Below are 108,358 nucleotides of genomic sequence, written 5' to 3'. Positions count from 1 at the left end.
CACCTCCCTGGCCTGGGATCAAACTCGTGCTGCAGTGGTTGTGGACAACTTCCAAGTGCTACATCGTAACTCCTCTCGCCACAATGGAGGCCCCCTTTTATTACTGTTAATTTCAGGACTTGTAATGAACTGATTAAGCTATTTCAAACATGAAATATGGAGTGAGACAGACATGGCGGAGACAGACAGACATGGCGGAGTGAGGTCCCCTGTATAAGCTTCCATGGCTGTGAAGTGTCAGTCTGGCTTCTCCCAGGCTCTTCATCCCTTTGCTGTGCTCCTTTGTAACTCAGAGGGAGATAATGTTTAGCCCTATTTTGGAGACCGGGAAAGTGTGTTGAGTTGATACTTTTTTTTTTTTTTTAAGATTAATTTTTTATGCATACAAGAGCTGGGGTACAGGCCAGAGATGAGGGGGGTGAGAGGATTCACCAGAGACAGAGCGGGGAACAGAACAGGCAGACTGACTGAAATACGCTGCTGAGGGAGCAGCAGGTGAGACAGGAGAGGTCTGCTGTGCAATGTGGGTCACCTCCCTGGCGGGGGATCGAACTCTTGCTGCAGTGGCTGCGGATTTCTTCATAGTGCTTCCCAGTGCGGGTGCTTAACCCCTTGCACCACTAGGGAGGCTCCAATTTTGGTTTTGACTGTTTCATTTTTGTTTCTTTTTCCCTGTTTCTCGCTATTCTTTTTGGATGACTTTCCTTAGTATTTCTATTTCTTCCTTTTCTGTGGGTGTCTATTCTGGGTTTTCAGTTAGTGGATACCGTGATTGTTTTATGTGAATTCCTATGATTTGGGTCCTCTATGAGCTGGCGTCTGCTCTCCTACATTTAACTGTATGTAGTGGCTCTACCCATCTCTTCCTGTCTCTTAATATTCATTAACTCACAGCATTCTTGCTCTTGGTACCAATATTCTGTTGCTCTTGTTTTGCTCAGGAGTTTGTGCTTCACTTTTTCTTTTCTTGTAGAACTCTTTTTAGAAGAGTATTTAAAGAATCTCATTAGCTTGTTTTTCTGAGAAAGCCTTTATTAACTCTTCATACTTAATTTTGCAGGATAGACAATTCTTGACTAACAATTCTTGTCCTTGAGGCTTCCGAATATTTCCTTTCACTCTTCTTGCCTGGAGAGTGTTTGACAGAAAACCTAATATGAGATCCCTTTTAAGTTACTATATCTCTTTTTGCAAAATATTTCCTTTGTCTCTGATTTTTGGTAATTCGACGATGTCTCTGGGTATAGAATTTTCTTCATCTAAGATTTTAAGTGTTCCCTCTGCTTGCTGGGCTTCATATTTAATTCACTGTGTAGATTTGGGGAGTTCTCATTTTTCTGAATAGGGTTACTCCTATTTCTTTTTCTTCTGGGATAATGATTTTTCATAGGTTTCCTCTTCTAGTTGAGATATTTCTCAGTTTCCTCATTCTTCTGTTAAAGATTTATTTATGCATAAAAGAACTGGGGTACAGGCCAGATGTTTGGGGATGAGAGGATTCACCAGAGACTGAGTGGGGAACAGAAAAGGCAGATTGACTGAAATACACTGCTGAGGGGAGCAGCAAGCAAGTCAGGAGAGGTCTGCTGTGCCGTGTGGGTCACCTGCTTGGCCTGGGATTGAACTCGTGCTGCAGTGGCTGCGGACACCTTCCTAGTGCCACCTCTTAACTCCTTGAGCCACGAGGGAGGCCCCTAATTCTTGTTTTGATTCTCTCCTAAATGTGTAATTTGTTCATTTGAGTTTTCGACAGCTAAAATCCTTCCGTCATTTTGATTCAATTTAAAATGTCTGCATTTCTTTCAAAATATTTTTATATAATCTTTGTGTGGGGGGGGGGAAGACCCTCGCCGGTGGCACAGGGATCAAACTGGCGCTGCAGAGGCTGCGGGCAGCCTCACAACCCAGCGCTCAACTGCTGAGCCACCAGGGGAGGCCCTATATAATCTCTTTAGTGAAGAATTCTTTGTGACTGGCTCTCCTTCCTGAGATTGTTGTGTCTGCCTATCTGCCTTTCATTGACCCTCTAGTACCTAATTTGACATTTTTTATATTGTCGGTTTCTCTATTTCTGTCTCCTATATATAGATGTCCTGGACTTCTGTCTTCATTTTACTACCCGCCCCCCGTGTCAGATTATTAGGAAGACTTGTGGAAGGGCAGGAGGGGCGGGGCCAGGAAGATCTGGAGCACAGAGCATAGCTGAGCAGCAGGCACAGAGAAGAGACCTTCTGCTGCACCACATGCGCTCTAGCTCCATGCCCCCTTTCGGGGGCTGACTCCCACACTCCTTGTGGGTAGCTCCCTGGCCGGGGCTTGAACTCAGGCCACAGCGGTGAGAGCGCTGAGACTAACCCCCTAGGCCATCCTGGAGGCCCCGCCAGGAGCTTAGTTAAATGGAGCCTTTAACCTTTATTAGGAGGCTTCAGGAGAACTACTGACAGCTGCTTCTCCAGCAAGTCAGAAGAGAGTACGGCTGCCCTTCCCTTCCCTTAGTGATCATCACTGTCTCCTCCTAGGGCCCCTGGGCGCTGAGGGAAGATGGCTTTCAGCAGCACCTCCATGTCTTCATTGGTGACAAGAGGGGGGCAAAGTATGGGGATTTTTCAAGTCTAAAGTATTTTTCATTGATGAATCAGAAGAAAAACCTACACAGTTCAGAAAGTAATCAGGATTGTACTGATCCTGAAAGATTTCTTTGGTGATGATCGTGTGTAAAATCAATATTTATAAGTTTCTAGAGATTTAACTATGCAGACTTCTGATGTCCTCATAGAATAATGAATGCTCTTAGCGAGCTGAAGAGACTCAAAAAAACAAACTAAATAATCCAGTCACAAAATGGGCAGAAGAGATAAAAAGGAACTTCTCCAAAGAGGAAATGCAAATGGCCAACAGGCATATGAAAAAATGTTCAGCATCACTTGCAATCAGGGAAATGCAAATCAAAACTACCATGAGATACCACCTTACACCAGTGAGAATAGCACATATTAAAAAAACTAGCAACAACAAATGTTGGCGAGGGTGTGGAGAAAAAGGAACTCTTCTGCACTGCTGATGGGAGTGCAAACTGGTCCAGCCACTGTGGAGAGCTGTGTGGAGATTTCTGGACCTACTAAACATACAGCTTCCATAGGATCCAGCAATTCCACTCCTAGGTATTTACCCAAAGGACACAGATACATTAATTCTAAAGGGCACCTGCACCCCTATGTTTATAGCAGCACTGTTTACAATAGCTAAGCTTTGGAAACAACCCAAATGCCCAAAAATAGATGACTGGATCAAGAAGATGTGGTCCATATACACCATGGAATATCACTCAGCATTCAAAAAAGACAAACTCATGCCATTTGCAGCAACATGGATGGAGCTGGAAGGGATCATGCTCAGCGAAATAAGCCAGAAAGAAGACGAAAAACACTGGATGGTCTCACTCATAGCAGGAATTTAGAAACCAGCAAAGCACCTGTAGTCCATGACCTTAGTCTATCCTTTGCACTTGTTTTCTTCACGTTGTATAGAAGAAATGGATTAAGTAGAAGAAGCCATACATTTCTGGGCATTAAAGAATAGTTTGTGTGGTTGTTCAGAATCATCTTGGAAGGTGCAGTGATTTATCTCTCCATATCCTCCAGCTATTTCTTAGCTCGTGTCTTCTAGTGCCACCGTCTCTTCTCCCATCAGCATACACTCTGTTTGCCTTCCTTGCTCCTAGAAGCTGCCCAAGGACAAATGACAATATTCTAAGATCTTTCCAGGCCCTCCATGGATGGCAGTGGTTTCATATCACGCTTAAACAATCTCCTGAGATTGTGACCTGAGAGGTCCCGGCTCGGGGGATCGTCCACAGACCACGGCTGTACTCCATGCTCCGACCTGATGCTCTCCTCAGGATCGGGAACACAATGCCCTAGGGACACCAGGTGACTGTAGGTCTCCAGCATCACATCCCAGTACAGGGTCCTCCAAGCTTCACTCAGGCACTGCCCACTCCTCCCAGGTGAAGTTCACAGCCACGTCTTCAAATGACACTGTCCCTTCTGAGGGAACATTTCTCATCTCAGGGCCGGCAGCCTCGGGGCGCCCCAGCGCTACATTTTACTTTTTTTAAAAGATTTTTATTTATGCATAGAAGAACTGTGGTGTTGGCCAGGTGTTGGGAGTGTAGGGGTGTGTGTGTGTGAGAGGATTGACCAGGGACAGAGTGGTGAGTAGCACAGGCAGATCTACTGAAATGCACTGCTGAGGGGAGCAGAAAGAGACAAGAGAGGTCTGCTGTGCCATGTGGGTTAGCTTCCTGGCCGGGGATGGAACTCATGAGGAAGTGGCTGGTGATAGCTGGATAGCGCTGAGACTTTAACCTCTGTGCCAACAGGGAGGCCCCAAAATGAGCCAAATTTAAAAGGACAAATGTTAAATGATCCCACTTACAAAGTTCTGAAAACAGAGGATTAAGATGCTCTGATGTTATACCTATTTTCAACTCAGTTTTTAAAGTCTTGTGTCCAGCAGAAATAGAGCTGTACTTCTATACCAGAGCCTGTAATTCAACAGCAGCACTACTTCAGGCCAGATCATTCTTTGCTGTGGGGCTGTCCTGTGCATCGTAGCTTGTGTAGCACTGTACCTGGCTTTGACTAGATGCCTGCAGCACCTCTGATGACAATCAGAGGTATGTGCAGAAAACGCCACTGTCCCTTGATAGAGGTCATACTAATCCCTGTGGAGAACCACTGATCTGGACTAACTTTGCTAATTGTTGTTTGATGCTCAGCCACAGGAGTCTTTCCCCTAGAGAGGGTCATTTTATTGGCTTTACCACTTGTATGGTAAATATAGTGACCTTATGAAGTAGCATCCTCAAGAAAATGACAGATTTCTAGGATTGTGGTATAATGCAGTAAGACACATTTGACAGAGATTTAACAAAATTCTTTAATAAAATTTATAAAAAAGAATATTTTCAGAATTGTTTTCCTTTCCCACCCTCAAAGAAAATACAAAATTATCAGCACCCACACACAGACACTCAAAAACTACAGTGGCGTTCTCTCTACAGACCTGCATTACTTTAAATTACTGCAAAATCATGGCAATGCCTAAAAGTGATTGCAGAAATGATCCTTTTCTTCTAAAAACAGTTGACAGCGGCGCTCCTTAGATAACCAGACAAAAAGAATTTTGCCAAATCAAGGTTTTCCCTCCACATAACCCTTCAGAGCAATGATTTCTTCCTTCTGCTAAAACTTGCTAATAGTCTCAGTTTTCTCAGTTCCCATGTACTCTTGACCAAGACTGTCCGTAGGCACATGGAGATTCTGCCCTTCAGATACTAGCCATGCATGGCTCACGACTCCTGCTAGAAAACATGTTTAGCTCTAGAAGAATGAAGGAGTCTCCAGGTAGACCCACTCAACCATCCTGTCTGCCGTGTTGCCACGCCAAAGATACCCTCTCCTGCAGTCTCCAAAGCCCACTCGTCATGTGTCCCCTCTCCTGTAATAAGCCACCTTCTGGCTTTGCAGCACTTCAGGCACTGTCTTGAGCCTTGGAATCACTCATTTTTATGAAAAACAGTAAAAAGTAAGTGGTATCTGAAAGTTCATCACATTTTCTGGGTTAAGAGTTCATGTTTAGAACCACAGTACCATTTATTGACATTCTTAGGACATTCCATTCCAACTCAGAGCAAGTAAATGGGCAGATGCCCATTTCAGGTTACGTGCTCAGGAGCTAGAAAAGGAAAGCTATGAAAGCACTGGAGGACACAGTGGGCAGACCAAAGGAAAAAAAAAAAATCTAAGAACGCACACTTTCTGCTCCTGACAACAACTGTCTGGGGCAATGTAATGGAATTCAAAGGAATTCTTAGTGGATTTGAGAAGCTGAAAGACCAGTGCCGCAATAGGAGAGGAAAAGCTTATGTTTATGAGCCAATTACAGATTGCCTACGTACAAAACAAGACGGGCAGTAGGGTATCTTTTGGACGTTGCCACCATGTAGCATCCAAGCAGTAGGTCAACCTTTGTAGCACATACAGATTACATCTAGAAAGTAAAAAATTCTAACTTCTTTCCCGATCAGTCTCTCTGCCCCAGAAATTCAAGTGAGAGGAATTGAAAAACATTTCTGAGCACACGAGTACAGAGACCTGGCTCTCCGCGTCTGTCTCGAGTCCTAGTCGTCCTCTCCGCCGCCGTACATGTCGGCCAGCTTCTTGAAGCGATTGCCCCACTCGTTCAGGTAGTCATAGTCCTGGTCCTGGTCCGACTCTGAGGAGTTCAGAGAGCTCAGACTGGAAGCTTCGGAACCATTTCCTTCGTAGTCAAACACCAGCAGAGAGTCGTAAGGTGGGGCTGTGGGGTCACCGTCCGCCGCCTTCAGGTTCTGGAGGAGAAGAGGACCTCTCAGTTAACGGAATCTCATACCTGTCCTCTCAGGCCCACAGCCGCCTCCTGATGCCTGAAGTACCTACACAATGACACACCCTCCCCCTCCTTGGGGCTCCAGGAGCAGCAACCACTGCCGGGGACACCTGTATGACACTGACACAAAGGCAGATGTGTGTCTTCTCCCTCTAAAGCAAAATGGTAAATTGTATAGCCAGGAGAGAGGCACCGAACCATCAGAACGGGCAGAGCTAAAAACAATGAGGACGGTGGTCCAGGCTACATTTTCAGCCTGGAAAGGTCAGGAAGGACTCAATTTTCTTTATGTATTTTTATAACTCACATTTTTAAAATTGCAAACATTTTGGTGATTGAAAAACAGGCTGCAAGGGCATGTGGATTGAGGAAAAAACCCGACTCCAAATACATCTCAGAGGCATGATTTAAATGGGCCCTTTTTATTTTTTTAAAGATTTATTTATTTATTTATTCATTTATTTATAAAAGCACTGGGTATAGTCAGAAGGGCGGGAGGGTGAGAGAATTCACTAGAGCCAGAGCGGGGAGCAGAGCAGGCAGAAGGACCGAAGCACACTGCTGAGGGGAGCAGCGGGTGGTAGGAGAGGTCTGCGCGCCATGTGGGACCCTCCTCTGGTGGCCGGGGAGCAGCCGGGGATCGAACTGGCGCTGCAGAGGCTGCGGGCAGCCTTGCAACCCAGCGCTCAACTGCTGTGCCACCGGGGAGGCCCTAAATGGGCCCTTTCAAAGAGCCCGTGGCTGGGCTACCTCCCCACTGCTATACTTCGTGGAATTTCTGGTGACAATCCAGCAGCAAGCAAAAGCAGTCCCTTCCTAAAGACTCCCACAGAGCACCCAAAGACCTTCAGGAAAAAAACCTGAAAATCAGTCTATTCTGGCACCAGTGTTCCTACCCCTAGTTCTTCCTCATCTTATCTTAAAATCTCATTAATTTCATGACTTATTTTCCACCATCCCTTACAGACAGAGATCATTTTGTTGACCGTTTTCATCAAGACCATGTAATGGCAAGTTCACAGCAGCTTCGGGTGCACGACAGCTTGCTAGAGAAGAAAGGGATTTGCTCTCTCTGCTGCCCTGCCTGCTGCTTGACTGGAATACAGACTAAAGGCCTGGAAGTGTGGCAACCATCTTGTGCTTACAAAGCAACAAGCCAGAGAACAAGGATCTGCACACTTGGATCAGGTAGCATAAAGTTGGAAAAGGCTATTGCACTAACCTAGACTACTTACCTCAGCCTTCTGTTTGCACAAAATCTGCTTAAGCCTCTGGTATCTACAGCTGAATGCATAGAGTAGCAGTGTTATTTTTCTGGCCCTGGGGGCAGATTTGTGATATACATTTACTACTCTATCCCAACCTATTGCATACCATAGTGGGATGCAGAGGAAAGGGATGCATGAATAAAACCAAGTTGTATCTACTTTGAATTCTTAGTTTACTGTATGAACTCTGCCAATTCACTGCAACCAATTCTAAATGCTGTTAGTTCTGAAATGGTGAGACACCAAAAAAAAATAGGGCTCAGACATCATGTACGGTGAGGACATGCAAAGAATCTCATGACTCCTTCTCTTACTTTGACACAACTGCTCCTTTCTAAATTTTGGGGTGAGATGTGTGTTGCCTTTTGACTTTGCTTACTTCATCGATAAAGTTTCCAATTTCGTCAGGATTGGCAGGGCGCGGTCGGTACTGAGGCACGGTCATTAGGGTTGGTGCCACATCATTGCGTGTCACTTCAGGCCGAGCATCCAGGCCTCTATGCAACTGGCTTAAGTCAAAATCCTTTAAAGAGAAAGGTAAAAGTAAAAAAAGTTATAAATCCAGGACTCACTCGGGCTTACAGACTGCAGCACTGCCTAATGCCTTAGCCACCACCGTTATAGTTTTCAACCTAAGAGTCGCCAGAAGAGCTCTGGAAATGCATGGACGGAACAGTCGTGAGGAGCGGTTACAGGTAAGTTAACTGTACCTTTCTTATCCATTAATTTGGGCTTTGTCGTAGGACTTGTCCAGGGGCCAGTAACACACGGACATAAGTCTAGGCTTTACGTGCACATTTGACTAACCTGCTGATACAAATTGATGCAGACACAGCCCCAGACACAACTCAAAATAGAGCCACTGAGCCCAGCTGCTCTAGACTGAGTATTTCAGACCTCCCCATGTGAAAGCCTGATCCCCAAAGCAAGCACTGACATTTGAATCAATAGCTGTTATTCCATATCCAGAACTCACAGTCCTCACTTTATGGCCTGAATCTAAAGCAGAACTCTGGGAGAAGTCCTCTCTATTTCCCTTTCTAAGGAGAATAGGCCGTTTGCAAACACTCTGGAAAATCCCTGCATGAGGATAATTAAGATCATCTCCACAAGCAGGGAAAATAAAAAAAAAAATCTAAGAATACAAAAAGCAAAAATAAGTTCGCACAGCTAAAAGTGCAAGGGAAACCAACTATTCAAACAGATCAGTTGTTCATTGAGGTAATTTCAGCTCATGTCCTGAGAGTAGTTCTGAATGAGAATGAACAACAGCCTTCCTAGTTGTGACCGGGCAGGTTCCTCAGCTGCTCCCTACCTCTGCTCATTCAACCTGGTGCACAACAGTAAGCGATCAATGTTAGCAAAGGTACAGCGATGGTGATGGCTAATGACCATGTCTCTCTTCCTAGCTTAAAATCCACACAGTGACACAGAGCTGCTGCAGCTGTTTGCCTTGTCCTGGCCATTGCTTCCTCCACGTTGAGATCCCATTAAGCTTCTCACCACAGTTTAAAAGACCCACCTGGTCTTCTTCTCCGCCTCCTTCTTCATCATAGTAGTAAACATTATCTCTGGTGTCATCTTCAGGGGGTAGTAAGGGCTCCTTGACCACTCTTCTCCTCCGGATGAGCAAGAGGAGCAGCAGGACTAGGACTGGGGAGGAGGAGAGAACCGTGAGGACCCAAGCGACTATTTGCACCCCTGCCATGCACACCAGGCTGGTGGCTCTCCCATCCCCTAAAGTTAACATCTGCAGCATGACAGAATGGCGGTTCATGTGAACTCAGGCAGCTATTTCCCCAAATCCAGGGGCGTGTTATGGGCAAAGGCCCTGTGCAGGAGCATGCTGGTGTGAGGAAGGAAAGGGGAGGTCAGTGTACGGCGAGTGAGGTGAGACAAGTGGAGACAAGGTCAGGAGGGTGCCTGCAGGGATGGGTGGCACACGGGCAGGACTTGGGCTTTGAGTGGTTAGAGCCACGGAACAGGACTGTCAGCCTAAATGGGGTTGATACAAACATAATCAGTTAAAGGGGGTGGGCACAGCCTATAAAAATCAATTTCCAAAGTTCTCATCTGATCTTGGGCTATTTCTAGGATGTCATAAGTTGCTTAACAACAGGGATACATTCTGAGAAAGGTGCCACTAGGTGATTTCACTGTGTGACTGTCCCTGAGTGTACTATACAACCCTCCCTTCCTCTTAGTCACTGACACCGTGCACGCCCGCCCCACTGCCAAGTTTAATTGGGTGTGTGAACACCCAGTTTAGACTGGGAACTTGCAGGCTCCCATGGAGGCAGGAGCGTGTGCGTGTGTGTCCCCCACATGCAGTCTCCAAGGTAGGTGCCTTCCACTCCCCGATCAGCCTTCCTCCAGGGTGGAATGTAGAAGCGGTGGGGAGCTCGCTTGCTCTGGCCGTGCTGCTGAGGACAGTGCCACAGGGCCTCGCTGCCTCGAGTGTGGCCAAGGTCCTGTGTGCCTAACTGAGAACTGGTAAGAAATGTGGAAGCTGAGGCCCTACCCCATACCTGCTGGACCAGAATTCTCATCCTGGTCCAGCACACATGGTCAGTATATACTCGAGCTCGATCAATACCTTCTTGAAGGATGAAAGCACAACTTAGTAGAAGGATGGGGTTCTGTGTTGACTTAACAGAACAGGCTGCGTTTTGACCTTAGACCCACAAGCCAGCAATGTTCAGTAAGAGATGAACCTCCCCATGTTTATAAGTCAAAGGCTTATAAGGCAACCTGCTGCTTGTACTTACTCAGGAAAGCGAGGATTCCTCCAAGTATGCCCAGGAGAGCAGGAACTTGCAATCCAGCTTCGGCAAGTGGCACGGCACGCTTACATTTGTTGGTGACAGGCCCTTCACAGTCACACACATACGCATCTAAGGTGGTCACCTGGTCTTTTTGCTCGTTATCTGTGAGCTTGAGACTTATTTTGTGCTCGCCCAATTCTAAGGATTTCTTGGGCATCAAAATGATAGATTCCTTGTCTGAAAAGAAGCAACAAAAAATACAATGGGGAAAGGGAAGGAAAAAGCTCATTCTAGAATAAAATTACAAGGGAATGAAAGACATTCCAAAGTGAATAAAGAAAACATCTGCCTGGACTGTGATTACTGGGCAGTGTGGCAGAGTTGGCATCCCAGAAAGGAAAGGGTTAGAATTCCTCAAAGGTAGAAGTGGCAAGGAAACAAGTACCAATGGCAAGGGGTGACATCTGAAAGCTGAGAAGGGACATTCAGAAAAGTCACAGGGGCCAAGGAAACACGGGTGACTAAATGGGCCGAGTTCCCACCTAACTCTTTGTACTGAACGGTCCAGTTGGCGCTTGAGCCATGGATCAGTTCTGCTGTGAAGGGAAACGTGTTGGGGGGAAGATCGGGATCAATGATGGTGATGTCCTGAGGCTGAGGGTTCCTCTGGCAGAAATCAACGTTTCGAGGATCTGGTATGGGGGCATTGTCATTCACATCAAGCAGGAAAAGGAGGAGGGTTCCCGTTCCTGTCATAGCTGGAGAACCTAAGAGAAAATACAGAGGAAGGTAGCATCTTCAGGAACACGGATGAATCCATATTAGCTCCATCAGACCAAATTCAAATCCGGTCTGGCTCTCCAGGGACCCATCACCACCCCACCCACAGAGCCTGCCGTGCTGCCGTGCCTGCGGCTTCCTCGCCCCTGTGTCCATTCCCCACGTGGGCAACACAATTATTCAAGTTATTCCTCACACCGCAGACACCCTCCTGCCTCCACAGAGCTGTCCTTTAAGCACCTGCCCACTACCCACTATGAATCACTTAACCACCCAAAGAAGTCCTCGCTGTTGCCTACCAGGTCCTCCCTTTCTGATCTTCTATAGTTTTAATGTCATGATTAGAGCAACGTCCTGCAAGTTGCTTTTCAAACAACAACTCGCACTTCTATCTGCACCTTGTTTACAGCCTGACACCTGAGACTATAAAGAAACTGAAGGAAGAAAAATCATCAATATTAATATATTATAGGGGAAAGAGGTCTACATCTCAAACCTGTTAACAGATGTGAATGATGAGAATGTATCGACTTTTTCCGTTTTTAAAAAAGGATGAAAAATAACAGCATAAAATATCTTAATCATTCAGTCTAATGTTCGATCTTAATCATTTTCAGTCTAATATCACAGTATAAGTGATATTCACTCTGTTGTGCAATCCATAATTTTTCCATGTCCTCAATGCTCTTCCCCATGCCTTTTTAAGGCTGAAAACATCCCATTTGAGGTACATACATTTTGTTTATCCATTTATCCCTGGGTGGACCTTTTTGTAATATCAAGTATAATTTAAATATCTTTTGTTTTACATTTTGAATTAGCTCATATTTTCTGAGAAACCTCACTCTGCAATTAAACCTTACAACACTTTGAGTCATGCACCATCATAGTAACACTTGGAGGAATCATTCAGAACCACCACTCCTGAGCCATCAGAATGCTGCAGGTCAGCAAACTAAGGACTTGTCGCCCCAGAGGAGCCCCGCTATATTATCTCTTACAGGCTGTCTAGGCTGCTTTTAAGCTACAAACTGTTTGGTGGCCTCCCAGGCTAAAATATTACTCCCCGGTCACTTACTGAAAGTTTGCCACCCTGAGGCTTATTGGCATTTCTTCCACTCACGGGTAGCAGGGCAGCTGAGGCAGCAGCTAACATTCCCTTTCTGCAAAAGCACCCTGCAATTGGCACCCCATCATGGCGGGGCTTGCCCTGCTCTCTGCTTCCCATCAGCCTACTCCCAAATTACAGGTCTGGGAGCAGGTTTTAGATTTGAACTGACGAGCCCAGGCTTATCCTTCCACGGCGGGCTCCCAGTGCAGAGTGTCGCACCATTCAGCAGCTGCACGCGGCCCCATCACGGCCTAACCTGCCTTGCCCTCTGCTTTCCAGATTGTCAACCTAGAATTACTTACCTCAGGAGGTGGGGGAAGGAGAGGAAAGAAGCAGGTCTCTGTAACAGTGATTCTGCTTCTGAGCATCCAAGTGAGATATTGGGACATAGAGGCATGTACAAGGATGCTTACTCATCACTCATGGAAATAATGAACATTTCCTTTAATGTGTGGTTCCATTTGCTAGATTTATCTAACATTATTTACATGTACCATGGATCTGTCTTAAAGATACATTTTACATTCACTTTTTAAAACTGACATTCTAAGTGTCTTTCTGCGTTTAATAAAGAAAAGCAATAAGCTAGACAGTTATAATAAATTGTACTTCTGGGCCTCCCTGATGGCTCAGGGGCATTAGCGCAGCGCTGTGAAGCTGTCCACAGCCTCTGTAGCGCCAGTTCGATTCCCGGCTGGCCAGGGAGATACCCACATGGCACAGCAGACCTCTCCTGTCTCGCCCACTGCTCCCCTCACCAGTGTTTTCGGTCCATCTGCCTGTTCTGTTCCCCACTCTGTCTGGTGAGGCCTCTCACCCTCCCACACCTCTGGCTGTGCCCCAGTTCTTGTGTAGATAAATACATAAAGCATTAAAAAAAATAATAAATTGTACTTCTGTGTGCATATAAGTGTAGTCACATACAGAATCTGGAAGAGGCCATATTTCACTGATGATGGCCATCTTTACGTAGCCATATGTGATAAGTCATTCTGCTAGCACTTTTATGTAAATTAACTCAATCAGATGTGACAGTATCCTTTTGTCAGATAAAGTAACAGGTACATAAAAATAAGGTAATAAGTCCAAGGCCACACAGGATCTAAGCCCAGGCAGCCTGGGTCATGTGAGGAAGAAGTGGGGTTCAAATATAGACAGACTGGAGAACATGAACTTTTTGCTTGACTTGAGTTGTTTGCATTGTTGACAATGAGAAGACATTCTTAAAAAACAAACAAACAAAAAAACCAAAAAACGCCTGCCTCCCAAAGCATGGTTGGAGGCAGGCGGGGGGAAGCAAGCTAGCCCGGAGCATGAGGCCAAAGACCAGGTGGCAGGTCCAACCTTACCGTCATCGGTGGCTATAATGAGGGCCGTGTACGTGCTGTTCTTCACGTGCTCAGAGTCCTCTCTGTCCATCTCAGCCCGCGTGAAAATGGCTCCAGTCTCTGGATTTATCTCCAGCCAATTGGCGGTATCTCTCCAAATCCGATACCTGAAAAGGCCGAAAGCAGCTCTGGTTTAGGATGAAACAGCAACAGCGGGTAGCTCAAGGCTGCTAAGTTCCTTTGTTCCTATATTTACTGCAATTAAAAACACATATATTTTGGATCACATGAAAGTAAACCCACATCATGAACAGTACACTGATGACATGTACACGATTAGAGTATTTTAAATCAAATCGCGTAAGATTTCTGTAAACACATCCACATATACCCCTACTAAGTATTTTCTAAAAACATGTAATGCCACAGGTATACCCAGCAAAAACAGTAAGTCAGCGCAAGGGGTTAAAACACAACCTATGAAGCTGTCCCCAGCCACTGCAGCACAAGCACAAGTTCAATCCCTGGCCAGGGAGCAACCCACATGGCGCAGCAGACCTCTCCTGTCTCACACGCTGCTTCCCTCAGCAGTGTATTTCCGTCGATCTGCCTGTTCTGTTCCCCACTCTGTCTCTGGTGAATCCTCTCACCTCCCGCATCTCTGGCCTGTACCCCAATTCTTGTATGCACAAAGAAATAAATTTTTAAAAAAAGAATTAAAAAAATTATACTTGGATCATTTGAATAGTCAATCTCCTGCTGTACGCAATACAGCTTGATTTGATTGATTTGCCTTGTAACTCATCTGTGGCAGTGACCCTACCCTTCTGCCATATTCGGGGTCATGTGCCATTGAGTGCCCACAGTATGTGTTGGGGAAGAAAAAGAAGCAAGAAGCGGGGGATGGACAGAAGGAGGTGAACTCTGCTTACCTCCATCAGCAGCTAGACCCTTGTACAGCCCCTCCATGCAAGGGGCTGGTGAGCCCTTTCACTAGGGAATCGGCACTTCCCAGAATAACCGCAGGCATTGATTTCAGGAGACACTTAAACTGTGAATGCACATCAGTGACTGAAATTGACATTGTCCTGATACTGTCCTCAGCAGTCCATACTAGCAGGCAGACAGTGACCAAGGTGCCTGAAATCATAGTAGCTAACACACAGGTGGGTTTGCGCTCTTAGTGTTGCCTTTGAGTTACATTCACTACAGTCCCGTGGGAGCACCATGGATGTGACCAGTGCTCAAAAATTAAGATTATCCTACAAATGATAGAGGTGTTGTGGGTTGGTTTGTGTGTTTAGCATCTGGAGCTGAGTTTAACGTACAGGAACTCAGAGGACGCACAGAGAACCTGGAATGGCCGGAGGGGACTGCGGTCAGGGTGAAGCCCTCACACTTACGTTAGCTTCTGCTTCATAAAGTGGTCCGGATCTTGGGCTGTGTAGGACGTGATTTCCTGGCCCACACCCAAGTCTTCGGGCACTTCCACCCTCTTTTGAGGAGGTACAAAGATGGGGTCTTCGTTCACGTCCTTCACGGTGACGGTCACGGTGGCTGTGGAGGTCTGGAGCTGGACTTCAAAGGCGACCTCGTTTGTCACGATCACACGTAGAACATACTTCTGCTTGGCCTCAAAATCCAAGCCCTAAAGAGCAGGGGAAAGTGAGTTAAATATATTTCATGTTGGAAAAAAAAAAATCCTTGATTATCACTTTAGATAAGCAATATATCAGTGACTCTCACATCTGACCGCATTAGGAAAAGCAAACTTGCTTTTCAAGAATATGGACGGGGGGCCTCCCTGCTGGTGCAAGGGATTAAGCACCGCACTATGAAGCAATCCGCAGTCTCTGCAGCACAAGTTCGATTCCCAGCCAGCCAGGGAGCTACCCACATTGTGAAGCAGACCTCTCCTGTCTCAGCCGCAGCTCCCCTCAGCAGTGAGTCTGCCTGTTCTGTTCCCCACTCTATCTCTGGTGAATCCTCTCATCCCCCACAGCTCTGGCCTATAACCCAGCTCTTGCATGCATAAATAAATAAATCTTAAAAAAAAAAATATGGACGGGGCCTCCCTGGTGGCACAGGCGGTTGAGCGCCACACTGTGAAGCTGTCTGCAGCCTCTGCAGCACGGGTTTGATCCTGGCCGGCGAGAATCCCACCTGGCGCAGCAGACCTCTCCTGTCTCGCCCGCTGCTCCCCTCAGCAGTGTATTTCTTCAGTCTGCCTGTTCTGTTCCCTGCTCTGTCTCTGGTGACTCCTCTCACCCTCCCGCGCATCTGGCCTGTACCCCGGTTCGTGTATAAAAATTAATAAACCTTTAAAAAAAAACAACCAAAAAAAAACCAGAATATGGACGCCTGGGCCCTAACCCCAGAGCCAGTAAATCACAATCTCAAAGGCTGGGGCCTGGGCATTGATGTTCTTCCAAGCTCCCCATGACTCACATGCAGCTATAGTATGTGATGCAACCTCAAAGAATAAAGAACTCCCCCAAAATCTCACATGGCAGACCCTCAGTTAACAAATACTAGCACAGTCAGTTACTCCCTGGAGATGATAAGAATGTACATGCCCTCCGTGACAGCACATACCCCTGCCCTGGTACCACTAAGCTTCGAGGCAGAACATGGAGTTTGGTGTGGATCAGCACAGCGGGCCATGTTAGGGGCTGACCCACCCAAGAAGACACTGAGGCCAGGGAGTGGGCGCAGGGCTGTCAGTTTCTGCATCTTACCAGCTCCCAGTACAAACCTTAGCCGTCTTCAGAATGCCGTCGTTGGTGACTGGGTCTGTGGTGACAACAAATTGCCCCTCGTTATCATTTAATATGGTGTACACAGCTCTCCACGCCGGGGTGTTGGGGGCGTCGTCATCGGTCACTTTGAGGGTGGTGATGTAGGCATCAACCTGGTTCTCCAACACTGACCCCTCGTACTGCAGAGCAAAAAGGAAGATGGGTCAATCAGGAGGCACCCAGTCCCGATAGTGCAGAAGGATCTCTGGGGGCTCAGGGAATACTTTGAGAGCCCTTCTGTGGAGAGGTCTCAGGAGGGGCCCACTCTGATGGAAGTCGAGGATGCCCCCTTCTGGAGTCGGTCCACATACAGGAAGCTGAAAAGTGCAGGTCCCTCCAAGAGCTCAGCACGCTGGCCTCATTGCTGACTGTGGTCTTGAGCAAGGGGCGTAGAGTGGTCCACACCACTGCTACCCCACGCTTTGGGGACATCCCCTTGCACTCAGGCTGGCTTCTAAAATTCTCATGTCAGTCTACAAGGGCTCCCAGCATCCCACCTCCATCTCATCACAAGGTTTTCGGTCCTTGCTGTGCATCAAGCTTGCTCTGGATTCACGGCACCGTGCTCGTGCTAATCCCTCTGCCTAGAACACTCTTCCACTGTCTCCTGCCCCATACTGCCAGCCTCCGATCCAGTCTTAGTATAAACGTTACTGGGGCCTCCCCGGTGGCGCAGCGGTTGAGCGCTGGGTTGCGAAGCAGCCTGCGGCCTCTGCAGCGCCGGTTCGATCCCCGGCTGCTCCCCGGCCACTGGAGGAGGGTCCCACATGGTGCGCAGACCTCTCCTGCCGCCCGCTGCTCCCCTCAGCAGTGTACTTCGGTCCTTCTGCCTGCTCTGCTCCCCGCTCTGGCTCTGGTGAATTCTCCCACCCTCCCGTGCTTCTGACTGTACCCAATGCATGTATAAACAAAACAAACAAACAAATAAATAAATAAATAAAAAGCATGCCTCTATTAAAAAAAATAATAATAAAAAAAAAATAAACGTTACTCCCTGTCACTGTCATTGTGAGACGTCGGTCGCTTCTTATACACACATGCTCAGCTTAGAATAGCGACACTTCTAGTCTCCTAAAAATCCATTCTCCCCTTCTTCACTATGTTGTTGGGGGCAGCTATGTGCCCAGATAAAACACTGTGTGTGCAGCCTTCTTTGTAGATATCTTCCTAGGGCGAGGAGAACCTGGCGTAGCAGTAATGCCTTCTGCACGCCTTCCCGCCCCCACCGCCTTCCTGAGGGAAGCACAGACACGCCGAAGCTCCAGCAGCTCTGCTGGGCCACAAGGGACAGTGGATGTCATGGACCATGACCGCAGGACAAGAAGACAAAGGACTGTTTGCTTATAACTCAAGAGGCAGCTCTCTGTTGCTAACAGAGGGCCTAGGTTTTTTCTAGGTGACTCTCCGCTTTCTCCTTGTCTGCGTTTAATACAAGTGCAAACAATACTTTGCACAAGGTGCCTATCACCCCCCCCCCCCCCCCCCCAGCTAGACTACCAACTCCATGAGAGCAGTATCCTTGTCTGCTTGCTTTGTGATTCTGTCTTCAGTGTTTACCACACTGCCTGGCGTAGACTTGGGTTAATATTGGCTTAATGAGGGCCTCCCCTGGTGGCGCAGGCGGTTGAGCGCCATGCTGTGAAGCTGTCCACAGCTTCTGCAGTGCCAGTCGATCCCAGCCAGGGAGCAAGGGTCCCACATGGCGCGGCAGACCTCTCCTGTCGTGCCCGCTGCCCCCCTCAGCAGTGTATTTCGGTCACTGCCTGTTCTGTTCCCTGCTCTGTCTCTGGTGAATCCTCTCACCCTCCCGTACATCTGGCCTGTACCCCGGTTCTTGTATAAAATAAATAACTTTTTAAAAAAAAAATCTTAAAAAAAATATATTGGCTCGATGAAAAATTAAAACCGGGTATGATTTGCTACCAAGATGCGCAACACAAGGACACAGTAGGTGCTCCCTGACCTTCACCAACCTGTGCCAATAGGCTCCAGGTCACAAAGGGAACAAAGAAGCTCAGCGACAACTGCCACTCCTGTTGGCTTCCTCCTCAAGTCAGCATCCCCTCGAGTCTGGGGAAAGCTATCGAAAGTCTGGCCAGGAGCAACTGCGAAACAAAGGCCCTTCCTCGGAAACCCTCCAGAGAGCTGCAGAATTACCGTGGTGGGGTTGAAGACGGGAGGGTTATCGTTGCTGTCGGTGACTGTGATCACGGCTGTTGCTGTTGTGCTTAAGCCGTCACCATTCATATCAGCAGCTTGAACCACCAGGGTGTACTTGGGAAAACTCTGCGGGAAGATGAATCACATCCCAGTCAGACCACCAGCCATGCCAGGCCCCGCCTAGCCCACCGCATACAAGAGTGTTTTTTATCACCTGCTGAAATTCCTGCCTGCGAGGCGCAAGGCCCCTGGACAGAGTTTACATGCCAAGCTCAGACGTCACCACCCCCATGCCCGCTGGCCACTGGCATCAAAGGAGGTTTGCTTTGTTGTATTGGGTGTAGCTAATGTCAGTCCACCCCATGCCCACCAGATCCTCCTGACCCTGTACCTCCCGGTCCAGGCCGGTGGTGACCACACTGATGATGCCAGTTTCCTTGTGGATGGTGAACATCTTCTTGTGCGGCAGCTCCGGATCCTGGCTGAGGATGGAGTATCCGATGGCAGCGTTGTCGGTGCGCACGTCATCGTCCGCGTCGGTGGCATTGACCTGCATCACAGAGGTCCCTGGAAGCATTGAAGGAGAGGAAGACTCGGTCAGGCTGCACTCTGGGGTCTGTGCAATACCACCACCTTGGTCCTATCCAGTGTTTGGGGGAGGGGCGAAGGGCACCCCTCATGCATTTGCTCATCTCTGAATGTCTCGCTAGAGTGCCGGGGAGGAAGCAAGCGCTCCACCCAATGAGCACTGTTCCGAGAGCTCGGCTTCCCTGCTCGTATTTTGGATGGGGGCGCCTGGGGGTGGGGTACACATGAGGAAGAATATGGGGAAGAAATAACCTGAAACTAAAACATTGTGCCCTGTCTCTGACCCTGTGTAAACGGGGTGTAAAATGAGTGAAGTTACAGAAATTTCCAGTTTGCTGTTCAGCCACAGTTGCATCAGAGAAAATGATTGAGATAATTGCTTTCAAGTGGACGCTCTCTGTAACTGGGTTACAAATATTCAAAAGGGCCAGTTCCCAGAACATCTAGAATAACTCCAAGTCCGTCTACTGACAGTGCTACCATGAACATCTGGGTCTACATATCCCTTCAAATGAGTGCTAGTGTGTTTTTAGGACAAATACCCAGAAGTAGAATAGCTAGATCATAGAGCAATTCTTGTCTCAATTTTGAGGCCCTACCATCCCATTTTCCATGCCTGTGCCAGTCTGCACTCCCACAAGCACGACCCCCAACACTTGTCCCCTATCTGTGTACAATAAGCCATTCTCCTGGGGTGCAGTGAGGGCTCATTATGGGTCAGGTTTGCATTTCCCTGATGAAAAGTTTTGTGTCTTTTTGTAGGTAAACTAATACACACGGAGTTGGCTTCCCAACTTCCGTCCCTATGAAGGAGCTGACTTTGGGGCCTTTAGAATCGAAGTGTCTTTCTGGGTACTCAGCGCCTCTTAGTTGGGCCTACCTGGAAGAGCACCTTCCATGACAGACCCCTCAAAGACCTGCTGGACGAACACTGGCTTGTTGTCATTCTGATCCGTCACCGTGATCACAATCTCCATCGGGTCTTCAATGGCCTCCCCGTTAGACGACACGGCGTGAGAAAAGAGCTGCAAGAGGAGCCAAGTGAGGAGGACGCAGACCCCGAGCGGGAGAAGAGTCGGGAGGGATTGAGCAGACCCCAGCAGGGTGGGCTCCCTGGCCACCTTGCCCTGCCTCCCGGCCCTTTCCTCACACTCGTGCTTCTGCTCGCACCAGGTCAAGGCACTGGCTGGGGTCCTGGCGCGTGTAACAGACTTGCGGGCTGCAGAGCACACCCGCCATTGCCGGCGCCGGGGCTGGCGGTCTGGGCCCAAGGAGACGGCGGTGGAAACCGAAAACACGCCTGACTTGCTCCCAGCAGGAGCACGCCCATGTCCAGGTGAGTGTTCCCGCCGGGCTTTGCTGCCCTTGGCCTCAACGCACGACCTCCCGGCCTCTGAGTCACATCCAGGGCTCAGCAATCGTCTGTGCTCCCCGGTCCCACCACTCTCCTCTTCCTCTGAGTCAGGGACATTCATCCCAAGACCAGGTCAACATCTTAGAGCTAAACTCATTAAGAACTTGTCCCCCCCCCCCGATTCTGAACAAAAAATGAAACACCCCCCAATTTTACCAGGTTCTCCTGTCCCTGAACAGGCCTAGGTGTCGCTTAAACGCTGCACATGTTCGGCGCATGGGGATCTAGCGCTCCGACGTGGAGGGACGGAAACCTTTGGAAGGGGGTGTCCCCGCGCCGGGAAGCTCAGAGCTACTCACAATGTACTGGGGAATATGTTCTCTGTCCAGGGGCATCGTCACGTTCAGTTTCCCTGTTTCTCTTTCAATGACAAACACGCCCACGGGAGGGGAGTCCGCTCCTTGGCCAGTGATGCTGTAGAAAACCTGGGTTTCTTTGTCCCTGTTTGATTTAATCTGAAGAGAGAGGAAAAAAAAAGAATGAGCCAGGAAGGATCCTGACACGGGTCATTTCTCTCTCTCTCCTTCGTCCTCCTCTGCCCAATCCCTCCCAAAGAGACAATTTCCTTCTCTACCTGAACCACGGTTTTGGGAAACGGGCCTTTCTCATTTTCTGGGCAGTTGATGGGGGGGATCACCCAGTCTCTCTTCTGTCTTCTGAGCCCCTGGTGGGAGCCGGGAAATGTGAGCACTTCCCCCTGCGTCCTGGACAGAGAGTCCTGGAAGGAAAGAGACAAAGAACAAAATGAAAAAATTCTGGAGAAACAAGAGGTCAGAGAGCAACCCCCCCCCCCACCCCCCGATCAGCAGCCCAGCCCGGGCAGCGGATGGCTGCACCTCATGCCAAAACAGTCCAAGCAAAACCCAATAAACCCCTTTGCCGCGCAACACTGTGTTCTCTTTGGGTCTTTCTTAAGCGTGCAGCGTTCAAGTAGTCGTTACGTATTATGCCTAAAGGTTTGAGGGTTTGTTGTTATTTTACAAGCTATGTCAAGCCTACATCTCACACTTCTCATTTTTAATAGTATAGTATAGGCCGATGATTGACTAGAGGAGCTTATTCAGCAAGTGCTTATTCAGGTGCTTTAATCTTCTTTTCCTGTTTCTTTTTCATACAGGTCCCCCAAAGTGTAGTGAACAACAGAAATGATCTATGCATAGTTTTGGGAATTGGTACTAAGGGCTACTTTGTGATCAATACAAATTCTTTAATCTTGTTGTGTCATTATGGTTTCCATTTGTTCTAAACGGAAGTGTTGGGACGGGAACCAAAAACACCCCTTTGTGACTTAGAATCAACAGTTTTTGTGTGTGATAGAGAATTTTATGCACACACAGGGAAATAAGATAGTTGAAGATGGAAGGGTAAGATCTTCCAAATTATTTAAGTGTCTTAAAGTGGTCTAGAGGGGACACAGCAAAGGTTCCAGAGGACAACGCCACCCGCTCCCATGTGTCCGAGCACCCACTCAGTCACTGGTCACCGCTTTGCCCAGTGTATTCCAGCCCTAGCTCCTTGCTTTGAAATTTTAGGTCAAAACACAAGGCAGATATAAAATGAGACCAGGTATCAGAAAACCTCGCCATCCTCCATCCCCGCATATTGTTTTACACACACACCCGCCTTCCTGCATGAACCTGCAAAGAAGCAATGCCCCTGTGCCAAAGGAAGGCTATAGAGCCAGGCTGCGAATCCTCACTATGGCACCCCCCTCCTCTTGGGGAGGTTATTTAGCTTCTTTGTCCCAGTTTCTTAACATCTAAAAAATGGGGATAAAATTAGTACCTATATCAGAGTTCTTGAAAGGATTAAATTAGATACTAATGCAGCAGATAAAGCAGTTAAAATAGTGTCTGAGACATAGTAAGTGCTCAATAAATGATAATAATTAAGATAATAGCTATCCTGGCCCAGTTGGAAAACACCAAGTTATGGTTTTGATAAAGCTGGCTTTGGGATCTGGGTCCAGCAGAGGAACAGGCTGTGAAACTGGTTGTCAAGCCGTGTGCTAACCTAGAGTCACCACCGGCTGCATTCGGGGCGCCCAGTGGGCTTCACTGAGTGAATACAAATTCATCCGGCACCTGGAAGAGGAAGATTCTGTCCTGCTCACATGAAGACCCAGAACATTTTCAGAAAATAATAAACTGATAAACAGAGGGATGAGAAAGCTAACATTAAGATCTTTGTGTGTGAAATGAAAGGGAATCATTCCTAAACTCACTGAACTTGGCATTCTTCCCTCGAGCAAAAACAAAGATGCCAGACTGAGCAATTCACCCAGAGACAAAGAGGTGGAAGGTTGGATTTAGTCTTATCCTCTCCTCTCCCCCTAACTTTACTGAGGTAAACTGAGCAGACTGTATACTTGAAGGTCTACAATAACATGTTTTGATAGACACGAGATCTTTCTTGTATGAATTAAAAGGTTAAGATCATCACCCCTTCTCCTAATGGAGGACACCTGACTCCACAAGCGTCCCTTGAACTAGAGACAGATGAAAGTCAATTTCAAACCAGCATGACAGAGTTGCCACCTACTACTCAATAATCCAGTTTTCCTTCCCTTATTGAAAAACAAAAATGTTTTATATATAGCTCAAACTTTAGTATGCAGTGTGTGCAAGTAAAACACCACACCCTACGCTTCACTTTATACACATCATACACTACCCCCTTACTCATCACCTAGAATAAAGATGTGATGACTGGAGCACCAGCAGCCATTTTGGGTTGTGAGGTATCCTTGAGGATGAAAGCACTGTGCTGAGGATGACAGGGCAGAAAGAAGAGGAATCTGGGCTATTGTTGACTCAGGAGTCTCCCTGTTGGCCACAATTTGCCCTTGGAATTTCTTAACTTAAAAGAGAAATGCTCCATTTCGTAAAAGACAAATCACTGTAATTTGTGGGTTTCTACACTGTACATTTGAACCTAATCATGACACAGCAGACATGGAAACAAAGGCAAGTTGGCAGAGGTGGGGTGGAAAAGTTGACAGACCAGGCTTTTGTTCATAAAAGGATTCCACATACAGCACCCCAGCAATAACTCGCGATGCTGAGTTTTTGTGAATGGCAGTTAAATGGAGAGATTAGCCAAGGAGCGATGTTAAAAGAGTTCTACTAAATTTCTCTGGTCTGTTCAATAATGCCAAGGAGAAAAATTAGATCTAATACCAAGGAGTAAAATTAGATCTAGCAGAACTACTAAATTCTGAGGACATCGAGAGTCTTCAGGGAGAAAAACAGGAGCCAGCCTGAAAGGCCCCGGCACTTACAACATGTTCCACACGTCCAAGCAGTGAGGAGGATACAACTAGAATGCCCCCCAGAGAGACATCTTCTGGTGGGAAGCACCATGGGAACAGTTTAAAAAGTGACAAAGGCATTTGGCTTTAGGTAACAATTCTCAGAAATTGTTGCCAAGAATCTGGATGGACAGACATCTTCCACTCATAGCCAATCCACCTGTGTGCCCAGGTGGATTGAATATTTACTGGGCTCCTGGTATGTGCCAGACCCAGGGCCAGACACTGCAAATACCATGGGGAAGACTCTTGTCAAGATTACAGCCCAATGGGGCAAAAGCTCCCCACCAATTCTTCCCTCTCTACTAGAAACAAAGAGCAAAGTGAATCAGACAATTGACTCCTCGGTCACCCTTCCTCCAGGAGTAAGACAGGCAACAATTTCTGAGTCCTTCTCTATATGCCTTGCAGAGTTCTGCCCCTTCATATAGACCCATTCCTGGCTATATATGTATAGCTATGGCTCTATGCATGCAGCCATTATGATCTCCATTTTACAGTTAAGGAAACTCAAGCATAGACAGATTCAATGATTCCCCTGGGGCTTCTCGGGGTGGAAAATGGTAGGGCTGGGATTTCATCCCAGATGAGAGTCCCCGCTCGTACTCTTCCATACCACCTGCAGAAATCCAGGTAAGGCCACCCTGCCATTGTGTGGCCTGATCCCTCTCTGCCGGACAACAACAAAAACCCCCAGACAAGAATCAGTTCAGTTAGAGCCCCGGGGGGGGACCCTTGGCAGTATATGGAGACATTTTTGGCATCAAGTGGATGAGGGCAAGGGATGCTGCTAAAATGGTATAGTTCCCAGGATAACCCCACAAAAATTGTCCAGCCCCAAATGTGAACGGTGCCAAGGCAGGGAACCTTGGATTAGGCGGGCGGCTAAAACAACTCCCAACAAAGAAACACCCCAACGTACGTGATGGCGGTGCTGGTGCTGGCGCGCTGCTACCTTCAGCGTGATCTTGGTGGAGAGCTTCCTGCGGCTGGAGTCCCAGGCGTGGACAAGAAAACTCATTTCTGGATTATGCAGCTGTAGAGCCCTTTTAACCGTAAGCACGCCATCAGGGCCCAGCTTGAAGTGGGTGTTATCGGAATGGTAGACTGTTCTTGGCTGACCGGTGCAGGCTTCAAATCTCACTGCAGGACATAAATCACAGCAGTTAGGAAACTGGGTGGATTAAAGACAAGAACATTCCTTCCCTTACAAAATCGAAATTGATTCATCCGCCAAAACCTTGACTCACACAAAGCAAGCAACAGCAAATCAAAGCATAGTCGCGTGACAGGAAAGCAATGGTGTCAAAGTGGTCAATCTAATCTTTATGTTTTTGACGATTATAGGGTGACTTAACTGCAGCCGGATTTTTCCTTCTCATCTACTTGTTCTGTGTAAACAGTAACCAGTCTAGAGAGTGACTTCATTAGCAACAAGAAAGGGCCCTCTTGTTCAGGTAGCCCTAAAATAAGATACACTGGGGCCTCTCTGGTGGCGCAAGGGGTTAAGACTCCACCTAAGAAGCTATCCACAGCCACTGAAGCACGAGTTCGGTCCCCGGCCAGGAAGATACCCACATGGCGCAGCAGAGCTCTCCTGTCTCACCTGCTGCTCCCCTCAGCAGTGTATTTCAGTCAGTCTGCCTGTTCTGTTCCCCACTCTGTCTCTGGTGAATCCTTGCACCCCCCACCTCTGGCCTGTACCTCAGTTCTTACATGTATAAATAAATCTTTTAAAATAAATAAGGGCCTCCCTGGTGGCGCAAGCAGTTGAGCACAGCACTATGAAGCTATCCGTGGCCTCTGCAGTGCCGGTTTGATCCCCGCCAGCCAAGGAGCAACCCACATGGCGCAGCAAGCCTCCCCTGTCACACCTGCTGCTCCCCTCAGCAGTGCATTTCAGTCTGCCTGTTCTGCTCCCCGCTCTGTCTCTGGTGAATCCTCTTACCCTCCCGCACATCTGGCCTATACCCCGGTTCTTGTATAAATAAATAAATCTAATAAATAAAAAATTAAATAAATCTCCCTATTGAGTCCAACAGTTAAAGACCAAAGTACAGTGAGATGATGTGGATGGTGTACATTCAAGTAAACAGTAACATAACAGTCAGGTGTGTGAACTCTGACCAGAGACCTGGGTTTAAGTGCTAATTCTTTTTTTATTTTTTTTTTTAAGATTTATTTATTTATTTATACAAGCACTGAGTACAGTCAGAAGCACGGGAGGGTGAGAAAATTCAGAGTCAGAGCAGGGAGCAGAGCAGGCAGAAGGACCGAAGTACACTGCTGAGGGGAGCAGCGGGGGCAGGAGAGGTCTGCGCGCCATGTGGGACCCTCCTCCGGTGGCCGGGGAGCAGCCGGGGATCGAACCGGCGCTGCAGAGGCCGTGAGCAGCTTCGCAACCCAGCACTCAACTGCTGCGCCACCGGGGAGGCCCTAAGTGCTAATTCTTATTTCTAACGTTGGGAAAGTTATTTAATCTTTGTATCTCAGTCTATGCAGAAGTAGCACAAAGATAAACACTGTATTAAACTTCGTAAAATAAAAAACTTAATAAACCAGGTCAGCTCTCCTTCGATCCTTTATTCAGTCCCCATAGTATTGCACAAAAGACACTGCCAAGTAAATATTTATTGAGTGTTGACGATCTGCCTCGTATCTGATGCAAAGAGGTAATGGCCGGTTGCAATCCCAAGCATAAAAGAGAAATGGATCACTGTGAATGAGACTTGCACAGTCTTTAGCCTAATCACACAGGGTGGTGAGACAAATGCAAGAGATGGAGAAGGTACTTGGGTGGAGGAATATTGTGATCAGCGCTTTAGAGACAAAGCTGTGTTACAGCTATTCAGAATATTAAAACTCAAAAAATATTAATATGCCCAGCTAGAGAGTCGTGGTACAACAGAGTCCCAAAGGCCTCATTCAGTGGATTTCCACCAAGACATATGCAAGAAATTACTGGACTCTAAGGGCAACATAGCAAACCAGACAGACAAGGTGCCTGTCCTGAGCTCACACTGTTTTATGGAAGAGAGGGACAAACACAGAAACCAAGAATTTCCAGTGGCGCTAAGTGCCAGCTGTGAGAGAATGAAAACAGGTGATGTAAGGGTGACAGGCGAGGAGCTTCAGAAAAGTGTAATTTGTACTGGTTGGTGAGGGCGGGCCTCGCCAAGGTGGAGGTATCTAAGCTGAGCCTTGAGAGGGCGGCCTTGAAAACACTTGGCTCCAGGGCCTTCTAGACAAAAGGATGAATCTACCGGACTGTCCATCCTAGGAAACTCTCCAGTTGGATTACTAGCCCCCCTTTCAAATAATCTCCTCTTGTTCCTTCACTGGAGCTTCTATTTGCCCAAGGGATCTTTTATTAGAAATGTCTCTCGATGCCTGTTTTACGAGGCTAGACACCTCTGCACGCTTGAGGCTCAGGTCTATGCGCAAAGCCCCAAGTCACCCCATGCCTGAATTGCAGTTCTCATTCCCTCCACCAGGGGGCATCCTCACACATGTTTCTGAAGCCCAGAGCCCCACCTTTGTCAGAAGGAAGGAGACCACAAGTTAGGAAGGGGTTGGGAGAGATGGGATAAGGAACACAATTATCCCCGTTTTGAAGATGAGTAAACTGAGGCTCAGAGGTCAAGAAATGTCCCTGACATCCCCTAACGAGCCAGCAGCAGATCTGGGGCTGGCCATTACCCTGACTTGGTCTCACGCTGAGCGCAGCTCTCGCCTCTTTTTTTTCACATTGTAAAAGGACAGGATGACTAGGAAAAGGAAAGCTGCTGGCACAGATGCGAGAGGAGAAGGAGCTGCTTTGCAAAGGGAAAAGGTGTGTCTCTTTCTCGACCACTTTTACTTTTAAAAAATGGTTTAGCGTCCGTCTCCAAGCAGATGCTAGGAACCCGAAGCAAGCTCATGCTACTGCTGGGCGTCTACCTGGGGAAACAAAACAAAGCCCAACGGAGCTGGTCCACGTGATGGTGCTGGGCCCCGTACAGTGCATTTAAAAAAAAAAAAAAAAACCCTTAAAACCGAGCCCCTGGAGCTCACCTCCCAAACTTGTGGCCACTGGGAGGGGGTGCTCAGGGAAAGGCTGTAATGATGGGAAACGAAAGGTTTGGACACAGTGTCCACGACTGGATGATAAATCCAGCTCCCACCACGTTCTTCCTGAGTGGCTTTAAGTGAAAGGTTTCACCTGCACGCGCTGTACTGCCCATGCAGGACATCACCTCGGGCCGAGCCTCCCTCGTCGGGGTTTTGTGGCCATCGAGGACTCTATCACCATTTGAGAAGGAAAGAGCAATGCAAGGGGGAGGCGAGGAATATCTTTATGCTTTTGGCCGGAGAAGCTAGGAGACAGGTATCTGCTAATTAAACAGATGAGCCACAAAATGCCAACAGGAACAAAAGGCAAAGCCCCTCACGGACGGACGGACAGACACGGCCCTTTAATCTAAAACTGACCTTCCATGGACTTTTCCGACCAGTGACACAAGATGTTTGTCAAGTGCCCCTCCCCCACCGCGACCTCCCGACGAGCAGCAGCGGGGCCGCTGGACTGGGCTGCGGGCTGTGCTCTCCGCCGACGGCAAGAGGCCAGTCTGTCCTGCCAGATTCCTCTCCACCCAGGGGCAGTGAAAGTTGGGACAAGCATGAATGGACTTGCCACGGGTGGCGGACTGAAGAGATGAAAACGGCTTTGCAAAAACCCGAGACGCAGGGCACTCAACCTGCTCGGCGCATCTGTCTGTAAGGGCGGCTGGGCCGCCCGCTGGGCAGCGACAGCAGGGGCGCGGGCCAGGCAGCAGCCGTGACCTGAATTCCCAGGTGCTTATTAAGGCCCATTATCTTTCTGTGCAACCTGATCCTCTGGGCCGATTAACCAGAAATTATAGGGAAAGTGAGGGGATTTCCAGCTCCCACAAGCTCGCTTCACCCGGGGCAGGGCTGGGCAGTGTCTCTGGGCCACAGCACTTGGGGCAGGGCTGGGCAGTGTTTCTAGGCCACAGCACTCGCCGGAGGCTGGGGTAGACGTGAGCATCTCCACAGTGAAAAGAGAAACACATGCAGCGGCGCCCACCTCCCCTAATCCTGCTACTTTATCACTTGGTCTAGAAACCCTGGCCCGTGACCGGAGCAGCCACCTCCAAGTGAGAAAATGCTGCCACCCAAAGGATGCCATCAGCGCTGCTGCTGAAAGGACAGCCTCCCCTCTTAGCTGCCCCCCCCCCTTCTGCGGGCTAGTAACTTCTTGTTAATAGTTTAACACGTGTCAAACGTTAGGGGCCAGCAGTTCTATCTAATAACTCATTTAATCTCATTTACTCTTTGAGGTTAGTATCACTGGAGTCCCTTTTTTCAGACAGGGAAACTGAGGCAGCTAGTAAGTACTGATCTGGGCAGAAACCAGGCGGCCTGAGCGTTTATCTCCTACCTGCTCTGTCTCCGGCTTCCCTGCAAGCCAGACCCTGCACTGGCTCTTTATCCCCATTTTCTGGCTGAACCCCCCATATCCCCAGCCAAGCTCTGGGGCAGACACTGCTGTCCTGGGGGTCTGACTCCGACGTCAGTGCTCCTCACTGTGGCGCGCACCACTCAGGAAAGGAAGGCATGTTGAGAACAAAGCAAGCATGCACAGGACATTCCAGAGCAGTGTGGAATTCTCCACACCAGGGGGTGAAGAGAAACTGGAGAGCAAGTGGGAGGCAAGACTAAGGGGGGTGGGAGAAAGGTAAAGGGGTAGTTTTGTTTCTCAAGCATGTTTTCCTGGAAGGCGCGCGGCGGACACTGCCGGCTGCACGGCCCGCGAGGGGCTTTTTAAAAATAACTTGAAATGAAAAGTATCCTTAACCCACCTGGAGAATGGGAAGGAAAGGCCATGCACCCCCTTCCCGGGGCCTGTGGCGGGAGCCTCAAGCAGAGGATGAAATTCAAATACAAATGAGCCGAGCTGGGGGGGCCTCGCAGCATTCCTGGCTCGGGGTGCCCCCGTGGCTCCAGCAGCCCCGCTTTCCAGGCGCCCGCGTCGCGCCCACCCCCGCCGGCGCGGCTGGAATGTGAGTGGGTAGGAACAGAGCGGCCGAGAAGCCCCACCACGTTTCCCCAGACGGTGGGATTTCAGGGCGCAGCGCGGCCATCAAAGCAGGCTAACCAGAGTCGACTTACTCCACCACCGGCGGGGCGACCCGCGGGGCGACCCAGTGACTTAGAAGTCGGCCCAGGAGGGAACGGGTTCCCCACACACACAAAGGCCTGCATTATGGATGCTCCCCGCCCGCGGGCATTTCCCACGGCCCCCACCCAAGCACGCAGCCTTTGCTTTCTTTCCAGGACCATCTGAACTGGAGCGCTCCGCCTGGGGGGGGGGGGTCACACATGCCCTCGGGGGCAAGATCAGAGACACTTCTGAGGCTCCTGGGGGTTCTGCCGCCATGGTGTACCCCAAACCACGGGCTTTGGTCTCTGACCTCAATGCTGAGGATGACAAAGATGGGCGAGAGGAGTCCTGGGGAGCCGGGGCATGCATCACTAAGGCGGCAGGAGTCTTTCTGCGGCGCTGGCCGGCCCCAAAGCCCTAACCGCCACCTGCTCATCGGGCACTGGGCGAAGGATTCTGGAAGGACCTCCCCTTTGAAGGGTGTCCGTGAAACACTAACCATCACATGTTCGTTGCGCACCCATGCTCAGAAAATTTAATTTCATGTTAAAAAAAAAAAAAAAAAACGGAGGGCAGGCCGATCAGTCTTTCTACCTTTGGGGACACTGAGGAGACTCCAGTTGCATCTTTTTAGCTCTGAGAATGCGCCGGTGCCGTGGACCACGCTGCTAACAGCCTCAAGAGCCCCAGCGGCCCTCAGCAGCACCATTCAGGAGCCCTGTTCATAAAGGAGGAAACTAAGGCTCAGAAGGCCTCTGAGGAGAACTTGGCCAAACCACACAGCTGTGAAGCGACAGAGCCTGTGGTCACCGAAGCCACAGTCAGGATGTAACCGCCAGGCCAGGCCCAGCCCACACCGATGAAGCCGGGAGTGACTCAGGTTGAATGGAAGCTGGCAAGTCAGTTCAGGCCGATCAAGGGGACGGCTGGAGCGTGACTAGAGGGAGAGCAGGAGCCAGGCCCCTTCCTCCAGCCTCCTCCACACGCTCACGCCCCCTCTCCTGGGAGGGAGGCTGGGTCTGCAGATCCAGGTTTCAGGCAGCCAAGTGAAGGAGGAAGTTTTAACCTTCAGATTCAGGAATGTTCTGCTTTAGGTCACCATGTCACAGTAGCCAGAGTCCCTCTTATCGGGCAGCTTAAAACCCAAACATTTTTCTGGGAAACACAAACAGCTTGGAAGATCGTGTTGTCTAACTCAGACGTTGTGGCCACAAAGCCTGTGTGATGTGGTCTCGGGGCCTTGGCTGGGGTCCCGGTACCCCATGAAATCTCCCTTGTGGACAGGCAGCGCCCATGGGTCCCAGGAAGGGAATTTACTTTCATGAAATTCATCAAATCCTTCCTCCCAGCCTTCAAAAAAAATGTTCCGGTGCCAAATAATCTAGCAGCGGTCTCTGCCTTTTAGTACTGTGTACCCTGCCGGCAGGTGGTAGGTGAACACGGCCTGGGCGGGTGGCAGGGAGCAAAGTCCTCTTCCCGTCCTTCCTTATCTATGGCACCGACTGGCACTGACTGGGGCGGAGAGCGAGGCAGCAGGCGCAGGGAGGGCACAGTGAGGTTGCAGATGAAAGAAAATTAAGTCCAGACCTCTGCAGGCGGGGAGACAACTGCTCTGAGCTCTGCTTCTTACAGGCCACGAGGCGCAGGAGACAACCCACCCATTTGGGGGTCCGTTTCCGCGCACGAGCTCTCCCTCTCCTCCTCCAGTGGCTGCTTCAAAGAGTCTTTCTTCAGCTGCTATTACTGGGCTCCTCCTCCTGCCCAGGCATCTGTCTAAGGCCTGGGAAATGTCGCCCGAGGGGCCCCTAGGCAGCCCCTGCCCCCGTGGGGCTAACATTCCAGGAGAGGAGATAATTAAAGAAGTTCATGTGTCTGGACTAAAAGTGTAACAGGAAAACAAGCAGGTAAGGGGCTTCTCCCCGGGCCTCAGGCCTTAGGGAAGACCTCAGAAGGGGCATTTGAAGAGGCTTCTCGCTTCTGGCTGCAGGTCAAAGCAAGGCAGTGGGAAGATGGGCGGGTGGGGGGGGTGCCCAAAGCCCACTCAGCACCTACTGGGTGCTGGGCCCTGCCCCAGTGCTGCAGACACAGCCGATGCTCCCTGCCTCGCCTCCTGCGGCCCGGTCCCGGGGCCTGAGCACAGCCTGGCTCCTGCTCCCCCCTGCTCTACAAGGCCAGAGGCCTCCCAGGCCCCACGCCCTCCTCAAGAACAAGGCCGACCAGAAGTCAGTCTTAAGTCCTTTTCCTTTCCAGGCCCCCCCCCCCGGGATGACTGAGAAACAGCCCCGAGAAAGCCTGGCCCGTTGAGCTCCACTTTCCTGCCAGTACGGGGCTCTGCTGACCCCTGGGGTGGCGGGGGGGTGGGCTGCGCCGCCCACCTGAGACCCCGGCTTGGCCTCAGTTCCCTAGCGTGGAACGAGTAGGCCGGGAATCTCATCTCGATTCCATTTTAAAAAGTGAGCAAAGGGACGAGCTCCTCACGGGAGCGCTGGCGGCGGCCTGCAGCAGAGGTGGGGGCGGGACGCCTGCCCTGACAGAAGGTGGGAAACTTGTTTGGTTTCGTCGAAAGGAACAAGGTGACGGCCAGGCCCTCTGGGTTTCACACCAAATAGGGGGAGTTTTATTGTCCTAGCTCCTAACTGGAAGGTTAGACCGTAACCCTCAACCTAAACACAGCCCTGCCTAAAGACAGGGATAATTGATCACTCCCCTGGGGCCAGGGCGGTAACCCGGGATACATTCCTGCCAGGTTGGGCAACTGTGGGAGCGGTTTGCTTATTGATTAAAAAGAAAAGGCTCCCACTCTGCACCAGAGTCCACGTTTCCTTTCTGTTGGATTCCCAGGGGCCAGGGAGGGCCCAGGGTTCCCAGTTAGACGCCCCTCCCTCCAACTCCTGCAGCCCCTCACCGGCAGGAGCAGCGGACAGGCCTGAGGGGCTGCCTCACAGACCCTAGAGCAGCGGGAAGGGCTCCCTGGTCTGAAGTTGGGTAAATAAAGCACCTTGACTGAAAATGCCTCTCACAGCATTTCCCTGGGGGTCCTTCTGTGGCCCCAACATTGACTCTTCTGGGGCTCTTTTACAACGGCTCAGCCCTGGAGCGGGGTCCCCATGGCCCCTCAGCGCTGGCTCCTGCCCCGGGGCTCACTGAATGGGGCTCCGCATGGCTGGTGGGACACAGGCACCCGCATATTGTAAACCCAGAGAGCACCCGGTGGGGGTGGAGAATGGCTCAGGACAGGCTGCCCTTACGAGCTCGAGGCATAACAGCTCTTCCCGTGATCACAGCAGCTGGCCAGGAAGTGTTGTTTTCCCAAGTTTTATCAGCAAAGAACTCAGATGTTCGGTGACTCTCCCAAGGTCACACAGCAAGGGACAGAGCTGGGATCAAACCCTCGTCTGAGGGACCCCAAGACCCCCCCTTAAGCCCTGCAAGGACAGATATCCACGTCCTGATCTTCCTCCCCACCTCCATCTCTGACAACAGTTACTCTGGGCTGTGGGGTGTTCTAACAAGGAGGATATGCACGCCTTGCATTCCTCAGTATCAGGGTGCTTTGTCACCCACATCTATTTCTCTCCCCAGAACTTTAATTTACAAGCAGTAATTTGTATACGGTAGAAAGCAAAAGGGACAAAGCAGATGACACAGCATAATTCATAACAGCTAAGAAGCGGGACCATCTCCAATGTCCATCAGTGGATGAGTGAACAAAAGCAGTAGATCCATGCAATGGAATACTAGTCAGCAATAGTGAATTACTGACACACGCTATGCCATGGGTGAGCCTTGCAAACATGCTAAGAAGCCAGTCACACCAAGATTGTCTATTACAGGATCCCGTTTATATGAAATGTCCAGAATAAGAGATTGGTAGCTGCGGGTCTCCCTGGTGGCGCAGGGGGTTAAGCACCACACTATGAAGCAATCCACAGCCTCTGCAGCATGGGCTGGGCTGGATCCCTGGCTGGCCACGGAGCTACCCACATGGCACAGCAGATCTCTCTTGTCTCACCCTTTGCTCCCCATCAGCAGTGTATTTCAGTCAGTCTGCCTGTTCTGCTTCCTGCTCGGTCTCTGGTGAATCCTCTCACCCTCCCTGCACCTCCGGCGTACACCCCAGCTCTTGTGTGCATACATAAATCTTGTAAAATAAAAAAAAAAAAAAAAACTACAAATAGAGGGCCTCCCTGGTGGCACAAGGGGTTAAGCACCGCATTATGAAGCAATCCACAGCCTCTGCAACACAGAGTTCAATCCCCAGCTGGCCGGAGAGAAACCCACTTCGTGCAGCAGACCTCTTCTGTCTCGCCCGCTGCTCCCCTCAGCAGTGTATTTCAGTCAGTCTGCCTGTTCCACTCTGTCTCTGGTGAATCCTCTCACCCACAGCAGCTCTGGCCTGTGCCCCAGCTCTGGTATGCATAGATAAATAAATCTTAAAAAAAAAAAAGAGAGAGAGAGAGAGAGATTGGTGGCTGTCTGGGTTGAGAGTTGAGGGTGGGAGGAACCAGAGGGTGGCTATTAAGGAGTGAGGGTTTCCTTTGGGGAGTGATAAGGATGCTCTAACATTGTGGTTGCATCCCTCTGTGAATATATTGGAAAATCACTGAATACCACTTTTTAAGTGGGTACAATATATGTATGACGTGTGGATTTTGTCATTAGCTTGTCAGCTATTACAAGAAAAAAGAGACAAGTGAGAAGTGCAAGGCACTCGTCACACAGAGAAGCCCCTGTGAATGCCCGTTACGTGTCTCCAGCTGTCAGTCTGCCCCTCTGCCTAATTCACTGGCTCCCCTGGACCTGCATTCCTTAACATCCAGTTTTTCTAACACCAGCGTGTGAACACGACTATTGTTTAAAGAACTTTGCCAACTTCTAACTTCATTTGCCCATTAAAGAAGAAATATCAACCTATCTAGTTAATAGGATAGAAAAATTATGCTGTAACTACTTAGCAATAAAAAGGAATAAAGTTTCAACAGTGGATAAAAGAAAGCATTATGCTAAGTGAAAGGAAAAACAGACAGACTAGGAGTGTCGCTTTGGAGATTGGGTTGTTAGTCTGGGGTGGGGCCTGCCCGGGGTATTTTTAAAAAGTGCATAAAAGACCACATATTCCATTTATATGACAAATCTAGGAAACCAAAAACAGAAAACAGGTCCATGGTGGCTGGAGCTGGGGTGGAGGGGAGATGGGGCGTGGCTGTGACTGCAAACAGGCCCACGGGGCATCATGATGATCCCTGGTGGCGCAGCAGGTTGAGTGCAGTGCTGTGAAGTTCTCTGCAGCCTCTGCAACGCAGGTTCAATTCCTGGCTGGCCAGGGAGATTCCCACACGGTGCAGCAGACCTCTCCCGTCTCGCCCGCTGCTCCCCTCAGCAGTGTATCTCATCAGTCTGCCTGTTCTGCTCCCTGCTTTGTCTCTGGTGAATCCTCTCACCCTCCTGCACCTCTGGCCTGTGCCCCAGCTATTGTATAAATAAAAAATAAATGTCAAAAAACTTTTTTTTTTTTAAAAAGTGTCTAAAACGTGTGTGTGGCCGAAGTGGCACTACTGTGTACATTTAGAAACATCACCTCTTGGTTGGGTGTACATAAACTATGTTGCAACCAACCTAACAAAAGTTACTTGGATATGCACTAAGGAGGACCACCTAAGTCCAAAAGACTGCATAAGTCATAGTTCAATAAAGATTCCAGAAGCCAAATAACACCCAGGTCTGGGTTATAAAAGTGGGGAGGGAAATGAGGAGCTGTGGATAATTCCTAATTAACAATAATTAGAAAAGCCTTTAGGGTATCCCTGTGGGGCAGGGGTTAAAGTCTCAGCACTATCAAGCTATGACCAGCCACTGCAGCCTGAGTTCAATCCCCAGCCAGGGAGATACCCACATGGCGCAGCAGACCTCTCCTGGCTCGCTAGCTGCTCCCCTCAGCAGTGTATTTCAGTAGATCCGCCTGGTCTGCTCCCCACTCTGTCTCTGGTGAATCCTCTCACCACCACCTTCCCCTGCACCTCTGGCCTACGCCCCAGTTCTTGTATGCATAAATAAAATAAATCTCTAAAAAGAAACGTCTCCAATGCAATGGTAGTCATCATGTGCAGGCCGGTGCTGAGCCCTAGTGCTGCGGAGCAGGCGGGCTTCCCTCGAGGTCCCTTGATGCCAAGGAGTCACTGAGGCTCAGGGAATCTCCAACCTTTGCTTAAGGTCACAGAGGAAGAGGCCTCTGAGGGAGGCCACCGAGAACCAGCCAAGGCTGCTCCCAGGGGTGGTCAAGAACAAGGTGAGGTAGGTGCCAATCCACACTGGGCGCCAGGGCAGGTGGCTCAAACCAGAGGCGTTGCCTGGGAAGCATATCCCTCACGTGGGCACATGCACGAACCCAGCCTGGCGCTGGCGGGTGCAGCCGCGCCGCCCAGGCCGTGGAGACCTGCAAAGCTGCCGTGCAGGAGCTCAGCAGCTCGGGAACAAGGCCTGGCTCCTCTTCCAACACAAAGGACAAGCGCGCGGCTTGCGCCATTTCCAAATCCGGAAAAGCTTGGACTCTGCCTCTCGCTTCTGGAAGCAAACCTCCTCAGACCGCGGAGAGCCGCAGGAGGCCGAGGGCAGGAGGGAGGCTTCCTGCAGCCCGGTCACCTGCGCGCAGATGACTCCAGAGCTCCCAGCAAGGCTCGCTTCTGCGGCGGGGCTCGCGGGCGGCTCCCCCTGTCCCTCCCTGCCAGCGGCAGGGTCCTTTCAGGGCCGAGGACAAACGAGCATTGACGTGGAGGCGGCTGCTCCCCGGAGCTTGAGGCCCACCGCCCTGGCCCCTGGGGAAGAGGCCCGGCTCCTGCCCGGCTCCTGCGCATCCCCCGGGCCCCTTCCCAGGAGGGAGCAGCGGCACCGGGCGCCCTGCGGGAAATCCAGCCAGGACGAAGCCACCTCCGCCCGGGCGGGGCTGGCGCGGGAACAGGCCGCGGGCTCGGGTGCCCAGGAGCCTGTCCCAGGGGTGGCCTCGATCTCATTTCCCGGCTGCAGGCCTGGGAGCGGCGCCTGGCCCTCGCCCGGCCCTTCCCGGGCCCCGGGGCTGTGGAGCTCGCAGGCCACGGCGGCGGCCGCAGAACGCCGGGCAAGGGGTGCTGGTAGCGGGGGACACGCGTGTGTCCTGTTTGTGTTCAGAACCCGGGAGGCGAGCGGGGAGGCTGGAGGGGCTTCCTGTTGGTCAGGTGGCCATGGCGTCCCCGCACCGCGTCCAACAGAAACTGCCGAGGCCCCGCATGCTGCCTCTCTTGCTCTCTAGGAAAGGAACTGCCATCCTCACCGTGCTCCAGGACCTGGTCCCCAAGGGACACGGCCCCCCTGGGACTCCCAGGACCCCCCATGCAGATCCGGGGCGGGGTCCGCGGAGGCCGGGGGAGAGGGGATGACACACCCTGACCTGACAAGGACGGGGTGCTGCAGAGGGGACCTGGGCAGCTGGCATTGAAAATTCAGGCTGCTGGCTGCCCGGTCAGGCGACCCCTGGGGGCATCGGGCAAGTCCTGTCCATCCTTCCTGGGGCGCTTTCCTCGTCCTTCCCGCAGCACCCAGGGGCTGAACTGCAAGTGTGGGCCCAGAAGCCTTCCCGGACATCGCGGCAACGAGACTTGTGGGATGTGGTGTGTCCATATTCCCACTTCTCACCTGCAGAGCCTGCTTCTAGGGCTGCCCCCCACAGATGGGCTCACCTGTGTGCACAGCGGCCCGGGTACAAGCAGCCACTGCAAGCGTGTTTACAATGGCAAAAACCAGAAATGCGTTGGGCCTCCCTGGTGGTGCACGGGCTAAGTGTCAGCGCTATCAGGGTATCGCCAGCCACTGCGGCCCGGCCAGGGAGTGACCCACATGGCGCAGCAGACCTCTCCTGTCTCCCCGCTGCTCCCCTCAGCAGTGTGTTTCAGGAGACCCGCCTGTTCTGCTCCCCACTCTGTCTCTGGTGAATCCTCTCACCCCCTGCACCTCAGGCCTACACCCTAGTTCTTGTATGCATAAATAAATCTTTTTAAAAAAAAAAAAGCAAAAATGTGTCAGCAGAGGATGGGTTAAATAAATGGTGGTCAGTGACCCACTGAAAACCAGGCAGAAATCAAAGATCGAAGGAACTGGTCTTCTAAAGAAAGCAAGATGGTAGAATGAGCTCAGAATACCTTCAGATTTCAAGGAAGTGGTACACAGATTTCTCAGGAGGTGAACTGTTGAGGGATGAAGTAACAGTCAGGCGGAGACTTGCTTCTAGATTCTTATCATTTAAGTGGGTTCATGTTTATTTTCCTATCTTCATATAAACAGTTTTCTTTAAAGAGAGGGTTGAACCAGGAGAGGCAGTGATTAATTCGCCGGCGAGCAAGCCCCTGATGCAGACTCTCCAGTGGCATTATCAGAAATAAGACACTCGAGAAGGGAGGCTGTCCGCTCCTGTTCTGTCCGATTCTGTTTGCGGTTTGAGAAGTGCATTCTCGGGGTTACGATCTAATGATCTAAAGGATGGGTGTTGTTTTTCTTCCTAAGAGTCACGCTTTAAAAGAGGGACATTGACCCGTGGAGCTGGTCCAGAGGCAAAGGGGCAGGATGAGAAATTAACCTCTGTGGAGAGCAGGACAGAGTGGCGGAAGAGACAAACTCTCTAAGATCAGGGCTGACTCCTTCTAGAACAGTCCATGACGATGGCAGGTGAGAGCAACATAAGGGCCAGTGAGAATAGAAACTGCAGGACACCCGTGTGGAGAAATGTCTTATGCTGAGGGCTGGCGACCTCCCGAGCGCCTGTGGCGCAAGCCTGGACAGTCACCAGGTCCGCATGGAAGCTTGAGTCTGGGTCCTGGTCTCTGCTGTGCCTGTCAGCTGAGCAACTGTGGGAAAACTAACCCTTGCGCCTCAGTTTCCTCTTTTTTGAAATAGTTTCTTTTTGCCAAATCCACACAGCAGAGAGTTCTGATGGGAAGATAAGAGTTCTGACCAGGTGGTCAGCCAGAGGTCCTGTGAGGTAACCCTCGAAGCTTTGCTGCTGTCACTGTCATCTTTTAGGCAACCAGCTGCTGCCTCTGAGGTTGCCCTGCAGGGAGGCAGCAACCCCTCAAAGCCTGAACTTGACCCCATCAGCACAGCCCTCTGGCCTCATCCACACCAAGCGTGGTGTCCCCTGGCCTGTGGGGAGCAAGCTTTCCATTTGGGCAAGTCCTTCGTCTCCCACCCTTGCCAATCAAAGTCTTGGCACCGCAGGAAGCTGCCCTTCCTCCAGCCACCTCGATGAAGACGTACAGTGAGCACCTCTGACCTGAGCCAAGGTCCAAGTCTGTGGGGGGCGTCAGGGAAACTGCACTCCCCAGAAGAATGAATAAATCTGGAGGAGGTTCTGAGACCCCCAAAGAGGAGCTCTGTACTAGGGACACACTTGAGGGCCTCCGCAGTGGCACAGAGGGTTGAGCGCAGCGCTGTGAAGCTGTCCGCAGCCTCTGCAGGGCGGGTTCCATCCCGGCCGGCGAGCATCCCACATGGCGCGCAGACCTCTCCTGCCACCCGCTGCTCCCCTCAGCAGTGTGCTTCGGTCCTTCTGCCTGCTCTGCTCCCCGCTCTGGCTCTGGTGAATTCCCTCACCCTCCCGTGCCTCTGGCCTGTACTCCAGTGCTTGTATCAATAAATAAATCTTAAAAAAAAAAAAAAAAGACACACTTCACTTTGTGGTGTGGGTGCTAAGAGGGAGGCTGAGAGAATAAAGGGACTCTTGCTGCCAACACCCCCCCAACCCAACCCAGTGACACCCAGCAGGTTACTCCAAGCCTGCTGCGCTGAGCTCAGAGTAACAAGACAAAGGGGGGGGGGGGGGTTGCTGTACAGGGAGGACAGGCTGGGCTCATTTCGACACCCGCACTACTGATTGCAGTCGCCACCTGACATCCTTCCCAGCTGTGCTGGGGCCGCCTCAGGATTCAGGCCCAGCTCGCAGTGACGCAGCCCCTCTACTTCTGACTCATTACAGATCACCCTCGCCTCGCTTACTCTGCTCCAGGCAGCACTCGGGGTGTCCTGCCCAACTCAGTATCTGCTGTTCCCTCTGCCCCATGACCAGGCTCCTCCCCAGTGACACCCCCCCACCCCGTCCTTCCCTTCAAAGGTCACTGTCCATGCAGACCCTCCTGTGGTGCTGGAAATGGTTCCACTGCCTCGATCCCTCGCTCTCCATCCTTCCCTGTATCTTTCCTCCACCACCTTATTCCATGTCTAATGCTCACTTTACCCGCTGTTTCTCCCAGTAGAACACACGTTCTGTGAGAGCAGGGATTCTGTACCTACAGCACCTCTACCTTGGAGCACTTAGTTGGCCCTCAACAGATATCTGCTGAATGAATAAATGAGGTCTGTCTCCCCACAAACATCCAGTCAGAACCCAAGCAGGCCCTGATGCCCCAGAGCCAACCCCAGAGTAGGTGCTTCAGAGGAAGCAGGACAGGGGCCACCAGCTGGCCATGCTTCTCGGGAGCCATGACGGGTGAGGCCTTATTGTGGCCAGGAACTTCCATCCCTTGCTCAGACACTGAGACTGGGGTTGTCAACCACAGCAGAAGAGAGGCAAGGAGGCCCATGAGCCAGGACCACCTGCCACAGCACCATGAGTCTTTGCAAGCTGGTGCACACTCTTGACTTCAGGTCAGTGGTCGCGCATTAACTAGGAGCAAGCCGCACACCCACACATTAGTTCCCATAACAGCCCTGTGAGCCGGGTGCTGCAGCCCCGTCTTGCAGATGAAGATAATACCAAGACTCAGAGGTGAAGTCACCTGCCTGAAGTCCCATAGCTAAGAAACAGGTAGAGCTGGGCACTGAACTCGCCTTAACCTCCACGCTGGCCCACCCCTTGGGTCTGCTCTGTCAGCAGGTCTCCTCTCTGGTCCTCTCTGCCTCCCCACCCCCTGCACAACAACTCACCCAGTGGCGGAGCCCGGCTCAGGGTGGGAGCGGCCTGTGCCTGAGAGGAGCCACTGGGCTCTCTCACTGCCAGCGGAAGGCTGGGGCAGGCGGGGTGTGGACATTGGACAAGGCCCACTTAGCAAGGCCTTTGGGGAATTTTCAAAAGCACAGGATATGGCTCTACGAGCTGTAAATAAAGTTGTCTCAACAGCCTGACTGGTAATGGAGGCCCCTAGCGCTTGAAAAACCTGAAGGGCTACCTGGCCATCCCCAAGGGCCTTAATTGCTTCCCTGAGAACACAACCTTTGGGTGTTAATTCCCAGAGAACCTTCCTGCCTTCTGGCATAAAGGAGATCAGCCAGGTGAGTCATAAAGGTGGGGAGGGGGGGCGTTGGGGGGACACCTCAATCAATTCCACAGGAGAACCGGGCATTAGCCAACCCTAGACAACAGGGCAAGAGCATGCCATCAATGCCAGTTTTAAATACTTTCCCTTCTCATTCTTAATGCAGCATTTCTGCTGACGGAGCAGGAGGTTAGCCCGGTCAGGCTACAGCTTTCTCTTCTAAACACCCTTTTAAGCCATTAGCTTAGGCTCATGTGGAGAGCCTGTTTGCCTGCCCTTTGATTACACAATAAATCAAGCTTATCTCGGGTGTCCATTTTCTTGAGCAGGTAGGTGGCTATGGTTTCCCAGAATCCCTCCTGTTTATAGGAAGGCTGGAAAAGTCCAGGTTCTTCAGCAGTTAGGGTTGTTTACTAGAAACTCAGTAAACTGTTTCACTGATGATCCAATTTTCCCCCTTGTCCTTTTTCAATGAGCACACAATTCATAAAATGTAAAATCCATGGATTCAAAGAGTACAGTTTCAGTGACTGTTAGTCATTCCCTACATTGTGCCGCCATCACTTGTAATTCCAGAATATTTCTATCACACCCCCCGCCCTCAAAGGAAACCATGTGCCTATTAGCAGTCAGAACCAATTCCTCTCCTTTCCCCCAGCCCCTGGTAACCACTCATTCATTTTCAGTCTCTATGGATTTGCCTATTCTGGTCCTTTTCTATCAATGAATCATATAATATGCAGCCATCTGTGTCTTTCACTTAACATGTTGTTTTCAAGGTCATCCGTGCCACAGCATATGGTATTTTGTTCCTTTTCACAGCTGAGTAATATTCCCTGGAATGGATATACCACATGTTGTTTATCCGTTTATCAACCAATAACCATATGGGTTGTTTTCACTTTGGGGGCTACTACAAAGAATGTTAGGGACAAACGTGTTAAGTTTTTGCAGACATATGTTTTCTTTTTTTAAGAGTCATTTTATTTATTTATGCATACAAGAGCTGGGGTGTAGGCCAGAGGTGCAGGGGTGAGAGGATTCACCAAAGACAGAATGGGGAGCAGAACAGGCAGGCTGACATATGCACTGCTGAGGGGAGCAGTGGGTGAGTCAGGAGAGGTCTGTCACGCCCTGTGGGTCAGCTACCTGGCCAGGGATAGAAGTCACTGCTGCAACAGCTGCCGATAGCTTCATAGTGCTGATACTTAACCCCTTACACACACCTCTCCAGGGAGGGTCCAGACAGGTGTTTCTAATTCCCTTGGGTATTTACCTCGAAATGAGTTGCTGGGCTGTTCACTTTGAGAACGTGCCAGACTGTTCCCACCAGCAGTGTGTAAGGTGTCTGATACCTGCCCATCCTTGCCAACATTTGTCATTACCTGCTTCTTAATTCTAGCCATCCTAGTGCATGTGAAGTGCTATCTATTATGATTTGTTTAATGATATCTGAAGAAAATGTCACCTCCTTTAGAACGTCTTCAACTCACAAAACTATTTTGAAGGCGACCTTGCTTATGCGGTGAGAACAATCGCAGCTAGTACTTTCTGTAGCACATACTAATGCCAGACACCTTAGACATTTCAACTTTACAATGACTGCAAGAGGCACATGCCATTATCTCTATCTGACAAATCCAAAAACCTGTCAGAGAGATTGAGTCATTCATTTGCCTAAGGTCACAGCACTCAGGAATTATTGCTACGAAACTGGAATTTCAATACAAGCAGCCTGGCCTCACAGCCCATGGTCTTCACTGCTCTTTCATGGAGTTTGGGGGCACATGAAGTTTGCTGAGCAAGTCCAGAAGCAGCACAGGAAACACAATCAGCATGCCTGACGCCCCTGACAGGGACCAGGGTGACTGGTTGTCCTGTACTCCAGCTGCCGTGCCAACCTCGCCCGCTGACTTGTGCACAGGCTGTTTGTGGGAGCCGAACACAATGCAAAACATGCTAACTTTTCCCTTGAAACTCGATGTGAAGCATTCCATTCTGCGTGTAAAGTGAGACTTCATGATATAAAATAGTATGTAGATCAATTTCAAGTTTTCTTAATGTGCCTGCAACTTGCCTGGCCAGTGCCCCATGCCCACGCAGTGGATGTCAATCATCTTGTTAATAAGTAACTTACTGTTCCTCTTGAGGAAATGTGATCCATAGTATTAAAAATGCCTTAAAGTATGCTGACCACGCTTGTTACCTACCGCTACATTCAAATCAACCTAAAATAGCTTTATTTGGGAAATTTTCTTTCAGCTCCTAAATTTCCTCCCTTTGGGGGGAAGGGAGTGGTGCGGAACACAACCCCCCACCATCCCCTGACCCCCCCCCCCTTAGAAAGAAAGAGTGCTTGGGGAAAGGCACACACCTGAGCTTATTCTGACTTGACCTTGACATCCGGCTTCAGGATCTATTCAACCCTACCCTTTTGTTCCATTTGCAAGCAGTGTGCTGACATCACTTTTGCTTACCTTGGAAATCTCAGATCTAGAAATGGCAGCCATGCTTTATTACAGGGCAGGGACACAGTCTTTCTAAATTACAAACTTGAATTCCATGTGAGTGGTGGGTGCGCGGATCTGGCTTACACACAAAGCCAGATCTGCTCATAAACACAAAAATGGAAACTTTCCCACCCTCCTTAGCATCCAACACTGGCTTCAAGTTCTCTCCCCACAGTAGAACAAAAGGAGGCCAGCAGGCTCTGATGACAAGGCAAGAGTCCCCCTTGCTTCCCGCATTCCCTACTGTGTACACAGGGGTGGCTGTGATCAGGGGAGGCAGCATTTTAAAGGCCTTGCATGGAAGATTCTACTGTAAATAAAAGACATTCTTGGGATAGTTGAGGATCTTTTGAGTGCAGAGTAGATGTTACATGACATTGCCAATTTTCCTAATTGTGACAATGGTGTTGTGGTTCAAAAGGATAGTGTCCTCACTTGCAGGAGAGGCGGGCTGAAAGTATTTGGTGGTGAAAGTCCACGAGGTGCTGTCAGCTGGTAGGCAAAGGTTCAGGTGCTGATTGGAAAGTGGGGGGGCTTCGGGGGCTCTCTGTACTATTTCTCAACTTTGGTTTTTGTTTTTGTTTGTTTGTTTGTTTTTAAGGTTTTCATAAGTAAAAAGTTCTCAAGGTGGCGCCTCCTCTGGTGGCACAGGGATTAAAGTTTCAGCACCATCAAGCTATCCCCAGCCACTGCTGGCTAGGGAGGTGACCCACATGGTGCAGCAGACCTCTCCGGTCTTGCCCACTGCTCCTCTCAGCAGTGTATTTCAGTAGATCCACCTGTTCTGTTCCCCACTGTCTCTGGTGAATCTTCTCACACACACCCCCCTCCACACCTCTGGCTTGCACCCAGCTCTTGTATGCATAAATAAATCTTTTAAAAAATAAAAGTTTTCATGGCAGCAGGGGACAGTCTATGCTAAGAACTAACCAATTTTCCTAATCATGCATCCTTGCCTCAGTCCATCCCGTCCTTGGGGAGGACATAGTCAGAGGGGCCTGGACTGCAGCAGGCATCATACACACACACACTATATAAAACATTCACACAGGTTTTTATTAGAAGTTATTGATATAGCTGTATCTGTTATAAACACAGAAACAAGAGCTAATATTTGTTTTATATATATATATATATATATATATATAGTAATTCATTCCACAAATACCTGAAGACCTATGTGGTATTCCAAGCCATACAGGTACAGTAGTGGAGGAAACAGACCGGGCCCAACTCTGAAGGGATTCACATTCAGAGAAAGAGAGGGAAGCCAATCATGCACGACAGTAAGTTGAACAGAAATAAGGACCATGAAAGAAAACAGAGACCTGATTTCTGGGAAGGTACACACTAAACCATGCCCCAAGCTGACAGCAAGGTAGTGACATGATACACTCTTATCTACACTTCCTCATGTTTCCCCCACAGTAAACACGTTAGTTGCGTGATAAAGGAAAATACAAATGGGGACACGGTGCCAGCATTGCAGGAGAGCAGCTGGATTCCCCCACGGAGTTATTGATTTGCGCTTAACATGCAGAAACCAATCACACAACTGATCTTATTTCCCTCTTTGTTTTGACTGAGAGGAAGCTCCATGTCAAATGTGTGGTCTGCTTTTAGCAGGGATCCAGGCTCTGTGGGCGAGCATTAGGCGACTCAACCCTTCTGTCCGCCCCTTTATCCTTAGTTTTCTTTTGCCCACGTCCCTAGCCCTGTCTGAGTAGAGATGTTGTGTATCTAGGCACTCCATGCCCCCAGCCGCTTTGTGCTGAGAGAGCGAAGCAGCAGCCAAGTGAAGGAAAAGGTCCATAGATAGAAGACATCTGTGATGTTTCTTGAACGAGGAATGTTGTTTGTTAGATGGGAGAGAGAATCCCCCTTCTGGGGTCCCCAACTTTCCCCATGATCACAACACCATTTTCTAAAATGGAACAGGGATGATCTAGTTCATCCAGTTCTACCATGAACAGAAGAAAAGGGGCTTATGACCTCCGTAGAGGAGATCTCGTCAACACGCGCTGAATGCGCCGCTCTGCGCTCAGCTTCCTCATCCAAAAATGGGATCTATGTATAACCGCCTGTTCCCAGTGGCTGGGAAAACTGTCACTACACAATGTTTAGGGGCAAAGCCCAGCAGGTTAAAACCCTAATGGTGCTGTTTATAACAGCAGCTGTTACCTTGCACCTATCAGTAATATTGTGTTGTCGGAAAAGTCATGACACGTTTTTGCATAGAAAATAGAAAAAGGGAATCTCCTTGGTGGCGCAGGGGTTAAAGACGGTGCTATCAAGCTATCACCAGTCTCTGCAGCTCGATTCCTGGGGGCAGTGAGCTGACCCACATGGCGCAGCAGACCTCTCCTGTCTCCCCGCTGCTCCCCTCAGCAGTGGAGTTCAGTAGATCTGCCTGTTCTGCTCCCCGCTCTATCTCTGGTGAATCCTCTTAACCGTCCCCCGCACCCTTGGACTGTATGTACCCCAGCTCTTGTATGCATAAATAAAAATAAATCTTTAAAAAGAGAAAGTAAAACAGAACACATCATGACTTTCCTGACAACCCAATGTTAACGAGCAGGACTATTTCCTAGTGCCCAGTGTATGTTTATCTTGCTTAATTCTTCTCCATAACCTTATCTAGTAGGTTTTACTAATCCCATTTTGCAGAAGAAAAATGCTAAAGACTGGACACCCTCAAAATCCTGTTGCAACTTTCCCAGGACCAGGCTCAGAGCGCGCAACAGCTGGGGCCAGTTGTCTTAGGAAGGAGCAGCGTGTGGCAGCGGTTAGGAGCACATGGAATCCTCGCCTGGCTGTAAAGAGCCGAGGGAACCGTGCTGGACCTCAGTCTCCTCATCTATAAAATGGGAATATTTACAAATAGGGGCAGTGTGAGAACGAAATGAGCTCACATATGTAAAACCAGGACCTGAAAGGTTCTGGATAATGGCCTTTCATAAATTGGCACATATTGAGAGGACTTGCTGAGAAGAAAATATAGGAGAAAGCAGGTCTAATTACAATGGGTAAATTTCCCAAGAGAGGAAAATGATATTTTTTTAAAGATTTATTTATGCATACAAGAACTTGGGTATAGGCCAGAGGTGCAGGGAGTGAGGATTCACCAGAGACAGAGTGGGGAACAGAACAGGCGGATTCACTGAAATACACTGCTGAGGGGAGCAGCGAAGAGACAGGAGAGGTCTGCTGCGCCATGTGAGTTGCTCCCTGGCTGGCTGGGATCTAACTCATGCTGCAGAGGCTGCGGGTTGCTTCATAGTGCGGTGCTTAACCCCTTGCGCCACCAGGGAGGCCCTACCTTTTTTTTTTTTAAAGAAAGCATAACATGTCCCAAAATAAGGGGGGGGGGGAGAAAGAGGTGGGGGGTCACCCCAGGTGTCAATTTCAAGAGTGTTTCGAATCCGAATTCTGAACTGCCTACACATTCATTCAATCTGTTATCCAATCCCACATGGATTAAGTATAAATGGCTGGGGCTCAGCGCTGCCCTGCAGCCTGGGATCCGTTCCTGGCTGGGAGACTAGGCCTGACAATTCCGGTATCATAACCGCCACCCCCAGCAACTTTTACTCCCTATCCACAGCTAAGAAAGTCCCAAGAATTCTTGGCTCACCCTAAAACCAAGAGCATTGCTGCCTGCTGGAAGCTTCCCTGCTCGGGCTGAGTTTCATGAGTGTGTCTCCGGGACAGCAGCAGGGCTGAGGGGAGCATTTTGAAATGGGCCTGGGCCACTCAGGAGGCATGGACCTGCGTTTGCAGACTCATAAATGACACTTCTGTCCCAAACCAAATCAACTTGTTAGATCACCCACCCATCGAACTGTCCAGGCTGCTGTGCTGCTCTAGTGGCCCACGGGGCTGGGGGTCTTGGGGTTCTTGGAGACTCAGGATGGGGGAGGGGAGGAAGAGAAAGGGAGGGAAAGAGAAGGGAGGAAGCAGGGACCCCTCGGGCACCAGGCTCTCCTGTCTATTAGAATTCTCCCATCACCCGCATTGGCGTTCGTTTGGCATTGGCGTTCGTTCGTTTGCCCCCTTGTCACATGTCTTTTGTTTTTTATTCACATTTGCTTCTCCAAGGACACACCAGAAGTCTAATCACAGTTGAGGATGCTCCAAACTAAGAAATGTGCGCGCGCGCACGCGCGCCCGCGCACACACACACACACACACATCTTGTCTACACCTTCAGCTGGGCTCACAGCGCCCTCCCTCTCATGCCCCCAGAAATCACCTAGGGATTGTGTTTAAAAATCTCCCCATTGGGCCTCCCTGGTAGTGGGTGTGTAACAGGGTGGTCCCCAGGATAGGGGGAGGTTCCCTGCCCCACCCAAGGGAGGGTGGAGCTGAGCAGGAAGAGGAGAAGCTGCAGAAGAGACTGAGGAAGGAAGCAGGATGGAGCCTAGAGACACGTGAAGAAACTGCGCTTGTCTTTTGGTCGTGGACTGGGTGACACAGATGTGGGTGAGACCCGTGGGGAGGTGACAATGGCAGCTTTTATCTTGATGTTGATTTTGCTCTTTTCCTTCCGGGCTTGTCTGGTTGTTTCTGGCCCTTTTCTGTGGGTCCCCACTGGAAGATGCTTTAGACTTGTGGCAGGCTTTGGGGCCTTGTTCTGGGCCAATCCCATTTGGATGGACTTTTACCCACGAGGGGAAGGGTAACTTTGGGTGCTTCATTTAGAAACTAGATTCTTTGCCTTACCTGTATTGTTTCTTAGTTTTATTAAAGTTCCTTCCCATTAAAGTCTCCTATGTTTTGTGTTGATGCGGCGGATGGCAGAACCCATTTAGAATAGGCAGGTTTGCGGGGTTTGGGCTGCCCCTCTCCCTGTCCTATAACAGATTTGGCGTCCAACGTGATTTAGGAGAGAGCCATCCGTGGTTAGTCAGCCCCATGGGAAATTGGGCTTCCCTATGGCACTGGCTACCAAAAGCGCAAATGTGATTTTTGGTTTTGTAACAGGGTGGTCCCCAGGAAAGGGGGAGGTTCCCTGCCCCACCCAAGGGAGGGTGGAGCTGAGTAGGAAGAGGAGAAGCAGAAGAAGAGACTGAGGAAGGAAGCAGGATGGAGCCAGGAGACCTGGAGGAGGCGCATGGAGCCTAGAGACATGTGAAGAAACTGCGCTTGTCTTTTGGTCGTGGACTGGGTGACACAGATGTGGGTGAGACCGTGGGGAGGTGACAATGGCAGCTTTTATCTTGATGTTGATTTTGCTCTTTTCCTTCTGGGCTTGTCTGATTGTTTCTGACCCTTTTCTGTGGGTCCCCACTGGAAGGTGCTTTAGACTCATGGCAGGCTTTGGGGCCTTGCTCTGGGCCGATCCCATATGGATGGACTTTTACCCACGAGGGGATGGGTAACTTTGGGTGCTTCACTTAGAAACTAGACTCTTTGCCTTACCTGTATTGTTTCCTAGTTTTATTAAAGTTCCTTCCCATTAAAGTCTCGTGTTTTGTGTTGATGAGGCGGATGGCAGAACCCATTTAGAATAGGCAGGTTTGCGGGGTTTGGGCTGCCCCTCTCCCTGTCCTATAACAGTTTCTCCAGTGTGTTTGTTTCATATGTTGATTTGCTTTTGAAAAACTGGCTTGGGCTTTGTGAAGATTCTGTGTGTTTGTGTGTAATTTTTTTGTAGTGACTTGCTAAGTGATTTTAATTTGTGGAAATTGTTCTGTGCCAGTTTTCTCAAAAGATTAGGCAGTACATTGGACCATGTGGCCAGATCAAAGATGGTGTCCGAGGCCACTTGGCGTGCTTTTGTAAAATTCAGAGGTTCTTGTTGCTAAGACTTTGGAACTTTTTTTTCTTTCTTTTTGTAATCTCTGCTGTCTCATTAGCATTTCTAAAGGCAATAATGGTTCTTCACTGGTATGTTGCTTTGTCTTTGGCAACTTCCTGCTCTCTGCCTGATGGATTTTGAAAGCCAATTGTGGAGCAGTGGTGTTTAAATTATCAAATGTATGCCTGGGTTTTAAGTGCAGAGTAGCCTTACGCAGTAACTGGTAATTGCTGGTAGCCTTGATGGATTCTTGGAGATAACTTGAATTTTTGCAAAGTCTGGATCAGAAAAATTAACAAGATTTTGTCTGAGTCTGAAAGGATTTGCTGCTGTGAATTTTGTCTACACAATTTGTTTTGAGCATGTTTGCCATTTTGAATACTGGATTTGTTCAATTGCTGGTGCAAGACAAGATTCTAAGTTTCTGCTTCCTACTGAGGAAGGTCTGTTATGGAAAGCACTCTTTAGGGTGCATCATGTAACTGTACCAGGTTTTCATACCTGTGTTGTTGTTGTCCCTCCCTAGTGTGGGGGAGGTGTAATCTGTGTTTAGATGTTTAATCTGCTCTTTCAGCTTCTGTCCCAGAGTGGCTTACAGAAGTAAGGAAATGACTCCTTTTAATTGAAAGTTAATTGCTGATATTTTGATTTTGCTTTTTCAGGTTCTATTCCAGGAAACCCAAGGAGAGCCTGCTTGGTGGCTAACAAGAGATGACTCCTTTTGCTTAAAAGTTAACTGTTACTTTTATTCTTTCAGTTGCTGTACAGAATACCCCAGGATTGACTTCTAATAAAAAGTCTTCAACACTAAAAACCCTAAGGTGATAAACAAGGTCATGTAACTCTTGTGATTAATAAAACTTTTCCTTCCTATTTTCAAAGTCTTAGGTTTGTAGGATGACAACTGGAAATTTTTCTGCCAGCAACACTCCACACTTTTTTTGGACTTTGACATTTTTTTTCTGAGCCTATGGAGTAAAACTGCAGTTACCTAACATATTTTACGTGGCATAACTAAAAAAAAAAACTGTCTTTGTCTACATGTTGTATGTCTGTAGTCCTTGTGTCTGTCTTGGCCTAGAGAGGTTGAAAAATTGTTACACGTGGTGCCCATAGACGTTGGAAAAAAAAAAAGAGTCTCCAGTTAAGAGAAAAACTAAAGTTTATGGTTTGATTGTCAACATTGTGCTACTGAACTAAGCCGGTGCCTTCATAGAGATTGAATATGTTGTTTCTGTTAATTTTCTGATATTTATGGCAAAGCTTCCCAAAAATCTAAATTCAAGTACAAATTTGGTAGCCTGTCATTTGACTAACGCAAGGAAATTTTGTGGAACCTCAGTAGAGCTCCTGAGACACTCCACAAAGTTTCTCCTTTTCCTCCTGGGAAGGCATTACATGAATTTGTTCTATTTGGCTTTTACCTAATGAAGTAAAACTGGAAGGGAAACATTGTCACTTGGGAAAATGGTAAAACTTTGGTATGTACAAAATGTTAACAGTAGTTTTCTAAAATGTGTATGAAGAAAACCTCAATATCTGGTATGTATGTAAATTGTCAATGGTGCTTGTCACCTTGTAATATTGTATAATTCAATTGTTTCACATCTACAGAAATTGTTTCTGGAAATATAGGGAGAAAAGGTCTCAACAGATTCCTATTGATGGAACTGTTGAGAGTAAAAAAACTTTCCTACAAAGGACTGAATAGACCTGGAAATACACCTGACATTTACTAAGGTTTCTTTGACATAATACTGGAATTTTTTTTTATGCATTCTGTCCTGAATCCACGAAGTTTTTGTTTTGTTTTGTTTTGTTTTGAGTAACCAGGATCTGCAGAAAGGTTGCAATTTTTTTTCCAGCAAGGCTAACTTGTCACATTTTCTCTCCCCTTGATACCAACACGGCATACAAATAGTGGTAGTAATTTTGCCTGTTTTAACAAAAAATTGGACGTGAGTTTGATTGTGTGGCTTTGTGTGGAGTTCTTCCAAAAAGTTGAAAAAGAGCTGAACCAAGAAGAGGAGAACCTGTTTGCCTTGTTTGTAGGGTTCCAGAGACCTCCAAAGAAGGTGAGGAAGCTTGCCTCCATTGGCAGGACTAGACAACCAGGCCAACCAAAATGCCCTGGTACCCTAGAGAAGAGGAAAGCCCAGGTGGAGTCTGATGAGACCAACTTGTTTCAGAAGCCTACACAGACCGGATGTCACCAGTTCGCTCTGATCCTGTATGGAGTATTTCAACAAAGCCAGCTAAAAATTGCTGTTAGTTATTTCTGCCCTGTGATTTTATGCAAAAATACAAAAAATGGTTTAAAAGTAAATTTAATTTGCAAACTTTTGCTATGCTGTTAAAGTTTGGGATCAAGGTTGAGAGAATTCGTTTTTGCATAAGTTGAACCATTTTAACATTCTTTCCCTGTGATTTTGATATATTTGTTATCTTGTTTTAGCCAATGCTCCAAATTTTTTTCTTTTGGCTTGGATAATGGACTATTTTTAAGTAATGAAACTGTCATACTGGACATTCATAGACAATGCTGCTAATTGTTGCTTCTCTTACACACATTGTAACCCTAAAAAAAGACTGTCTCCTAAGATTACACCCTGAGATCTGTGCCACCATAGATATGGTGGGAAAAAAATTAAAAGGGGGGATTGTAACAGGGTGGTCGTGGACTGGGTGACAAAGATGTGGGTGAGACCCATGGGGAGGTGACAATGGCAGCTTTTATCTTGATGTTGATTTTGCTCTTTTCCTTCCAGGCTTGTCTGGTTGTTTCTGGCCCTTTTCTGTGGGTCCCCCTGGAAGATGCTGTAGACTTGTGGCAGGCTTTGGGGCCTTGCTCTGGGCCAATCCCATTTGGATGGACTTTTACCCACGAGGGGAGGGGTAACTTTGGGTGCTTCATTTAGAAACTAGATTCTTTGCCTTACCTGTATTGTTTTTTAGTGTCTTCCCATTAAAGTCTCCTGTGTTTTGTGTTGATGCGGCGGATGGCAGAACCCATTTAGAATAGGCAGGTTTGCGGGGTTTGGGCTGCCCCTCTCCCTGCCCTATAACAGGTGCAGGGGTTAAAGTCTCAGTGCAATGAAGCTATCACCAGTCACTGCAGCATGAGTCCAAGCCCTGGCCAGGGAGCTACCCACATGGCACAGACCTCACCTGATTCGCCCGCTGCTCCCCTCAGCAGTGTATGTATGTGCATCCGCCTGTTCTGCTCCTCACTCTATACACCTCTGGCCTGCACCCCCAGCTCTTATATGCATAAATTTTTTTTAAATCCCATTTCCCCTTGGACGGCCTTCTCTGGCAGGGAGGCCCCTCTAGTCTGCACCTTGTTTCCGGAGGAGCCAGATCAAACTCAGTGGCCTTGTGCTCCGGCAGCGAGACGCCTGCAGTCCAGGAACCTCCAGCTCACACACAGAATGGGCGTATTTTAAAAATGTGGACTCCCCACCCATCCCATTTTACCAACTGGAAAAGCTGAAGGGGGACCAGGCAGTCTGCATTTTTAATTAGTCCTGCAGGTGGTTCTGAAGCCACAGACTGGGAAGTTTCTCAGAATTGAAGGGTGAGGAGAGCCAAAGGCCCGTGAACAATTGCTAATGAATCAGCATTTCCAAGGGCAGCGCCTCTAGCAGGCCCACATTCCAAGCAGGGAGGAGGGGAGCAAGCCTCCCTCCCAAGAGTATTTACCTAGCGCTCCAAGCACTTTTAAGATTGGAAGGAGCCAAAGTCTTGTGCCAATAAAGGTACTCAAGAGAGGCACAGCCCCGGGCGCCCTTAGCGGGTGAATGCTCTGCTCTCCACCAGGTGCCCTCACTGCCTGGGCCTGTGGGATTGCCTAGCACTCAGCAGGCGCAGTGCCCGGTGGATGCCAAGCACTCAAAAAAGTCACCATCACTCCCCTTCGAGGTAAAAAGCAGAGGAATGGAGCACTTAAAATTCAGCTGCTTTTTAACAATTGATTTATCTTATCAGATAAAGAACCTGGGGGCTGGGAGGGAGATGGAGATCAAAATTTTTAAAAGCTCCCATTATCCTCTTAAAGGGTGGCCAGAGGCTGGAAGTGAATTTTCTTGTAATATTTTAAGAAAAGCAAAATCTGAAACAAGGTTTAGGGGAATCTTTCACTTCCACATTACAAGGCACACACACTCGCCAGGTCCTCAACAGAGGTTGCTAGGTCACTCTCAACCCAGGGACCCTGCAGCTTAATCACCCCCCAAAGGGGGAAGATCAGATCACCTTCACCAAATAACTATTGAGAGCCAATTACACTCCAGGTGCCATACTTGGGACACTTCTGGGGCACCCAGTCTGGTGAGGAGTGGGCAGAACCCTGGGGACCCCAACCTGAAAAGCATCTGAGAAAAGATGTCCTGGCTCAGTCTTATGGACAGAAAGAAGATCAGAGGAGGCTTCCCGGAGGAAGCATCTACTTGGGTCCAAGCGATGAGTAAGCCAGGTAGGAACCACGGAGAAATGCTTATAGCGGAAGTGGCAGAGAGCTTGGCTACTCTGGACAAGGACCAGCAGTGCAGTCATTAGAAAAGTGACTCCACCCTAGGCCACATGGATCAGAAGCTTCCAGAACCTGAGCAGTTAGGAGTCAGGGCCAGCTGTTAATCAGCAGCCTAATCCTCCCCATGGAAGAACTCTCACCAAACAACTACTTATTGAATAGTCCACTGCCTGGAACTGAGGGGTGGGGTGGCAAGAAGGAAACAGCTCACTGGCAGGAGGCAGTTCCTCTGCACTAAAGTAGAGAGGGGAGGCAGCAGCGTTCAAGACAAGGTCCTTACAAGACTCGGCACACAGGTCACCACCACCACCCTTCTGATCACTGGAATCATGCACATGGGTCTTCCTGCCTTTCTGCTCTGCCTCAGGGTCTCTGTGCTTGCTGTTCCCTCAGCCTAACACACCCTTCGCCTCCTGCCCTGACTGCGCTTTCACCTCTCTTGGTTTAGCTCAAACACCCTTCTAACCCTCTTAGTGAGGCCTTCTCAGACCTCCCCAGTTTCCCAGCAAATTCAGATTCATTTTTCCTAAGCATTTGTCACCACTGAACTCCCTACATGTCTCACACATTTGTTATGCTCATTGCCTGTTCCCACTAGAAGACAAAATCCACAGGGGAGATGTGCCCCTGCTGCGTCCCCTGTTCTAGAGCAGGGCTTGGCACAGAATTGCTCTCAATCATTTATTGTATGAATGATGGACAAATGGATAAACAGAATGGGTGATGCCATTTAATGAGATGGGCTCCTGGAGGAGGGATTCTGGGTGATTATTTGGGACAGCCAGACACAGGCAGCCTCTGAGGGCCGCGCAGAAGGCGAGGCTCACTTCTGGCGTACACCAGGTTGCCCCGGCAGAGCCTGGCTTTCAGCTGCCCCGGGGCAGAGAGAGGGAGAACTTGCTGCTCCAGTTTGTCTGGGTTCTCCTAGTTTTCCTGGGTCTCTGCCCACAGGTCCCCACCCAACCAGGGGCAGCCACATTCTGTCCTTCCAGGTCCCTATTAGGTCCTGCCGGCCTCAGAGTGGCCATAAGAGTGGGGGACGGTTCCTACCAGCCTCTTCCCTCCTCCCACCCCCGCCCACGGGCGGTGTATCTTGGGAGTGGGAAGCTCAGTTTCACCTGAGCTACTGAGTCACCATCCAAACATCCCCTTTGTCATTTTCCTGCATGGGAGGTCCCTCCCCACCTGCCCTAGCTTATGACATCCCCCTCAGCCAAGAGCCCCCCCCCCACTTCCTACTCACAAGCCACCCAACACCCCAGGCCTGACCCCCCCTGCAGAGGCTCAGCCAGCTGCTCCAGCCCACACAGGTCTTGCCCCACCTGGATTCTGAATGTGCCCATTGTCTAGCGATTTGGCATCTTCTGGTTTTCAGCGCTCCTGTACCCATATCAACCCCCCACCCCGGGAATGCAGAAATGGAGCCTGACACAGCGCACACAGCAGGCACTCAAACACGGCTCCGTGGGGAGCTCGGTGGGCCACCTTCCTCAGATTAGACCAAGAAGTTTCCAGAGATTGACTTGCAAGATTTTCCAGGGCGCATTATAAAGGCAGGTAGGAGACTGGTTACGTTTTACTGAGCAATTCATATTTCCATTTAAGGCAAACTCCAATCTTAATCTACAAATAATGGGCCACACATGTTGTGTAGAGTGTTGACCGTCTGGAGGAGACGCACCCAGTTGCTAACATTGGCCATCTGAGAACATAAGAGCGATGGGAGGGGTGTGATTGAATATTTTATTAGAGATTATTCAGGGTTTCCTTGTCGAACTTGTTCAGGCTTTACCAGAGAATCTGAAACATATCTGTAAGCAGAGAAAAGAATATAATGGGCCCTGCAGAACCAGCACCAACAAGGCTTAACTTGGTGGTCGTCTTACTTCATCTCCAGCCGGGGCTCTGGACCCAGCCACACACCCAGCTTCCATCCATAACGAAGGGATGAGGGCCCTCCCCTACTTTCTACATAATCCCAATTCATCACTACTGGCTTGAATTATTTTTTTAGAGATTTATTTATGTATGCATACAAGAGCTGGGGTACAGGCCAGAAATGGGGGAGTGAAAGAATTCACCAGAGACAAAGAGACAAAGAGTAGGGAACAGAACAAGCAGACTGACAGAAGTACACTGCTGAGGGGAGCAGCGGGCGAGTCAGGAGAGGTCTGCTGCGCCATATGGGTAGCTCCCTGGCCAGGGATCAAACTTGCCCTGCAGAGGCTGCGGACAGCTTCATAGGTTGCGTCTTAACTCCTTGCACCACCAGGGAGGCCCTGGCTTAAATTCCCCTCCATGCCAGCTTGGTAAACTGTGGCAATTCATAGAGTTAGCTGGTTTGCTCTCCATGAGACCCCCAAAGTGATTAGGAATAAACTTTAGTAGCAGTTTAGAAAATAATGATCATAATTCTAAGGAGGTCATGAAGCTCTGAAGACTGGTTACACATCTGATTTTTAAATGGGGGCCCCCCCAGAGGGCCAGTGACACCCTTTTACTCTAGGTTCTTAAAGGAGCAGGCAGGATCTTGAGATTTATTTACTCAAAGGATTTTGGGGGGCTATATGGACAGACGCCTGTGGTTCCTTTCTAGGCCAACACCTAGAAAGCAGACTCTTGAAAGTGGAGGTGTTAACCACAGACAGGACAGCGAGCAGACACACCTTTTCCACAGCCCCAGGGCTGCTCCTATACCACTAGATAACTTAGAGAACTGTCAAAATACCTACCTTAAATGCTACTTAGTGCAGGGATTAAAAACTAAGCTCACACACCAACAGTTGAAGACTTAATCAACAGGAGCAAGAGACATTATGGTCATTGTTGAACAACAAGGTTATTCTAATTCTGACACTGACCAGCTCTGTGACTCAATGCAGATGAATTGGTTCTCAAAAGGCCAGCAGCTAAGACCAAGGAACTCAGTCATCCATAGAACTCCCAGGTGGGGGAAGCTTAAGGACCCTGGGGCCTGGTAAGAATAGTATTAAGTAGGGCCTCCCTGGTGGCTCAAGGGGTTAAGACGCAACCTAAGAAACTATCCACAGCCACTGCAGCACAAGTTCGATCCGTGGCCAGGGAGCTGCCCACATGGCACAGCAGACCTCTCCTGTCTCCCCACTACTCCCCTCAGCAGTGTATTTCAGTGGATCTGCCTGTTCTGTTCCCCACTGTCTCTGGTGAATCCTCTCACCACCCCCATCCCCACCCCCACTCCCGCACCTCTGGCCTACACCCCAGCTCTTGTATGCATAAATTAAAAAAAAATCTTAAAAAAAAAGGACAAACCCAGATCAGATCAAGTAAAGAAAGAACTGTGTATAAAAGGCTGCCCTCTGTGTTAAAGAATCTAGTCCCACTGGAAAAACACAAATTGCTGACAATGGCTATGAATGGGATCTGAGCAGTTGTTCACGGAAACACACCCGTCGGGCAGGTGCACGTGGTGACAGAGGCTTGAGTTCAACAGACCTGGGCACAATCACTGGCAGCCATTTCCTTGCTTTGTGGCTCCAGGCAAGTCACCAACTCTGAGCCTCAGTTTCCTCTTCTTAAAATGGAAATAACAAACAGAATCAAGTTCACAGGGTGGTTGAGCAAAGTGGGTGTGGAAGTAGGTGTGCATGCCAATTAGTGTAGCTTCTAAATGTCTGGTGAACTTCCAACAAGGTGCCCTTGAATGGATGTTAGGTCTAGAGTGTCTTAGACGTGAGGTCAAGGAGCAAAGAGGCCAGGGAGGGAGTCCTTCCTCATCCTTAGCCCTTCTGTCTGACTCCTGGTGCATTCCCACATTTCTTCACCTCCCCAACACAGGTCTAGAGCAGACACAGGCCTCATGATTTAAACTCACTTTAAAAAGAGGGTTCTCTACACGCCAGGCTCTGAAAGTACTTTAGATGTTAACTCCCCATGGCAACCCTGGGAGGTACAAACTATGATTTTATTTTTTGGGGGGGCGGGGGAGCAGACCAGGACCCAGAGGGTTAAGTAACTTCCCAAGGTCACATGGCAAGTTAGAGGTGACTGTGTTGTGAGTCCAGAGACAGCTGCTTTTATCCCACCTTCCCCAGTTCTCAATCTCACCTCAGAGGGAGGCTCAGGCCTTTATGTTACAGGCGAAGCAAGAAATAAATGGTCAAGATTAAAGCCACAACCTTGACATCCAATCTCTGCTGAAACCAGGGGGAAAACCTCACAGCTGGCAAGGGAAGTAGCCTCCTAAATGCCACAGCCAGCCTCCCAGGTATTAAATCCCCAAATTCTTAAGCACTCCCAGGATTCAGGCAGGCGAGAGGATTAGCAGAAAGGGGGAGGGAGGGAGCGAGAAATAAAAAGTAAAAAAATCAGTTTACATGAATGGTTCAAAATCAGTCTCACCAATGACAAGCTCTAAACACTCCTGGGCAGCCACACAGAAGAGCCTTTCTTTATAAATGCGGACTTGAGACGGCAAAGGGGGCAAGAAGTAACCCACAAATTCTCATTTCTCCTGTAAGTTTAGTCACGCTGACAAGCCCAGGAGCTGGTGGTAATGCAATAGGCCGCGGGCACGCCCCTTGCTGCTCAAGACCTGCGCCGTCTAGAGCTGGTATCTCAGAGACTCATGAGTAAGGGCAAGCACCTAAGGTACCTGTTAGGTGACGTCAGAGCTGATTCCACCTGATCCAGATCCCTCCCCGGGAGAGGCCCAGGCAGTGACTCAGGGCCTTGCCCCTCCTGTCAATAACCCGGGCGGTTCCTCAAGGGGTCATCTTTTCTCTAGGAAAGCCACAACTTTCCCAGCACACAGGCGGGCCTTCCGCTGCCCCGATCCAACGCTCCTACCCACTGAGCTGAAGAGTTTATGGAGGAGGCGTCTGCAGTCTTTGGAAGCCCGCGCAGGCTTCATTCTAACAGGCCTATTGCCAAAAGTGATGGTACCCTCGAGGCCCACCTGCTCCCAGGCCGCAGGAGGCTAAGAACACTACAGAAGGTTCTCCGGGGCACCATGCCAAGGGGTGGTGGCTGGGAAAGAGCATAAGACCCCACTCAACCTGATACCCCTTCAAGGAGATGTGGTGAGGGGTATTTCTCTAGAACAATGCCCTCCTGGGGAGCAGTCGGCCCTAAAGGGTAGGAGGGTTGGCTCCCCCAAGACACAGTCTCAGGCGGATATCACTCAGGCACCACGCTTCCTCCGGTCTTCTCATGGTGCCATTCTTGGTGCCAGCTTCCCTCAAATCCCTCCACCCAACACGCGGGTTTTTCAGCCCCTTCCCACCATATTGCCTTCCTCCCTAGGTGGCCACCAGGGCCTCCACCCGCCCTTGTAGGATAGGGAAGTTTTGTCTGCTTTGTCCCATGAGCCCCCAGGGTGCAGCAGAGTGCTGGGTTGGCAGGTGCTCAGACAAACAGGCACCTCTGTCCTTGGGAGAGTCACCCACACCTTCACTGGGGTAGCCTCCCAGCTCAGCTCAAGAGCACATCCCTCCTTCCAGAGCAGGTCCCTCCTTCCGGCCTGCATGACCTGTACTATCCCCCCTCCGCCCCTCAGGGTTCCCAGCTGTCACCGTGTTTGTGACCTCAAAGAGAAAGAGCTGTGGGAAGCCAAAGCCAGGAGAAGGAGGCACACGAAGTTGTCTCTGATGAGAAGAGAATGAAACCACAAATAATTTTTGCACGAAGTGAGTCTCAAACACTGCCCGGGACATGCTGACACTACACACCCAGGCACCAGGTACCTGAAATCTCAAGCAGCTAGTGCCTGGATTTTTCTTTGCTGACTGGCAACTCTGCCCAAGGCGGCTCCCTTCTTAAGGCAGGGCGAGGTGTCTCATGGAAAGAGCTAAGACTTTGCCCCACAGTGCCCTCTCAGGGAAGAGTCGCCGAGCAGCTGGAGTTGGGAGTTGGGATATTTTGATCTTGGCCCCGAAATAATCAGTTTTTGCTTCAAAATTCTGCCTTTGAAGATTTGTGTTGCCTCTCAACAAGCTCCTTCCAGGTTCCGCAAGTGCCAAGAACCGGAAGATGAGACACCAAGTTATGAACAATTAATGGGCCTCTGGGACACTGCAGACACCCAGGAGGAAGGTGTTGGGTGTATCTGGGAGCCTCTCGAAGGAAGGTGTTACCCAGACAATGGGAAGCCAAACAGATGGCCCTGGCGGGCTCCGCTGTGTTTAGATTATGATCTGGTGCTACCTTCCGCCAAGGAGTGTGGGGCAGAAGTGGCTCCACTGACCTTTACACTCACGCCTGCAACCTGCTTTGTGACAAGACAATGAGGTAAGGTTACACCAGGGGTGTGCAGGGCTGCGAGAAACTGGGGAGCGCCAGCCAGAGACACCAGCCCTGGGCAGATCCCTTTCCCAGCACCCCTCCCGCGGCGTGTCCTGAGAAAGCACAAGCGAGCAGACACTCAGAGCCAGAGGGACACGTGGCCCCGCATGAAAACTCTGCAATCTCATCACATTCGGGCCACAATTACTTACTGAGTCTCGCATGTGCTGGGCGCTACTCTAGAGGCAATCCAGCCCAAGTACGAGTAAGACCAAAATGCCCAGCCCCTTGGACCTCATGTCACAGTGGGAGGAGACAATGGCAGGATAGAAGATGCTAGAGAGTGAGACGAGCAGCACTGGGGAATAAAGCAAAGGGGGAAGGCGCACCAGGAGAAGGGACTCCTCCTTCAAACGGGGTTCAAGAAAGGCCGCACCGACGCGGTGACATTTCAGCAAAGGATCAGGGACACGGCCAGGCAGACAGCGGGCAGGAAATACAGGCCAAGAGAACAGCCAGCGAAGGTCCCGAGGCAGACCCAGGCTGTGGAAGGACAGAAATGACGTTTAGATGTGACGTGTGGACCCACTGGTGGGTTTCGAGCAGGGCTGATGTTCTGACAAATCTAAATTTACCTCACCCTGGTGGCTGAAGGCTGCCGGGGAAGGGTGGGGGAGCAGGCAGAGCAGAAGGGGGGCTGCTGCAGTAGAGCGGGTGGAGACTCTCAAACTTCTCTTTGGGGAAAAGTTCTTCTGGGAACGGGGGTTATCAGTGCATCTGAACGCCAAACCACAGCAACAGGTGTTCTTCTTGGCCTTCTCCCGCCCAGCGATTGTAAATCTGAAAGGCTTTCGGCTTGTTAAGCTCTCCTAATTACAAAGCCCGCTAATTATTACCCAGGCCTTGGCCAATTATCCCACGGGGTCCTGCACTGGCCATCGTTGATGACTTTGCTCCTGGGAACAGGTTCAACCCTTGGGGGGACCCATTAAGTCCCAGCAATCACACCTGGGCGCAGGGCGGCCCAGGCAGCTGCCCTCAGACCTCTGGCGGCTCCCGGGGCCCGGGGTCCCGCCCCAGGAGGGGGTTCAGGACAGCTCCCCTCCGACTCCCATCCCACTGCATTTTTTCAGGGAGCCGGGAAATTGAAAGCAAGGACAGAAAGGAAAACAAATGTTGCTCACTTAGCATTTGGAAGGGAAAGGGGCTGAAAAAGACAAAAGAGGCCTTTCAAAGGCAGAAGAGGCCAAATTCCAGCGCCGAGGAGTGTGAGGTGGTGGCTTCCGAAGGGGCGGGCGCACAGACGTGGAGGGCCAGGTTTGGGAAGCGCGGCGTCCCCCACCGCCGGCCCGGCCACGCTGTCCACCCTCTCTGGGCCTCCTTCCTCTTCTGGACCCGCGGCGAATGCAGCTCCTGCCTCGGGCCCTTTGAAGATCCCGCCGACATTTCCCGAGGACCCACTCCCAGCACTGGGCGCAAACAGAATTGCACCTCCAAGCCAGAGTCGGCGCAAGCGCGGCCCTTCTGTCATTTTATCCTCCAGTTTGTGGGCTCCCTGGAAAACCTCTGCCTGTACTGACACAAGATTGAGAGGAAAAGACCACTGCCCGGGGCTCCTTCCTGTTTTAACTGGGCAAAATCATGGATGGCGGCCAGTGCGGGACCCCGTGTTCTCCCGCCACAGAAGCCAAACCTCTCTGGAGACCCCACCTCTGGCAGTCGCAACCCTCTCCTGATCCAAAGCTCTTCCCCTCCCCCTACTTGCTCTTCTCTCCTCCATTCCCAGTAAAGGAACATTTTAGAAGCCGCTCAGTTTACTTATTGCTTAGAACCACTTGGGTGCTAGAAACCTTGAGGTCTACCCCTAAATCCAAACTGTTGTGTCTCCAGCGAGGCGGCAGCCACACCCCTCCCAGTCCCCTCCCAGTCAGCTTCTGAAGCCTCCCGGGGCCTGCAGGCGCCTCCAGATGCTTGTGGAGGGCAACACCGGGACACAGGCACACACCTGGCCCAGCAGCCCACCTGGGGCGCATCACCTCCTGGGCAGACCAGCTCCCGGCCTCCTGTCTCAGAGAGGGCAGGAAGGCCCGCCGAGGGCTGGCATGTGTCCCAGTGTTAGACGTGTGTTAGCACACGTGAGGCTGGGGGAGCGCTGGGGAGCAAAGGATGGAGAGGATTACTCGAGTTTTGGAGACGGGTGTGGTATGGTTACCCACATCTCAAGAGGGATGAAACTATACCCCCAAAACAGAAGTGTTGCAAGCCAATGCAACATCAAAAAGTTTCCTTCAACCACGTTGAAAACACCTAACGAACCGCCAACTGATTTGTAAAAATGCCATCTTTGTAAGGATGCCGAAGAGACCGGTAAAATCAGTTACCTGTAGGGCAATAGCTACCTGTACCCTGAGGAAGAACTGGGTGCAGAGCGAAGACTCAGTCTGCCATATAGCTATTTTAAATCAAATTGTAACCATGTGAATGATTTACCTACTAGGAGAAAGAGAAAACCCAGGACCTGCGCACTCAGGTCCCAGGCCTGAGGACCCTCTCCCGGCCAGCCACCTCCCTTGTCCCAGAAGCCACAGCTCTGGCCTGACTCCGCCCTGCCCCACACCAAGCCTTTGGGCACCCCATTCCCTCCTCCCGGAGAGCCCATTCTCTTCTCTGGCCGGGTGACGCCCCTCCAAGGCCTAAAAAGTGACCACATCCCTGCACGCTTTCCCACTCTGGAGCCATTCCTGGACTATACTAGAATCACACACTGGGGGGCGGGGGGGTGGTCTCAGACTTTTCCGGAATGTCCTGAGGGAAAGAGCTGGACCTTAAGCCAGCACCCCAGCCCCGGGCACTCAGTGGGGAGAAGTTTGTGCACTGGCCACATCTCTGAGCATCTCCTCCTCCCCCGCAATGCACTCTGCACCCACAGAGCTCTCCTTCCTGGTCTGTAGCTCCTGATCCAGGTGCACTTGGATCCCTGGCCTCGGGCTGGACAACCAGACACCACACCCCTGACCGGCACACAGGGATTTACTCATCAAGCACTTGGGACTGGCAGCTGTAGTCCAGGGTGATGAAGTGGGTGGCAGCAGTCACCTGGGCAGCTTTTAAAAATGCCCTGTCCAGAACCTCATCTCCAGAGACTGCAGGCTCAGTCAACTGGCAAAGGGGCCAATCTGCATTTTTGGCTCAATGCTTAGCCTTGTGGGTTAACCGTGGTCTTAGGGGCTGGGGCAGAGCAGTTCGTGGAAACTACAAGGATCCTTAAGCTTATATATTATGACTGCTTTTAAAAATCCAGTAGCGGGCCTCCCCGGTGGCGCAGCGGTTGAGCGCTGGGTTGCGAGGCTGCCCGCGGCCTCTGCGGCGCTGGTTCGATCCCCGGCTGCTCCCCGGCCACCGGAGGAGGGGCCCACATGGCGCGCAGACCTCTCCTGCCGCCCGCTGCTCCCCTCAGCAGTGTACTTCGGTCCTTCTGCCTGTTCTGCTCCCTGCTCTGGTGAATTCTCTCGCCCTCCCGCGCTTCTGACTGCATAAATAAATAAATAAAATCTTTAAAAAAATTAAAAATAAAAATCCAGTAGCAGGGCCTGGTGGCACAGGGGTGAAAGTCTCAGCACTATCAAGCTATTGCCAGACACAATGGCCTGAGTTTGATCCCGGCCAGCTGCCCACATGGCCATGGGGCAAGCAGACCTCTCCTGACTTGCCTGCTGCTCTGCTCCCCTCAGCAGTGTGTGTCAGTCAGTCTGCCTGTTCTGCTTCCCACTCTGTCTCCGGTAAATCCTTTCACCGCCTCCCCCCACAAACCTCTGGCCTACACCCCAGTTCTTATATGGACAAATAAATGAAAATAAACCTTTTAAAAAATGAAAATCCAGCAGCAGCTGACAAGTTCAAGGTCAGCGTGACTTGCCTACCCCCAGCTCCTCCCACCTCAATTCTGGACAACATCCAGGGGCAAACCCACCTGGGCCCACCTCAAACACTGCACAGTGGCAGGAAAAAGCCAGTTCCTTTTCCCAGTAAAGGGCGCCGTGGTCTAGTGGCTGTTTGCAGAGCGGTATTTGCTTTAACACAGAAGCAGAGAGTGAGGAAACTGGTTTAGCTGGTTTCCTGGGTGGGAGGGCGAGCAGGACAACAGCAGAAACAAACATAAAACACAGGAGAGTCTCACACAGAAGGCAAAGGCACCGAATGCTTTCAAATTTAATGTTCACTGAGCACCTGGCACCTGTATGGCATGGGGGCGATTATGCCCATTTCACAATCAGGGAAACTAATGCTTTATTAAAGAGGAAAGTCCTTCCCGATGCTCTTCAGCTGGCAAGGGGATTTCCAAGGAGGCACTCTTGGTTCCAGGGCCTTCTAAATGGTGGGAGGATGCCACCAGCGCTTTCGGGGTAGGGAAGAGGAAGGAGAGAGGAGAGGCAAGAGGAAACGTGCAGAAAGACAGGGGGACTAAAGCCCCCCAACAGTAACAAAAGCTGAGGTCTACAGAAGGAGACCATGTGAAAGTGAGGGGAGGGAAGGAGAAAGCAAAAGAGGCTGCCACACATTTTCACTGACCAGAGAGAAAACACTTACAAATGACTGACTGCATCTCCACTTTTGAGGGCGCCCCTGTGCCCTTGCGGGCTTTCAGAAGGAAGCACAGTGTACAGTGTACCCCCAGGACACACTCAACACTGCAGCTGTGTTCCAAGGAGCAGTTCCAAGGGAGTGCAGCGCTCAAGAACTTATTCGAGTCCCTTAAGTCCCACAGAGTCAACTCTTCCTGCCCACTTACCATCAACCTGCAGGGCTGGCCTGAGGCCAGGGTGGGGGGGGGGGGAATACCCCAAGTAAGGTGTGAGGGGCAGTGCATTCTCATTCATTCAAAACAGTGGAAGCCTACTCTGTCCCTAAGAAACAGGCCTGCCACTTAGTAACCCTTCCTGTTTCTTTCCATGCCATCTCACTGGCACTTCTGTTCTGCCCACAACTGCTTTTTTTTTTTAATTTATATTTTATTTATTTATTTATTTTAAGAGGCATGTTTATTTATTTATTTGTTTGTTTGTTCATGCACTGGGTCCAGTCAGAAGTGCGGGAGGGTGAGAGAATTCACCAGAGCCAGAGCGGGGAGCAGAGCAGGCAGAAGGTCTGAAGTACACTGCTGAGGGGAGCAGCGGGCGGCAGGAGAGGTCTGCGCGCCATGTGGGACCCTCCTCTGGTGGCCGGGGAGCAGCCGGGGATCGAACCGGCGCTGCAGAGGCCACGGGCAGTTTCGCAACCCAGCGCTCAGCCGCTGCGCCACCAGGGAGGCCCCACAACTGCTTTTTTGAAGCACTAACCCCGGGGTCCAGCCCTGTGGGCACTGACAGGCTCTCAGATTTACAAACCAAGTGAATATGTGTATTTAATTCCCAACAAATCTGTAACTGTTACTCCCCACTCCCATTTTACAGATGGGGCAACTGAGGCTCACAGAAAACCATTTACCCAAGGCCACACAGCTAATCAGGATCTTTCTCACTGTCACAGCACGATCCCAGCCACACAGAGTTCAATCCCCTCCTGAAAGCCCATGGCCCTGGGGTCTCCCTGGTGGCACAGGGATTAGACAGTGCTATCAAGATACCGCCAGCCACTAAGTTCAGGCCAGCCAGGGAGCTACCCACATGGCGCAGCAGACCTCTCCTGCCTCGCCCACTGCTCCCCTCAGCAGTGGATTTCAGTAGATCTGCCTGTTCTGCTCCCCACTCGCTGGTGAATCCTCTCACTCCCCCCCCATAGCTCTGGCTTACACCCCAGTTCTTATATGCATAAATAATCTTAAAAAAAGGGCAAGCAAGCCCAGGGCCCTGAAGAGAAATGGGGGTTGAGGCAGAGTGGGAACCCAGAAGTCTGGCTGATGACAGGTGCCTCTCGGGGATTTTAGGGTTTTGGCAGCTTCTGAGAGATGTGAGAGCTGATTACTGCAGCATCTGGCTTATCTGGGGCTATACCTGGAAGGGAATGTGTAACAGACACCAAGGTGAGCATTTCGGAAGAAAAGGCTCACCTAATAAAAAACCCGGGAGAGCAAAGTCGGGTTTCCATAATGGCCTGGTGAGAGGAAAGGTGGGGGCGGGGCCCAGGTAGGAGCAGCCGCAGCAGCCTTCCTTAAATGGCCTTGCAGGCCCAGAACTTTCAGGCCTCTGCTCCTCCCAGCTCCTTGTGGGGCCCAGGGGCCAAGGCCAGAGAAGAGCCATCATCAGTCAGCCTGGGTTCCCAGAGCTCTGCACCTGCCCTCATCCCCGAGAGTGAGGCGTGGGGGGTGGGGATCTGATGATGTAAGGTGATCTCCACGCAGGTTTCTCTATTTGTTTTCTTAAAGCCCAGCTTCGCCAGACCTGCTTGCTCTTTCTACTACCTTTCAGTACATTGTTTAGAAAGAAATGGAAATGGTTGTATTTAATCTACAATCAATCAAACCCAAGAGGTAAGCCCGGTTTGCCCGAGGGCAGGAGGTAGAAGCAAAGCAAGGAAACCTGGTTTCAAAGCCTGCCTGCCCAACAACTCCCGCCCCCCCATCAACTTAAAGTCAAGTGCACTAGGGTTATACTTCTGAGACCACAAACTGTCTAATAAGGTGAGTTTCACAAACCAGTTTGCACCAAGAGAAGGGAAAACAAAGTTTAAAGAAGCATTTTCCTGTGGAGGTTTTTGTTTTAACCTTCCCCATTCTAGAACCTGTAGAGAAACTGCTGGGATACCAGGCTGAGGTTGTGGGGTCACTCATCTCAGTGGTCACAAGAGGCACTCCAAGGTGCCCTGACTTGGAGTGTAGAAATCCTATTTTTTGTCAAACAGATCCGCCCTATGGTGTGGATGGAAAGCAGACTTTGGGGGGGGTGAGCATGATGAAGTCCACACACATTGACTTCTAAAGCTGCACTCCTTAAACCTTCACATTAGAACCAATGTTACTTCAAAGAAAACCCTTACTCATGACACCTTGCAGGCACCTGCGGACCAAAGAGGCAGGTTCCTCCTATTCAAACTCGCGTCCTTCAGCCAACCTTCAGACCCGGTGCCAACGCCCCATCCCTCCAGTTTTCAGACTGTCCAGAGAATAAGCCCAGCCTCCTAAACGTTGGCTGCCTTTTTATTTTTTTAAAGATTCATTTATTTATGCATACAAGAGCTGGGGTACAGGCCAGGGATATGGGGGGTGAGAGGATTCACCAGAGACAGAATGGGGAATGGAATAGGCAGAATGACTGAAATACACCAATGAGGGGAGCAGCAGGAGAGACAGGAGAGGTCTGCTGGGCCATGTGGGTTTCTCTCTGGCCGGCTGGGGATCGGACTCATGCTGCAGATTGCTTCATAGGGCGGTGCTTAACCCCTTGTGCCACCAGGGAGTTCCCTGGCTGCCTTTTTATTTATTTTTCATTTATTTATTTTTATTTTTTTTAAAACAATTTCGTTTTATTAGCTAAATAAACAAGCCAATCAACAGCACCGATCCCCTGCTCCCACTTCCCAAAGCGTTTTTTTTTTTTTTTAAGATTTATTTATTTATTTATACAAGCACTGGGTACAGTCGGAAGCGCGGGAGGGTGAGAGAATTCACCAGAGCCAGAGCGGGGAGCAGAGCAGGCAGAAGGACCAAAGTACACTGCTGAGGGGAGCAGCGGGCTGCAGGAGAGGTCTGCGTGCCATGTGGGACCCTCCTCCAGCGGCCAAGGGAGCAGCCGGGGATCGAACCAGCGCTGCAGAGGCTGTGGGCAGCTCCGCAACCCAGTGCTCAACCGCTGCACCACCGGGGAGGCCCCCTGGCTGCCTTTTTAAAGGTCACGGTGTGATTTTAGCAAAAGGGCACTTCCATCCTGGGGCAATTTCGCATTGGATTGGAAGAAACCCCACATCCAAAAAGGCCCCCAAAAGTGAAATGTCAGAAAATCTGTTCAATGAGAGTGAGACTGTGGACATCGGGGATCCGGAACCAGTCCCAGCAGCAGCTGTGGAGGCCACCTCGCCCCGCCAGAACACCAGCTGCGGGCCCTGTCCATCACTACCACCTCCTCTTGGGCCTGCCCAGCAGCACCTCTGCTCTCCAGGGCACCCAGGGAGACGGTGTCTACTTTACAAGGGACACCACTTCCCGAACACCTTTCTCTGTCTTTAGATTGTTGAGGTGAGGAGGAGAAAGACCAGCTGTGCTCCCTAAACACGTTACTCAACTGCCTTATGCTGGGATTGCCTCAGCTGCCAGCAAGAACTAAAGAAGCCCCTGCATGAGGTTATCAGGGAGATTAAATGTGGGAAATATGTGAAGGACGCACTGGCCCCAGAGTCTGGTTCAGAAGCAAATAATAGCTGCCATTATTAACAAATATAATTCAGATGTAACATTAGTGGTCATAAGGTAAATAAAGTTGACCAGGCTTTTAGTCATTGGCCTCGGTGGCTATCACCTGTGGCCTTGATCTGGTTAATGTAGAAGGTTCATGGGTGTGGGTCACGCATGCCTGACTATGGACACTGAACATGAGTGTGTGCAAGTGTGCACGCCTGCGCCCAGAAGGGAGGGGATAAAAGGGCGGCGGCATCATGGAGGACTCAAGTTGCTGTCTCCCTGCTGACCACCGAAACCTGTGTAAAGGATGCCAAAGGCTCCAAAATTCTCCTTCAAATCTCTAGAACCAACGGTGAGCCTATTCAACCCGGGATGGTTGCAAAACACTAGTCACATACAAGAATTTAGAGGGGGTGATAAAAAGCAGATTAATCCTTTTTTTTTTTAGTGCCAGCAGCTCACACTGATTTATTTTATACAAGAACTGGGGTACCGTCAGAAGCACAGAAGGGTGAGAGAATTCACCAGAGCCAGAGTGGGGAGCAGAACAGGCAGACGGACCAAAGACACTGCTGAGGGGAGCAGCGGGCAGGGCAGGAGAGGTCTGCGCGCCATGTGGGGTTCTCCCTGGCCAGTGGGGATCGAACCGGCGCTGTAGAGGGCGCGGACAGCTTCGCAGTGCAGCATTCAACCGCTGTGCCACCGGGGAGGCCCAGATTAATCCATTCTTGATGCTACCAAGAAAAAGCCACCAGCACAGAGCACCCCCTTCATCCCCCACACCCCAGCTTTGACCTCTGACCCCACTGCTCTAGGCTAGGCCTGCTTCGCCTGCTCCCAGGAGCCACTGCTCTCTATCCAAATCACACAGGCCTTTGGCACCTTATTTTCCAGGTCCCACAGCACCCTCTGAGGGGACCTCTTGAAATATGAAATACTGAGAAGACAGACCGACCGTTCCGCAGCGCCTGTCCTGGATCTTCTCAATTCATTCCCAGTGCATAAGCACAGGGGGCAGAGCCCACAGAATGGTGGCCACATTGCGACAGACAATGCTTCCTTTCTGATCCCACAGAAAGTCCTATACAACACACACAAGCCTCAGAAAAGCCAATCTGTTTCATCAAGTTGCACTTTCGACATTAAAAAGAAAAAGCCACCCACTGCTGCAACAACTTTCAAAGTTCAAAAAAGCTGCAGAGGGCTTCCCCAATGGTGCAGCGGTTGAGCACTGGGCTACTGGGCTGAGAAGCTGCCCGCAGCCTCTGCAGCACCGGTTCGATCCCCGGCTCGATCCCCAGCCGCCAGAGAGGGTCCCACATGGTGCGCAGATCTCTCCTGCCGCGCCCGCTGCTCCCCCCTCAGCAGTGTATTTCATCAGTCTCTCTGTTCTGCTTCCCGCTCTGGTGAATTCTCTCACCCTCCCGCGCTTCTGAGGGTATCCAGTGCTTGTATAAATAAATAAATCTTAGGGGGGAAAAAAGCTGCATATTTTTCAGGTGGCCCTGGATTGTCAGGGGGGAAAAGGACAGTATATTCCCTCTAGGGAATTGTGGGCGATTTCTCAGTTTAAAAACTGTTTCCAGGCCTCCCTGGTGGTACAACAGTTAAGACGCAACCTATGAAGCCATCCACAGCCTCTGCAGCCCGAGTTCGATTCCCGGCTGCCCAGGGAGCTACCCACATGGCGCAGCAGACCTCTCCTGCTGCTCCCCTCAGAGAACTTCGGTCAATCTGCCTGTTCTGCTCCCTACTGTCTCTGGTGAATCCTCTCACCACCCACACCTCTGGCCTGTACCCCAGCTCTTGTATGCATAAATAAATAAATCTTTAAAAACAAAACAAAAAAACCAGAAAAAAACTGTTTTCTTATTGTTAGGCTTAGGCTACCTGCCCAACCAACTCAGATCAACAGGGAGGAGAAAGGCCTCTGGCCGGAAGTGAGCACCTGGTATCAGCGAAACCAGAAGAGAAAGCAGCCTTGCTGATTAGCTCACTCCTGGCCAACGCAGAGTGGTACAAAGCAAACTCCTGAATCACGATCATCACAGCGATAAGGCCCAAAAGGACATTGCGGGCGTTTTCACTCCCTGAGTCAGAACGGTCATGCTTTCCGAAAAGACACCACTGTTCCTTGGAGGAAACAGTACCTTTACCTGAAGGTTGTCATCTCTGTGAGTAAAGGCCACAGCCTGGGAACTAAGAGCTCAGCAGCCATCCCGGAGAGGGTGCAGGTGGAGATCTGGCCCAGGGCATGTGACCCCACCCGCCCACCCTCCCTTCGCTCATTTGCACAACTGGAGTGACTGCGCCCCCCAGCCCAGCCCAGCCCAGCCCAGCCCAGCCCAGCCCACACATCAGGTTTCTGCAGCTGTCCCCGGAGTGCCAGGCGCGATGTGGACATGCTGACGGCGTCTACCAAGCGCCCCCACCCTAGTAACATCATTCACAAGGGGCGCCCCGCAACCGCAGGCCCCGGCCACCGCACAACTCGAGCTCCCCAAGTCCGGTCGGTTCCCAGGCGCGGGCATTTGAGCCAGGGGAGGCGGGGTTCGGCCAGCCCGGCCCGGGGCGTGCAAGCGCGATTTCCCCGACCCTCCCGCCCCGCACCCGGCTCCGGACCCCGGCGGCGCGTCCTCACCTCTGCCCAGCACGCGGCCTCTCTCCAGGTGGCGCCGGGGCACGGTGAAGGTGTAACTTTCGGCGCCGAAGCCGGGGCGGCAGGGCTGCGGCTCCTGGCACAGCCACGACGAGACCTGGGGTAGAGCAAAGGTGGGGACCCCGGGTGACTGGGGGGGTCCGCTGCGGCCCACGCCGAACCCCAAAACGCCGCCTCTCCCTCGCGGCCGGCGTCGGGGCCGCAGGAGGCGGCCGCCCCACCCCCACCCCACCCCACCCCACCCCCCCACCCCACCCCGCCCCCGCCCCGGGCGCGCCGCCGCGCCAAACCCGAAACCGGGTGGCCAGCGCCCCGGCCACCCCGAGCGGGTCTGCGCCGGCGACCCCCCCGCCCCGTCTCGGGGACTCCGCGGCGGCATCGCTCCTCTCCCCGGCTCCGCGGGCGGCTGCCTCACACCGGAGGGTGCCCCGACCTCTTCGGACCTCACTTTCTTGACCCGGGCGCCCCTCCGCACACGGCGCTTTCCTCTCTGTATCGACCCCCCACGACTCCTGACTCCCCGTAACTGGCACCCGGGCTCCCCTTTTTCCTATCCCGACCCTATCCAGCTCCACGCCCCACTGCCCGCCCCGAGTCCCCAGGGCACAGCGCGCGCCCCCCGCTTCAGGCACTCGGGGCGGCGAGGCCACAAGCCGCGCTCGCCGCCGCCGGCCCATCCCCTGCCCCCCGCGGCCCGGGCGCCGCGCAGCTCCAGGCGGTTCAGGCCCTTTGGACTCGAACTTTCTCGGGGTGGGGGGGGCAGAAGGGGACGCGGGGCTGGGGCGCGGGCGCCGGGGCCGGGGGTCCCCGCCAAGCCCGGCGGCCGGACATACCTGCAGCAGCAGCAGGAGCGCGCGGAGGGCGCTGCTCCCGGGGCCCATGGCGCGCGGGCGGGCGGACGCGGCCGGAGTCGGACAGAAGTTGCGCGAGCGCACGCAGGTGCTCCGGGACGCCCTACGCCACTGGCTGGGGCTGCGCCCGGCCGCCAGGTGAGTCTCGGCCGCGCCCCGCCCCTCCGCACCTGCCCAATCAGCAGGCGGCATCCGCGCCCCCCGCGCGCGCTGGAGGCGGGGCCTGAGGAGCGCGGCCCGCCCCGGCCCCCGGCCCCCGGCGCGTCGGGTGACCAGGGACCCGCCTCTGCTCGAGAAAACCGCGCCCTCCCGAAGGCGAGCAGGTTGGAGTCCCAGCCCCGCCGGTGACTCACGAGCCTGGGTCCTGGAAGGATGTTACCTTTGCCCCATTCCTGCAGTCCGCCGGTCGGCTCAGCAGGCCGGCCCGCCTTGGAAGCCTCAGTTTCTCCGTCTTCCAAATGGAAGTAGCTGGAAATAGCAATCACAGATGCTGCTTTAGTGTTGCTGTGAGGTTGCTGTACAAATAACAAGCCCGGGGACTCCCTGGTGGCCCAAGGGGTTAAGCACAGCACTATGAAGCTATCCACAGCCTCTGTGGCACGAGTTCGATCCCCGGCTGGCCAGGGAGCAACCCACATGGCGCAGCAGACCTCTCCTGTCTCGCCCGCTGCTCCCCTCAGCAGTGGATTTCAGTCAGTCTGCCTGTTCTGCTCCCCACTCTGTCGCTGGTGAATCCTCTCACCTCCTCCCTCTACCCCCACCCCGCACCTCTGGCCTGTACCCCAGCTCTTGTATGCATAAATAAATAAATCTTTAAAAAAATAAATAAATAAGCCCAATGTCCCTGCACCTTGCTCTAAACAGAGGTGAGGGGAAATAATAGTCCCAATAGCTGCTGCACTTTGAAGTTCTGCGGCAGGCTCTGAGCTAAGCATTTGACATCTTCAATGAGTGGCATCTCAAAACAGCCAGAGGGCTGTGTCATTATTCCCAGCTGATGGACAGACAACTGAGGTGAGAAGAATTGGAGGCCAACTGGAGGCGGTGGAAGACGGAAGCCACCTTCTGATTGCAGGCCTTTTTTTCTGTGTTAGCTTCACCTCACGTGGTCCCAGCATCTCCCAGCTGGAGCTACAGTTCTCATTCTCTCCATGTCGCCCTGGAAGAAACCTAGTGAAGATCACACACCTGTTCTTTGCACCTGACTCAACCAGCCTCGCATAGCAAGTCAATGTGAAAGCCAAAGCTAGGGCCTGAGGTCTCCAGACCCCAGACTAGGGCTCTTAACACAACATCATGGCCAATTCTGTCCTCACTAAAATAAATTTAGGCTAAAAAAAAGGAACAGACATGCAAATATTAGGGCAGACCGCTTCCCTGTGTGATGGCCAGGAGCCAGCCCCATGTGGTTTGGCTACCCTAACAAGGTCGTCTTCCCCTTCACCCTCCAAGCACTGTCAGAACTACAGAACCGAACTGTGGGGGGGGTCTGCCTCTCACCCACTGTGTGACCTTGGGCAAGTCAGTGTTCTCATCTGCATAAAGGGGTTGACAGCAAATGCAAGAAATTCACTAACCAGAGTACAGAGTACATGGCCACTAGTCACTCAGTAAATGTTGGGGCTACCTCCTCCCCCACTTCCTCAAGGGGGAGATCCTACTTAAAATATTTCACCCAGAGACCTCCCTGGTGGCGCAAGGGGTTAAGACGCAACCTATGAAGCTGTCCACAGCCTCTGCAGCATGAGTTCGAGAGTTCGATTCCCCACCGGCCAGGGACCAACCTGCATGGCGCAGCAGACCTCTCCTGTCTCACCCGCTGCTCCCCTCAGCAGTGTGCTTTTGTCAATCTGCCTGTTCTGTTCCCCACTCTGTCTCTGGCAGATCCTCTCACCCCCAACACTTCTGGCCTGTACCCCAGCTCTTGTATGCATAAATGAATAAATCTTTAAAAAATATATTTCACCCAGAGCTAAAGGTACATCTGAGTCCAGCAAGGGTGCTTTCTGAACTCCAGAAGACACACTGTCTCAAACCAACACGCTGGTCTGTCTGGCTGGCCCTTCTGCCCTTACCTGTCCCTACAGTTTTAATGGATTTCAGATACACGTGCCCAGGCCATTTGGATTTCTGCCTCTTAAACACCAGCAGGCTCAGAGGGGGAAGCCTCCAGTATTTCCTTTCTCACCAACAAGATAATGGAAATACAGAGAGAGGCGTTTCCCCCACAGGGTGGCCTTGTCCGTTTATTTTTTCTCCCAGTTATGTAAAAATACATATTTTATACCACCATTCAGCCAGGGAGCCTTTAGGGTTTTGCTCTCCTCTACCCAGCCAGCGCCGGCCTTGTAGCTCGGCTGCCGGTCTCATCGACTCTTCCATTACACTCTGATAATTCAATAAAAAGGATTTTAGAAAACAATTAGGGGCGGTGAGGACAGGTCAGGTGGAATGTGTTCTTCAGACTTCTAGGCGAGTCCTTCTCCAAGCTCCAGGGAATCGGTCATGAAGGGCTGCCCACGCTCAGCTGTCCAGGCCGAGGGGGGCACACCAAGGGTCCCCGTGGAGGTGGGGCACTGCCATCAAACAAGGGTTCTTCATCGTGAGGATTAAACGAGCTGGTGACGGTGAGCCCCGAGCTGCTCTCACAAACGTGGGCTCTGCCACTGGGGAGGGCAGAGATGGAATCTTAAGAGAAGAAGAGCTCACGATGGAAGGTCTCACAAGGACAGACACCAGGGTGGGGGTAGGGACGATGAATGAATCTTGGATTAAACCCGGCTATGGAAATTTCCAGGAATCCAAGGTGGGGTCAGAAAAGATTACCAGCCTGAGGGGAGGGCAAGGAGGATTACTGGCTTTAGGAGACCAGCCCAATCTGACCCCAGAGGGATGCTGCCCACCCTAGTGCCATCAGGAAGAACACCTTGCCCTGGAAAAAGAACACCTTGCCCTGGAAAAACACACTTCTTGCTCTCCAAGACGTCCTGCTGTGTGCATGCGGGCGTCGCTTTCTTTTTTTTCCTTTCCTCCATGAACTGGCTGTGTGCTGATGAATGGGAATGTTGGCTGGATTCCTTCTCAGAGGGCCCCAGGAACCCCACGCACCTGACCCCCAGCATCTGAACGCCATGAGCAGAGTGCCACTTGGTCTGCTCAGGTCTCAGCTTCCTCACTGTAAAACTGGGGTGTTGCTAGCAGCCAGTCTTCCCCTCTTGACTCTGTTCCGTCCCCCGACCCCCGCCCCAGCCTCCAAGCTATCTCTTGACTTTGCTGGGCAGACCTTTGCGGCTGGTTGTACGCTCCGAGGGTCATTTCATTTCCAAGAGAGCTCCGGGGAATGCTTCATGGAAGAGTATGAACACCTTGGAGCCAGCTGACTGTCCAGGTTTCTGAGCCTGGAGTCTGCCGGGGCTTCTGGCTGGGGGAAGGGAGGGGGGAAGGCGTGAACAACCCGCCAGTGCAGGTGGCAAGGGCCAGAGCTTCATTAACTTCTCAACCCACGACCAGACAAGGACAAATCAACGCATAGGAGCTGAGCTCTCCTGAGGTCCCATCCCGTGTTGATGGTAGAATTTCCGGCATCAAAGTGGAGGGCGGGGCGCACAAGAGGTGTGGGTGGTGGTGGTTGGGGATGGGGGAACTATTGACCGGAGCCGCCTTGCTAGCACCGTCGAGATCATTCCAGCGGGTGACAGGCCCTACCACTGCTGCTCACCCTTCGTCCAGCATTAGGGTAACAAACCAAGTTTCCTCCCTATAGGGCGTGTCTCACACAGACTTTCATTTCTGGGCTACCTTGACGACTGCTTAGCCAGAGGCTAGTATCTCCCAGGCGACTGGTTCCTTGCGCCTCCTATAAAGGGTCATAATAATGGTACTCAGACTGGGAAGGGCTCTCCTCCCCCAGCTCCGCCTAGTAGGACAGGAATTCCAGGCTGAGGGAATTAGTAGGGAGGGCAGCCAGAACAGGCACCCTGGGGTCTGCGAGAGGAGCCTCCCTTCCCGCTGCAGTTGGGGGCTCCCAGTGCCTCCCCTCTGCTGGACCAGCTGCCTGCCAGCTCTCGGAGGGGGGAGGGAGGCGGGGTGGGGTGGGGAACTCACAGCCTCTTTCAGCCTCCTGTGAAAAAGATGGTAACCGATAGGGGTGTGGCTGCTCACATTTGCAAAATAAAATCCTCATTTCAAACACAAAGGGGAGAAAATCCTGTCATGTCGACCGTGCATGCTACCAGGAAGCTATCTATGGCCTAGCTCGAGAGTTATTTTTCCGTATGTTGATAGTTTTGTGATTTGTCAACTTTGTCACTGTAATTGTTTTTTGTTTTTTTTTTTAAAGATTTATTTATACATGCACTGGGTACAGTCAGAAGCGCGGGAGGTTGAGAGAATTCACCAGAGCCAGAGCGGGGAGCAGAGCAGGCAGAAGGACCGAAGTACACTGCTGAGGGGAGCAGCGGGCGGCAGGAGAGGTCTGCGCGCCATGTGGGACCCTCCTCCGGTGGCCGGGGAGCAGCCGGGGATCGAACCGACGCCACAGAGGCTGCGGGCACCTTCACAACCGAGTGCTCAACCGCTGCACCGGGGAGGCCCTGTCACTGTAATTGTTATAGGGCAACCCCGATATGGAATTAGCTCAGGCTAATTCCCCCTAACATAACCACACCTTGTTTCATATTTGCACCTCTGCATTCTTTAAATATTAAGATTTTTCAGGGCCTCCCTGGGGGCCCAGGGTTTAAAGACAGCGCTATCAAGCTATTGCCAGCCACTGCTGCAGCACGAGTTCTATTCCAGCCTGACCCACATGGCGCAGCAGACCTCTCCTGCCTCCCCAGATGCTCCCCTCAGCAGTGTATCTCAGTAGATCTGCCTGTTCTGCTCCCCACTGATGAACCCTCTCACCCCCTGTACCTCTGACTTACACCCCAGTTCTTGTATGCATAAATGAATAAATATTTTTTTAATTAAGATTTTTCTAGACAGTTTTAGGCTCACGGGCAATTTTGAAGGGAAGGTAGGAGATCTCCCATCTGCACCCACGGGAACAGCCTACTGCAAGGTCCATGTCCCCCACCAGAGCAGCACATTCCTTGCAACGGAGGGACCTATACTGCCACAGCGTAATCAGGCCAAGTCCCCTATTTACAAATGAACTACAGTGTTGTCTATTCTATGGGGTTGGACAGTGAATAAGAACAGGAATCCTCCATTAGAGCATCACGGAGCAGATCTGTAACAGGGTGGTCCCAGGAAAGGGGGAGGTTCCCTGCCCCACCCAAGGAAGGGTGGAGCTGAGCAGGGAGAGAAGAAGCTGCAGAAGAGACTAAGGAAGGGAGCAGGATGGAGCCAGGAGACCTGGAGGAGGCGCATGGAGCCTAGAGACACGTGAAGAAACTGCGTTTGTCTTTTGGTCGTGGACTGGGTGACACAGATGTGGGTGAGACCCGTGGGGAGGTGACAATGGCAGCTTTTATCTTGATGTTGATTTTGCTCTTTTCCTTCCGGGCTTGTCCGGTTGTTTGTGACCCTTTTCTGTGGGTCCCCACTGGAAGATGCTTTAGACTCATGGCAGGCTTTGGGGCCTTGTTCTGGGCCGATCCCATATGGATGGAGTTTTACCCACGAGGGGACGGGTCACTTTGGGTGCTTCATTTAGAAACTAGACTCTTTGCCTTACCTGTATTGTTTCCTAGTTTTATTAAAGTTCCTTCCCATTAAAGTCTCATGTGTTTTGTGTTGATGCGGCGGATGGCAGAACCCATTCAGAATAGGCAGGTTTGCGGGGTCTGGGCTGCCCCTCTCCATGTCCTATAACAGATTCACTGTCCTAAGACTCCACTGTACTCAGCCTATTCACCCTCCTTCCCCTGTAACTCCCGACAACCTCTGCTCTTTCATTGTCTGCGCAGTGTTGCCTTTTCCAGCATGTCACATACTTGGAATTATGCAGTGGGCAGACTTTTCTGATGGACTTCTTTCACTTGGAAATATGCATTAGTTTCCTTCATGTCTTCTTTCACTTGGAAATATGCATTAGTTTCCTTCATGTCTTTTCATGTCTTGATAGCTCATTTGTTTTGTTTTTTGGCTTTTTTTTAGTGCTGAATAATATTCCATTGTCTGGATGTACCACAGTACCTGTTGCCAGGTTTTGGCAATTATGAATAAGTTGCTATAAATATCCGTGGGCAGGTTTGTATCTGTGTAAGTTTTCAACAGCCTTTGGGTAAATAAAAATGCCAACCCGCACAGTTGCTGGATTGAGTGGTAAGAATATATTCAGTTTGGTAAGAAATTGCCACCCTGCCTTCCAAAGTATATCATTTTGCATCCTCCCCAGCAATGAATGAGCATTTCTGTTGCTCCACATCCTTATCATCATTTTGTCAATGTTCTAGAGTTTAGCCATTAAAATATGTATTTATCCCTGTATTTTTATTTTGATTTGGACAGAATATTTTATTTTATTTTAAGATTTATTTATTTATGCACACAAGAACTAGGGTACAGGCCAGAGGTGGAGGGGGGGTGAAAGGATAACCAGAGACAGAGTGGGGTACAGAACAGGTAGACTGACTGAAAATACACTGCTGAGGGAAGCAGCGGGCGAGTCAGGAGAGGTCTGCTGCACCATGTGGGTAGCTCCCTGGCTGGGCTGTGGGATCGAACTCATGCTGCAGAGGCTACGGACAGCTTCATAGGTTGCATCTTACCCCTTTTGTTTACATATCTTGGCTACCATGAGTAGTGCTACAGTCTCCATCCCTTTGTCCAGCTTTTTTTGAGATATAATTGACTGCACCTATGTTCAGTATACATTTGATGTGCTTTGGCATATGCAGATTCAGTAAAACTATCAGCACACTCAAGATAACCAACAGATCCTTGGTTTCTACTTCCACATAATTCCAGACTTTTCAAAAAGATGGCATTGTTTTCAAGGCAGCAGGTTGGTTGTTTTCCATCTGGTGGTTGGCTGAAAGCATCCTCATGGTTGTCCCTTTACTCTGTATGTCACATAAACTGGTACGCAGGTCTGGAGACTTGCTTTTATTCAAATTCAACTATTTTAGGCAAAAATATGTCACAAATGGCACTGAGGACTTCCCTTAGTGTCATATCAGGAAGCAGAAATTGTCTGGTTGGCTCCCTTTTAGGCTTCTAAGATTCCACTGGTGTCAGCTGATTCCTCCATTATCAAGTTCCCATCAGCCTCTCACCGCATGATTTTAGCACCAAGGAGGATGGCTGAACAGATCCATTATGTCATCAGGGCAAACAGCAAGCATTTACTAAGTACCACTATGTGCCAGGCACTCTACCCAACACTGCAGACATGGGAATAAACCAAATATAGTCCCTGCCCCTAAGAAATTCATACAGTAATGAGGGGCACAGTCAGAAACATTCACCTAGAGTTTTTTAAATTCCTATGGAATGCCACTTACACACCAGGCATTGTGCTAGATGCCAGCAGTGGCAGTAAAGTGTGTAATAAAAATGATGGCTGCCAATTAGGGCTGCCCACATTGTGTGTCTTCTTTCACCACTTTTTTTTTTTTTTAAGGGAGAGCGCAAATGCAGTCCCCCACAAACACAAATTATGAAGTCAAGTTTCCCACATTTGGGGAAATCCCAGGGGTCAGCGCATCCAGAGTGCAATGGGTGAGCCTCGCCCTGGGAAAACCACCTTCATGATCATGGTATCTCCCCTGCCAGGTGAGTATCTCTTGCCACTCTTCATGTGGCCCTTTGGGTCCTATCGCTTCATCCATTTTACAGATTTGGAAGCAAATGCTCAGAGAGGTAAAGATATCTGTCCAACATTTCCAGCTGTTACACAGTCAAAATAATTGAGCTGGAACCCAGGACCACTGGCCTCCAAAACCTTGCAACCTCCATACTACACTGCTGAGGTCAGGGCTGCCTTTTATTTCCAGGTGCCATTAGGACTGAGAGGCAAACCTTGCAGAATTTAGCAGAAAACAGTTTGTGAAGCTGACCTGAAGTCCCAGACCAAGACAATGTGGTAAGAGCAGATGGGCATCTGGCTGTTCAGCCAGGCCAGAGCTTTGAATATAGAGGGTGGGGTGGGGAAATGAGAACTGGAACCATGGCCAGGACTGCGGTTCCAGCCTCCAGCTAGCCTGCAGAGCAGACGGTACCCTCCCAGTTTTCCAGAGCATGTGACTGGGGCCTGGAGAGGTGAACAGCCAGATCAAGGCAGAGGTAGGCAGGAGACTGGGGACCATATTTGCCACCTCGAACAGAAAAGAAGGAAGTCGGGGGCCTCCCTGGTGGCACAGGTGTTAAAGTCTCAGTGCTATCAAGCTATCGCCAGCCACTGCAGCACAAGTTCGATCCCTGGCCAGAGAGGTGACACACATGGTGCAGCAGACCTCTTTTTCCTTGCCTGCTGCTCCCCTCAGCAGTGTATTTCAGTGATTCTGCCCGTTCTGCTCCGGGCTCTGTCTCTGGTGAATCCGTTCATCCTCCCGCACCTCTGGCCTGTGCCCTAGTTCTTGTGTTGAGAGTATGCATAAATAAATAAAATAAGTGTTTAAAAAAAAAAAAAAGAAGTTGGTGCCTCCTGCCTGCATCTGAATCCTACTGGCCGACCAGAAGTGCTATATAAACATTAACCATTATTTCCACAATTTCATAATGCTCAGAGGCTGGAGTTTTCCCTGGGCAGAGTCCATGTGTGGCAGCTTCCCTTCCGCCTGCATAACTCTCATGCTCTCTTCAGAAAGTCAGGGCTGCTGGGGGAGGCTCCGTTCCCTCTACTGGCACAGAGACCTTTGTTCCTGGTTTCTCAGAACATAGACAAGGCTCTGCAGACTCACTGAGGAGGCCACCTAGACCTGCCTCTCACCTTCCAGCAGAGAAGGCCCCACCTTAACCCCTTGAGCCACCAGGGAGGCCCTTATCTTTATTTTAGGACTTTGATTCCTTCATGGGAATCCCTTCTAGTTGATTTCCCTTTAAAAAGGGAACTTTATCTCTAACACAGTTTATTTATTTATTTATTTATTTATTTATTGTCTTAGAATTCAAATTCCAAGAGGTAGCTCAACACTGTTAGAATTGAAGCATGATCTTCTGTCAGGTTTTAATCTGTTAAATGACTCAGCTGACCTGGGAGATTCCATTAATTTTCTTTGACCTCTAAAAACCATGGCTTTGAGATTGAGATCAGGGATTGCATCACTGCTCTGGTTCCTATGTCCTTTTAGGGCCCAGGGTTCTCAAGTGAGTGATTATTTATGGAATCATGATGCTGTGTATTGCTTTGCAATTTTTAGATTCAACCTCCAGACAGAGCACAAATGACTTAATTATCGTTATAGAACAAAATGTAAATATGATGAATAATATATACCTATTAAAAATTGGGAATCGCTGAAGAAGGAAGCTTGGTAAAACAAACATTAAATTCCTATCTTCCAACAGATAGATCTCTCCAGAAGGAAATTTGGGTGAACAGTGAGTTTGCAGGTATATTATTCTTCTTTATAACATATATGTGATTGATTTAGTCTCTTTACATTTTAAATGTTAGCTCCTTAAAGGATGAAGAAAAAGAGGCCTCCCTGGTGGCGCAAGAGTTAAGATGCAATCTATGATGCAATCTGCAGCCTCTGCAACACAAGTTTGATCCCCGGCCAGGGTGCTACCCTTATGGCGCAGCAGACCTCTCCTGACTCGCCCGCTGCTCCCCTCAACAGTGTACTTCAGTCAATCTGCCTGTTCTGTTCCCCACTCTCTCTGGTGAATTCTCTCACCCTCCACACCTCTGGCCTGTACCCCAGCTCTTGTATAAAAATAAAAATAAATCTTTAAAAAAAAAAGATGAAGAAAAAAAGCAATATGGGCAAAAGAAAATTTAAGGTGTAATGAAAAAAAAAGAAATAGATATAGCAAAAATACAAAATGACTTAGTCTTTTGTTCTACAAATCCAAACTTATTCTAACTATGGTGGGCATTTAACCCTTTCCTGGTATATATGAAATGGATGGGGGGGGTGCAGTAATAAAAAGAAATGAAGTTGTGATACAAATACTACAACATGTGTGAACCTGGGGGGAACTGTACAAAGGGATAGAAGTCAGACAGAAAAGACCATATAGGTTATTAATCTACATTTAGGAAACTTCCAAAATGTTCCAGAACAGGAAATTTATAGAGACTGAAAATAGATTCTTGGTTGCCTAGGGCTGGGCAGGGTTGAGAGGTAGGAGAGAAACTGGAGAGACTGGTAATAGGGATGGGACTTGTTCTAGAGGGGAATGAACATGTCCTAAAATTTAAGACTGTGGTGACAACTGTACATCTCACCGAGATACCAAAAAACCTTCAGTTGAACGCTTTAATAGGATAAATTGTGTGGTGTATGAATATATCAGAAGAAAGCTATTTTTCAACTAGGATGGAATGTCTTGCTAGGAGCAGGCTAGGATGGGAACTTTGATACCCTTCTGCCTCGCAGGGTTTTTTGATTATTTCACAGACAGAAGGGCCTAGAAACCTTTCTTCCATGCTCATATATAACTATGCAAATAACAGAAGTGGGGCCTCGCTGGTGGCACAAGGGGTTAAATCTCAGCAATATGAAGTTATCTACAGCCACTGCAGCACACGTTCAATCCCTGGCCAGGGAGCAGACCCACATGGTGCAGCAGACCTCTCCTGTCTTGCCTGCTGTTCCCCTCAGTAGTGTATTTCAGTCAATCCACCTATTCTGCTCCCCACTCTGTCTCTGGTGAGTCCTCTCACCTACCTCTCTGCACCACTGGCCTATACCCCAGTTCTTCTACATAAAAATAAAATCTTAACAACAACAACAAAAATGACAGTGGCTCTCACTTATAGAACACCCACTGTGTTGCAGACCCTAATTCCAGGCACTTTACTTTTATTAGCTCACAAACCTCCATGAGGAAGATGCTAGTCCCTTCTAGGAAACAGGGATAATTCTCCAGGCCGAGCTGTGTTCAGCGCCCACAACACAGAAGTCCCTCCTGCAAGTCACCACTCCATCCACCGTCCCTGAAGAATGATCCAACTAACACAGTGTGAGGATCACCTCAACACTACCAAATGCCCCCCATTTGCTTGGACTTTAAGTGCTAAAACAGGAACTAGCTGGTCACTTAACCACAGCCCATGAACGTAGAGTGACTGTCCACTGTTGCAGGCTGGAGACACAGGTACATGCTCTGTGTGTGTGTGTGTGTGTGTGCATGCGCACAAGCATATGTAGGTGATACTCACCTACAGGTAATTGAAGGGGTGCATCTTGGTCTCCCCAAGCTCAGCAGTTCTCAGCTGTGAGAGTCCCCATTTTGGAGGAGGCACGGGAGGAGTAGGCCAGGCTGGCAGGTAGAAGGAGCTTCTTGCAGGAGTGCAGATCCAGGAAAAAAGTCAGGGCAAAGAGCAAGGTTTCTATTGCAGACCTACAGGAAAACCCCAGAGTCTAGACTAAGGATGGGACCTGTGATCTTCCAAAGTGATTCCAGCTTCTCAGGCAGCAGACACGCACTCCCTCATATGCACCCATTCACACAGCAACACTTGCTGGGCACCCAGCATGTGCCCAGTGCTTGGCTGGGAAGGTTGGTGGCTCCCTGCCTGGAGCCACAGTCAGTGAGCATGGAGTGACTCCCTCCGCACATGCACGCTGGAATGAACAGACAAGGAGACCAGGTAGTCATGACTCAGGGCAGTCAGGGTGATATTAATACTTAACCGGCGGAGCCATGACACCAGCCATGAACACAGGAGCAGGCCCCTGCTGTGCCAGGGTATACTTGTTTGCTGGGTGGTGCTGGGTGCTGAGGTCTGATGGGGCACAAGGGAAGAGCTGGGAGTGTATGCAACACCTGAGGGACTCAGGGCAGCAGCTGTTTATTAAATGATAGGAACAATTTAATACAATAGTATTTATTAATTTAAAATTTAATACAGGGGCCTCTCAGATGGCGTAAGGGGTTAAGATGCAAGCTGTGAAGCAATCTACAGCCTCTGCAGCACAAGTTTGATTCCCGGCTAGCCAGGGAGATACCCACATGGTGCAGCAGACCTCTCCTGCCTCGCCCGCTGCTCCCCTCAGCAGTGTATTTCCATCGATCTGCCTGTTCTGTTCCCTACTCTGTCTCTGGTGAATCCCCTCACCCCCTGCACCTTTGGCCTACACCCCAGTTCTTGTATGCACAAATATATCTTTACAAAAAAAAGAATATGGAAGAAAGAATGGTTCCTCCTCCAACCTCTAATGGGTGGTGTAGGAGGAAGTGAGTTAACACCTGCTGAGCACTCATCACATCTCAGTGCTCAAGAGAGAACTTTTAAAATGGATGATTGCTCTCATGATTATTACCACCTCAGGGAGGGACATCCGTAGCCCCCTTGGGGAGCCCAGTACAGGTAGGGTCCCAGGATGCCTGCACCTCTTTACAGAATATCAACATTTCCTCCCTTGCTGGGGGAGGGACCCAAGTTTCTTGAAAACCAAAGACAGGCCTCGCTGGTGGCGCAAGGGGTTGAGCACCGCACTATGAAGCAATCCGCAGTCACACAAGTTCGATCCCCGGCCAGCCAGGGAGAGACCACATGGTGCAGCAGACCTCTCCCGGCTTGCCTGCTGCTCCCCTCAGCAGTGTGTTTCAGTCGGTCTGCCTGTTCTGTTCCCCACTCTGTCTCTGGTGAATCCTCTCACCGTATCATCTCTGGCCTGTACTCCAGCTCTTGTATGCATAAATAAATAAATCTTTTTTTTTTTATATATTTTTATTTTTATTTTTATTTTTTTTAGATAATAAATTTTATTGTTATATTCCCCATACAATTGCAGCGCCCCCATTCTGACCCCAATCCCTCCCCTCCCACCCCTGCCCCGCTAAAAGTGTCTCTGGTTCATAGTTTTTTGTTGATTTTGATTTTCACTTTCTTATAGTTATTCATTTTCCTGGTCCCTTATTTAAGTTTTCTAGATTCCTGCTATGAGTGAGACCATCCGGTATTTTTCTTTTTCTTTTTGGCTTATTTCGCTGAGCATGATCCCTTCCAGCGCCATCCATGTTGCTGCAAATTGCATGTGTTTATCTTTTTTGAATGCTGAGTAATATTCCATGGTATATATGTACCACATCTTCTTGATCCAGTCATCGATTTTTGGGCATTTGGGTTGTTTCCAAAGCTTAGCTATTGTAAACAGTGCTGCTATAAACATAGGGGTGCAGGTGTTCTTTGGAATTGATGTTTCTGTGTCCTTTGGGTAAATACCTAGGAGTGGAATTGCTGGATCATATGGAAGCTCTATGTTTAGTAGGTCCAGAAATCTCCACACAGCTTTCCACAGTGGTTGGACCAGTTTGCACTCCCACCAACAGTGCAGAAGAGTTCCTTTTTCTCCACACCCTCGCCAACATTTGTTGTTGCTAGTTTTTTTAATATGTGCCATTCTCACTGGTGTGAGATGGTATCTCATGGTAGTTTTGATTTGCATTTCCCTGATGACAAGTGATGTTGAACATTTTTTCATATGCCTGTTGGCCATTTGCATTTCCTCTTCAGAGAAGTTTCTTTTTAGCTCTTCTGCCCATTTTTTGACTGGATTATTTTCTTTGTTGTTGTTGAGTCTCATCAGCTCTTTGCAGATTTTTGTGATCAGCCCTTTATCATTAGTGTTGGGTGCAAAAATGTTCTCCCAGTTGGTGGGGTTTCTCTTTGTTTTTGTTATTGTCTCTTTTGCTGTGCAGAAGCTCTTTAATTTGATGTAGTCCCAGCTGTTTATCTTCGCCTTCACTATCACTGCTTTGGGTGATGTGTCTGTAAAGATGTCTTTGATGTGCAAATCACGTAGTGTTTCGCCTATATTTCCTTCTATGTATTTTATGGTTTCAGGTCTTATGTCTAATTCTTTAATCCATTTTGAGTTGATTTTTGTGTATGGTGTGAGGTAGTGGTCAAGCTTCATTCTTTTGCATGTAGCGACCCAGTTTTCCCAGCACCATTTATTGAACAAACTTTCTTTGCTCCAATGCATAGTCTTTGCTCCTTTGTCAAAGATTAGTTGACCATAAATCTGTGGGTTTATCTCTGGATTTTCTATTCGATTCCATTGGTCTGTATGTCTGTTCTTGTTCCAATACCATGCAGTTTTGATGATTATGGCTTTGTAGTATAGTTTGAAGTCTGGGAGTGTGATGCCTCCATTCCCTTCTTTTTTTTTCAGGAGAGCTTTGGCTATTCGGGGTTTTTTGTGATTCCATATGAATTTCATCAATAATTGTTCTATTTCTTTGAAGAATGACATTGAAATTTTGATTGGAATAGCATTGAATCTGTATATTGCTTTTGGAAGGATGGCCATTTTAATAATGTTTATTCTTCCAATCCATGAGCAGGGGATATCTCTCCATTTCTTTGTGTCTTCTTCTATTTCTTTTAACAGTGTTTTATAGTTTTCTTTGTATAGGTCCTTTACCTCTTTTGTTAGATTTATTCCCAAATATTTGATTTTTTTTGTTTCAATAACGAAAGGGATGGTTTTTTTGATTTCTTCTTCTTCATATTTATTGTTTGTGTATAGGAAGGCTACTGACTTTTGCGTGTTGATTTTGTATCCTGCCACTTTACTGAACTGATTGATGAGTTGAATTAGCTTTTCTGTGGAGTTTTTGGGGTTCTCTATGTATAATATCATATCGTCTGCAAATAGTGATAGTTTGACTTCTTCTTTTCCTATTTGGATTCCTTGGATGTCTTTCTCTTGTCTTATTGCCCTGGCTAGGACTTCCAGTATTATATTGAAAAGCAGTGGTGAGAGTGGACATCCTTGTCTTGTTCCAGATCTTAATGGAATTGCTTTCAGCTTTTCACCATTGAGAATGATACTGGCTGTTGGCTTGTCATAGATGGCCTTTATGATGTTAAGGTATGTTCCTTGTATCCCAAGAATTTCAAGGGCTTTTATCATGAATGGGTGTTGCACTTTGTCGAAAGCTTTCTCAGCATCTATTGATATTATCATATGGTTTTTATATTTCTTTTTGTTGATGTGTTGGATAACGTTGATTGATTTTCGGATGTTAAACCATCCTTGTGTCCCTGGAATGAATCCTACTTGGTCGTGGTGAATTATCTTATGGATACATTGTTGGATTCTGATAGCTAAAATTTTATTGAGGATTTTTGCATCAGTGTTCATTAGGGAGATTGGCCTGTAGTTTTCCTTTTTTGTGTTGTCCTTGTTCGGTTTTGGTATTAGTGTAATGTTGGCTTCATAGAACGTGTTTGGTATTGTCCCTTCCTTCTCAATTTTTTGGAAGAGTTTGTGAAGGATAGGCACTAATTCGTCTCTGAATGTTTGGTAGAATTCATTTGTAAATCCATCAGGTCCTGGGCTTTTGTTTTTGGGGAGGTTTTTGATTACCATTTCAATTTCGCTAATTGTAATTGGTCTGTTTAGGTGTTCTATTTCTTCTTTATCTAGCTTTGGGTGATTGTAGAGTTGTAGGAATTTGTCCATCTCCTCTAGATTGTTAAACTTGTTTCCATATAACTGTTCATAGTAGTTACTGATTATTCTTTTGATTTCTGCTGTGTCCGTTGTGATTTCTCCTCTTTCATTGATGATCCTGTTTATTTGTGCTTTCTCCCTTTTTTCCTTTGTGAGCCTGGCTAGGGGTTTGTCTATTTTATTGATTGTTTCAAAGAACCAGCTCTTGGTTTCATTGATCTTTTGGATTGTTTTTTTTAGTTTCAATTTCATTTATTTCTGCTTTGGTTTTTATTATTTCTTTTCTTCTACTGGTTTTGGGGTTTTTTTGTTGTTCTTTTTCTAGATCTTTGAGCTTCGAGATTAGGTTGTTTCTTTGAGTTCTTTCTTGTTTCTTGATGTGAGCTTCTATTGCTATATATTTTCCTCTTATTACTGCTTTTGCTGCATCCCATACATTTAGGATATTGGTGTCCTCCTTGTCGTTCAATTCAAAAAAATTTTTAATTTCTTCTTTCATCTCCTCATTAGTCCAGTGGTCTTCCAGTAGTGTGGTTTTTAATCTCCATGAGGTAGGAAAGTTCCTTGCCTTCTTTTTATGGTTTATTTCTAGTTTGATGCCTTCATGGTCAGAAAAGATGGTTGATATGATTTCAATCTTGGTGTATCTGTTGATGTTTGTCTTGTGCCCCAGTATGTGATCGATCCTGGAGAATGATCCGTGTGCGCTTGAGAAAAATGTGTACTCCGTTTTTTTGGGGTTTAGTGTTCTATAGATGTCTGTTAAGCCCAATTGCTCTAGGTCCTTATTTAGAGCTTTGGTTTCTTTACTTATTTTTTGTCTTGTTGATCTATCCATTGTTGATAGTGGTGTGTTGAAGTCTCCCACTATGTATGTGTTTTCTCTGATGTCTGTTTTCAGAGAGGACAACAGTTGTCTGATATATTTTGGTGCTCCTTCGTTTGGTGAGTATATGTTAATGAGTGTTATTTCTTCTTGAAGTATTGTCCCCTTGATCATAATGTAGTGACCATTGGGGTCTCTTTTTATCTTTTTGAGTTTGAAATCTGTTTTATCTGATATAAGTATAGCTGTTCCTGCTTTCTTTTTTGGTCCATTTGCTTGAAGGATTGTTTTCCATCCTTTAACTTTGAGCCTATTTTTATCTTTTGTAGCTAAATGTGTTTCCTGGAGACAGCAAAAGGTTGGGTTTTGTTTCTTAATCCAGGCTGCAAAAAATACCGGATGGTCTCACTCATAGCAGGAATCTAGAAAACTTAAATAAGGGATCAGGAAAATGAATAACTATAAGAAAGTGAAAATCAAAATCAACAAAAATCTATGAACCAGAGACACTTTTGGGGGGGTGGGTGGCGGGAGGGGAGGGATTGGGGTCAAAATGGGAGGGTTGCAATTGTATGGGGAATATAAAAATAAAATTTATTATTAAAAAAATAAATAAAAAGAAAACCAAAGACAGCTCTCAGGTTGGCCGTGACAGATTTAAAAAAAAAATTATTTATTTATGCATACAAGAGCTGGGGTATATATAGGCCAGAGGTGTGGGTGGGGGGTGAGAGGATTCACCACACAATGGGAGCAGAACAGGCAGATTGACTGAAACACACTGCTGAGGGGAGCAGCGGGTGAGACAGGAGAGGTCTGCTGAGCCATGTGAGTCGCTCCCTGGCCGGGGATTGAACTCATGCTGCAGAGGCTGCGGATTGCTTCATAGTGAGGTGCTTAACCCCTTGTGCCACCAGGGAGGCCCCTGAATTCATAGATCTTAAGCCTTCTTTATTTCTCTGTTTTACCCTTTCTCCCATTAAAAAGATGAAGAGCTGCTTTTCAGAGTAAAATGTACTCTCATGGGATGCAGCTCTGAGTTTGGACAGTGCAGGCATATACTTGCTGGACCCCTCCTGCATAACAGTCCCTGAGCCGCCACCGGGAAGCTGTCCACTTGCCCTAGATCTGGGGACACTCAGCAATTTTCTGTCCCTCCAGTTTTGCCTTTTCCAGAATGTCATATAAATAGAATCACACAATACAAGTCGGGGTATCTAGATGTGTCACTTAGCAAAACGCCCCTGACATTTGTTCCTTCTGTGGTGTGACCGTGTAGGGCAGGCTGACCTTTGCCCTGTCTAGCAGGGCCCTGCTGTGCACACAGGTTGCAGACGGCTGCCTCTTCACCAGTCACTGCGCAACTGGGCCATTTCTGACTTGGGCCTGTTAAGAATGAAGTGACTCTGAATTCTCATGTGTTCTGGATTTGTTTTCTTTCTTCTTGGGTAAATACCTATCCATGCAACTGCTGAACTACATGATTGGCATATTTTTAACTCTCTAAGAAACTGCAAACCTGTTTTCAAAACAGGTTGTAGGGCCTCCCTGGTGGCACTAAAGTCTGAGTGCTCCCTAGCTATCCACAGCCCCTGCCTCCTGAGATCCATCCCCGCCAGGGAGATACCCACATGGTGCAGCAGACCCCTCCTGTCTCACCGCTGCTCCCCTCAGGAGTGTATTTCAGTCCTTCTGCCTGTTCTGCTCCCCACTCTGTCTCTGGTGAATTCTCTCACCCCCCACACCTCTGGCCTACCCTGCAGCTCTTGTATGCATAATCTTTTTTTAAGTTTTTTTTAAATCTTTTAAAAAGAAACAGCGACATCCCCTCTTGTAAGCCCTCAGTCATGTATGAGATTTCTAGCTGCTCTGTATCTTCGCCAGCATTTGGGAGGGTTGGTCTCAAACATCAGCCGTTCCCACGGGTGGAGAGGCAGCTTACTGTAACTAGTAGTGTGTATTTCCCTCATGACTCATGTGGAACCCCATGTATCTTCCCTCTTTGTTTTTCCATCTTCCTTCTTTTTTTTTTTAAAGATTTATTTATTTATTTGTACAAGCACTGGGTACTGTCAGAAGCGCGGGAGGGTGAGAGAATTCACCAGGTGGCCGGGGAGCAGCCGGGGATCGAACCGGCGCCGCACAGGCCGCGGGCAGCTTCGCAACCCAGCGCTCAACCGCTGCGCCACCGGGGAGGCCCCATCTTCCTTCTTTCTTTAAAGGGCCTCCCTGGTGGCGCAAGGGGTTAAGTCTCAGCACTATGAAGCTATCCACAGCCACTGCAGCATGAGTTCGATCTCCAGCCAGGGAGTAACCCACATCGTGCAGCAGACCTCTCCTGTCTCTCCTGCTGCTCCCCTCAGCAGTGTATTTCAGCAGATATGCCTGTTCTGCTCCCCACTCTGTGTCTGGGGAATCCTCTCATCCTCTGTACCTCTGGCCTACACCTCAGCTCTTGTATGCGTAAATAAATTAAAAAATATATATATGTATGTATGTATGTAAGAAATAACCACAGCAGCAAGAAATGGTTATGTAGAAGATAAGCAAATAGAGGAAAATGTAAAATGAAAAAATGATCTCTTCTCCTAGAGCTGGTTATAGCCAACACTGGAGCTCCAACCAACCTTTGTCTCTTCAGACAAATTTACAATTGTGCTTTATTTTTCTCTGAGTAGGTGATGAAGGCATCTAGTACAAGGTTTGAAAACAAGGGAAGAATAAATGTTGAGTAATGTTTCCCATTCGTTCCGTGGTCAAAGTGAAGTCTAACTACAGTCAGAGCAGCAAAGAACGTGGGGGAACAGCGTCGCTTTGATGTGCTGGTGGGAGCATAAACTGCACGTTTCTAGTAAAACTGAACACCCAGAAACCCACCCCCCCCAGAGAGGCCGTTTCTCAGTCTTCAACCGAAGAAAACATCAAGAACATGTACAGCAGGAGAAGCGCCGAGAACATGGCAGAGATGCATTATTCATAACACAAAAATCTGGAAAAACCCACATGTCCGCTGACAGGATAATGGATTTTTAAAATGCACCTATTCACACAGCGGGTTTGTGCAAAACAATGAAGAAATTCGTGGGTGACAGCTACAGGCAAGCGTGTGAGTCAACAGTAGGATGCTGAGGGGAAACAACCGGTTCCAAAAGATTCCATACAGCATCACACATTTTAAGAAAGGTCCGGCAACAACTAAAAGTACAATTATTACTTAGACCTGATGTGATCGATTATACTAAAGAAGCAAGAAAGAAAAGCACCGACATCAGAAGGTTGGCTGTGGAGGAAGGGAAGAGGGATTTCACGGGTAGAGATAAAATTCTGTTATGTTCTATACCTGGGGTTGAGTGGAGAGTTAAAAATAAAGGAATTGCGGGCCTCCCTGGTGGCGCAGGGATTAAAGACACAGCGCGATCACACTATTGAGCTATTATCAGCCACTGAGGCAGGAGTTCAATCCCCAGTCAGGGAGCTACCCACATGGCGAGGCAACCTCTCCTGTATCTCCTGCTGTTCCCCTTACCGGTGTATTTCAGTCCATCTGCCTGTTCTGCTCCCCACTCTGTCTCTGGTGAATCCTCTCATCCCCTGCACCTCTGGTCTATACCCCAGTTCTTCTATGCATAAATAAATATTTAAAAAATAAATAAATAAGTGAACTGAGCTGAAAACTCAACTGGGTCCTCACAGGCCAGTGACATAAGCATATCATGAACCAAGGAGTATGGTTAATCTAATCTGAGGTGCTATACAAATGTTAAAAATCAGTCTTCCTTCTACCCCTAGTCATATACTGTGTTGTGAGCTATACAATGAAGAAAACTTGTCTTCCTCGCTGGCCCCCTAGTCCTCCTGTTCCTCTTCCAAAGGTGATCACAGCTCCCCCTTTCTCTGTATCCTTCAGGAATCAATACACTGTTCCTATTCTGGAACAACCTCTCTCTCTCTCTCTCTCTCCTTTTTTTTTTTTTTTTTAAAGATTTATTTATTTATTTATACAAGCACTGGGTACAGTCAGAAGCGCGGGAGGGTGAGAGAATTCACCAGAGCCAGAGCGGGGAGCAGAGCAGGCAGAAGGACCGAAGCACACTGCTGAGGGGAGCAGCGGGCGGCAGGAGAGGTCTGCGCGCCATGCGGGACCCTCACTGGCGGCCGGGGATCGAACCGACACTGCAGAGGCTGCGAGCAGCTTCGCAGCCCATGCTCAACTGCTGCACCACCGGGGAGACCCTGGAACAACCTCTCTCTCTTTTTTTTTTATAAAGCCAAGCCTAAGCATACCATGGCAACATAAGAGATTTTATTATTTATTTATTTGGTGGGCCCCTCGCTGGCAGCCGGGGATCAAACCGGCACTGCAGAGGCTGCAGGCAGCCTCGCAGCCCAGCACTCAACCGCTGCGCCACCAGGGGAGGCCTGGAACAACCTCTCTTACTACTCAACGGTACTTCACGGACAGCCTACCACATCAATAAACACAGACTTCCAATAGTATTTTCATGACTGTATAACTTTCCTCCATTTAGATGTCTATGATTTATTAAACTAATTCTCTTTTTGATCAACCTTTTTTTATACCCATTATTCATAATGTTATGAATAAATCATTTCTATGCATATATACATACTTTTTAAAAAAGATTTCTTTTTATTTATGCATACAAGAACTGGGGTGTAGGCCAGAGTTGCAAGAGGATTCACTAGAGACAGAGTGGGGAGCAGAACAGGCAGATTACTGAAATACACAGCTGTGGGGAGCAGTTGTGAGGATGGTATTAACAGGTCTTTAGGATAGATTTCTGTGTGCAGTTACTGGGTCAAAGATTATGTGCCTATTTCAGAGTTTTGCACTTTCTGTTGCGCTCAGCAGGGAGGAGAAAGGTGACTGTCTTTGAGAGGTCTGGTGACAGGTCTAGGGCTGGGAGGTCTTTTGTCACTAAAGCTACTTCCAGAGGTTATTATTCATCAGCATAGCCATGGTAAAGATTCCCAGGACCTCCCTGAGGGAGAGCAGGAAATAGGGTGACTTTTCAGGGCAGAGGAGAACAACAAGTCTTTATTAAAATGCTATTCACCGAGAATGCCTCATTAGTATGATCTTGACCTTGGGTCTTTCTGCAACTCCCAGCAGATTGGTGGGGTGCTGTCTCCTGGAGGAAGATGAGCAGGAGCCTAGGGTGTGCCTGGCTATTTGAGTACCAGCTCCAGTTCCGGTTCCTTAATAGTGTGCAGTGGGTAAGACCTGGGCACTGGAGTCAGATGGCATGGATCAAAATCCTTGATCCTCCACTTTCTAAGTGTGTGACTGTGGGCAAGTTTAGAACCTCTCTGACATTAGTGTGCCTCTTGATAAAATGGGATTGATAGTCCCCACCTGATAGGGTTGTTTTGGGCACTTAAATGAGTAGGCAAAATACTTTTGGCAAGTCTGTAATTAGCTATTGCTAGGTACCTGTCTGGGTTAGACCCACAGCCCCTGCCCCCAGGGGGTGCTCAGACTGGTAGAGGAGATGGCCAAGTAAAGAGGCACTCATGATTGATGGTGATAAGTAGATTAATGCCCAGGCTGGGCATTAATGTCCCTGGTGGCGCAAGGGGTTAAGCATAGCATTGTGAAGCTGTCCCCAGCCACTGAAGTATGAGTTTGATCCCCAGCTAGGCAGGGAACTACCCACATGGCACAGCAGACCTCTCCTGTCTCACCCGCTGCTCCCCTCAGCAGTGTATTTTCAGTCAGTCTGCCTGTTCTGTTCTCCACTCTGTCCCTGGTGAATCCTCTCACCCTCCACACCTCTGGCCTATACCCCAGTTCTTGTACACATATAAAAATAAATCTTAAAAAAAAAACAATGCCCAGGCTAAGGAAACTAGTAAGAGGGATGCCAAATCTGGAAGACTTCCTGGAAGAAGTGACATCATGGCAGAAACCAAGATGCTTGTAGTCTAAAGGAGAGGCAAAGTGCTTTAAGCGACCAGCCATTAACTTCCTTAACTGGAAACAGGGAGATGGACTTCAGAGTTTCTTGTCTCAGATTTCAAATCCGCAAATTTCTCAGTACCTGCCATGATCCCAATTACTGTGCTTAATGCTCGGAGTGAGGGGGTGAGCATGCCACTGGCTGGAGAAGAAAAGGCAGAGAGGTCCTGAATGAACAGACTGAAGTGGGAAAATGGGCATGAAATGCATGAGAGGATGAGACTGATGAGCTACAGTGGAAGCAGTAGCAAAATAGCAGAGGGACAGCTAGTTCAGACTGCGGGACTATGGAAGGCTTTGTGCAGGAAATGCTTATCAGAATTCATCAGATTCAGGGAGGGCAGGACAACAGCAGGAGCAGAAGTGAGGTGATGGGAAAGGCAGTCCTGGAAGGGGCATCACAGTCGGCCTGGGGGCCTGTACCAAGGAGAAGGGATAGGTGGGCACCAATAAAGAAGGCAAGGTCAGGGCCTCCCTCCCTGGTGGCTCAGGGGTTAAAATCTCAGCACCAACAGCTATTGCCAGCCACTGTGGCATGAGTTCCATCCCTGCCAGGGAGCTACCCACATGGCGCAGCAGACCTCTCCTGTCTTCCCCACTGCTCCCCTCAGCAGTGTGTTTCAGTAGATCCACCTGTTCTGCTCCCCACTTTGAATCCCTTCACCTCCCCCCCACCTCTGGCCTACACCCCAGTTCTTGTATGCATAAATAAAAATAAGTCTTAAAAAAAACAACCACAGATCAAATAACATTCATATGTTAAGGTTGTGATGATCCACTGGGGAACCTGAACCACTGGGACTCCCCAATTCCAAGGCTCTCGTGCCATCTGCTTCTCAGCCCAGAATATCATTCTCCTTCCCTGCCCTCCCTCTACCCTGCACTGCCCTCTGAGCCCAGCTCCACTCTCCTCCTCCTCCTCCTGTGCTGTCCCGCCTTTCCATCCTGCCTCTCCCGCCCTCCTTCCGTCTCGTTGGAAATGAAATCAAATTAGTTTTTAGTGGACTGCACTTGAGACTCCTTGAGAAATATTTTAAACGTTGATCTCACGTATCATTTTCATTAAGGAAAAAACAATAATGTCAAGTCATTTCACTTTTATATGTCTTTTTTTTTTTTTAATTTCCCCTAATAATTCAGTTGACTCTCACTCCACAAAAGGGGAAAAGTTTCCAGACTCCTAAGCAGCAGCGAGCATATCGGGTTGCTTGTGCTGGTGGGGCCAGGAACAGGTTTGTTTTTCCTGGGCTAGTGGCCATCTTGACTCAGGAGCCCCCAGGGAATCCATGGGATTTGCATTTCAGGTTTTTCTTTTCTTTCTTTCCTTTTAATTTATTTATTTATGCATACAAGAACTGGGATATAGAGGGGTGGGGGTGGGGAGGGTGAGAGGATTCACCAGAGACAGAGGGGGGGGCAAAATGGGCAGATTGACCAAAGTACACTGCTGAGGGGAGCAGGTGGCGAGTCAGGAGAGGTCCGCCGCGCCATGTGGGTAGCTCCCTGGCCAGGGATCGAACTCATGCTGCAGTGGCTGGCGATAGCTTGAGAGCACTGAGACTGTAACCCCTGTGCCACCAGGGAGGGCCTGATGTGTCGTAGAAAGCTCTGGCCACCTGGCTGGTGAGGGATAAAAGGAAGCGCCCCGCAGACCACGGGCACCGGGAGAGCCCCGCAGACCAGGGGTGAAGATGGCGATGATGATGATGATGGTGAGGAGAACGAGGACTTACTTCCTTTGGAAATTCTCAGTGGCCACCATTACTCACAGCTCTTTAGCTGCTCTTGTTGAACCCTGTCTAGACTCAGGGGGACACGGGGCTCCCCCATGCTGGAGAGCGCCCTTAATGCTTGCGGGCTGCTGGGCTGCCAGGGAGCAGCACGGGAGACAGGTGCCTTGCCTCCCCACCCAGGGCCGCCTGGCACTTCGGGGATGGCACCAGTAGGCTTCCCAGAAACCCGCGCTCCTTCATGCCCTGGCTCAGACCTGGCCCCTCAGCTTTTACTTCTCTCCCTGGGAAACCCCCGGGGAGGAGATGAGGAATCTGGAGGGCAGGGCGCGCCAGCCCGGGCGCTGCAGGCCGCCACTTCTCCCTCACGCTTCCTCTTCCTTCCTGTCTGGCCTGTGGCAACTTCCCTTCCCACCTCCAGCGGGAAGAGGAGGGCGCCTGGGGGAGCTGGTGCCCGCGGCCTCCCTGCGGGGTCCTGGGCCTGTGGGCAGCCCGCCCCTCTCCTGCACCTGAGCGCCTCCGCGGGCGCCTCCTGGGCGCCTCAAACGTGTTCCGACCCCAACTCATCACTGCCCTTTCCCGCCTCTCCTCTGCCTTCTTCAGCTCAGAAAACGGGGCCATTATCAGCCCAGTCACCCGGCCAGAGACCCGAACGCGGTCCTTGACGCTCACCCGCTGCTCGCGGCCGGGATCCCCTGCGCCCTCGGGTCCTCCCGGATACTCCGGAACCCGCACACTTGAGCTTGACCCCCCAGCCCTCTGTCCCGCCACCCCAGCCCCCCGGAGGACTCCAAGGTCATCCGCGCTGGTTCATGCCTCTTGGCCCCCAGACACGCTCTCCGCGCTGCCCCCCAGCTCTGTGTGGCGGGCACCGTCCTCGCGCCTCGTGTTCCCAGCTTCCGCTGCAGACCGAACAGCCCCAAAGAGCCGGGCTGGGAGGAGAGTGAGCGAGAAGGCCCCGCGCCCTCCCTGCCAGGCGGAGGCTTGCCAGCGGCTGCCCGCACAACCTCCCACACAGCTCCTGCCCTTCGGCCCCCTCTTCCTGGCTCCAGCTCTCCCCGGGGGAAAGGCCATTTCCTCCTTGTGCCCCATCAGGCCCGAGGGGAGTGATGGTTTCCAGCTGGCGAGTCCCAGGAAGCCTGGTCACCACATGGGGTGACCGGCGCCCAGTGATTCTCAACCAGGGACGGTGTTGCCCCCCTGGGGACATCTGGCACCATCAAGAGGCCTTTCTGCTTGTCATGACTGGGGGCAGGGGCCGGGGGTGCTGCCAGACATCCCACAAGGCACAGGACAGCCCCCTCCCAGCAAAGTATCACCCCTGCCAAAGCTGATGGCGTTTAGATAAAGAAATCCCGCCACCCTGCCCTCCACACTCAACGCTGCTCAGGGAATCCTTGCCGTGGTCATGGCTGAGCCATCTGGCCTCCTTTCACTTTCTTCCGGCCCCACCCCCTCCACTCTGCGGTCCACTGCAGGCCCTGGCTCCTTCCGCCCGCGTCCTCACCCTCTCTCCTTCCTTTTACTTTTCTTTCTTTTTTTTTTTCCTTTTCCTTTTCAAATCTAACTTTTGGGATGAAGGCGAGCACCTAGTTCAAAAACAAGAGACCCAAGTCTCAGCGCTATGAAGCTGCCCGCAGCCACTGCAGCATGATTTCCATCCCCCGCCAGGGAGCTACCCACATGGCGCAGCAGACCTCTCCTGACTCGCCCGCTGCTCCCCTCAGCAGTGTATTTCAGTCAGTCTGCCTGTTCTGCTCCCCGCTCTGTCTCTGGTGAATCCTCTCACCCTCCCGTGCATCTAGCCTGTACCCCGGTTCTTGTATAAATAAATCTTTAAAAAAAAAGAGAGACTTAAAAAGGTGTCAAGTGCAAGCACCCCTCCTCTCCCATCAGCCACCCACCTCATTGTCCCCCGCCCTCCCCTGGGGTGCTGACTGCAAGGAGGTCCTTTTGTGTTTCTCTCCAGCCGAGCTGTCCGGTGAGTGGCCACTAGCTATTTAGTTTTAAATTTAATAATCAAGTGAACTGAATGAAAGCAAGCATTCAGTTCCTCAGACACTCTGGCCACATTTCAGGAGCCAGGGGTGGCCGGTGACTGAGGGTCAAGCACAAAGGTAGACTATTTCCATGAGCACAGAAAATTCGATTGCACAATGCTGTTCTGGAATTTCTCTCTGCATATTTACGTTTAGAAGTTCATACAGTCTCTCTTTTCTCCTCTCCTAGACCCCCTCCCCCAACTTCATAAATTTTGTCCAACTAGTTTTTTCACTTGACAAGATATGTCGGAGATTTTTCCATATTAGCCCATAAAGACCTTTATCGCTCGTTCAGAATATTCCATGCTATGAATGTGACACAGTTAATTTAATTAAATCCTCCACCCCCCATGGACGAAGGGTTTGTTCTTAAAGACAATGCAACAACGCCGAGGTCCTTGTCCATTGGGATTTTGCATGGATGCAAGTGCATATCCAACACACACCAGAGGGATCCTTCTAGATGACCACTTTGACCACGGCCCTCCCCTGCTGGACACACACTGCTCCTCCTGATCGCCTGCCCTGACCTGTGGCAAACTGCACCATAGCCTTCAGAGCTCAGCTTGGGTGTCACCTCCTCTGGGAAACCCTGACTCCACACTGGGTCAAGCCAGGATCACCTGCATCTGTCACAACCAAAATGCCTTTGCATATTGTCAAATATCCACTTAGAACATGAGGAATGGGCCTCCCTGGTGGCGCAAAGGGTTAAGACGCAACCTATGAAGCTGTCCACAGCCTCTACAGCACGAGTTTGATCCCTGGCCAGGGAGCTACCCACATGGCGCTGCAGACCTCTCCTGTCTCGCCCGCTGCTCCCCTCAGCAGCGTATTTCAGTCATCTGCCTGTTCTGTTCCCCACTCTGTTTCTGGTGAATCCTCTCAATGCCCCCCTCCCCCAGCCTCTGGCCAGTGCCCCGGCTCTTGTTGCATAAATAAATAAATAAATAAATAAAAAATAAAAGAACTTGAGGAACCTAACTGCCTGGCTCCTCCCCCAGCCTGGAGCTTTGGGAGGTATGGGCAGGGCTGTGTGGTTGTTCCCTGTGAAGGAGGAAAGGACAGAAAACCTAAAGGAGGCTTCACAAGATGAGAACCTCATTCATACAGGGAGGTGGGGGTAGAGGGGATGAGCATAAGCCATGAACCCAGATACAGAAACCAAGACCCTCAGGCATCAACGCCCAGATCAGGAGGCGCAACACCCAGAAACCATCCGACTGCTACAGGGAGCGTCAGGACCACAGAACTGAAGGTGAAGATACGGAGATTAAGGAACAAACCATCCACCCACAAAGGCAGTTCCTCCCTATGGAAAGATGATAAAGCCTAACGCTTCCCCCACAACGGGCAGAAAGATGATGAAACCTAAAGCTGCCCCCACAACGGGCCGCAGTCTTTCTGCCCACCTTGACTATGCAGGTGCTTCCTGTCACCATCTCTCTCCCTCCGCAGGGCAGCAGCCTCCTGCCTGCCTGGGGCCTGCACCTGCCGGGGCGTCTCCTCCCAGGGCTCCCTCAGCGGGGGCGCTCTCGTCCAGGCCGCCCGCCTGCGACCACGCAGGCCTCTCCCAGCAAACCCGTCCCTTTCAGGGCAGCTCCTCTGGCCGCTGGTGTCGATGCAAATGTCCTTTACTCTTCTGTCCCTTTCCTATGATCTTTCAAATATAACTACCGTCTCTGCCTCATGGAGAAACTCGCCACGCGCCGCTGAAAGGGGAGCCCTGGTGGCACCTTCCCAGAGTGACCCCAAGGACCCCGCACTCCAAACCCACTGACTCCAAACATGACATCACCTGGACCGCAGGTTGTTCCCTGGCCTGGTACTCAGGAGGCACCAATAACCTTTACTAGGTAAGGAGGCAGGTGGTTCCTTCCAGTACCCCAAGGGCTCCCACACCTCAGGCCCCTGGAAAGAACCCCCAGAGAGCAGTTGATACAGATGGGAAACTGAGGTACGGATTTTTGATCCGTCTCCTTGCTGTACCTTTTGTCTAGCCCTGCAGTTAATAATAAAACCGGTAAGGATGGATGATTATTGAACACCTGCCACGTGCTAAGCGCTACTGTGTGCCCCGTGTATTAACTGTGGGGTGCACACTCTCAGCACCCCATCTTACGGGGAGAGAAGTTGATGCTACCAACAGACATGACTCATTACCAAAAGCAGAGAGTGCCTTGCACCCCGACAGTGGAGCGTGCATGCGCTGCTCAGCTGGCTAGCCCCCAGGGACCTCTCCCCATTTCCAAAGCCCATTGTGGTTCCTTAGTCCCCAAGCCTCTCCCCTTGCGGCCCCCTCCACCCTTCACAGTGGCCCCATCCTCTGGGCGTGGCTGAGCTTATTTTTGGTTCCCCTTGGACCAAGATCCTGAGACTGTTATAGGACAGGGAGAGGGGCAGCCCAATCCTGGGGACCACCCTGTTGCAAGACCAGAACCAGATTGGACTCTCCTCTCCATTTGCTGTAGAGCCTCTGGGTGTCGGTTTTCTCATCTGCACAGCAGGTTGGTAGCAAGTGAAATCCCAGGACTCTCCAAACTTTCCTTAATCACCCTAAAATTCTAGCAAACGGTTCTTTTCCCGACACTCCCTTTCTTTCAGCACTTTAGCCCATCCCACATACCCTTCAAGGCCGTTTTAAGAGCATTTCCTCCTTCAGGAAGGCTTCCTGGAATCCCCCAGATGCCCAAGTTCCCTCCACTCTTCCCTGAAATTTAGGCAACTTTGAACACTCATGTTAGAATTTAATCCTTCTTATACTTACCGGTCATAAATCGGTCCTCCCCAAAGCAAGTAAATACTCTTTGAAGGAACCTATAAGATAAAACAGAGGATGGCTTTCCATGTCCAGCTTCCTTCTTTGAAATGCCACCTTCGCTGCTGATAGCATCTTGGCTTCTACCTGCACTTCTTAATACTGCTTCTTTTTTTTAAAAGATTTATTTATTTATTTATTTATTTTAAAAAAGATTTATTTTATTTACTTATGCATACAAGAGCTAGGGCACAGGTTAGAGGTGTGGTGGGTGAGAGGATTCACCAGAGACAGAGTGGGGAGCAGCACAGGCAGACTGACTGAAATACACTGAGGGGAGCAGCGGAGAGACAGGAGAGGTCTGCCGTGCCATGTGGGTAGCTCCCTGGCCAGGGGTCAAACTCATGCTGCAGTGGCTGCTGATAGCTGCGTAGTGCTACGACTTAACCCCTTGAGCCACCAGGAAGGCCCAATACTGCTTTTTTAAGTGGACTCACTATTTAAAATTGACCAAAATTTATTTTAAATGAAAAGCTTTAGCAACATTGTAAAAATGGGAAGCCGACAGCACTTGCTCTAACTTGAAAGTAAATACAAATAAAACAACAGAACCATGGTATTCAATACTAGGCCTTTCTCTGGTTCAAAGAGAGGACAGCGTGAAGGGCTTTAAGCACACAAAGCAGGGACCCACTCCTTGGTGTAAGCAGGACTCAATGAAGATTGAAAATCGAAGCGCTCTCAGTCTGTGTGACTCAGGACCACTGAATAGCTTGCTCTTCCAAAACCCCCTCCCCTGCCACCTCTAGTGAGAAACACTGGCTTGGAGCAGCTTCGTCTCCACTCTGCCACCTTCCAGCCTCAGTCTGCAGCTCTGTAAGATGGACCCAGCCTAACTAGGCCCCGAGTGCTAGGGTGGCTGACACACCCAGGTGCTGGCCCTGGATGCTGCAGGCGCCACAGTTCACAGGCCACGACTGCGGTGACTCGCCCGCTCCCTGGGCCTCAGCCTTCTCGTTCGCTTAGAAGGTTGTGAACACCTTTAGCAAGGCCTATTTACTGAGCACCTACTTCGCGTCAGGTACTATTCTGAGTTGAGGGTGGGGCAGTGAAGAAAACAGATAAAAATCCCTGCCCACATGGAGCTTATTGTCAAGGGCAGCAGTGGGGAGATGTTGAGGAGAAAGATTAAATAAAATAGATAAAATCCATAGTGCAGCAGGGGGAGAAGCAATAAATGCTACAGACACATGTGATGGGGTGGGTGGGGCTGCACTTCTAAAGAGGGATTATCCTGGAGGAAGGCAGAGCTGATGCAAAGGCCCTGGGGTGGAAGCCGCCTGCACCATTTCCAGCAGATGGGACGCAGCTGGAACTAGTGTGAGGAAAGAGCAACAGATAAGTCTCAGATCCTCTCCAGCCTGGGGGACCTTTTCAAATGTTGGTTTTGACTCAGAGTGACGCTTTAGCATACTGCAGGGGCAGTCACAGAAGCCGTGACGACAGTGATTCCTGCAACCACCGAGCCCTGTCTCCCCAGAAGGCCTTGGTTGTCAGGTGGTGACACCCAGAGGCCAGGCTCACCCTATCAGCTGGCCCTGGTTTACAGGAAGACGAGGGGACAGGGAGACTGGCATCCAGCCCTCACATTCCTCCCAGGCCGCCACACCCCTGCAGCTGGCTGGGCATTGGGCACAGGAATGCAGGGGCGGCTCCCGGCCCACCCCTCACTTGGAGAAGACCTAGCGACAAGCAACAACAGTATCGGTTACTTTATTGGACCCCAACTGCTCTGAGTGCTTTTCAAACAGCACCCCACAGCGTTCTCCTTCCGCCCTTTGAGGGTGGTGCCCTTTAAGGGTGGTGCCGTCTGGAGGACACCGAGGCTGGGGGAGGCCAGGCTGGCGGGCCACACATGTCTGAGACCTCCAGGGGCTGCCGTCTTACCACCGCTCTGCCCCACCAGAACTGGGGTGCCTCTGCCCTGCTCCCCCTTCAGTGCAGGGGCCCCGAGAGAAGAATCCTGCAGCTCCTGCTCTGCAGCTGCCGCAGGCCCTGACAGGTCCCTGCAGTTTCCCTCCTCAGAGGCTGAGGATGGAGCAGAGGAGGAATCAGGTTTCTCCAGCTACGGGATGAGCCGAGGCTGCTGAGTCAGGCCTTTTCCCAAGCCCTCTGGGACCCGGCCTTGCCCTGAGCTCAGGCTCAGCTGGGGCGTGGAGGAGCCCGTGTGGCCCAGAACAGGAGCCCTGGTTCTTAGCTGCCTGGGCTGGTGCTGTGCTCGCCCTCTCTCCGCTCCAGCCACGCTGGCCTCCATGCTGGCCTCCTTGCCATCACACTCCTGCCTCAGGGCCTGTGCATTTGCTCCCTCCACCTAGTTGTGAGACCTGAACACTTGCTCCCCAACAGCCTCCAGTCCTTGCTCAGCAAGGCCACCCCTGACTGCTAGAACTGAGTTCCCACCCCAGCCCTGCTTCCTGTACCCCATCCCAGCTGCACCTTCCACTGCACCATGTATCTGAGTGCTTTGTCTCATTCACTGTCTGCCTCCCATGGCCAGTCAGCAAGATGGCCTCAGCCTGGGCAGGAAGGACCTTTGCCCGGCTCCCCTCTCGGGGAGCTAAGGAGTTGTGACTTGGCAACCATCAATATCTCCCTCCCTGGCCTCAGCCCCTGGGCCTCCCAGGTCTGCCTGAGGGCAAACAGCACAGCCCTTGCTGTAAGGTTTACGCTGGGAGGCAAGGGCTGGGCTTTGGAAGGGTGTTGACCAGTGGGTGGAGCTTCAACGTGTGGGTGGAGGTATGTGTACACCCCCGCACCCCTCCAAGAACCTCATGGCACAGGATGGAGCCTGGGGTGGGGCAGAAGTGGACTGGCCGCTGCTCCTGGGCTGGGGCGAACTGGGGCACAGCCACACTCTGGCCCAGTGCTCCAGTTGTCTGAGAATCTGGATGAGAACCTGGTCTTACAGGTCACAGCTAAGAAGTGCTTGTTTAAGTAGGAAGATCAGAGTAGTTTTAAGTTTATAACCTTGACACGTAGGGTATATGGACCCTACACACATTTTTGCCCTGATCCCCCCAAAGATCAGGGTTGGAATTTTGAGCTATTTTCTGCATCTCTATCTCCCACCACTAAAACAGTGCCTGGTGCAGAACACCTGCTCAGTCAATAGTTGCTAAATGAAAGACTTAGAAAAGCCCTGGGGTGGGGTGGGGCCCTCCCAGTGGCACAAGGCATTGTCTCAGCACTCTGAAGCTATCAGCAGCCATGGCAGCATGAGTTCAATCCCCAGCCAGGGAGCTACCCACATGGTGCAGCAGACCTCTCCTGACTCGCTGGCATTCCCTCCCCACACCACTGGCCTGCACCCCAGTTCTTGTATGCATAAATAAGTCTTAAAAAAAAAAGCCCTAGGGTAAAACCCCACTTACTAAGGGGAGGCAGGGGGAACAGAAGTGGCTAGAAATGCTGTGGCTCTTGTGTATCAGGGCCTTAGCATCTCAGGGTCAGGCAGGACCATTTCTGTGGGGTGGGGATACCCCTATGTCCTGAGGAGCCTCTTCCACGCCTGCTTGCTGGCCCCCACATCATCACCAGAGCTGGAGTTTCTTATTCTTCACAGTTAGGAGTCTATACTTGGAAATCAAAGGGACCTTGATCCCAAAACTCTCTACCACTTCTTTGCTGTGTATAAGTTAGTAGCTGACCCTTGATTTCCTTTAAAAAGGGGAACCAGGGCCTCCCTGGTGGCGCAAGGGGTTAAGCACGCACTATGAAGCAATCTCTGCAGCAATTCCTGGCCAATCCCTGGCCAGCCAGGGAGAAACCCACATGGCGCAGCAGACCTCTCCTGTCTCACCTGCTGCTCCCTCAGCAGTGTATTTCAGTCAGTCTGCCTGTTCTGTTCCCCACTCTGTCTCTGGTGAATCCTCTCACCCACCCACCCCAGCATCTCTGGCCTGTAACCCCAGCTCTTGTTTGCATAAATAAATAAATCTTTTTTTTTTTAAAAGGGGGGGGGAACCATAAAACCTCTCTCCCCAGGTGGTGAGGTGGGAGAAAACACGTAGCTGACTCCAGGCACGTGAAGGGCCAGTCACTGCTCAGTGTACACGACTGCCACGGCCATCACTGTCACCGTCAAAGTGTCCAGGGCAGCTCCTGGCACGCCACAGCCTCACACGCAGTACCAGGCGCCCATAGTGGCCCTTCCTGCCCGCAGACTCCCCCTGGTGGGGCCCAAGAGGGGAGCCGCACCCGCTCTGCCGTGGGTCAGCTGACTGGTGCCCTCTGCTGGTCGCGAGAGGAAGGGCCACTGGGGAAATCAGCGCCTGTCTCTGAAGCGGCCGCTGCCTTCGGGGAGCATCGGACTCCACCTGGGAAGTGCATTTCCCAGCCAGGGTGTGAGTGGGAGAAGGAGCCATCACTGGCCCTGCTATCCCCTCAAAACCCACCACAGTGGTAACAATAAGGTGTAGGCAGCATTTGTATGTCAGGCACCCTAATAAGCACTTTACAAACATTAAACCATTTACTCCTCCATTTTACAGATGAGAAAAATGAGGTGCAGAAAGGCTAAGTGATTTGTCTACGACAGTATGCCTGGAAGTGCTGGGATCTGAACTGATGCTCTAAACTATGCCTCCTTAGGTTACCTAGTGGGAGGTGGGAAGATGACTGCTGCAGCCAGAAGGGAGCTGGCCCTGTGGAGCTCCCCAGTTTGGAACTGGATATCCAGGGTGTGGGCTGCCAATGGCTCCCAAGGTAGCCACTCTCACCCTTCCCAAGGCAGTGCTCCGGCCTGGCTGACCTCAGGGCCCCTCCCAGGCAGGCCATCCCTCAGCATTCCCCTGCCCAGGTCTGCTTGCGGTGGCCCCGTGAGGGTTCCTGGTTAAGTCCAGGAGGCCAAGAATTTGGGGCCTCAGTTGCTCATCCACTTCTCAGGGCCCTCAAGGGCCTGGGCAAAGCTCACCAGGGAAGACAGTTGCTATCTGCAGGCTCTTTGGCAGGAATAGGATTATCAGGTCAGCACTGAGGGAAAAGGTATGGTGTGAGATGAGGCCTGGGGGTCTGGCCTGCTTGAAGCCCTATTTTCCCCTCTGAACAGAGACAGGCCAGATTGGGAGTCACTTGGAGAGCTCTGCGTTCGGGACTTAGGGAGAAACATCAGGACGAGGCCACAGAGGTGGGCACCCAACCCTTTCTTCCAACAGAATTTCATTTTATCCTTATTTTGGACTGGGGTGCTGAGACTTTGGCTTTTAAAAGCAGGGGTAGGGAGTTACTTAATAGAGTGATGGGGGTCCTTCCAGCAACCAGTCATCCTAGACTGATCTCTCTGCCTGGAACTGAGAACTCTGGACCCCAACTAAGACCAGTCTCCCCTCGGCCAGTCCCGCCAGCTGGGGGATTGGCTTTGAAGTGCCTGCAGAGATGAAGCCTGGGGAGTTCAACACTGTTAAGAGCAAAAAGCTAGAATTACTAGCGCCCACGGATGACAGCGAGATCCCATAAACGCTAATGCTTGAACAGCATGTGTTGGAGAACGTAAGGCAGCCTCACGTGTCCTGTTAAAAAGGTATAACGCTAAGAATGTGTTTCAGGGCCTCCCCTGGTGGCGCAGCGGTTGAGCGCTGGGCTGCAAAGCTGCCCTCAGCCTCTGCAGCGCCGGTTCGATCCCGGCCACTGGTGAGGGTCCCACATGGTGCGACAGACCTCTCCCGCTGCGCCTGCTGCTCCCCTCAGCAGTGTATTTTGTCAGTCTGCCTGTTCTGTTCCCCCCTCTGGCTCTGGTGAATTCTCTCACCCTCCAGCACTTCCGACTGTGCCTCGGTGCTTGTATAAATAAATAAATCTAAAAAAAAAAAAAAGTTATTAAAAAAAATTAAAAATAAAAAAAAAAAGAATGTGTTTCACGAGGTAGGGGTGGAGTTTCTGGGGAGGGGGGGGTTACATTGGAAGGACACACACCAAACTGTTAAACCATAAAATGTGAAGAATCAACATTTGCGGACCCAAGAAACCATTCAGAGGGTCCCCTTTGCTAAGTCTGTCTCATTGGTTACTTTAGAACAGCACCCACTGAGTGGTTAGTGCTGGTGGCTTACGAGCTGCGATTACTTTGATTTTTTATTCTAGGCAAGAATCCTGAGGTCCCATTTGCAGAGGAGGAGAGTGAGGGAGTGACGTACCACTTGTCCCCATCAGAGCCCAGGCTGTTCTTTCGAGATCACTCAGAGGTGACTGGTTCCACCGCCAAAGGAATCTAGATTCAACAGAGACCCAGCATGGCTAGGAAAGGCCGCTAGCTTTTCCTCCTCAACTCCCTTTAAAATCTCAGGTGAGCCAGACCAGCCTTAACAGTGGCTGTTTGGTCTTTTTTTTTTTAAAGATTTATTTATTTATGCATACAAGAACTGGGGTACAGGCCAGAGGTGCGGCGGGTGGGGGGTGACAGGATTCACCAGAGACAGAGTGGGGCACAGAACAGACAGACTGACTGCTGAAGGGAGCAGCGGGCAAGACAGGAGAGGTCTGCTGCACCATGTGGGTCGTCTCCCTGGCTGGGGATTGAACTCGTGCTGCAGAGGCTGTGGATAGCTTCATAGTGCTGTGCTTAACCCCTTGCGAGTGGCTATTTGGTTTTATTACGAGTCTCAGTTGCACAGGCAGGGCTTCAGGCTTGCTTCAGGTCCACAGAGGGGAGCTGGCGATGAGGGGCAGCAGGGGTTTGCTGGCTCCAGTACCTGTAATCCTCCACCTCGCCAGCAAGAGGAGCAGGGCTCTGGTGGAGGCATCTGAGACGCAGAGTGAGAGGCGGGAGGTGGCCTTGACCGTGGGCTCAGGTGCTGCAGACCAAAGACAGGGGAGGTGTCTCACCCTACTTGCATCTCTTGATTTCTCCACCTGGGCCCCGAGGCGTCAGGACCCTGCAGTCCTTCCTGAGTGCCTCGGTCTCACACGCGCATGTGCATGGATGTCCGGGAGGCTCACACACTGCCGGGTCCTGCCTGCAGTCTCTGGTGCAGCCAGGGAGGCTGATGCTGGGGGCCGGGGCGGCCCTCTGCCTACCTCTGCTCGAAAGACTCACTCTTACAGGAAGGACGTTTAGTTCAGCTTCAGCAATCCCTTTGGCTTCACTTCAGAGTCCCTTCTTTTGGTTCA

The 108,358-nt window shown here is 50.2% G+C and overlaps 1 protein-coding gene across 1 annotated transcript; it reads right to left on the bottom strand.

Annotated features, from left to right (window-relative positions):
- Window positions 1-6,184: 6,184 nt before the first annotated feature.
- CDH1 (cadherin 1) lies at window positions 6,185-72,478 on the bottom strand (the record flags this gene model as incomplete). The annotated part of the gene is made up of 16 exons (XM_084256582.1): window positions 72,314-72,478; window positions 71,463-71,577; window positions 24,877-25,097; window positions 21,219-21,362; window positions 20,944-21,099; window positions 20,111-20,255; window positions 19,034-19,209; window positions 18,640-18,768; window positions 16,440-16,622; window positions 15,088-15,332; window positions 13,706-13,851; window positions 11,008-11,232; window positions 10,469-10,702; window positions 9,223-9,353; window positions 8,080-8,223; window positions 6,185-6,394 (listed from the first exon to the last, which is right to left on the bottom strand). The coding sequence occupies exons 1-16, from the start codon at window positions 72,359-72,361 to the stop codon at window positions 6,185-6,187; spliced, it is 2,652 nt and encodes an 883-aa protein (XP_084112708.1). The 5' UTR covers window positions 72,362-72,478.
- Between the last annotated feature and the right edge of the window lie 35,880 nt (window positions 72,479-108,358).

Source organism: Talpa europaea (assembly GCF_964194135.1).
Source record: "Talpa europaea genome assembly, chromosome: 16".
NCBI classification, from domain to species: Eukaryota; Metazoa; Chordata; class Mammalia; order Eulipotyphla; family Talpidae; genus Talpa; species Talpa europaea.
The sequence above is the reverse complement of the archived record's forward strand: the minus strand, read 5'-3'. Positions and strand labels throughout refer to the sequence as shown.